Source organism: Sorex araneus, chromosome 6 (genome assembly GCF_027595985.1).
Source record: "Sorex araneus isolate mSorAra2 chromosome 6, mSorAra2.pri, whole genome shotgun sequence".
Taxonomy (NCBI): Eukaryota; Metazoa; Chordata; class Mammalia; order Eulipotyphla; family Soricidae; genus Sorex; species Sorex araneus.
Genome location: NC_073307.1, coordinates 53,171,693 through 53,293,588, shown reverse-complemented (window position 1 = coordinate 53,293,588; position 121,896 = coordinate 53,171,693). Strand labels below are relative to the sequence as shown.

The window sequence follows — 121,896 nt, the reverse complement described above, 5'->3', positions numbered from 1 at the left end:
CAGCCAATCAGGAGGGCGGAGGCGGGGCGGGGGGCGGCGGGGAGCCAATGGTCGGCCGCCCTCCGGGAAGGGCGGGGCCCGGGCCGCTCCAGGTTGGGTTTGTCCGCAGCGCTAATTGCTTTTCCGAAGCCCCGCGAGCCGCACTCGGGCTGGCGCCGCCGCCTCGCGCGCTCCTGCTCCCCGCGGCGGCCGGCCGGGCTGCCCTGCGCGGGACCATGCGCGGCGGCGCCCTGCTGCTGCTGCTGCTGGCCTGGGGCCCCGCGCCGGGCCCCGCGCCGGCCCCTCGCGCCCGCTCCCCCGCCGCCTCGCGCGACGCGGCGGCCGACGTGGAGGTGGTGCTGCCGCGGAGGCTGCGCGCCCGGCGCCCCCGCGCGCCCCCGGCCGGCCCCCGCGTGCGCCCCGGCGAGCGCGCGCTGCTCCTGCACCTGCCGGCCTTCGGGCGCGACCTGTACCTGCAGCTGCGCCGCGACCTGCGCTTCCTGTCCCGCGGCTTCCAGGTGGAGGAGGCGGGCGCGGGGGGCCGCCGCGGGCGCCCGACCGCGCTGTGCTTCTACTCGGGCCGCGTGCTCGGCCACCCCGGCTCGCTGGTCTCGCTCAGCGCCTGCGGCGCCGCCGGCGGCCTGGTACTTGCCCCGGGCCGGGGGTTAGGGGGGGGAAGGGAGTGCGGGGAAGGGAGGGTGTGGGGGCTCCAGTCCCACCTCCCCGGAGGGCCGGCCCGCGGGGGGGGGTGGCGCGCATCGCGAGCCGCGCCGCCCGCGTGCAGTCAGAGTGGGCGCCCGGCCGGTGCTGGTTGGACCTGAAGGTGCTGGTCAGAGCCGCTTGGAGCGGCCGTGCAGGTGCCCCAGGGCCGGGGGACTTGCTGTTAGTCTCCTGGTCTTTGCTCAGGTTCTAGGGCTCAGCTTTGCAGATGTCCTTTCCAGCTGGTGCGTGCTGCCGCCCAGGGGCACCCCCGACCGCCTGATGAGCTGTGTCCAGCCCCCATCCCCATCCCCCGCCCGTGGCTGGACCCTGGCCCCTCTGAGCATGAGAGCCAGTAGTTTCTCTGCTTTGTCTTGCCCGGCCTCAGCCGATACTGTGTCTGTGTCTGTCCATGTCAGACTGGAGAAACTGCCCCCCATCCCCACCCTGGTTCTGCCTTCTAGAATCCTCTCGCCCTCAGCCTGTCGCCTGTCACCCGGAGATCCAGAGGGGCTGGGAGTGCAGAGACCAAGTGTTCTCAGTCCCCCCCCACCCGCCAGGGGCCGTTTCTTAGGCCGGGCCCCACCTGTCTGCCTTCCTTCCTGCGCTGTTTCTATATGCAATGAAGGAATGTCCTGGCCCAGCCAGGAGATTGGCTTGGGGTGGGGGCTGCAGGGAACGAGCCCACCCCCGGGCCTCGGGAGCCGCCTGAGCAGCTCAGACAGATCCCAGGTCCTGGGGACCTGGAAGACACTCATCATTCTTCCTGTTTTGCCAAAGTGTCTAACGCCCAGGTCACATCACTGCACTGTATGGGAACATCTGACTCCCATTTGCTGTGGTTTTGTGAGTTTGGGGGGAGGTCAGAGTTTATACTTGTTGGTGTCGAGTTTCCAGAGAGGTGCTGTCTGCTGGAGACTGTCTGGGCCCTCGGAGCACTGACAGCTGTGACCCTGGGTCTGTCCCGCCTGGTACCATGTGAGGGCGCTGTGCTTTAGATAAAGGAGCCCGGCCAAGAGCGCGGGTGTCAGCTAGTGCCAGCGCGGTGGCCCACCAAGCCACCACATGTGGGGCTCCTGCCTGAGCTGACACTCCTGTTGTTTCGTCCGGTTCGTCCCGCTCATGGGAGCTGGGCCCTGGACACTTCCCGCAGCCTGGACGCTCGAAGAGCAGCACAGCCGCGTGGGCCCCGAGTGGACTCTGGGCGCCCAGGGGGGCAAGGACAGCACCAAGGGAGGGGAGTGGGGCTCTCTGTGTGTGCTCAGCAGTGCCTGGTATGGACGGGGCACTCGGGTTCACCTAGACTGCAGAAAGAAGGAGCATGCAGGGGTGTGTGCAGGCCCAGTGACGTGTGTATATGTGTGTGTGTGTGTGTGCAGGCCCAGTGACACGTGTGTGTGTTTGTGTGTATGTGTGTGTGTGTGTGTGTGCAGGCCCAGTTGACACGTGTGTGTGCAGGCTCTCAGGTGGTATGTGTGCATGCCCAGAGAGCGGTGGGGTTTGGGATCAGGCACATCCCACCCTCCTGTGCCCTCCTCAGTTTACTGTAGAGAAGCGAGGCCTTCTCTGTGTGGAGGGCCTGAGAGTGACTGCTCGGGTGACACCAGGGCAGGGATGGGGTGTGAGGGGCCAGCTGCTCTCGTAGGGCCTGTGCAGCATCTGCGGCATCTGTGGCCCCAAAGAGGCTCTCTCCTGCTTGGTGGGGCCGGGCACCGTCTGTCTGTCTGTCTGTGGGTGCTCGGTGCTTAGGGAGCTGTGTGAGGGAGCGGGCTCAGGGCTGGAGGCCCCGCCCCCCCACAGAGTTCCTGACCTCCCTCAGCATGGCTTTGGGGATGGCTCCCGCAGTTCATCCTCTGTAGTTTGTGGGTTCCCAGGTCCCATTTCATGGCCTTTCCTTACCAGGGACCCTACAGAGACCACCGGGAACTAATCCTTTAACGATTAACCCGGGATTAATCTTTTCACCAGTCTGACAGTGTAACTGCAGACAGTTACTTTGTCTGCAACTCTGCTGACACATGTAGGCCTGGGAGAGCGGTCAGTGTTCCCCAGCCGGGCCGGGCCGGGAGCATCATTGCTCCCAGCAGTGAGTGCACTGGGGGCTCAGGCCTGGGAGCCCAGGGCTGCCCCTGGGGACACAAGGTGCAGAACTGGCACCGCAGAGCTGGCACCGGTGGGCAGAGAGAGCCAGGGTGCCTGCAGGGAAGGAAGGAAGGAGGGGCTGTCTCCACACAGAGGGGGCAGAGGGCTTCTGTGCGGCGACCGGGGAGGACCAAGCCCTGGGTGGTGGGGTGCAGCTGTGCTGGGTGCAGCTGTGCCGGAGTCCCCGAGGGACAGTGTGTAGGCCAGGGGACCCCAGGGGTCTCCTGGGACCTGTACTGGGTTGTTGGTTGGGCCCAGGGCCTCCCAGCCCTTCACCTCATGGGGAGAGATGGACTGAGGGGCCTGAGCATGACCAGGGCTAGGGTGGGCTGGGGGGAATCTGTCCTGGGTGCGGGGGTTGGGGGCTGGGTGGGGGAGTCTGTTCCCAGAACCCCCCCGAGTATCCCTTGATCATTTTCCACACGACGCTGAGATATGCCAAGATTCCCCCCTCCCCCCACCCCCGCGTCTCCTGCATGGACCTTCCCCATGGCTGGGAGAGTGAGTCCCGGTTGGGGGTGCAGGGTCAGCAGAACCAGAACCCCTCAAAGTAGGTTCCGGCTGAGGCAAGTTCCGGTGTCTGTGGCAGAGCCCGCTCTGTGGTGTGTCTCTGCCTCCTCTCAGGCCAGGTGCTTGGGAAGACACCCCCTCCGTGTGCTGGAGGCCTGCTTCTCCCCGAGCTCCCTCCAGTGCTCCCTAGTGCTCCCCCGTGCCTCCCGGGGAGGCCTCAGAGGGGCCCTTCTGGGGGAGGTTGACCATCACTGACCAGGAGGTACACTCAAGTCCAGGGCCAGGCCCAGCGCTGATGGGCTTCATGAGGCCTCATCTGCCCCTCGCCAGGGGCCAGTGCAGTGCCCCTGCCCCCTTCTGGCCGGAGGAAGGCCGAGGGCCCGGTCATTAGAGCGGGATGGCCGGTGTCTCTGGCACCCACTAGACAGGAGGGACAGCGGTTTGCAGCCCTGGTGTACATCGAAATATCCCGGGGAACTTTCTAGAACATCACCAGTGGCTCAGTTCCCTGCGTGAGATTGTGACCTGATGGGACGTGGGTGTCAGACTCAAGAGGTCTCTAAGGGGTAGCCTGGGACATGCACCGCAGAGAGCAGGGGGGCGCCAGGGAGTCCGCTCTAGTCCCACCTAGAACGTTCTGCTTTGTTCCAGTTCATACCAGTCCTTGCCCCTCGGTTCTAGTTCAGTCCAGTTTGTTCCAGTCAATCCCGGTCCAGTTTGGGTTTTTCTCGTCAATCCCAGTTTATTTCAGTTGCTTCCAGATCATTCCTGGACCAGCCTGTTCTAATCCAGTCTGGTCTGGTTTTTCCTGAGTTATTAGGGGACACCCAGACAGCGTGAAGAGGGGAATTCTGATGCTGCCCCAAGAACGACCAGTTCCCAGGGGGTCATGTGCGGCCACAGGGAGCAGGGACAGGCCTGGGAGGGAGGGCGGGGACTGCGGGGCCTGTGGATGAGTGTACGGGGCTGAGGTGGGGGGTGGGGTGCGGGGCTCACCCACGGGCGCTTGGGAACAGATTTGATTACCCCCTTGGCCTGTCCAGTGAGGGTCATTACAGACACTTCGGCTGCGGGACAGATAGCCTGGGGGGCCAGGAGACCTTTCTTCATGGGTGCCCCATGGCTTGTCTGGCCGCGGGCCACTGAGAATTTGTGTTTTGCTTCTGCAAAAGAAGAGAGTGAAGATGGGGCTAGCCCTGACTGCTCCCGGCCGTGTCTGGGGGTGCCGTGGGCCCTGCGGGACCCCGCGCTCTCGCCATCCCCCGGGAAGGTGGAAGCGGGTGAGAACAGGCACCTCGGGGTGTGTTTCTTTGCCCTGCCCGAGGGATGCTCTGACCGGCCCCAGGGTCGGCCACGGCTCCCCGCCCAGGAAGCTGTGGGGGACGCGGGTGTTTCAGAGGAACCCCACCAGGGAGGAGGGCTGTGTCTCCTGCCCAGTCGTGAGGAAGAGGCCTCAGTGCCGGGACCTCCCTCAGCCGGAGCCTGGCGGGGCCACGGCCGGCTCTGCCCTGCCCTGCTCTGCTCTGCTCCTGCCCAGGGTCTTGTCTCGCGGGCCCCGGGCCCCAGCACGAAGGTACCCCTGCAACCTGCTTCCCTCTGCCATGAGGTCACTCCGCTCCCACTGAGGACGGGGGATGTGGCCGGGCTTCCCCACGGGCTGCCAGGCTCAGACGGTTTTATCGGGGCAGCAGTTTCCACGTGGCCCTGCTCCGTGCTGGAAAAGGATCCCGGCCCGCAGTGGGGGCACGCCAGGTCCTGGCGAGGGGTCTTATTCCTTGATCCATCCTGTCTCTGAGTCTTCTAGTCACTGCTGCATCCTAGAGAGCAGGGGCGGGGCTGACTTCTCGGGGGCGCCCCGGCACCTTGGGAGGAGGGATCCCAAGTCCAGATGCCGCAGGTGGCCACGGGCACAGCTGGACGGTGTTCCTGCCCCGGTCTCCATGGCTTGGCCTCCCCCGCCGCTCCTCGGGCAAGGGTTTTCCTCCCATTCATGGCTCATCTCAAAGGACATTGGCTCTTGGCCCGGGGTGTGGGATCCACATACAAGAGGCTGTCGGGCTACGAGATGTTGGCTTTAGAACTGTGGCAGGCAGCCGAGCCCTCAGGTGGAGACCCTGATCCCTGTCCCCCGCACCCCTAGAACGAACATTTAATTTCATTTTCAAGTTGTGGTTGTCCCAAGTACTAGAATGGTTTTTATCCAGAACACGAGTGCATCAGTCATTGAATGAAGGGCTTTCAAATCCCATGGAACTCGAGTTCTCTTCCTTTAAGCTCTGAAAAATACATCGTGCAAGTTCTCTTGCACAAGGCTATGAACACAGAGCTGCGAGCACCCGCACTCTTCTCTCTGTCTCGACTCAGTCGCCCAGGATGAAACGCCTTTGCCCTCCGCTCCTGTTTGCTCCCGACACACCGGGGCTTCCTCCGCAGGTGGAGTTGGGGGGGGTGTTAAAAATCATTCTAGGTGTTTTGTTTGGGGGCCACAACTGGTGGTGCTTAGAGGTCACTTCTCAAGATCATGGGGGTGGGGTGGGGGGCACGCTAAGGAATCATACGGTGGATGGAGCACTTACCCTGCCGATGGCCAACCTGGTTCAATCCCAGGCATCCTATATGACCCCCCAGCCCTGGCACCATCCCCAAGTGCAGAGGCAGGAGTCAGCCCTGGGCACTGCCAGGTGTGGCCCAAAGACAAAAACAAAAAATGACCATTTCTAGTATTGGACCAAGGGGGTGCCCCATGTTGGAGCATATGTGGGGCCCAGGGTTTGATCCCCTGCAAAATAGACAAATACCCTCCCCCCTTTTCTTTTTGGCTTTTCCTGATGCCAGGACTAACCCCAGGACTCCTGTATGCAGAGCAGGCAGTCGGTGGCTGGGGGCCTCCAGGTCTTTGCTTTACTAATGATAAAGGAATCCGTCTTTTGTCGGGGGATGTTGGGCCATGCCTAGCGGTGCTCAGGGCTGCTCCTGACTCTGTAGTCAGCAGTGACCCTCTGTGGTGCCCTGGATCCAGCCTGGGTCAGCTGCGTGCAAGGCAAGTGCCTGCCAGAAGTCCCCGCTCTCAGCCCTCGAGTAACACACTGTTGCAAGTGAACTAGAAAGCAGGGCTGTGTGCTGGAGCCATAGGCCACGGGACAGCCGGAAGACGGCTTTCCTTGCACGTGGCCCACCCAGATTCGATCCCTGGCATCCCATATGATCCCGAGCACTGTGGGGCGTGATCCCTGAGTGCAGAGCCTGGAGTAAGCAGTGAGCACTGCCAGGTGTGGCCTAGAACAGACCAACAGGACGGGAAGAAAGGGTCCCCGCTATACTCATCCCACTCCCCAACCCTGCTTTCAGGGGTGCTCCAGGCCGCCCCCACTCTCCTTCTGGGCGGGGCTCAGACTGGGACACGGCCCGGCCCGCGGCCTCGCTGCCTGGGCACGGGACTGCTGGTGTGCGCCTGACCGGTTCCCGTTCCCTCGTCCGGCAGGTGGGCCTCATCCAGCTGGGGCAGGAGCAGGTGCTCATCCAGCCCCTCAACGGCTCCCGGGGCTCCCCCCACAGCGGCGAGCATCTGATCCGACGCCGATGGTCCTGGCTGTCCAGCCCGTCCGCCGAGGCCGGGGCATCCGGGCGGCTCTGCCAGGTGCTCACAGGTGAGCCCCCGACCCCTGCGACCCCCCCCCCCATGCCTGACGTCCTGGAAGCTCATTCCGCATCTTGAAAGTCGCTCTGCTTTTCATGTCTCTTCGGGCCACTTCCTCTTCCTTCTGCTGTCCAGGGATTCCTCGTCTGTGGCCGTGGGTTCTTGGGAGCTGGTCTCTCAGCAGCTGTTCCCCAAAGTGGGCGCCCCTGCAAACACACTCATGCGTGCATACACGCACATATGCACATACACACGTGTACATGTGCACACACATGCATGCACACACGCACACATGTGTATACACACATGCATGCACACACACTCGAACACACAGGCTGGGCGGAGGCCAGCAGCAGCCTCAGGTGCAGTTGGGCGGTGCTCTCTGTCTGCCCAGAGATGGAAGAGTTTGGAGGAGGCGCTGAGTGATTCTTTTCTCTGGAAAGAGGGTGGGAGGGCGGGAGGCCAAACAAGTTTGGGCCTCTCTGGTTTAAGCCTAACGTTGGGGTGCCGGGGTCCCAGGGGCCTGGGGCAAGTCCTGGGACGGTGATGTCTTCTTTGCCATCAGTTGTGGGATTGGGTTTCTCCCCGCCAGCGTGACCCCGGGTGACCCAGGGTGCAGGTCTGTGTCTGCACCCCGTGGGTGCAGGTGGATGCTGCTGGGAGGGGCCAAAGCGCATGCGTGTGGGGCGGCCCTTGTGTGGGCAGGAGGAGGCTTGTGGGGGAGCAGCCCCCAGTAGGGGAGAGGGATCAGGATGGGAGTCCCGGGCCCTGCGGGAGGTGGTCCCGTCTGATCCACCTCCCATCCCGGCTGCTGGTCAGGGCAGCCCACCCCACCGCCAGCCTCTGCCCCACGCCCGCCGGTCACACGAGAACGGGGAACGCTGGCTGATTTCCTCTTTGCCAATGCGGGGGACGGAACCTGGGGCCCCACCCGCAGGGCGACTGCCCCCGGGCCCTTGGAAAGCTACTGAGCATCACAGCCCCCGGCACTGACCTGAGGGGCAGCCCGAGTGCTGGCGGCTTTGAGGCTAATCCTGGGAAGGGGCTCAAGGCGGGACACTTGGACCCCTGGACACCTGATCAGCTCAGGGTCCCCTAGGGCCTTGCGTGGCCTTCCGGCTGGCCGGCGCTGCCCCTCTGTGGGGACACGCCCCTGCCCCAGCTGCCCTCTGGCTTTTGCGGTAGACAGCCATGTCCTGGGCGAGCACCTGGACAGGAGCGGTCCTGCGCCTCTCCTCCGGCAGCCCCGCGTGCTGGCCCCGAGGGAGAGAGGACGCCCCGAGCCCCCGTCAGGGTCCGGCCCAATTCCCCTGGGGACCTCAGCACCAGGCAGGGGCCTGAGCCGGCACTGTGGCGTCCTGCTTCGGGGTCTCGTGCCACTCTCCCTGCTCACCCCTGTGGCCTCGCTCCTCCCTACCCTGTAAGAGAGAGAACGCCATGTTGGCTGCCCGGCATGCCCTCTCCCCACAGGGCTGCCCACTGCTCGGCCATCCCCCAGGGCCCCGTTTCTTGCTCTGGCGGTCAGCCGAGGGGCACGTGGCTGGCCACAGGCCTTCACGCACGGAGACGCGGACACGGGAGCCCCGAGAGCTCAGTCACTGCCACGCGGGATGTGGCGGGTCTGTCTCGAACTCGCGTCAGGTCAAAGGGGAGGGCCCGTGCGCCCCGGCAGTGCCAGCCCGTGGCACCGGCCCAGGAGCAGACGCCCGCTCACTCAGAGACACGCTCGGCTCTGCGTGTTTTCTCGGAGATGAGAACCCCGGCGCACGGGGTGGGGGGTGATCTCATGGAATGTCTGTCTAATTATCAGCCGCGCTGGGCTGGCAGTGATGGATGGCAGCTCAGGATTGCGTCTCTGTCCCCAGGCGGGTTGGAGGGTCCCCAGGACGCCGGGCCAGGTGGGGAGCGGGTGACGGGGCTCGGTGGAGCACGCGCAGAGGCGGCTGTGCCTGCGTGTCTGGGACACTCCCCGCTTCCTGTCCCCCCATCTCTCATCACTGCTGTGGAGGAACCGCGGGCGTGTGGAAGGTGGTGCCAGTGGGGTCCCGTCTCTGACCTCTGGGGCAACACTCGGCTCTGCTGCTGGGGCAGGAAGACGATGGCGCCCTCAGGGGCCCGGCCCTGAGCGGGGGTCAGCGGCAGACACTGGAACTGGGAGCAGCATTCACTGGGCGGCCACAGAGCCCCCCGGGAAAGGGACCAGCCCCATGCGGGGCTCCCTGGGGACACGCCCTAGGTGCCACCTGTGCCCCCCGTGTCCCTCCTGCCCTGGACAGAGGCGGGGCCTGCTGGTCCCGCAGCCACACAAGAGCCCCGCCTCGTTTCCTTGCTCCGCCCTGGTCTCTGCTCCCGTCTGCCAGGGCTGGGGCCCGGTGCGGACCCACCCGGGGTCGAGTGGATGGTCCCTGCTCCTCTTGGGGTGCTCAGGACTTCCCCAGGCTACTCGGCCTGCTCGGCTTCCTCTCACACCCTGCAGCTTTAGGGCCTTATAAACAGATTCATAAAATGTCACTCTAGGTTGGAACTTGGCATGAAAATATAGAGGCCAGAAACTCTTTCCCTCCCTCTCCCTCTCTCTCTCCCTCTCTCTCTCCCTCTCTCTCTCTCCCCCCTCCCTCTGTCTCTCTCTCCCTCTCTCCCTCCCTCCCTCTCCCTCTCCCTCTCTCTCTCCTCTCTCTCTCCCTCTCTCTCCTCTCTCTCCCTCCCTCTCTCCCTCTCTCTCTACCCCCTCTCCCCCTCCCTCTCTCTTCCTACCTCTCTCTCCCTCTCTCTCTCCCTCTCTCCCTCTCTCTCCCCCATCTCTCCCCCTCTCTCCCCCCTCTCTCCCCCCTCTCTCCCCCTCTCTCTCTCCCTCTCTCTTTCCCTCTCTCTCCCTCTCTCCCTCGCTCTCTGTCTCTCTCATTTTTTAAAGATTAACCACTAACATGGTACTTAGAATAGGGCTGGAGTGATAGTGCAGCCAGGAGGGCGTTTGCCTTACACGTGGCTGACCTGGGTTTGACCCTGGGCATCCCATAGGGTCTGCTAAGCCCTGCCAGGAGTGACCCGTGAGTGCAGAGCCAGGAGTAAGCCCTGAGCATCGCCAGGTATGACCCACAATGAAACAAAAAAAGTATTTGGAGTTGTTTCTTGATTGGGGGGGCGCGGTGGTGGGGGTGCTGGAACTGCATCTGGTTGTGTTTGGGGGATACTCCTGGCTCTGTGCTCCAGGTTCATTCCTGGCTGTGCTCGGGGGACTGTCTGGGGTGGAGATTGAACTGGGGTGTTGACCTCATACAAAGCAAGCGCCTTAACCCCTTAGTTATCTCTCTCATCCCCGTTTTTCATTTAGATTTTAGTTTTTGAGCCACACCCGGCGATACTCAGGGCTGACTCCTGGCTCCGCACTCAGGAATCACCCCTGGCGGTGCGCAGGGGACCCTGTGGGATGCCGGGGACCGAATGCAGCTTTGGCCTTGTTCAGGGCGGGAGCCCTCCCTGCCGGTCTCTCTCCAGCTCCTGTTTCTCGGTTTTTAAGTGCTTAATTGACTTCAGAACTTTTTGTCTTCTCTGCTTATTTTACTTTCTCCGCTGAGCTTCCTTTTAGAATTTCCCCACTACTGTCTCCCTGGTGTGTGAAGTAGCTGGAATCTCTCGGTTCCCCCCCGGCTCCCAAGGATACCTGTGGGGGTGGGGGCTAGAGCCATAAAGCTGGTCGGCCAGGGGGCACGGCCAGGTGTCACGGCAGACAGGGGCGTGCCGCAGAGCTGGGCCAGCTCCCGTGCCGACACTTTGTGACGGCAGAGACGTCCTAGGCAGCTGCCCGTGTGGGTCCGAGGTGGGACGCGGGAGCGGAGTATGGGCGCCACCCCGGCACCTGGCCCCAGTGAGCAGGAGCGGCTCCACAGGGCCGCTCTCCAGCCCAGCCAGGACTCAGGCGGAATTTGCTGCGATTAGCATTCGTCTGGTCGGAGATCCAAGTGACCTGAGCCCTGAGCGTCCTGGTGGGCTCGTGGGGTCTCGGGACCCTCTGTCCTCTCAGGGGGCTGCTCAGCAGTGGCCGCCAACTCCAGCGACTCGGGCGCAGTCCTGGTCGGCTGGAGGCAAACTGATTCCTGATTGCCACCAGTCTCCCGAGTCTCAGGCCTCACCGCGGTCCTTTCCGTCACCACCGGTGGGGTGGGGTCGGCTGAAGTCACTTTCACACCTGTGGCCGGGGCCATCATTCTGATCTGAGTCTGCCGGTCCTGTCTCGTCCCTGACGGCCTCGGGCCCGGGCACTGCGAGAGCCCCCAGGTCAGCGGGACCCTGCAGTGGAAGGCGAGCCATCTGGGGCCTCCTGCATTTGTTCCTGTAGCTCGGCCCCTTGTCTCGCCCCCACTGTCCCCCACTGTCCCCCACTGTCCCCATCTCCCGGTTGGCCCTGTAATAGCCTTCTCTCCCTGGCCTATGCCCCCCCATGCCCTGTGCCCGGGCCCCTGCCCCCACCCCCCCCCACCTTGGAAAATCATGTTCTGGGGCCCGTGTGTGGGCCCTGGCGTGGATTGCAGTTCCCAGGCTGACGGGGACAGCCGGAAGCTCACATCAGAAGTGCCTGGCATCCCTCATCATCCATCTGTCTGTCTCTCAGCACTCTCTGCTTTCTGTCCGCTGGGCAGGCTGAGCACACTTTTCTGTCTGTCTGTCTGAGCACACTTTGTTGTTGTTGTTTTCTTTTTTTGGTCACACCCAGCAATGCACGGGGGTTGCTCCTGGCTCTGCACTGAGGAATTACTCTTGGCGGTGCTCGGGGGACCATGTGGGATGCTGGGAATCGAACCCAGGGTGTGCAAGGCAAATGCCCTACCCGCTGTGCTATCCCTGCAGCCCCCTGAGCACACTGTGTCCATCTGTCTGAGTGCACTTTTCTGTCTGTCTGAGCACACTGTGTCCATCTGTCTGAGCGCACTTTTTTGTGTGTCCATCTGAGCACTTTTCTGTCTGTCCAGTTATCTGAGGGCATTTTCTGTCTTTTTCACCTGGACACTTTTCTGTCTGTTTATCAGTCCGAGTGCATTTTCTGTCTGTCTGCGTACTGTGCCCCCAGCGGGCGGGGCAGGGGGAGAAGCCGGCTGCTCCTTGTTCCCACAGCCCAGCCCTCTAGTATGTGGGAGCCCAGAGGCCTTCCAGGAAAGCAGGGGGGGGGGGGCTGTGCCCGGAGCACAAAGGGTCAGGAATGCAGAGTTCATTCTTCAGTCTGGTGGCTCCTGAAGCGCTGGCAGGGAGGGTGACTCCCAAATGTGTGCTCCAGGGGGCTGCTTCAGGGGCTGCTGTGTGAGTGCCAGGAAGTGGGGGGAGGGTCCCAGGGGTGGGCTTGGTGTTGGGGGGAGGCAGTGGGGGTGGTGCGTGCCCCCCGCCCGGGGCCTGTGGAAGGGTCTGATTTTCGAATCAGTTTGAGAGAGGGAGAACGCAGGGGTGCAGGGGGCGGGCAGCCGGGGCAGTAAGCTCGTGACGGGCTGGCTCTGCCCTGGGTTCGAGCCGGGACCAAGCACAGCCCCCCACCCCCCCGAGTGCACGGCCTTTCCCACCGGCCCGTCCTTCTGGCTCGGAAAAGGCTTCGTGGTCGCCTGCCCGCCCTCCCGCTGCAGAAACGTCCAGCCTTCGCAGGCCGGTCACTTCTCATGGAAAAGCCCAGTGAAAACAAACAAACAGAAAGACTCGACTCGGACTCGCCCAGCCCGCGCCCGTCTCCGAGGACATCTGTGTCTGCCGCCTTCTCACTGGGCTCCCAGGGAGCGCCCCGGCCCACCGCTGGCCCCCTGGCACCGAGCCCCTGGGGTGGCGGGAGCTTGCCCCTTCCTCCAGCCAGCAGCAGGCCTGGGGTCTGGAGGCTGCTGCCCACCCCGGCCTGTTCCTTGGAGGGGAGCAGGCCCGGAGGCCCCGGGGCCGCTCAGCTGGCCTTGCACGCCAGGGACCCCCGCTCTTCCCAGCAACACGGAAAGTAGCACAGCCCTCCTTCCTCCACCAGGACCCCCTACCACCCTCTCCTGCCGTTGCCCTTTGGCTCCATGGCTGGTTCCCTTCACGGGCTAAAGGTTTTTCCTTCCCTCACCCCACTTCTCGCAGCCATCTCTCGGTGCTTGGGAAAGCTTGACCACCAGGCATGACCGGCTTTTCTGTCCCGTGTTTCACAGTAGGGGTCTTCAAGCCTTGACTCTGGACGAACTCGTGTTTGGAGTGGTGTCGGTGGCGGAGTTTTGTGACTTCCGGCTCGCAGTTCCCCATTGTCCTTGGACTCTCCCGGCCCCTTGTCATTTACTCGTTGGTTTCCTTGCGGCTCTCATGCTCGGCTGTGTCCTTTCAGTGCAACGCTGCTGATCTGGTGCCACAGACTTAGAGTCAGTTTGGGGCACCTGGTATTCTGTTCTCTACTTTCCCTCTCACTGTTAGTTTTGCTGGGTGGTGTGTGCACTCTTGGTGTGTGCACCCTTGGTGTGTGTACTCTTGGTGGTGTGTGCAGCCTTGGTGTGTGTACTCTTGGTGTGTGCACCCTTGGTGTGTGTACTCTTGGTGGTGTGTGCACCCTTGGTGTGTGTACTCTTGGTGGTGTGTGCACCCTTGGTGGTGTGTGCACTCTTGGTGTGTGCAGCCTTGGTGGTGTGTGCACTCTTGGTGTGTGCATCCTTGGTGGTGTGTGCAGCCTTGGTGTGTGCAGCCTTGGTGGTGTGTGCAGCCTTGGTGGTGTGTGCACCCTTGGTGGTGTGTGCACTCTTGGTGTGTGCAGCCTTGGTGGTGTGTGCACTCTTGGTGTGTGCATCCTTGGTGGTGTGTGCAGCCTTGGTGTGTGCAGCCTTGGTGGTGTGTGCAGCCTTGGTGGTGTGTGCACCCTTGGTGGTGTGTGCACTCTTGGTGTGTGCATCCTTAGTGGTGTGTGCACTCTTGGTGGTGTGTGCAGCCTTGGTGGTGTGTGCATCCTTGGTGGTGTGTGCACTCTTGGTGTGTGCAGCCTTGGTGGTGTGTGCACCCTTGGTGTGTGCACCCTAGGTGGTGCTGTGTGCACATTGGCAAACACTGTGCTGTTGTTGGTGCTCACCAGGAGTCACACACCTTTTTTCTTAGTCTTGGCATTTGCACAATCTGGTTGTGGTGGCCAGAGAGACACACTCCTGTTGTGGTGTGTGTGATGGGGAGCTCTCTTTGGACATCAGGGAGTCCCAAGACAGCAGGAGTGGGTCCTGGACATTGGGGGAGTGGGGGGACCGGGAGGGTGTCCAGGACAGCATGCGGCAGGGGGGCTTCCCGGACAGCAGGAGGGTTGTGATGGGGGAGTCCCCAGAGTGAAGGAGGGGTCTGGAGAGGGGGTGGCGGTGGGGTCCCAAACATCAGTACCACTCAGCAGCAGGCCAGCTTCGGGGAGCAAGCCCTGGTCCTCGCAGTTACAAAGGCCCCTTTCCTGGCGGGGTGTCCAGATAGAGTAAGTCCCTGCGCTCCTGGTCCCCTAAGGCGCTTCTTGTCCTCCAGGATTCAGGTCCTTCCCTTCCTCAACGGTGAAAGGCCTCTCGCCCGAGGGACAGTGCCTGGGCCTCGTATCAGAGGGACAGTACCCTGCCCTAGTATCAGAATAGTACTGGAGCCTAGTATCGGAGCAGCGTCCCTGGAGTATCAGAGGAACAATACCCTGGTGGGGCGGGCGGCCCTGGGGAATTCCAGGTGCAGAAGACAAGCCGTTCTTTTCAGGCTTTTGTGAGTCTTGTCTCGCTCTGTTGAAACATGAACCCCGTAATTAATTTCTGCCCCCCAGCTGTGTGTTTGGAGAATGTTCTTTTCCCCTCAGCCATCAGTTTAGCAGATAAAATTGTCAGGCTCCCCCGGCCAGAGTAATCCTTGCTCCGGAGACAAAGCCCCCGGTGATTCCAGGCTTCTGCCTTTGTTTTCTCCTATTTGCCAAATATGTCTGTCTCCGGGCGCCTCCTAGATCAGTGGGGGGAGGGGGTGGCACACCCCTGCCGGCCAGGCAGGGAAGACCCAGCCAGCTGCCGTGTGCTGAGTTTGTGCCCCCCAACCCGCTGCCCAGGCCCTCCGAGTGCGGCGACGCCTGCACGTTCCCTGGTCATGAGGGAGCAGTGAGGGCGTGAAGGGGGGCCCTCAAGCCCAGCACCAAGGCCTGATCCCTCCCCAGGGCTGACTGCCCCTTCACAAATGAAGACGTTAGGGTGGGCTGGGGTGGGGGCCCAGGGTGGGTTTTTCACCCACGAGGCTGTCCACTTGGGCCCCACCTGGCGGTGCTCAGGGCTGACTCTGGCTCCGTGTTCGGTCACTCCGCACAGGGCTGGGTCTGGAGCCTGGCTCAGGCCCGTGCTGGGCTCCCCTGCATCCTTCCACCCCGTCCAATACTGTCACCTCAGTGCCGGCCCCTGTCTCCGATGGGGGCCGCTCACTCGACGCCTGCCCCCGTCCCCCGTCTCCAGTTTCCTGTGGTCTGAGCACGTTGGTCCTCCTCAGCCACTGTGACCTGCTGGGATCTGCCCCCCCCCCACACACACACCCCCTGCTGTTTCCCAAGGCGCCTTTCTGTAAGAGTGACTGGGCTGTGGCAGTTATTTGAGACATTCAGCCTTGGAAACTGACCCTCCCATCCTTTCTTGGATTTTGCTTTTGTCTGGGGGCCACACCTGGTGATGCTCAGCGTTGATTCCTGGCACTGTGCTCAGGGATCACTCCTGGCAGGGCTCAGGGGACCTCATGGGATGCCCAGGATCAAACCGAGTTCGCCTGGGGCTGGAGCCATAGCACAGCGGGTAGGGTGTTTGCCTTGCATGCAGCCGACCCGGGTTCGATTCCCAGCATCCCATATGGTCCCCTGAGCACCGCTAGGAGTAATTCCTGAGTGCATGAGCCAGGAGTAACCCCTGGGCATCACCAGGTGTGACCCAAAAAGAAAAAAAAAGACCAACGCCCTTTTCCCTTTTTGCCATGAACAAATGCTGTCGGGAGAAGAAGCTCTTGCCATCGCCCCCGGAGTTGGCTTGTGTGAGGTCGAGACCCTCAGGGCCACCTGCCCGTCAGCAGCCGGGAGCCATTTTTCCAGCGGAAGAAGCGGGTTTCCGTGGGCAAACCTGCAGTGTTGGTGGCTGTATTTTCACTATAATGTCCACAGGTTTTCAGTGTGGACTTCCCAGGTCTTGTGCTGGTGGTTTTCCTGGAAAAGTCAGACACAACCATCATGCCGGGCCTTCGGGGAGGATGCAGGTCAGGGGGCCGCTCTCGTGAGTCCTGGTGAGGGAGAAAGTGGGCTGAGAATCGTTCCTGGGGAACCCAGCAGCTTCCCTTTTGCTCTTTTCTAGTTTTGTTTTGGTTTTTTTTTGACACTTAGTGGAAATACAGTTAGTAGTTTCGGGCTCAGGCGCCGTGCCAGCCCCACGCCCTGCCGGCGTCAGCGTCCCTCCGCTCATGCCCCCTGCTCTCCGCCCACCCGTCCACCCGTCCTGCCCCGTCGGCTGACTACAGGCAGCACTCGGGTCTCCTGCTGCCGGCCTTTGCTACCCCCTCACTGTGTGTCTTTGTGGCGCACGTGACAGGCCCTCAGACTGACTTCACTCAGACCGTCCCTCTGGTTCCCGCCGAGGGCCCGCGAGTTGCAGGTTCCTTTCTTGCCTGAGCGCCGAGCGCTGCTAGTGCTGTTCCAGCGCGTGGACCGACAGTTTCTTTCCGGGGTTGTCTGCTGCTGGGCACGAGGGTTCGCTCGCTTGCACATCTTGGATTCGTGCATCCACCCATCTGCACGTGCACTCGGCACTTAACCCACACGTGCACACGTCATCACACATCACACCCATGCACACATGCGTGCCTCCACTCACCGTGTGTGCATGTAGCGGGTCCCTCACCCGTGCGCACACATTCGCTCAGCTGTGCACACCCGTTTCTGCTCCCACACACAGTGTGTGACGCTCACCCAGTGTGTCAGTTCACTCACCTGTGTGGGCACAGACACATCCATTCACTTGTGCACACATGCATTCATTCACGCAGCATGCACCCACACACCCTCACCCCTCCCCACACACACATGCATCTGTTCCGTCAGCATGCATGCACATGCCCTCACCCTACACACACACACACACACACACACACACACACACATCTGTTCCCTCACCAGGCATGCACACACTCCCTCACCCAACACACACACACACATTCATTCCCTCTCCCCCTGTGCATGCACATGTCACACGTTCAGTCACCTGTGTCCCTGTTAGTCCCCTGCACCCCAGGCCCGAGGAGCCCCGTCCCCTCATGCTCGCATCGGGCAGCAGGCCTTGTGACGAGTCCCTTCAGGAGCGTCCTCTGGGCCCCCCAGCCCCATTAGGGATTAACCCCGGCCCCGCCCCGGTAAATGTACTCCCTACACCTGCTTCTCTGCGTCCATCGGCCAGCGCTGTGGGGCTGGGAATGTGAACAATTACTACGGATGGGTGAGAGATCGATTTATGAGGCAGTTTTGGGCGGCCTACAGTGCCCGCTTACGGGCAGCGTTGCATCGCACACAGCTGCCCACTGATGTCCCCGTCCCCTCAGTAAGCCTGCTGACCACGGCCCCAGGCACCGTCTTGCTGAAGGCACTTGGGCGTCTGGATCCCGCCCACTTGCTCCCTTTGTAGCTGGCGCACACCCCGTCTCCGCTGTTTCACGGGGAACGCCTGGGCTCGGGAGTGAAGGGGTCACTCTGTGCCCTTGGGGTTTGCCCAGGTGAGTGCTGGGTTTACTCCTGAGGCCCCCATGGGGGCCGGTGCTGAGGGCAGGGCGCAGGGTAGTTCCAGAAGGGCCTTTTTTCCCTTGTCTGTACCCTGAAAGCTCAGGCTGCCAGCCAGCGCCCAGGGCTGGGCCCGAGGGTCCCTGGCCTGCCCCGTGGAGGGGACCCCCATCTCTCACTGGCTCTGTGGCTCTGAGAGTCTCGTCTGGCAGTGCCTGTTTGTTCTGGTTTGAACTGAGGCTCTTGGCCCACCCATGCACAGTCTCAGGGTGTGGCCTCTAGGGGACACTCCTGGCCACCCAAGCCCACCCCAGGCCCTGGGTCCCTGGGGCCAGGTGTCAAGTAGCCAGTGTTGGTGAGGGACCCACGACCCATCTTGTCTGAACTTGAGGCTCTTCCTAAGTCCTGCCACCTGGCCTTGGCTTCCTCCTGTGTTGCCACCCCCGCACCCCACTTTCCATTCTGCTCCTGTGTCTTCCCCACGCCCTTCCCCGCCCCTTCCGTGGCTGTGCTGGGGGCAGGTGCCTCCTGAGCAGTACTACAAGGGGACCGCGGGATGCGCTGGCTGGGACCAAACTCAGGTCCTCCAACCCCACACCCCACGGCGGGGACGGCAGGCATGGCGGGGCTGGTGGGCATGGCAGGGCTGGTGGGGATGGCAGGGATATGGGCATGCTGGGGACAGTGGGCATGGTGGGGATGGCGGGAAGGCGGGCATGGCAGGCATTGTGGGGACGGCAGGCATGGCGGGGCTTGTGGGCATGGTGGGGACGGTGGGCATGGCGGGGCTGGTGGGGATGGCAGGGATATGGGCATGGTGGGGACGGTGGGCATGGTGGGCATGGTGGGGACGGTGGGCATGGCGGGGCTGGTGGGCATGGTGGGGACGGTGGGCATGGCAGGCGGGGCTCCTTCCCGAGCCCCAGGGACCCCACTCCGGATGGCACAGCTCAGGCCTGAGGCCCAGGAGTGCCCGAGCTGCCCCCTGTCTTCTAGAGGAGCCGGGCCGGGCCGGGCCCCCGCAGGACGGGCGGGAGCGCAGGAACGCCATCCGACTGCCCAGCGAGCGCGCCGTGGAGACGCTGGTGGTGGCCGACGCCGACATGGTGCGCTACCACGGCGCCGAGGCCGCCCAGCGCTTCCTGCTCACCGTCATGAACATGGTGAGTGCGCCCCTGCCAGGTCATGCTGGGAGGACACTCGAGGGCCCGGGGCAGTGCGGGGACCCAGGAGCGGGCGTTCAGGTGTGGCCTGTGTGGATCACGCTTGCGGGATGGGGACGCAGGAGGCCGGAATATTCATCCAGTGCTTCAGTCTGATTTTGTTTTGTTTATATTTTGTTTCATTGTCTTTTATTGGGGGGGACTCCCAAGCAGTGCTCAGAGGGTTGTGGGGGCCAGCTCAGTGATTCTTGGCCAATCAGGCTGGCAGTGTGATGCGAGGGCCCTGGGATGCTGTGCTGCTTGGGGCCCTCTAGGGCTGCACCCCACAACGCCAGGGGACTGCATGGTGCTGAGCAGTGACCTTAGTCAGCAGCATGCCAGGCCTGCGCCCTAACCACTGCACTCTCTTTCTGGCCCTTGCACTGTCTAGACATTCTCTCTTGTATGAGTGATCCCCGACTCGGCTAAGAAGCAGTATTCAGTGTCCCTCCGACTGTCTCCGTGTGCCCAAAGTTTGGCTCCCTGTCCACTTTTGTGGTGCCATTGCTTGATTTCCCGGCTTGGCTTGTCAGGGATTTTTTTTCCCCAGTTTGCGCTCTCGGCCCCTGGCCGGCTGGAGGGCGTCTGTGCTGCTGGATGCCTGAGCTGGTGGAACCCTGGTGTTGCTCTGCTCTGCTCTGTGTTTTGCTTTGGGGGCCCACTCAGCCCGGGAGAACCCCGCCTCCACCCCACTCGCATGTCCCGGTCTCCCGCCCGCCCGCCCGGCCCCTGGTCTGCTGGGGAATTCCGTCTCACTGTGATTTTAATTGCCCGGGAAGTAAACAGTCATTACAGCCTGGAAGGTAGCAATCAGGCCTGCAGTGTTTGGTACCTTTGGGCTTTCACAGTGTGGGGGGCAGGGGGGCGGAGTGGGGGGCAGCACCGGCTCCCCCACCCCCCTTGGCTGAGCCACCGTCTGAGAAGCGGCTCCTGAAGGTCCCGGATCTTCCCGCCTGCAGCGCGGGGGTCTCTACTGCTTAGTCGCGCCCTGTGGGGGCTGGGCGGGAGCCCTGTCATTACCCGCCCTGGACGTGCCGACAGCCTCTGGCAGGGCCCCGTCTGTGGGCGGGAGCACCCGCAGGTGTTGGGGTGGTGTCTCCAGGCCCACCCACACGGGCCCCTGGTCACCCCCTCTCACGCACAGCTGCGGGGGGCCCTGGAGAGGCTCGGCGTGGCGTGGCCCTGCCCGCCCAGGCTGGGGGAGTGTAGGGCTCACTTCTGCCTTTGTTCTTGGGTTTGGGGGGTCACACTCAGCATGGCTGGTCAGTGCTTGGGGGTCCACGGGTGGCTCCCACATGCGAGTCCTGCATCTGCACCTCCTGTCCCTGCCCCCTCGCCCCCCCACCTCCCGCAGGTCTTCCTCACAGCTGCCCGTGTCTGGGAGGTGCGTGAGGGACGGCCTCGCGGGCCTGCTGGCTGGGCTGCAAGGGAAGGAGGGCCCAGCGCCGCTGCCCACAGGGCTGCTGGCCAGCCCAAAGCGGGTGGACGGCCCGGTGCCTGTCCAGTGCCATTGCCCACAGGGCCGGCTGGCGGTTCGGGGTCGAGGGACAGCGCTGCCGTCGTGCTGTCACCCCTGCAGTGTGCCCAGCTGCCCGTTCTACGGGGACATGGGACTTGGCCTCTGCACGCTGGGTGACAGGGTCGCCCGTGTCGTTGGGGCAGGGGCAGGCCTGTATAGAACCCAGTGCCTCTCCCGGACCCTCCAGAGCTGCTTCTGGGGGAGGAGGGGCTGGGGGACTGGGGGGCGGCCAGCTGCTGGGAGGGGCTGCTGTCTGGCTCTGCTGTCCACTCTCAACCCGGAGTTTTTTGGGTTTTTTTTTTTCTTTTGGTTTTTGGCTCACACCTGGCCATGTTCAGGGCTTACTCTTGGCTCTGCACTCAGGAATCACTCCTGGCAGTGCTCGGGGGACTCTATGGGATGCCGGGGATCGAACCCGGGTTGACCGTGTGCAAGGCAGATGCGCTCCCCGTTGTGCTATCATTCCAGCCCTGAGTTCTTGGGGGTCCCCTCTGTATCCTGGAGGCCACCAGGGCTCCAGGGCCCCTCTCAGCCTCCCGTGGGCGCGTTCAGAGTCTCCCTGCTCCCTTGGGTGCGCCCCACCGTCTGCAGGGTGACGGGCTTGGGGCTGGGCCTGCAGAGCCGAGGTGCTCACCTCCGGGGGCGGGACCCACCTGGGCAGGACCCCACTGCAGGCTAAACAGAATTGTGGGTGCGCTGGGCCATATTTCAAAGATGGGGGCCCTGCCCCAGGCACTGTCCCCCCCGAAGCTGCTCACCTGTGAGCTTGGGGTGTGTGGGGGAGGGAGGGGGACTCCAGCTTTCTGGGGGCTGCAGAGAGGCCAGACACAGCCTGTGTCCACCTTCCAGGTGAGCCTGCCTTCTTCTCCCTGCCCTGAGGGGGAGTTAGGGGGACGAGTCGAGGGGGAAGGGCAGGAATCCCTGCAAGGACCAATCGCAGCCTGGAACGGGAGGTGCTGACCCCAGAACCCTGGGTCTGGGCCCCTGGGCTGGAAAACGACCCGTCCACCGACCTCAGGGTTTTCCCCTTTGTGGACAGCCCTGTGGAGCCAGGAGAAGGGGGGCTGTGGGCCGGGGGGCTGACCTCAGTGTCCCTTAGTCCCCGTGTGAAACAGAGCGCAGGGCTGTCCTAGAAGGGCCTGAGCCCCCGGCTCTCGGCCCGGCCCTTGCCCGGGTCGTGCAGTGGGTGGGGTGCTGGGAGGCTCCCCCGTGTTCATTCCTAGCAGATTGCCCCGATGACGCTGGAACTTGTCCCTGAAGGCTGGGCCTCGGGCTCTGAGAGCAAGTGCTCCGGCAGGGGGGGTCCGTGGCACCGGGGGTGGACGGCTCGGACGTGTGACCACCCCCCTGGGCATTGCCGTCAGCCCCGCCCTCCCCTGTGCCCCATTCCCCAGCTCCTCCCGGGCCGAGGAGCCCCGAGAGCAGCCCCTGCCCCCACCCTCGGCCCCGGGCTGCCAAAGAAATGGGACGGACGGCCAGGCCTGAGCGCCGGCCAGGGTGCAGCCGGGGCTGGACGCCGAGACAGAGTTTCCAGACGCTTGGCCGCCCCGCTCCCGGCCCAGCCAGGTGTCCCCCAGACGCAGCCGCTGCCTCGGACCTCCTGAGCTGCGGTTTCCATGGGGACCATCAGAGCCCACAGCCACTCTGGCGACCCCCCTCACGGGCGCGTGGCACCAAGTGGCCCCGTCGCTGCTGTCCCAGCCATGGCGGGGAAGAGCCTTCCCGCATGTGTGCAGGGAGCACGTGTGGCTCCCAGGAAGACACAGGTGGCCCGTGACCCCCCACCCCCACCCTAGAGTCACCACCCGGGCCCCGTCAGATGTGCCCAGGGCGCCTGCAGCTCCTGATTGGCCTTCTCACTTCCCTCAGCGTGTTGGGGTCCGTCTCGCCAGCCCGAGACCCTCAGGCCTGGGAACACGCCCTGCGCCCGCACCGTCTCCAGGACAGGCGACTCGGGGTGCGGGCAGGGGCGTCTGGGGGGCACGGAGGTGCCCCGAGAAGACAGGGAGCTAGCCCGGGTTCCCGCCTGGCGCTCGTCGGTGGGTGGGGCGAGAATCGAGTCCCTCCGCCTCCGTGGACACGGCTGCGCGTGCCGGGCTGGCACCGGGCTGCCCGCAGGGTCAGGCCCCGAGCACCCGCTGCGGTTTCCTCTCCCCTCTCTTGCTTCTCTCTCCCCGGTTCTCATGTTTGGAACGGAGGGTTTTTCCAGTCTGGGCCCAATCCTGAGGCCGGATGTATTTCGGGAAAAATCTGAATCCCGGCCACTCGGGTGGGGCTGCGAAGAGCCAAAACAGGGCCGAGCTTCTGTGCCTTCCCCCTGGTCACCGGGGTCTCGGGCAGGACGTGACCGTGGGACTGGCCCCGGAGGCCCTCGCGTCTGAGGAGGAGGGGGAGAGGAGAGAGGCTTCCGCTCTGTTCTCACGGAGAGGCGACTTTGCAGGGGGAGAGGGAAAAAACACCAAAAGATGAGAACAGAACTGAAGGGATTTTCTGTCGTGGGCAAGAATCTGAAATGCGTCCAAAGACGCGGCTATTCTGAGCACGGCCGTGACCGGTACCCCTGGGCTACAGATGTCCAGGACACCAGGCCCATGGGTGCTCGGTGCTCATGCCTTTGCACAAGTCTCCCAGTGCCCCGGATGGTTCTACCCGTCGGGGGTCAGGTGGAGACTGAAACCTGACGCAGTGCATGAGAGGAAAGGCAGACGCGCATGAGGCCCTTGCGGAGAGCCCGGCCCTCGAGCTCCAGGACAGATGCCGTTGTCAGAGGTGGTGGCTGCGGTGGGGGACCGGGGGATTGGGGGGTCTAAAGACCGAGTCCCAAGAGCAGCGCTGAGAGACCGGTCGTAAAAGTGCTCATTGTGGGGTCAGAGAGAACAGCAGGTCAGCGCTGGTGTGGCACATGGCCGACCCCAGTCTGATATCTGGCACCCATAGGGCCCCCTGGGCCCCGCCAGGATGACCCATGAGCACAGAGCCAGGAGTGGCCCCTGAGCACCACCAGTGTGGCCCCGAAACTCTCCAATCCCCAGATTTTTTCTCCCCCTAAGAGCACTGAGGCCCTCACTGCCCAGGTGACTCTGTCGCCTGCTGTGGTGATCCCTGGCACCCCCAGCGGTTTCTGGGCAAGGGAAGGGGTGCGGCCCCGGGCACAAGTGTCACCCTCACCCCAACCCTGTGTGTCCCCCAGGGTAAGCGGCACAGGGCGAGCTGCACGGGCCCCGTCAGCAGCAGGGCAGGGGGCGGGCAGGGAACAGGGAAAGGCGAGGAGAGAAACCTCAAGCAGTGTCAGGTGCTGGAGGCTGGTGGGACGCACCGCCATGGTTTCTGTTCCTGGGTGTGGCTCGGGGTCACGCCCGCTGGTGCTCAGGGGCTGTTCCAGCTCTGCCCTCAGGGATCGCCCTGGCCTGCTCTGACGGCCGGTCACCCCGTGCGTGCCCAAGGGACTCAGCCCGAGCGAGGCGGGGACAGCGAGTCAGGGACAGCGGGAACGAGCTCAGAGTCCTGAGCCCTCCGTCCGCGCTGCCCCTCCCCTGAGGCCCCCGGCCCTCCCAGGGCCTTGCTCGCTGCCCGGCACCTCCGCGTGGCTGTGGTTCGAGGGGTTCTGGGCTTGACCTCGGGCCTGCACTTCACGCCCAGCAGCGGCCCGGCCGCGCTCAGCGCCTCCCGCTCTCGCCTGCTCAGGTTTACAACATGTTCCAGCACCAGAGCCTCGGGGTCAGGGTCAGCATCCGTGTCACCAAGCTTGTCCTGCTGCAGGAGCGCCCCGTGAGTACCTGAGCCCTCAGTACCCTCGAGTACCCGAGCCCTCAGTACCCCTGAGTATCCGAGCCCACGGTACCCACAAGTACCCGAGCCCTCAGTACCCCTGAGTATCCGAGCCCTCGGTACCTGCAAGTACCCGAGCCCTCAGTACCCCTGAGTACCCTAGCCCTCAGTACCCCTGAGTATCCACACCCTCAATACCTGTGTGTACCTACCCCGAGCCCTCAGTACCCGTGAGTACCCGAGCCCTCAGTACCCCGAGTATCCACACCCTCAGTACCTGTGAGTACCCACCCCGAGCCCTCAGTACCCATGAGTACCCGAGCCCTCAGTACCCATGAGTACCCGAGCCCTCAGTACCTGTGAGTGCCCATGAATACCCATCCTGAACCCTCAGTACCCATGAGTACCTGAGCCCTCAATACCCGTGAGTGCCCATGAATACCCATCCTGAACCCTCAGTACCCATGAGTACCTGAGCCCTCAATACCCATGAGTACCTACACCCTCAGTACCAGTGAGTACCCAAACCCTCAGTACCTGTGAGTACCTGAACCCTCAGTACCTGTGAGTACCCAAGTCCTCAATACCCATGAGTACCCACCCCAAACCCTCAGTACCCCATAAGTACCCACCCAGAACCCCCTCAGTACCCTGTGAGTATCCACCCCAAACCCTCAGTACCAGTGAGCACCCCCCCAGAACCCCCTCAGTACTCCATGAGTACCCCACTCTGTATTCCCTCAGTACCCCACAAGTACCCTCCCTGAACCCCCGTAGTGCCCTGTGAGAAACCACCCTGTATCCCCTCAGTACCCCATGAGTACCCAGCCTGAGCCCTGCAGTGCCCCATGAGTACCCACCCTATATCCCCTCAGTGCCCCGTGAGTGCCCAGCCTGAAACCCTCAGTGCCCCGTGAGTACCCACCCGGCCCCTCAGTGCCCCGTGAGTACCCACCCTATATCCCCTCAGTGCCCCGTGAGTACCCACCCGGCCCCTCAGTGCCCCTCAGTGCCCACAGTACCGCCCTCAGTGGCACTGATTAGTGGTGGTTGAGCCGTGGACTCGGGGCCCTGCTGAGTGGGACCCCAGCTGGCTGGTTGGTCTCCACGGGTTGTGCCCACTCGACAGTGACGTGAGGACAGGGCCCAGGTCAGGGCACCTGCTCTGTGCACCAGGACCTCTGGGGACAGCCTGAGACCCCGAGCATGGCCAGGGCAGGTCTAGCGGCCCCTGACGCAGCCAGCATCCCTGCTGTGACCCGGTGGCCCCAGCTCTGAAGGTCCAAGCAGCACTGTATCGTCAGACCCTCCCATTGAGGTCGGCTGAGAACTGCCAGAGGGGTCCCTGGATCCCCTGAGCACTGCTTTGGGAGTCTCCCCTTGAAATAAGCGACTCTGAGCCCATCAGTGAGTGGGAGAACGAGGCATCTGTCCTGGGCTGTGGGTGAGCCCCGTACCCACAGGACACTTGCTCCTTTGGGAGCGCGGCTGGATTGGAAGGCAGCCATGGGCCTGCACCACCTACGGCAGGAGACGACGGGGGGGGGGGTGTCCCTGAGGGTGGTGCCCCCGAGGGAGCCTCTGTGGCCGGCGTGCCTGGGTCTCTGCGCCCCTCACTGGTCCCCGCTTCCTTCCAGGCCAGGCTGTCCATCGGGCACCACGGGGAGCGGTCGCTGGACAGCTTCTGCCAGTGGCAGAACGAGGAGTACGGGCGCGCCCGCTACCTGGGCACCAACCAGGTTCCCGGGGGCAGGGACGACGCGCCCCCCGTGGACTCGGCCGTGTTCGTGACCAGGTAAGGTGGCCGGAGGGTTTCGCAAGCCTGAAGCTGTGTGCTGCGTCCCTGGGGGCGGCCCCGTCCGCTGCCTGGGACCCGGGTGTGTGCGCCCACACGGGCGGGAACCTGGGACGTGCCGGGATTCAGGCCCGAGAGGCCGTGGGGGGCGAGGGGGCCTTCATCTCAGGATGGGGGAGCCTTGGGGGGCCGAGGCCCTCACGGCACAAGAGGCCTTGGTGCCACGTGCGGGCGCCGGGCCAGGTGTGGGTGCTCAGGTGGCCCCGAGTGGCCCCTGAGAGGAGCCCCGCGCCCGCCTCATCAGCTCCCACCGTGCCAGGGCCCCGCCGTGTCCCCAGGAGCCGTCCCGGGGACACCCAGCTGCCCCGGCCAGGGGCCTCTGGCCTGACATAGTTGGGCTGCGGGACAGCCCTGCCCCTTGAGGCTCCTGATGACGCGTGTCTGGTTGGGGTCAGGCCTGGCCCCCGTGTCCGCCCCAGAGCCCTGTGTGGGGCCGGGGCCAGCGTCGGCGAGAGGGGCTTGGAGGGCTCCTCTGGGCGCCACAGGCCGTGGCCTTCCCCTTTCTGTGCTCAGTATAGCCTGCGCCCTGGCCGAGGTGCTCACGGGGTTGTGGAGGGCGAGGGTGCCCACATCACAGTGCTCCCTCACGCCTGGCTGTGGCAGGAAAGAGTTTGTGCTGTGCCCAGGTCCGTGCTCACACCAACCATGGCTCGGGGAACTGACCCTGGCCTCGTGCAGGGGGGCCGGGGGTGGGGCGGGGTGTCCAGGGCGGCGTCTCCTGCCTGGGGTCCCGCCAGCGCTGACCTGGCCGTTTCTTGCTGCTTTTTTCAGGACTGATTTCTGCGTCCACAAGGACGAGCCCTGTGACACCGTGGGTGAGTCTGAGGGCTGGGCCCCTGGAGGGCTGGCCAGGGACGAGGGTGGGAGAGTCCAGCAGGAGCGGCCGGGGCTGTGCTGTGTCCGGAGCAGCCCCTGACCCTTGCTCTCTGCCCCCCGCCCAGGCCACAGTCCTACCCAGTGACTCCCTTCTCCCCTCCTCCCCCCTCCTCCTCCCTCTCTTTCCTTCTTTCCCTCCTCCCTCCCTTCTTCCCCTCCTCCCTCCCTTCTTCCTCTCCTTCCTCCCTCCCTCCTCTCCCTCCCCCCTCTTATCTCCCCTCCTCCATCCTCCCCACTGTCCTCCCATCCCCAACTCCTCCCTTCCTTTCTTCCTCCCCTCCTCTCCCCTCTCCCCACCCTCTCCCCTCTCTTCCTCTCTCCCACCCACCCCTCCTCCCTCCCTGCCTTCCTCCCTCCTCTTCCTCCTCCCTCCCCTCCTTCCCGTCCTCCCCACGGGGTGCTGTGTCTCGAGCTCTTGGGCTCCCGAGAGGCCCCGCCCCTGCTTCACTGTCTCCCTGCTGGCACCTGGGACGGGGTCAGGGGGCGCTGGGGGACGCACTCCTGCCGAGAGGGGGCACGGCTGAGGGGAGAGGGCGAGGGCACCCGTCTCTGCTCACGTAAACCGTTTGGGTTTTCTTCCTCGGATGTTCGTAGAGGAGAGGCTGGGGGCCAGTGGGCTGGACGCTGCGATGCAGGGGTGAACCCGGGACCTGTGCCATGCCCTCGTCCCTAATGCCTGAGCATTAGGGGACCCCCACCCCGGAGCTTTAGGGAATAAGTGCCGTGGAGGCCCACGGTTCCACAGAGCTGCCAGCGGCGTCTCCTCTTGGGCCACTTCCACGGAGGCCACGGGACACGCTGTCCCTGTTCCCAGGTGCTGGGGGCCCCGGGGCCGCCTTCCGCCGTGCCAGCAAGGCCTTGGGGCGCCAGCTCACGACCTCGCACCCGAGCCAAGGTAGAGGCTCAGTGTGGAAGTTGGTGTCTCGTGGTGGGCGGCCCCTCGGGTGAGGGGCGCCGGGAGCAAGCCCGCTGCTGCAGCGTCTCTGATCACTGTGCCACCGCGGCGTGGCCCATGGGAGCTCTCACTTCCTGCCTCGCACCCAGAGCCATTCCTGTGGCGTCCTGTGCTGAGAAGTGTCTGACTCCAGCCCAGGCGCCCGCCGGGCCTTGCACGTGGCCCACCCCACTCTGCAGGTCCCCGGCGCTGACCCGACACCCCCGAGGGGGGCTTCCGTCCTCCATCCCGTCCCTCCCTGGGCCTGACCCCTGCCCTGCCCGGGACCGTGACGGTGGAGGGGTCCTCACGCCTGGGGGGCCCCCGGAGACGGCAGAAGCGTCCCTCCTCATTCTCCGCTCTCTGCGGCTGCCGTGGTCACTGCGCCAAGCAGGATCGAGGTGCTGGGGGGGTGGGAGGGGCCCAGCCGTCTCCGCCTTGGCTGCGCTGCCTGTCAGAGGGCGGCTCGGCGCCCCTGAGTGGGTGCAGCTGGCCTGTGCCATGGAGGCTCAGCCGCCACGGCAAACACATGCTGAAGTCAAGTAGGTGCTCCCGGGGCTGCAGCTCGGCCAAGGAGCCTCTCGAGCCCCTGTGTCACTCGCTCGTCCTCTTGGGACCCGTGTGTGCGTGGGGCAGGGCAGCCGTGTCACTCGCTCGTCCTCAGCCCAGTGTGCGCGGGGCGGGGGCAGCTCACCAGCTCCGAGCCCACACCCCGACCCCAGTGGTGGGGGCGTCCCGTGGAACCTGCCTGCTGGCAGGGGTGTGGGGGGGAGGGGGCGATTTGTCCCAAAGTCCCCTGCCCTCCGCCTCCCGCCTTGCTTCCTCGCATCCTCCCATCCTCCGTTCTGGCCTGCCGGGCACTGTCCATCCGCCTCTCCTCCCACCCCGGCCCGCTGCATCCACCGCGGCCTGCCTGGTCCAAAGCTCCTGGTCAGGTGTGCGGGACAGACTCCCCGGCCCCCACGCCAGGCGGCCCCTGGAGGGTCTGCAGAGAAGAGCAGGCCTGGGGCCGGGAGAGGGTCCAGAGGCCAGTGTGTGCCCGAGGCCTGGGTCCATCCCAGGCTCCTCGGGGTCTCCTGAATGGGAGTTGGGGGAGCCCAGAGTGCAACCAGGGGTGGCCCCCAAACAACAGAAACACCCGGAAGAGGCATGGGAGTCGCACCTAGGCACCCCAGAGCCCCTGGGGGCGCCAAGGCCTTGCAGGGAGGTGGGGGCCGGAGCCGGGCGCCCGAGCCTTCCCGCCCACAGAGCTCCGTGAACACCCGGCCCGGCATCCCCGGCCCGGCCTGGCTCTCTCCTCGACTCCTTCCGGGCCCCGTTTCGTCGTCGTCCCACGGAGGGGAGGTGGGGCTTGGCTCCCAGGGTGCTGCAGCCTCTCCCGGCTTTAATCTCGGGACCCCGCAAGGCACCCAAGGGAGAACCGGGCAGAGGCCTGATGTGGGCAAGTGCCCGGCGGGCCCCCGCCCCTCTGCTCCGTGATGTAGAACAGCCCAGGTGGCTCGGCAGCCGGACAGCAGGCCCCGGGGACGCAGCAGAGGCTGGGTTTTAGGACAAGCCCGGCCCTGACCAGCTGCAAGGTTCCCAGCACCTTCTGCCCTCCTGAGAAAGCCCAGGGCAGGCCGGGAAGTGGCTCCGGGTGTGAGGTCAGCGCTGGACAAAGCCTGTCGGGGATTCCCGGCTGCCAAGGCGCTTTCCAGAGCTCAGCTTTGGCAGCTCGGTCTGGGGCGGGGGAGGGAGAGGGCCGGGGTCCCTGGGAGAGGGGTCCTTCCGGCCCGGCTGCCACAGACACGGCTCAGGGCAGGGTAGGGCTGCCGGCTTTGTTTGCGGGAGACGGGGGCCAGGTCCCCTCCCGCACCGCCCCTGCCCCACCAGAAGAGAATCTGGAGCCCTGAGCACCAAACCCGCATCCAGAACAGGACAAAGGGAAGAGGGTGGCGGAGAGCTGTGGTTCCGGAAGTCAGGGCCGTGGGCTCGCAGGCCGGTGTCGGGGAGATGCCAGCTCAGCCTGGCGTGGCTGCAGAGCACTGAGGAAGAAGCAGGGCGCGGCAGGCACGGGAAGGGCCCCCGGGGTGCTGCTGTCTCTGGGGACGCCCCTGCAGAAACCCTAAAGTCTCATCGGCTGTGAGACGAACACGGCAGGCCGGGGTTCCCAGCACGCCACCCCCCATCCCAAGCCCCTAAAGCGTGCCGTGAGAGGCTTTATGGGAAAAACTGTTCAGGAGGGTTTGCTCCCCGGAGCCCGGGCCATTCGGGGCAAGAGCTTCTGCCTGGAAATGATCTGTTAAAAGTGTGACACCGGCCACTGAGCCTACCGGAAGTGTGGACCCAGAGCGGGCAGTGGAGACTCCGCTGCCTGTCATTGTTCTGCCCACCTCGGTCTGTCCAGGTCAGACTGACCTATCCCTGTACCCCCTCTGTTTCTCCAAACCCACCCCTGCTGACCACCACCACCACGTCTTGCCCTGGTAGGCAAAGGGGGCGGGGTGGGCGTCTCTCACGGCAGAGTGTGCCCGCCCCGTCTCCCGGCGTGGATTCCGTGGCGTCCAGTGCTTTCTGCCGTGGTTCTGGCTCTGTTGGGCCCTGGCTGTGCTGCTGTGGTGCGGGGGAGCGGGCAGGAGAGGACGTTTCTCCCTGGCCCCCTGGGATCCCAGACCATGGACTAGTCCAGCGAGCCCAAGACTGCAGGCCAGAGGGCAGAGGGCAACAGCATGTGTGTGCAGCGCCCAAGTGGTGGGCCACAAGGGGGGCTTGAGCCTGGGCTGGAGGGGAGGGAGCAGCTCTGCGGCCCCTCAGATCGACCTGTCCAGAGTAAAGGTCATGGTTGGGAGCTCGTGCGGGATCAGCGCCCAGTTCTCACGTGTCTGGGCACTTCCGGGAGCAATGACACCATCAGCACGTCTGCACTGGCCACCTCAGGCCTCCATGTCCTCTGCCCCCGAGCCTGGGCGTGGGTTTGTCTCTGACCCCCTGCTGGGGCACAGCCGGGTCGGGCCCTGCTCCCACTGCCCCTCCCGGAGCCGGAAGCAGCGTGGGGGTGAGACTGGTTCTGACGAGGTCGCCCGGGACCCCAGAGTTGTGGGGACCCAGCGGGACTGTGGTGGGTACGTGTGGGGCGTTTCTTGAAGTTGCCTGATGCCACTTCTCCCACCCCCACCCCGGGGAGGACAGTGGTGGATAGAGCAGAATCGTGGGGGCTGGGGGCACCCTGGGGTCTTCCCCTGGAATGCGGGTGCCCCAGGCGGGCAGCACGGGACAAAGCGCTTTCTGTGTCCATGCCGGAGGGGCCTCAGGAACACGATGCCCTTTCCCGGCCTTCGCATTCAGGCTGCAGAGCTGGACCTGGTACGAGGGAGGGATTTTGGGTTCCATATTTTTTGTTTTTTTTCTTTTTCCTCTTCACAATGGTCAGCATTTTCTCAAATCCCTTTGAGTCCTCACCACCACCCCCGTGGAATGTGTGACGGTTGGAGTAACTCATGAGAAGGGGCCTCTGCTCAAACACATGTTTAATTGGTTTTGCAGTGCTGGGGGTCAAACCTGGGGCCTTAGGTTGTGAATTCTGTGCAGTGTCCCGGGACCATCCCAGTCCCTGCAGCGGCTCTTTGGTCCTCAGTAACCCACGATGCAGAAGTCAGGGAAGACAGAGCAGCACCCAAGACCACACTCACACACATTCACACACTCACAGCCCCACACACACGAACAAACTCTCAGACATAATCACACTCTCACGCACACACCCAGACACACTCATACTCACGCACCCTAAACACACACTCAGATACACAAAAACACACACAAACACATGCTGAGATACATAAACTCTCACACATAAACTCTCAGACACACATTCACACAGACACTCTCACACCCCCCCAAACACACACACTCAGATACACAAACTCACACACTTAGATACAGAAACTCCCTCTCACACAAACACACTCTCAGGCACACATTCACACACTCACACATACCCCCCACACTCGTGATCAGGTTGCACTTCATGGGGTCCCAGCACTCCCAAGTGGGTGTTGGTGTCCTGGCTGAGAAGGCCCCGGGGCAGGCTGGGCTGGCGGTCAGGGTGCTTCTCCTACTTTCCAGTACTAAAAAAGGAAGAATAAACAGAGCGTGTCCCTCCCTTCCTGGCCTCTCTGGGTAGAGCTGGCTGCTCCGGCTCTCGCTGTCCCCGTCCAGGGAGCGTGGAGCGCCCTGGCCCCCTGTTGGCCGCTGTCCCCGCCGTGCCCTCTCGCCGCCCCTCTCTGTTGCAGAGTGCGGGTATGGTCACCCACACGTCCACGCTGTGGCTCTGTGTGGGGTAACTCAGGAGGAAGTAGAAACACCCCCTTATACTGTTGTTGTTGTTGTTGTTGTTGTTGTCCAAAAGGGTCAGAAGGTGGGTGTTTGTTTTTTGGCGGTCAGGGCCCACCAGGACAGAGGGAAGGGGACACGCGCTGTTGTCAGCTCCCTGGGCTGTGCGGGTCTCAGGCCGGTGGTCCCGTGGCCCACAAGGGTAATAAGAAAGTCTTCACAGTGGTGGGCCCTGTCAGTGACTTCATTCCCGAGGTGTGGGTGGACAGTGACCGCTGATTACCGCGGGGGCGGGGGAACTGCATGCCGTTGCCACCACTGCCAGAGGGATGTGTCCTGAGACACACACGTGTGCAGGAGACAGTGTGCGCACCTGTCCACTGATATCACACCACAGATGCCACGCACACAACACATGCTTACATGTATGATACACTTTTCACTCACACACGGATATTCCACATACATGTGCACATATAGGTTGCCCATGCTCACGTGTGTGTGCAGGAGAAAATGCACATATGACACATACCACTCACTTGGATACACACATGCAACACACCACACATGCTTATACATATGACTTTCTATTGGCTCACTTTGACACTCACATGCATGCATACATACAGGCCACATATCCTCCCACACGTGTGTGCAGGAGAGAATGTGGACACGCATATACATGCATATGACACCACTCACACCTGGATACCACACACAGCACACATGCTCACGCGTGCATGTGACTCCCAGGCTTCGGGCAGCCCTGGGTCTCTGGGCCACAGAGAAACCCTCCTGAGGGCCAGAGCCCGAATGCTCTGGAGGCTTCCGGGCGCTGGCCCCAGACAGTCAGGCCTCGCCACGTGCACGTCTGGCCTGTGAGCTCTGCAGACTGTCCCGTGCTCCCAGAGCCGTGCAGAGGGGTGGCCGTCCCGCAGCCGTCACTGGCCATCTGACCCGTGGCCCCTCTCACGACGCCGTCGTTCCCAGGTGACATCTGACTTGTCTCGGGAGAGGCCTGTGACACGGCAGAGGTGGAGTCATCCAAGGGGTCCAGAAGCGCCTGAGGTCTCTGGCCCTCCCGAGGGGTCCCGTCTCGCCCCTGCTCTCAGGAGCCAGTTTTGGGGGTTTCTCGCCAAGTCTGTGGGAGACACAGAGATGGGGGTGGGGAGGAGGCAGCGGTGGGCTGTGGGCGGGGGGCCAGCACCATGACACTGGGAGAAGGCGCCAGTCTTCCGAGTGACGGGCCCTTGGTCGCTCACTGTGTCCTGTGGGGCAGACAAGCCCGCTTCTTCCTCTTCTGATTGGGTCACCGTGAGATACAGTTGCAAAGCTGCTCTGCTCGGGGTTCAGCATGCAGTCAGCAGCCGCCCTCCACCACGCACAGTTCCCACCACCCGTGTCCCCAGATCCCCTCCCGCCAGCACCCCCGCCCCGCCTGCCTCTGTGACAGGCACTTTCCTCTCCCCGCCCTCTCTCTCCTCTCCCCCCACCCCCCGCCCTGTATTGGGAATTATGAACAGACCCACTCCTGCAGGCTTCCTCCTGTGCGCGTCTTTTTGGAGCAGATTGTGGCGGGTGTGGCGTGTGGGGGCTGTGTGTGCCGCAGGTGGACCCAGAACTCCAGCTCTGGGAGCCGTGCCCGGCCCTCTTGCTTGGTTTTGTTCCCGGTACTGCGGTTTCTCCTCTTCCTCCTTCCCGTGTGAGGGCGATGGAGAACTTGGTGTCTGTGCTCAGATGTCCCACTCCCTCACCGGCGTGTGTCTGGGTTTTTGGGGTGTCACTCAGGGATCACTCCTGGTAGTGCTCAGGGGACCCTACAGGGTGCCGGGGATCGAACCCAGTCGACCGTGTGCGAGGCAAACGCCCTCCCCGCTGAACTGTCGCTGTGGCCCTCGCGCCTTATTTTTAAATCACTGAGGTAATGTTGCGTCTTAGCGTTACAAAGATCTCAGGCGTGAGCCCCTGGAAGCCAGCTACAGTGCGTCACCCCTGAGAGTGCGCGGCCGCCCCCAGCAGCCGCTGCACCCCCTGGCCCCCTCTACCCTCACCCCTCCCCTGCTGGTGACCACCAGCTGGGTCTCGAGTCTCGGGGCTGTTTCCGTCTTGCCGGGCTCCCGGGTTCGCCCGTGTCTCTCTGACGCCCGGCTATGCTCAGCGCGAGTTCCCTCGGGGCCATCCTGGGGCTGCCCGGCTCTGCACTCAGGGTCGCCCTGCTGGGGTCTCATGCATGGTTGGCTCACAGGGTGGCCCTCTGGCCCCCGGCCAACCTCGCCGGTGAGTGTCCCGGACCCTCCCGAGGGCCTGAGCCTGGAGCAGAGGGGACCCGCGGGGGCAGGGCCCGGTCTTCTCCCTAAAAGCCCCCCACTCCAGGAACTCGGGGCTCGGGTATGAGTGGGTGGGAGGGAGAGCGAGGCCCCCTCAGGCGGGGTCGGCAGGAGGCGGGTGGGCTGCATTCCCCCTCCTCCGTGTCCCCTCCCCGAGCCCCAAGCGGGATTGAAGGGCAGTGGTTCTGCAGAGCCCAGGGTTCCCCCTGGCACCCCCCCACCGGCCCACAGCCGCCCCGCCCCCACCCCCCGGCCTCCGCTGCTCGCTGCTGTTTGCCTTGGGAGCCTGCCCTGGCATCCCGCCCTCGCGACAGGCCGGCCGGAAACGCTCCACGAGCTTGTTGTCGAGTGAGAAATGCTCACGGATCTCCGACCTCCCGCCCCCGTGTCCTCGGGTGAACCGGCTGGACAGACACCCGCAGGGTGTGGGCCGGGGGGCTGCCAGGGAGCGGCCCCTCGCCACTCGGGGGGAGACCTCAGGGTCTGGTCCCTTCCCACTGGGAGGAGTCTTGGTGTATGCACTGGCCCCTGGGCCGGGCCCTCTGGCTCCTGCACTGGCCCTTGGGCCCGGCCTGTTGTGTCGCATCAGCTGCTCTCTCCCCCCCTCTTCCCTGGCCTCCCTAACCGGCTTTGGTTGCCAAGTGCCAGGGGCTGCCCGTGCCACTGGCCTGGTGTGCCTGCCTGTCCCGGAGGCTGTGGGTCCTGCCAGAACCACAGCGGGAAAAGAGTGATGGGGCCTTGCCCCTGGGCCCAGTATCATCAGCCTGGTGGGCGCCGTGGCCGAGAGCACGAGCACCTGGCCTGATGGGTGACCCCCCCAACACACGTGCCCCCTCTAAGCAGCGCGAGGCCCGTCTGTCCTCAGGAGAGCAGTGACAGGAAATGTGGGAAGGGGCGGGTGCACAGTGAACCCTTTAAGGAGCTGAGAGGCAGTGCGGCCAGGAGGGAGGCGCTGGCCTGGCTCGCGGCTGACCCGGGTTTGATCCCCGACACTACATAGGGTGCCCCGCAGCCCCACCGGGAGTGATTCCTGAGCCCAGAGCCAGAAGAAAGAAGGTGGGGGGGGGTTGTTCAGCCGTCCTGTGCCCTTGTGGCAGGGGGTCTTCCTTCCTCCCCACTGCCCCCATGCCCCCCAAGCACGGGGCACCTTCCTTGGGAGTGAGTGACCACTCACTCTGGACTCCGGCATCTGGACTCCGGCATCTGGACTCCGGCTCGGCCCAGGCTGGGCTGTCTCCATCCCTCGCCCCGTTCTGTCTGCCCTCCCCTGCCCAGAGCCAGCTGCCTCCGCGTGTTCTTCCATTCCAGGATCCTTCCTAAATTGGCGCCACGCTTGGGGGTGGGGGGGGCATCCCGTGGCTGCAGCGGTGCTGCTGGGAACAGGGACCCCTGGCCCTCCTACTGGGGGAGAGTGCTGGGGTCGCACCCAGTGTTGCTGGGGTCCAGCCTTGTGTTTCTATGGGTGCCGGACACAGTGAAATAGCCCCTAACCCTCAGCCACAGCCCGAGGAGAGGCCCCCCGAGCTCCCTCGGCCTTTGTCTCTCAAGGACGAATTAGACGCTGGAAGTGTTCCTGGCTGTGATAGCACAGTGTGTAGGGCGTCTGTCTTGCACGCGGCCGACCCGGGTTTAATTCCTGTGTTCCTCTCGGAGAGCCCGGCAAGCTACTGAGAGTATCCCGCCTGCACTGCAGAGCCTTGCAAGCTACCCGTGGCATATTCGATATGCCAAAAACAGCAACAAGTCTCACAATGGAGACGTTAGTGGTGCCCGCTTGAGCAAATCGATGAACAGTGGGATGACAGTGCTACAGTGCAATGCAAGTGTTCCTGGCTGCCAACCACAAGCCCCTTGCACATCCTCCCGTGGCTGGATTATGCTTTGTTATTGGTTCCTGGGTGGCTGTAGAGAGTCTCCGGGCCCCAGTTCCCTCAGTGGCAGTGTTTCCACAGCCTTCACTGTCCCTTTTGGGAAACAAGGGCCCCAGCGGGACGGTCGAGTCTGCTGCTGGTCAGTGACCGTGGCCAGGCTCCGTCCCTCTCTCCCGGAGCCTCACAGACCGCAGGGTTGGCGCAAGGGTGAGGGCGCTGAGCTCCGGTCTCGCGCTGACCTTGCGGGGCCCCAGCAGGTCTCGGCCAGCACCCACCCCATGGACCGGAGCTCCCACTCCGTCGGGTGATGGGGCGTCCCAGCTGGGACAGCAGGCTCTCCCTCAGTTTCCTGACAAAGTGGGGGCCTGGGAGCCTGGCAGCAGCTCGGGGGGCAGAGTGCACCCCCAGGCACCGCCACGTGTGGCCAGGACGAAGCAGCGAGCACGGAGGGAGGGGTGAGGGTTCCTTTGCAGCAGGGGTGGGGGGGCTCTGCGTGGTTCCCCGTGGGCTCCCACGGAGTCACCCGCCCTTCCCCGCACGCCCGTAGTCTCCGTGCCTTCTTAGCGTCTCCCGGCCTCCCAGGGCCCCCCACGAGGCGCTCTCTGGCCGGGGAGGGGCCTGCAGCCGCCTTCTTGTCCACAGTTGGGCTGCTGGTCGGTGATCTGACACCTCCCAGTTCAAATAAATCCTTAGAAGCTCTTGACCTCAGTCCACCTGGGTGAGAACATTTCATGTCAATAAACCCAGCCTTTGTTTTCTGGTAAGAAAGGGGGGGGCGGGCGGGCAGGGGGAGGGTGTGCGGATCCACTGCAGTGGGGGCAGGCCCGCCTTGGCCGTTCCCCTGGAGTCCCGGCCCCCTGATTAGAGGGTGGCTGAGGCCAGGGGAGTGTTTGTGTGGCATTTCAGGACTGCTGGGTCAGCACGCCCATGCTCGGCACAGCTGGCCTCAGATGTCGGCCTCGCCGCTGGCCGGGCGCCTACCCGCGCGGGCGCACACGGAGAAGGCTGCCAGTTGATTCCTTGACCGGGAGGCTGTGGTGTGGGATGGGAAGGTGCGCGCGCGTGTGTGTGTGTGTGTGTGTGTGTGTGTGGTGGGGGGTTCTGAGAGGGTGTGTGGGGCCTGTGCATGTGTGCATCTGGGAGAGTGTGTGTGTGTCCGGGAGGGTGTGTGTGTGGGTGGGAAGGTGTATGTGCATGTCTGGGAGGATGTGAGTGCGTGTCTGGGGTATGTGTATGTGTGGAGGGGAAGTGTTTGTGTGTCTGGGGAGGGTGTGTATGCCTGGGAGGGGGTATGTGTGCATGTCTGGGAGGGGATCTGTATGTGTGTGTTTCTGGGAGGGGGTGTGTATGTGCCTGGGAAATTGGGCATGTGGGGGGGAAGAGGAGGGGGTGTGTGTGTCTGGGAGAGTGTGTGTGTTTGTGTGTGTGTGTTAGAGCATGTGTGTGTGCGTATCTGGGAGAGTGTATGTGTGTGGGAGCATGTGTGCGTGAGCGTGACTGGGAGGGTGTGTGTGTGTCTGGGAGGGTGTGTGTGTCTGTATCTGGGAGTGTGAGTGTGTGTGTGCCTGGGAGTGTGTATGTGTGTGTCTGGGAGTGTGTGTGTCTGGGAGTGTGTATGTGTGTGTCTGGGAGGGGGTGTGTGTCTGGGAGGGGGCATGTGTGTGTGTCTGGGAGAGTGTGTCTGGGAGGGTGTGTGTGTGTCTGGGAGTGTGTGTGTGTGTCTGGGAGGGTGTGTGTGTGTCTGGGAGGGTGTGTGTGTCTGGGAGTGTGTGTGTGTCTGGGAGGGTGTGTGTGTGTCTGGGAGGGTGTGTGTGTGTCTGGGAGGGTGTGTGTGTCTGGGAGTGTGTGTGTGTCTGGGAGGGTGTGTGTGTGTCTGGGAGGGTGTGTGTGTGTCTGGGAGGGTGTGTGTGTGTCTGGGAGGGTGTATGTGTGTCTGGGAGTGTGTGTGTGTCTGGGAGTGTGTGTGTGTCTGGGAGAGTGGGTGTGTGTGTGTCTGGGAGGGGGTGTGTGCCTGTGGCGCTCCACACGCACATACCATCAGCCCCATGTAGACGCATTCCAAGTCCTCGGGCTGGATTCAGGGCAGCGGCCCACAAAGCATTCTTTAAACGGAGCCCGGACAGTGACCTTGAAGGCACCCAGACGCCGATTGCGTCCCCTTGCTGCCGTCTGCGTGGGCCGGACCATGTCCTTGTGCCAGAAAATTACAAACAAGCAAACGTGTGCCTTAAGGCCACAGTGCTCTCCTTGCTCTCTCTGCCTCTCTGTGTCTGTCTGTCTGTTTCTGTCTCTGTCTCTGTCTCTCTCCATCTCTCTCTCTCTCTCTCTCTCTCTCTCTCTCTCTCTCTCTCTCCCATTCTCTCTTTCTCTCTCCCTCTCCCTTCTTTCTTATTTTTTCTTTTCATGGCCACACCCAGTGATGCTCCAGGCTTACTCTTGGCTCTGCACCCAGGAATCACTCCTGGTGGGTCTCAGGGCCCCCGTGGGATACCAGGGCTGGAGCCCGGGTCGGCTGTGTGCAAGGCAGCCGCCTTCCCCGCTGTCCTGCTCTGTCCCCCTCCCCTTCTCGAAAGGAGTTTCTCCCCTGGGCCAGGACGTTCTGTGTTAGTAAGTCAGAGTGGACACGTGTGGTGCCGGCTGGGGAACGCACGTGTCACTGCAGACCTGGGGGCCGGGGGGAGCAGGCCGGCAGCGGGGTGTGGCAGAGTCCGCGGGAGGCAGGACCATGCTCCTTGTCCTTGTCCTTCAGCCCTGGACCTTCTGTCCTGGGCACCGAGGAGCCATGGGGGACTGATGGCTTCCATTGAGGGGGACCAGCTCTGGCAGGCGGTCGGGCTGGGAGCACCTTGTGGTACCCCCCAGCACATGCCTCTGGGTGTCTTCTGAGCTGCCCCCATCTCGCCTCCCGGGGAGCCCTGGGCCTCTGGGGGCTTCTGCCCGCCCCCCACCCCAGCTCATTCTGCCTCCGGGCACACCCAGGACTGGAACCCTGGCAGTGGGGTGTTACGTGGTTCTCAGCCCATTTCCGCTCTCCGTCTAGGGGCATGGGTGCGGGAGGGCGGGGGCGCTGCTGGGGTGACCCGTGGAGGCTCTTGGTCTAGACCCACGCGTCTAGGCTAGTCCGGGCTGTGCGGAGCTGCTGGCCTCCATCCTGGGGGTCTCCCTTGCCACCCCACCCCGGCTCCTCCTGGACTGCTGTTCTCCCCTGCGACCCCCCACTGCTACTGGGTACCCCCAGCATCCCTCAGTGTCCACATTGCTCTGGGATCAGGCCGGCTCCAGGGGTCCCGCTGCCCCCTTTCTGCCCGAACCTCGTCCCCGGCCCTCCCCGCCATGGGCCGTGCCCTTGATTCCAGCCAGCCCAGGGACTCTCAGTCCACGTGACGAGAAACCATCTGGCAGGAACTGTGTCCCCCCCCCCCCCGCCCCGCCTGGCTGAAGCTCAGCAGTGCTGTCCTTTTGTCCCCAGGGTCCAGCCTGACCCCTTGTCCTGTGCCCCCAGGCGTTTGCCCATCGGGACCTTCCCTAGGGCCTTGGGCCTGTGGGGCCCGGGCAGGGCAGGGCCTTCCTCCCTCCGGGGTGCCCGGTGTTCCTCTCCCGAACCCCAGTGCCTGGCGCTGCCGCGTCCTGGGCACGAGCTATGAGCCGAAGCCCAGCTGGGGCCAGACTGCTGCCGTGTGAGTGGCCTGGCCCTGCTGAGGCCACTCGGGTCCCAGCCTGTGCCGAGCTCCTCTGTGTCCGCAGGCATCGCCTACCTGGGAGGGGCGTGCAGCGCCAAGCGGAAGTGTGTGCTGGCCGAGGACAACGGGCTCAACCTGGCCTTCACCATCGCCCACGAGCTGGGACACAAGTAAGCAGCCAGCACGGCCCCCTCCGTGTCCCTGTGTCCACCCCACAGCCCCCGTGTCCCTCTGTCCATCCCGCAGTCCCCCATGTCCCTGTGTCCACCGTGCAATCCCCCGTGTCCCACTGTCCATCCCACAGTCCCCCATGTCCCTGTGTCCACCCCACAGTTCCCTGTGTCCCACTGTCCATCCCGCAGTCCCCCATGTCCCTGTGTCCACCGTGCAATCCCCCGTGTCCCACTGTCCATCCCACAGTCCCCCATGTCCCTGTGTCCACCCCACAGTTCCCTGTGTCCCACTGTCCATCCCGCAGTCCCCCATGTCCCTGTGTCCACCCCACAATTCCCTGTGTCCCACTGTCCATCCCACAGTCCCCCATGTCCCTGTGTCCACTGTGCAATCCCCTGTGTCCCTCTGTCCATCCTGCAGTCCCCCATGTCCCTGTGTCCACCCCACAGCTCCCCGTGTCCCACTGTCCATCCCACAGTCCCCCATGTCCCTGTGTCCACCGTGCAATCCCCCGTGTCCCTCTGTCCATCCCACAGCCTCCCGTGTCCCTGTGTCCACTCCACAGTCCCCTGTGTCTCTGTGTCCACCCCGAAGTCCCCCATGTCCCTCTGTCCATCCCGCAGTCCCCCATGTCCCTCTGTCCATCCCACAATCCCCCATGTCCCTCTGTCCATCCCGCAGTCCCCCATGTCCCTCTGTCCACTCCGCAATCTCCATGTCCGTGTCCACTCCGCAGTCCCCCGTGCCCCCATGTCTACTCCACAGTCCTCCATGCCCCTGTGTTCACCCCACAGTCTCCCGTTTCCCTCTGTCCACTCCACAGTCCCCCAGTGTCCCTGTGTCCACCCTGCGGTCTCCCCTCCTTGTCCCTATGTCCACCCCGCAGTCCCCCCATATCCCTGTGTTCACCCCAAGGTCCCTCCTTGTCTCTGTTTCCACCCCACTGTCCCCCCTCCTCGTCCCTGTGTCCACCTCGAGGTCCTTCCTTGTCCCTGTGTCCACCCCACAGTCCCCCTCCTTGTCCTGTGAACACCCTGCCCCGGCGCCGCCCTCGGCCTCAGCTCTCTGCCCCTCCCGGGAGGCTCCATCCGTCTGTCTGTCCGTCTCCTTCCTCTCCATTGTCCCGACTTCCCTTCCTGCGCCGCCTGCACTCACTCTCCGTCAGTCAGCAGCCTTGGCTTCACAGCTGACTTTTTGTTTGCTGAATTTGTTTTTTTTAAATTTCCCCACCGGCTGCCAGGCCTGGCTTTGTCCAGTGTCCACTGTCCATGCACAGTTGTCTGCACGCGGGGATTCTTGCCCCTTGGGAGGAAACGCCCGCGATCTCAGCCTGCCTGGCGTGGCGCGGGACCTGAGGCCGTCTCCTGGTTTCCAGAGGAGGAAACAGAAGGCTAGAGGGTCCCCTGCCCCCGCCTGGTGGCCGCCAACCTGGAGCCCACAGTGGGGGCAGGCGGCTCTCCTCGGCCTGCCCTCTGTCTGGCCCGGAGGGGGATGCCCGCGGCCTGCTGGCGAGGTTTCCAGGGTGAAGTCAGGTGGAGGGAGCCAAGGCTCGCACACAGTAGGGATGTCACTGGCCGTGGATCAAAGAGGATGTGGCGGGGGAGGGAGGCTGGGGCTGGCTGGCAGGGCGGTCCCCCACACGCGGAGGCCCCTGACACCGGCCAGACGTGCCCTCCTCTGCCCGGCTGGCCGGCATGTGCTCTGGCCTCTGGCCTGGTCTTTCGTCCAGCTCCACCTGTCCCCTTTGTCTTCGTTTCTTTCTGCTGGGGGGCCACACCTGCTGGTGCTCGGGCTGACTCCTGGCTCCGAGCTCAGGAATCGCTCCTGGCGTTCAGGGCATCCTGTGGGGGGGGGCTGCCAGGATGAACCCCCGGCTGCCTCGTGCAGGGCAGGCGCCTCCACACCGTCCGCTCCCATTCTGGTTTCCACTGCTGCCACGCACAGGGTTGGCGGTGGCCTGGCTGTCCACACCTGGTGGCTGTTATGGGACGTGCACAGAGGATGGCAACAGCTGTGTGTGTGTGCGTGCTTGTGCGTGTGTATGTGTCTGTACATGTGTGTGCATGTGTGTGCGTGTGTATGTGTCTGTGCATGTGTGTGCGTGTGTATGTGTCTGTACATGTGTGTGCATGTGTGTGCGTGTGTATGTGTCTGTGCATGTGTGTGCGTGTGTGTGCATGTGTGTGTGCGTGTGTATGTGTCTGTGCATGTGTGTGCATGTGTATGTGTGTGTGTCTGTGTGTCTGTGCACACGCTTCTGTTCCAGATGTCTCCATTCCAGCCTCACTGCTTTGGCCCCTGAGTGCGCCCCCTGTGTGCCCGAGTGGGTCTGAGTCGGTGACACCCTGAGCTGGTGGCCTTTCTGACGTGGCCGGTGTCTGAGCTGCCTTTCCGCTGCACTCTGCTTCCTTCTTCCGTGTCCATCATTCAGTGAGGGTGACTTTGTCATCACCGTGATTGGGGGCCACACCAGGGTCAAACCAAGTCCCTCCGCCCCCTGCATTTGTCTCTTCAGAGGTTGTTTCCAGGCACTGCTGGGGGGCCCGGGGCCACCCCTGGTGATCCTGACCCCCTGTGCCAGGCCCTGCCCCCTCTGTCTCTCTCTTGGTGGTGCTGGCTGGTGGTGCTGGCTGAAGCCCGATGTGGTGCCCGCTCTGGGGTCAGGCTGCTGCCCGGCCTGTGTCCAAGACGTTCCTCATGTGTGGTCGTGAGAGTGCGGGCAGCCGTTTGTGTGTCTGCACTCAGCCTCAAGGCCCTTGCAGTGATGGGGGTACGCTCTCTCCCACTGCGCCACTGCTGGGATTCCAGAAGGTTCTTCTGCAGTGACGTGGGGTGGGAAGTCTGGGGTTGTCTGTCCTTTGGCCGAAGGCACGGGGGTCTGACGGGGTAGGACCCGGCTAGGGGATGGGGGACGGCCGAGAGCTTCTGCAAACACAGAACTCAGGCTTGGCTGGATGTTCTGGGCCCCACACAGCCCAGGGTCAAGGGAGGGGAGTCAGGTCAGCACGGTACTGGACACGGCAGGTGGCACACACCCGAGTCAGGAGCCCAAAGACCAGAACTAGGGGAGGGCTGATTCCAGACCAGTTTCTGAGGAGCGTGCACCCCACGGCCGGGCTGATGTGCGGGCAGCTCCGAGTACCTCACACGTGCCTGCAGGGCCCCTCCTGCGTGCACCGTGAGCGTGCGGGGCGGTGGACAGCGGTTTTGACGGACATGATCCCCACCTCCCGTGTTACCGGTGCTGTTTCTCAGCCACACACAAGGAGCTGCAGCATCCCCAGGGCCAAACCCCCGTGTGGACAGCAGGAGCACGGCTGGGGGTGGGGGTGCTCCTGGCCACACGAGGTCCACCAGGCGCTGCCTTCCCCCTGCGGGCCCCGAGATCCTTGCTCCCTCGAGGCTGGTGCTCCCCTGCTGGGCCGTGCGGCTCCGTCTCCTCCCTGGCAGACAGGCACTGGCCATTCCCGGGGGTGCAGGTGGACCCAGGATCATGTGGCCTCGGGGCCTGGTGCATGCTGGGCTGGCGTGCAGCTCAGACATTCCCCAAGATGCGCTGTCGCCAGGCGGCAGGGGGACGCATCTGGGGAAGGGCAGCAGGGATGCTCTCTGGAGAAGAATGGAAAGCCGCTCCCCAGGTGTGTGGGTGGGCGGGGCTCTGGCCCGGGTCCTCGGGGAGTGAGCCCGTGCTGCTGGCCCCGGGGCTGCTCCTCATGCCGGGGCATCCTGGGTTGGCACAGGGGGGCTTGTTCTCCAGCCCCCTGCTCTGGCCTCAATCCCCTGCCCACCACACACACAGCCACAATGCACACACGTATATACGCTCTCACAGGTGCACATACATGTATACGCACAGTGCACAATGCATACATGAGCACACGTGTGTACACTCACGCACACATATACACATGCACACATACACACTCAAACGTGCACATGTACACACTCGCATGTGCACACTCACATGCACATACATGTATATACCTAGTGCACAATGTACATGTGTGCACACGTGCACACATATGAATGCACAACACTCACATGCACACACTTTCACATGAGCACATGTATGTGTACACACGTGCACACACTAACATGCACACAGATACACAAATGTGGACACACTCGTGCACACACCAGGTCCCCCCCAGGGCTTCCTGGAGTCAGCGCCTTTTCCTCGCCATCCAAGTCGGGCTGGGAGCCACCCGGGCGTGACCACCATCTTCTCTCACATCCCAGACTGTGCCTGACCCTGTCCCCTCCCCCTTCCCTCCTCAGGAGACAGACATGCCGCCCTATCTTGGCCTGGGTCACTGCAGGCCACGTGTCTCGTCCATCCCCAGCAGGGCCCAGAGCTGCCCCCTCCCTGCCCTGCCCTTGACTGTCTCTCCTCCACCCTCCCATCCCTGTGGAGGCAGAAGTCTCGGCCGGCCCGGAGACTGTCGGGTTGCCTGTTTGTATGAAGGCTGCACCTGGCCGTGCTCAGGGATGTTGCTTGCAGAGCCCGCGGGATTGTGCTGGGGCCAGGGGCCTGCGTGCAGAGCCTGCACCCCAGCCCCGAGGGGGCCTTTGGGTGGTGTGTCCCGCAAGAAGCCTCGCTCCGGGCCTGCGAGCTGTGGGGTCCCAGGCCGGGCGCTGGGCCCGGGGCGGCAGCGTTACAGGCGAGCAGAGCACTTCTTCCCACTGCCGGGGGAGCCCCGAGCCCCCGAGCTTAGGGGCGCCTGGGCCACAGCCTTCCCCGGGCCCGTGTGGGGCCGGGGGCTCCAGCGGGGCAGAGGGAACTCTGGAGGTGCTTCAGCGAGCAGGGGTGCCCGTGGCACCTGTGAAGCCAGCCCCCCGCAGGGCAGTGGGGCCACACCGCACAGGGCCTCCGCTCCCCCCGGGTCCCTGTGTTCACTGTGGGGGGAAGGGTCCGGCCGGGCTGAGATGGGGCCGGGGTCAGCCTTGAGCCTGGCTTAGACCTGAATTCTGGCCCCGCCCCCACCCTCTGGAACTGCCCCCCTGGCAGAGCTTCTGGAAGCATCTCCCAAGCGGCCTTTCCCATGGTCCTCAGAGCTGGAAGTTCCGCGCGCTCTTGGCTTCCCACGGCCCCAGGCAGGGAGACTCGCCGGTCCCTTGGCACGAGGGCGGGAGTGAAGGCGAGGTGGGGGCAGCTCTCGGGGCCAGTCTGGTGGGGGGTGAGTAAGGTGCGTGCCCCGGGCACAGCCAGCCCCGCCAGGAGCGAGCCCTGAGCACCACCAGGATAACTCCCCCCTCCCCAAGACTAAGACGGAATGAAAATCAATAGTGAGGGAGCTAGAGCGATCGCACAGCGGGGAGGGCGTCTGCCTTGCATGCCGCTGACCCCGGCATCCCCGAGGCCCCCACCAGGCACTGCCAGGACTGATTCCTGAGTGCAGAGCCAGCCTGAGCACTGCCGGTGTGAACCCCGCAACAAATATTAACAGTGAGGTATGGGTGGAGGGGGGCCGTGGTCCCGCCCCTGCACAGTCAGACACTTGCATGTATGTAGGCCCAGGCCAGCCCCTGACAGCCTGCTGCGCCCCCACGCTTGGCCACAGCCTAGACCGTCCGGGACACTGCCCGGGGTAGACGCTCTTCAGCCCTGCCAACCGGAACGGCCTGTCGCCACCTGCAGGCGGGGTGCTGCTCTGCAGCCATCGCTGGGCGGGGTGCGGCTCGGGTGGGGGGGGGGCGCGGCGCTGGGGCTCACAGACTTCGGAGGAGAATCACCGGCGGAGTGGCCCCAGGCTGCGGAGGGCCAGTGCCTGGGCCACCCACCCCCAGTTGGATGCTGAGACCGAACCCCGAGCTGGCCCCTGGGAGGGCTTGGGGGCCCTTCTCCCACGCGGGGGCAGGCGGTCGTTCGGCAAGCAGGTGGCATCCTGCACCCCAGGAATGGACCCACCCTAGAAGCTCACCACTCCGAGTCCCGACCCACTTGGCCTTGGGCCTCCGGGCCCGTGAGAAGGAGATTGCGGGGCTGGTAGGGGCCGCCCCGGCACCTGTGCTGGCCGAGAGGCGTCCAGGTCCTTCCTGACGTTTGGTTTCATGCTGAAAAGCCCTTGTTCATCTGCTGCCCAGGGCTGACGGAAAATTCCAGACAAGACCTGGACCCTCACCCGGCCCGGCCCGAGACCCTGGGAACTTCACCCCCTGCCTGCATGGGCACTCAGGGAGGTCCCCTCCTCTCACCTGTGCACCCCAGAGGGCACATTCTCACCTCCGGGAAGCCTGCAGGGGCCTGGGGGGGGCTGGGAGGCCAGCTGGGGGCCCCTGGAATTGCACCCTGGAGTGCAGAGGTCAGTGCGGGGCCAGTGTGCTGGGCTTGCTGGCTGAGGCCTTTCTCCTTTGGACATGTCCTTCTGCACCGTGCGTGCCAGGACTGGGGAGAGCACTGGTGAGACGGGCCTGGGGGTGCCCCGGCACTCGCGAGAGAGACAGTCCCTGGGCCAGGAGCACTGTCCAACGCAGAGCTGCAGGGGCTGCAAGGGGGCTGCCTTCGGGCAGAGACAGGTCGGGATCTCCACGGGAGGGCTCAGCGTTCCCCGGGCCCCTCTGCTGGGACGCCTCAGACACCGGGGGCACGATGGGCTTTCAGCACGCAGGGGCCCGGTTCTGCCCGGCCGCAAGCACTGCTGGTGTTGCCCCCAAACCAATGGACGAATCACCCCCGCCCCCAGGGCCCAGGGGAGTTCCAGAAGCAGCCGCGGTCCTGGCCCGGGACACCGCCATGCCGGCAGGCTCTCTGGGAGCCGGGACGCACCCGTGGCTGGTGTCCCCTGGGCCTTCTAGAACCTGCCAGCGTCCCACAGCGGGAAGGGGCCGGCCCGGCGCGGCCCTTGCTGCTGCTGACGGGCTGAAAGGAAGTGGTTTCAGGTTTGTTCCTGACTCAGCTTGTCCCAGAGACACACTCTCCTGCCCTCGCAGAAAAGACCCCTGGGGTCCTTTCTCGCACCCAGCGTTTAGCTACCACCTGCTCGGTGCCAGCAGGGCCCGGAGGGGTGAGGGGGGTGAGGGGCTTTGCTTCCACCGGCCCCAGATCGGTGGGGGTGGGGGAGAGCAGCTTCTCCGCCTGCATGGCGGGGACGGCACCCCCACCCTGTCATGCCCGTTGAAGACAGGCCTGCTGGGGAGGAGAGCAGATCCCCCCGTCCCCATCTGCTGGGGCCTGGTCCAGGGGAATAGGCACCAGAGAGGGGCCAGAGGGATGGGGCAGCAGGGGGACACTGGCCTTGCAAGTGGCCAGCCCGGGTTTAATTCCCCGGCACCCCATAGGGTCCCCGAGAGTCAGCCTGAGCACACCCGGATATGGCCCGAAAGCCAAGCAAACAAAAACAGACACCGAAGCATGGCCGAGGGACCTGGCTTTGGTCTCAGCACTTAATCTGGTGTGTGCCAAGGTCTGGCGACAAGATGCCGAGCCCTGGAGCATGTGGGGACACCTGCGCCCCCAGACCCAGTCCTCCGTGGGGTGGGTGGGGTGGGGTGGGGACCCTCTCCAGGACGGCTGGGCATGGCAGAGCCCAGACTGAGGTCCCGCTGTGCCGAGTTGGCCTTCGGGGCTGGCCTCAGGGTAGGAGCCCTCAGGGTTGTCCATCTGGGCTCCTGCACGCTGCCCAGAAGGTCTGGGGGCCCCCCTGGCTCCTCGCTTATGTGGGGCCACAGGAAGGTGATATTCGGGCCCCAGGGGGCTGGGGGCTTGGGGAGGGACACCGGGATGCTGGGGCTGCCTCTGTGGCTGCATCCAGGGACGCCGTGGGGGGTCCCCCCACCCCGAGCTGTCCCGGCCCCAACCTCTGTCTGGTCTCCTGCCCTTCTCCATTCCTAGGGTACTGGCTGGGGGCTCGCAGCTCAGTGTGGGGCTCTCCCAGGGGTCGCCTCTGTTGGCCGGGGCAGTCTCTGTGCTCACCGGGTTTGACCGTGTTGGGGTCTGTCTGTCTGTCCGTCCTGCTTCCTGGTTGCCAGGCGGGACAGCCTTCTCCGCTCTGTACCAAAGTGAAATCTCACCTCACTCACAGCTATCACTATCCTAAGGCGTTGGTGGTGAACTAAGCCTGCGGCTTGCAGGGGTGGGGAGGGGCGTGCCTTGTTGGTGTTGCAGGTGTGAGAGGAAAGGGCCTCCTCCTGGAACCCTGCTGCAGTGACCGCAGTGACCAAGGGCCTGCAGCCCTTCCCACACTGAGGGACAGAGTGCGACTCCTTTTCCCCTGAGCATTCTTTGGGAGCCCGGGGCATGGGCGGGTCACCGGTGGGCTTTGTGAGGCTCATCCCTCCCTGGGGGGAGAGTTGGGGAGCCTGGGGGCATGGTGAGGAGGGGGCATCTCTGGCAGCCTGGCACCGAGACACAGGTGGAAAGTTAGGTGGGCCTGGAGGCCGCAGTCCGCGCTGTGCCGAGGCCTGGCCCCCTTTCCGGCTCCCCTCACTCCCAGGGGTCTCGAGTCGCTGGCCACCTTGCCCGGGCCGGGGGCTTTCTCTGACCTGCTGCTCTCCTGGGCCTGGGGCCGCGGCACCCGCTGGCCAGCCTTGCCCAGCCCTGGGGGCCGCTCGTGTCCCTTGTCCCTTCTGCAGGTGGGGCCTGGCTGTGCAGGCCAGCTGCATCCTCCTCCGCTTCCGCTGGCTCGGCTCAGCCTGTCACCTGGACCCGCAGGGCCGGCTGCAGGCGTCTCCTTTGTGAGGACACTGCCATGTTTAGGGCCTGAAGAAGTGAGCTTTGTCTTTGTCAGCCAAGTGCCAGTCACGCAGTAGGGATCACTGCAAGAGGCTCTGAGGTGGAGAATCTTTCTTCTGAGCTAACAAGTATGAGAGAGAGAGAGAGAGGGAGGAAGGGAGAGGGGGGAGGAGGAGAGAGAGTGCGTGCACATATGGGTGAAGACGTTTGTCTTGCACACGTCCCCCCCTGGGTTTGATCACCATCACCCCAGAGGGCCTCCCAAGCACCTCCAGGAGTGATCCCTGAGCACCACCAGATACAGCTCCCAAACCCAAAAGAAAAAATTTTTTTTAAATAAAGGTAAAATGAAATAGTGACAAAGTCCCCAAAATTCTCATTGCGTGGAGGCTCCAGGCCCCTTGGTGTTTATGGGGTGAGGCGTTGCCCGGGCATGGAGACAGGCACAGAGCCCGGTGGTCCCAGCACCGCTCCCCCTGAAAGTGCAGGAAGTCAGTTCCTTTGGCTCCTTTGGAGAAGACCCCACACACCACGGTGCTGTGGGGGCGTTTCCTTTCAGACAGCTTCTCAGAGATGGGCCTCGTGAGCGCAGACGGTGGCTCCGGGGAGCCCAGCTCTCCCTGAAGGCCAGAGGACATGCCTGCGGGGCCCGCAAGGCCACCAAGAGGTGACCAGAGGCCAGCCCTGGCACTGTGGCCCTGGGTTGTCACTTTTCTTCCTGTCCAGTGGGGCCGCCAAACCCCTTGTGGCTTCATCCTGAGCCCAGACCTGGGGCTCCGCTCAGAGTGGGGGTCAGGCCCTGGGTGCTCCCGCCTGTGTGTGCCTCGTGCTCCAGAGAGAAGGAAACCCCCACACCTCCCCGGTCCCGCCGTGTGTGGGACCCTCAGGCGTCTCGGGAAGGGGCAGTCCCACTCGGCACAGACATATTTGAAAGATGGGGACCACATGCGAACCCCTGACAGCTCAGGGTTCCCAAGTGTCCCCGTGGCTGGCGCTCCGCCGCCTTGGCCCCCGTTCTCCCGCAGCGTCCTCTGACTCCCTGCGGTAACCCCTGGGTGGACGCCCATCCTGCACCCCTGAGCTCCAGGTCCCGACCTTGGTTCTTTGGTTTATTTTGGCTTTTGGGGTCACACTCAGTGATGCTTTGGGGTTACTCCTGGCTCTGTGGTCAGGAATCACTCCTGGTGGTGCTTGGGGGACCCTATGGGATGTTGGGGATTGAACCCAGGTCGGCCGTGTGCAAGCAAGGCAAGCGCCCTCCCTGCTGCCCTGTCACTCAGCCCCACCCTGTCCTTGGTTCTCCCAGTGTCCCTGTCCGGGCTGGACCCAGTGTGGAGGCTCTGGGGTGGGGGACAGCGGCCTGAGCTCGGGGATGGAGCTGGGACCGCGTGTCCATTCTCCGGCTCGCTGGCCCAGGGCAACATCTTCATCTTTCTTTGCCTCAGTTTCCCCATCTGTAAAGCGAGGTTAAGGAGAGACCCTGTGAAATGTGCTGAGCCTGGCACTGGGAGAACTCCGGTTTCTTTCTAAGCCCCCCAAAGTGTGGCGCTTCCTCTCCCAAAGGCCGCCCCCACTCTCACCCCATTCCACATCGTGTGGAAGGGCGGACCCCTGGGGTGCCTTCAGTGGGGTGTGCAGTCGGTGTTGGGGTGGACAGGAGGCCAACTAGAGGGCTGAGGGGGTCTCCCCAAGCCCCAGCCCCAGGGAACCGTCCCCAGACTCAAGTATAAGAACCCCCCCTCGACTGGGGGGCTTGGTCCCGGCATCACCTCCCCCCCACCTCTGCCAAGACACCCAGCCTGCTGCCAGGGGGCCCCAAGGCACCGTGTTGGGGGACGAGGGGACGTGTTTGGGGATCGGGCGTGTTGTGGGAGAGCCTGGCCAGGGGCAGCCGGGCTTGCACAGGACGTGTTTCTGACCACGTGGTCCTTGGGCAGCAGAGCTGGGGCCAGGGGGACGCCATTGGCTGGTAATGGGGGACTCCCACTTGGGCCACCCTCCGCCTTGCGGCTTCTCCAGACACTGGAGAGGAGATGCCCCCAGGGACCGGGACAGAGGGGCAGCGGGTTCTCTGGCCTGAGTCGGGGCTGCCCGCAGGAGGCAGGAGCCCACCAGGCCCCAGGGATGCAGGGCGGCTTCTCTGTCGGGTGCCTGGGTGTCCCCTCCTGTCTCGTCCCTTACTGCCCTGTTCTCACGGTCACGTGTCCGTGTGCCTGGCCCAAAGCTCACCGGATGCTGCACTCCAGCAGGCCCCCCTGGTCTGCTGGACTCCGCAGGGCGCTGACCCCGCCACCACCAGGGCCCGCACTCGGGGGGGGGGGGGTGGGGGGGTCACAGGCCCTCTGCTCGCCGGGCAAAAACAGGTGCGGTCAGAGATGCGGGCAGGTGCTCGTCTGCCTGGGCCTGAGCCGGCTCCCCGCACGCCGGTCACCCTCCTGACCGTCCCCGAGCTCAGGCCGCTGTCCCCCACCCCAGAGCAGCCCAGCAAGACCCCAGGGCTGGGGGTGGGCTCCTGTGGTATAAATGCCCGTCTTGCCCCGCCCCTCCTCATCCCTCCCCCTCGCCCCGCCCCCTCTCCCTCATCCCCCCCACCTCTTCTCTCCCCTCTGACAGCCTGGGCATGAATCACGATGATGACCACGCATCCTGCGCCGGCCGGTCCCACATCATGTCGGGAGAGTGGGTGAAAGGGCGGAGCCCCAGCGACCTGTCCTGGTCGCCCTGCAGCCGAGAGGACCTCGAGAACTTCCTCAAGTAGGTCTGGGCGGCACCCCACGGGGGGCACTGGACCCCAGCCCCTGGGCGGCACCCCACGGGGGGCACTGAACCCCACACTGCAGGGTGACAGGTGCCCCTGCCCGATGCAGTTGGAAATCCACGTCCAACTGTTGTCTCTGCGAAGCTGAGTGAGTGTTCGCTGGAGCCCACGGGGATGGGTCTCTGCACCCCCCTAATAGCAAAGGTTGGTCCATTGTGTGGCCGGGAGGAGAGAGCTCGGCACTGTGCTGATTTGGTGGCAAGTGTGAGGCTGGTCCCGATCCCAGGCCCTGCAGAAGCGGCCGGCCTGAGGGTGCCACGTCCCTCATGGCCTCTGTCCACAGGCCCCACACCTGTGGGTGCATCAGGCTGGCATTCGGGTGCAATGGGAGCGGGGTTGGTGGTGTTACAGGGACCCGCCCCCAGGAGTGGACACGCCGTGTAGACCTGGGATCTCGGGGCTGCTGCTCTGCTGTCCACACACACAGCCCTGGGCCCTCGGCCTCGGTCACGCAGACACACGCAGACACACGGCCCGGGGCTGGGGGCTGGGGGCCTTGTTTGCCACGCAGGCTCTGGGACGTGGCCGGGGCACCCGGTTGGACGGGGGTGCCGGGGTTCTGGGTGCAGTGAGCCGCCTCCCTCTCCCTCTCGGGCGTGAAGGTGACAGGCCTTCAACTCGCCCTTCTCTGGGGCCGTCACTGCGTCCCCGGGCCCAGGGCCCCACCTGAGGTGTTCTCTGCATCCCCTTCCCCTCAGCGGTCCCATGGTGAAATGCTGGAGCCAGGCAGTGGGTGCGGGCAGGGCATAGCCTGACCAGGTAGCCCGTCCACTGCCACCCTGGACAGCACCCCCACCCCAAAGGATCTGCAGAGTTAGGAGCATCGGGAAGAAGGAAGGAAGGAAGGGAGGGAGGGAGGGAGGGAAGGAAGGAAGGAAGGAAGGAAGGAAGGAAGGAAGGAAGGAAGGAAGGAAGGAAGGAAGGAAGGAAGGAAGGAAGGAAGGAAGGAAGGGAAATAGAAAAGAAAGAGAAAAAAGGAAGGGAGAGAAAGAAAAGAAAGAAAAGAAAGAAAGAAAGAAAGAAAGAAAGAAAGAAAGAAAGAAAGAAAGAAAGAAAGAAAGAAAGAAAGAAAGAAAGAAATCCTGATTTTTTTTTCTCCATACCTTTAGCTCTTTTTTTTCTTCTGCTTTTTGGGTCACACCCGGCGATGCTCAGGGGTTACTCCTGGCTCTGCTCAGGGGACCATGTGTGATGCCGGAGATTGAACACGGGTTGGCCGCACACAAGGCAATCGCCCTCCCTGCTGTACTGTCACCCGGCCCCTGTAGATTTCGCGTAAAGCGAAAGAAAGTGTGGCCACAGGCTGCCGCGAAAGCACCGGTCTCCCCCCAGCCAGCTCTCGTGCCCCCAGACAGGTGTGCCCATTGGGGGGCTCCTCTCCAGCCCCCTCAGAGGGCCCCGCCCAGCCGCACGCCCTGCTCACCTGAGGTGACCCACACAGTCTGTCCCACCGTGCACCCCTCTGCTGTTGCAGGTCGAAAACCAGCACCTGCCTGCTGGTGACGGACCCCAGGAGCCAGCACGCGCTGCACCTGCCCTCCAAGCTCCCGGGCATGCACTACAGTGCCAACGAGCAGTGCCAGATCCTGTTTGGCACCAACGCCACCTTCTGCAAGAACATGGAGGTATGCAGCCCCCCCGGGGGCACCGCGCAACACACACGTGACACGTATGTGCACACAGCCCCTGTGCCCGGGCACGCGCGGACACAGCAGTGTCCACGCGGCGGGGTTGAGCCCTCACATGGCTCCCGGCCAGAGAGCTGGGCAGACGTGGGCATTGCCCGCCACAGCCGTTCCGGGGAAGCCGCAGCTCAGACAAGAAGGTCTGTGGGAGGGGCGAGCGGGCAGTGCCGGGGTGCGGGGGCGTTGGTGGTCGGGGGGCTGCCCCTCCTGGCTCTGCCTGGGCAGGTGCAGTGCCCAGGCAGGTTCCCCGGGGAAGGTGCAGTGCCCCCTCATGGAGGGTCGTGTGAGCGGCGCTTGTGGGTGGCTCCGGGCCCCACTAACCCTCCTGCCATCCTCACCCTCACCTTATTCCAGGTCCCTGTGGGCAGAAGGGCTTGTACCAAGGTCCTTACGGACATCATCTGGCACCAGGATTCCCCTTTGCCCAGGGTTCTCCGGGGGCTTCTCTGAGTGGGGCGGGGAGATGTGCGGGAGTACATGCTTGCCTTGGCCACGGCCCGCCAGGCTCGGTGCCCGGCACCTGTTTGGTTTCCTGAGCCCTCAAGGAGTGATGCCTCAACACGGCTGGATGTGGACTGAGAAGAAAAAGGCTTCTGTTGTTTTCAGTTCTTCCTTCACCTGCTCGGTAAAATTGGGGGCTCGCTCTGGGTCTGCCACAAAGTGTCCCCTCCGCCCCAGAGCTGTTCCGCCTACCCTCTGGGCACCAAATGTGCTGTCCCACCCGCCAAGCTCCGGGGGCCACATTTCCCTCATGTCCAGCTCTGGGCCCGGCCAGCCCAGACCTGGCCTTTCCAGGCAGCCGCACACCCCAGAGCCATCAGAGACATCTCCTACCCCCTCACCCCACAGGGCTGTTGAGTGTCCATTTTACGGTCACCTAAAGGCCATCCTGGCTCTGCCTTCAGCCAAGGAGGGGTCAGCAGAGACGGGACATCCCCTCCCACCAGACACGGGATGAAACGCACGGACCCTTCATGCCCAGGACTGGACAGGGTCCTCGGGAGACGGGGCTGACAGGAGTCTCTCGTCTGGCCCCCTGGTCACCTGCCCGGACGCCTGGGGCCGAGGCAGAGGGAGGAAGCGCAGCTGGGAAGCAGAGGGTTTGGGGCCAGGGTCAGGGGCTGCAGTGCGGGCACTGCGGAGGGAGCCGCGGCGCCGTGGGCGGGCACCCTTGGCAGCACCCGGCCTCCACACCGCATCCTGGTTTTGTTATCCCCAGGAACTCCTTGCCTGTTTCACGCTTGGATTTGGAGTCTGTCTGTTTCCTTGGCAACCATACATACTTCAGAGATGATGAGAAATACTGAGCCTTGGTGCCAAAGGGTCCAGCAGCACCCCCCCCACGGGTGCCGGGGAGTGGCGGTGACCCAGCCTCCTTCCCAGGGTGGCACCTTGCCCTGGAGATTTCCAAATACGGGACCCCCTTGGCCACCGTCGGCCCCATCCCCAAATTAAAAGCCCTGCCCTCCTCGTTCCAAGGTGCTGGGCAAATGGCCTTGGGGAGATGTGGCTGTGAGGACATACTGTCCCTGTGCCATGGTGACCAGGTTCCTGCTGCGTGGACATCGCTCGCCAGTGAGCCGAGAGCAGTAGAAGCCGGCACATGTGTTTTTCCACATGTGTTTCCGTGTTCGCGCCCGCTGAGCTGCCAGCACTCTCCACGCGGCTTGTCATGTCACATCGTGTCTCTCTGCCGACTGGGGGGGGTGGGGGCGGGGGAGTGCCCGGTTCCAGCCCATCTATGGAAAGAAGAGCTCAAAACCAAAACAAAAGCAAAAAAAAAAAAAAAGCTTGGCCTCCATCGCTGGCGTTCACAGCTGCAGTTACTGGCTCACGCAGCCGTCTCCGCGTTTAGCCAGTGATGTTTTGAATTCGATAAAGCCGTTCGAGAGAGCCCAAACATCAAAGCCATGAACCAGGGGCGATAAATATTTATCAGCAAGGGCAAATAAATTTCATGCAATTAGCCCGATCTGTCTATTTTATGATGATGAGTCCCTGCTGTTTCCGTCGGCTGCCATGGAGTGCGTGGGGGAGCCGGGATCCGCTCCCAGGAGGACAGGCAGACGGCGGGGGGCCGGGGGCTCGAGACGGCGGCCCTCGCTAGCAGGGCTCACAGACGCCCCACGTGTGCCCCTGGAGCTGCTGAGGGCAGTGACCAGGGGCCGCGCCCCTGTGGAACAGGATTCGGAGATTTCCTCCAGCCCTTCGGAAACGCTCCCAACACTCAGCCCGGCAGCTCGAGGAGAACAGAGCAGGCAGCGCCGACGGGGAAGATCTCTCCCCACCCGCTGTCCCCGGCATTCACAGAGCCGGAACGCGGGTCGCGTGCCCAGTACAGATGCAGAACACAGCGAGACAGATGGAGTCACCCCTTCCCGGGCTGGCCGCGTGGATGGCACAGGAGGGTCCGTGTTCAGCAGAAATCAGAAGAAGAAAGACAAGTGCCGGGAGAGATCCCACGGCAGGTGGCCTCCAGAGAAGCAGGCGGGGGAGCGGACGCGGGCCACGGGAACACACCGCCGGGGCCTGGCCAGAGAAGCGGGGAGCCCGAGGGGCAAGAGCGCTGACGGGACCCAGAGGACTCTGCTGGAAGGACATCGTGGTGGACGGCCGGCTCGGGCATTGCTGTGCCACACAGCACGGAACTGTTGGCACTCTCGTGAAACAATCTTAACTGCAAGATAGAGGTGTCTGCAGATGGGGCCTTCACGGGCGCCTCCGTACGGCCGGTGAGGCCACGGACGGAGGAAGCAAGAACTGAGCGTGGCCCGTTCCACCCCGTGGCTGGCGTAGGGGCCCTGGGCACGCGGCAGAAACGCCGCTTCTCCTGGTGTTGAGCTGCCTAAGGCTTCTGCGCGGCACCTCACTAGGTCTGGAGGGAGAAGCGCCCTGGGAAGCCCCACTGGGCTCTGGGCCATGGTCGGCCCGGCCCTCGCTGTGTCTGTTCTGTTCTCTCTTGCTGGGTCCTTGTCATTGATGTCAGGGCCCTCCTCCCCGCCACACGCGCTGCCGTGCCCAGCTCTAGCCCACTGGCTGCAATAATTCGCATATCCCTCTCAAAGTCATTTCCGTTCTAGGTTTGTTTGTTTGATTTTTATTTCAGGGACACACCCAGCAGTGCTCGGGGCTCTCTCCTGGCTCTGTGCTCAGGGCTCACTCCTAGCTCTGTGCTCGGGGCTCACTCCTGGCTCTGTGCTCAGGGCTCACTCCTGGCTCTGTGCTCAGGGCTGGCTCCTGGTTCTATGCTTGGGGCTTACTCCTAGCTCTGTGCTCGGGGATGACTCCTGGTTCTGTGCTCAGGGCTCACTCCTAGCTCTGTGCTCGGGGCTCACTCCTGGCTTTGTGCTCGGGCTCACTCCTGGCTCTGTGCTCAGGGCTCTCTCCTGGCTCTGTGCTCGAGGCTGACTCCTAGCTCTGTGCTCAGGGCTCACTCCTGGCTCTGTGCTCGGGGCTCACTCCTGGGTCTGCGCAGGCTCACTCCTGTGCTGAGGGGACCCTATGAGGTGCTGGGGGTCAAACCCAAGTCAGCCACTTGCAAAGCCAGCGCCCTCCACAGTTACCCCTCGGGGTCTGCCGCCTGTTCCTTCTGGCGTCCCCTGGGGCCTGCTGTAAGTGGCCGGGGCAGTCCTCCAGCACCTGTAGCAGGACTGGTTGATTCTGTGGCTCCCGGCCCGCTGGGTCTTTGCCTGACTCACTGTAGGCATTATTTCTAGTTTGTTTTGTTTTCTTTTGTCTGGTTTGTTTTGAGGCCGCACCCGGCTGTGCTCAGGGCTCCCCCCTGGTGGTGCTCAGGGGACCCTGTGGGATATCAGGGATCGAACCTGGGTCAACCATATGCAAGGCAAGTGCCCTCCTCCCCGATGTACTCTCTCTCGGCCCCTATTTCGGGGGCTTATGAGTATCCACCCTGGCTGGGAACCCTGGGTGGGAGACGCGCGTCACAGTGACAGATCGGGTGCACGCAGCGTCCCTCATGGCCTGGCTGAGCAGCACGCCTTTCCCGTCATACCGCCCCCTTCAGGAGCTTTGCCCTCCCTGAGCACTGCAGCGGGGAGGGCGTTGCCCTTGTCTGTTGCCGACTCAGCTTCGATCCCCAACATCCAGGTGGTCCCCAAGCTCTGCCAGGAGCGATCCCTGAGCACAGAGCGAAGAGTCCGCCCTGAGCACTACCCGGTGTGGCCCCAATACCAGAACTGAAGAACAAAGCTCGCCCACCGCCCATCTACGCCGTGTCTGGGACTCAGAGGAGCTGCGGCCGCACTTCAGGCCCAGCTGCTCCCGAGGGTCCCCAACCACAGGCTGCAGCCATATCCCCCGGCCCCCCGCAGGCCTCTCACGGGGGGTGGGCTGGGAAAGCACTGCCTGTTTCAAAGAGCCCTTCGTGCATCTGGTCCGTTTGCAGCCCACGAGGGAGCGGATTCACGGTGGGAAGCGCAGGGAGGAGGCAGGAGGCTCTGGGTGGGGGAGGGCCCTTCCCCGCAGTCAGGGCTCTGAGCCTGCACCCCACGTCCAGCACCCTTTCTTTTACCCCGCCCCCCCCCGTAGCTCGTGCTGACACCAACTCTGGGGGCGACAGGTGCAGGAGCGTGGAATTTTGTTGAGTAGAATGAGCCCAGGTGCAGCGATGCTCCTGTGGCCGTATTTCACTGAAGAGTCTCCACCACCACCTCACGAATGTAGTTATTTGGAGGTGCCGGGGAGTGTGTTTCTGCTTGCAGGTCACACCCCATGGTGCTCTCGCTCAGGGCTCTCTCTGGAGGGGCTCGGGGAGACAGATGGGATGCCGGGGTCCTGTTGCTCTGGCCCCGAGATTTTCCAGATGTGCCATTGGTATATCTGTGGGGTGTGTGTGTGTGTGTGTGTGTGTGTGTGTGTGTGTGTGTGTGTGTGTGTGTGTGTGTGTGTGTGTGTGTAGGTCTCAGAGCCAGCAGCACTGAGAATGAGAGGCCCAAACTATAACAACCACACTTTAAATGTGCCGGTTAAGGAGGCAGGCTGGGGGCGGGAGGGAGGCGGGGACACTGGTGAGGGACTGCAGCATTGTCCGTCTGAAACACAACTTTAAATGATTTTGTCAGTAACAGTGCCATGATAAAAACTTAAGTTTGAAAATCTTCCCAATGGTCATACCTTATGATGCCATAAAATCTGCAATGGTTATGCCAGGAAATGTGGTGTTTGCTATTCTTTGACTTCCAGATTCCTAAGCTGCCTCTTTCCCTCCTTCCTGCCCTCCTTCCCTCCCTCCCTCCCTTCCTTCCTTCCCTCTTCCCTCCCTCCTTCCTTCCTCCTTCCTTCCTCCTTTCTCCCTCCCTCCCTTCCTTCCTTCCTTCCTTCCTTCCTTCCTTCCTTCCTTCCTTCCTTCCTTCCTTCCTTCCTTCCTTCCTTCCTTCTTTCCTTCCTTCCTTCTTCCTTTCCTTTCTTCCTATCCTCTTTCTCTGCCTTCCTCCTGCTTCCAACCCCAAATCCACATGCACTGTGCCCCCCCCATGACCCCACTGACCTCTGTGTCCCCATCAGCTGTCCTTTTCTTCCTTGTCAGCAGCATTTGATGTGTGCGGGGCTGTGGTGTCTGGTGGAAGGGGACACCTCCTGCAAGACCAAGCTGGACCCTCCGCTGGACGGCACAGAGTGTGGGGCAGACAAGGTAACCCCGCAACCCACCCTCATCCCGGGGACCCTCAGCACCTTAGCGGCAGAAGCCCCTAGAGGGCCCCCCAGGCTCCCCAGAGGGGCCGACAGGGCCCACTGCGGGTACCACCGAGCCAGAAGCACAACTGACTCCGCAGTCTCAGGTGTGCTCTGACTGAAGTGGGACAGCTTGACCACAGCAGGAAAGAGAGGGAAAGAAATCCTGTCCTCCCTGCCATCAGCGGGGGACACGGGACCAGACACGGAACCTCACAGGGACACGGGACCCAGACACGGAACCTCACCTGCCTTCGGTTGAGGGTGGGGGTGGGGACGTGAATTGACTCAGCAGAGCTTTGGGAGCCCCGAGAGAGGTCACATGTTGGGGGGGGGGTCCCTGTTAGCAGGAGGGGTGGCCAGAGCTTCAGAGGAGGGGGTGAAGGCCGGCCCCAGCCTGAGAACTGTGACAGGGGGGTGTGTCCTGCCACCTCGGGGAAGCGGGGGGTAGGGGGATGGTTCTGCTCTGGGCTTTTGCTCCCTAACGAGAGACTCGAGCAAAGGGAGCCCAGCCCAGGCTCCTTGTCCTCTTTGAGCCCCGGATTCGTTCTCCTGGGCGACCAGAGACCCCCACCCCCCAGTACACTCCACCCAGACGTCCGGGGCGAAACTCCACCCCACCCCCACCCCAGGCAGCATAGAGGGGTGAGGCTGAGGGAGTGCAGGAGAGCCCCCCCAGACAGCCCCGCACCCCCAGAACCAGCTGCTGACCCAGGTGGCGGAGGTGCTGCCCCTTGAGGCTCAGGCGGCCGGAAGGGAAGTTAGATGGGGCGCGGGGAGGGCTCTAGCCTTGCACGCGGCTGACCCAGGTTCCTGGTCCCGAGAGCACAGAGCCAGGAAAGCCCCCACACCCCCAAAACAACCCCAGGCAAGCTGGTGGCATTCTGTTGGGTGGGGAAAGGGGCATCTCCCAGGGGCTGCCCTGCACAGCTCAGCCAGCTGGGGCAGGATGGCCCTATGGTCAGACCTGCTGATATGACACTCTCTGCCACCTGCAGACTTGGGGCCTGTGCCGGCTGGCAAGACTCTCTGACCCCAGCTACCATCTGGCCCTGCAGGGGTGCGGGTGCCCTGCAGGGGTGCGGGGTGCCCTGCAGAGGGTGGGGGTGACCCTGCAGGGGGTGGGGTGGCCCTGCAGGGGTGCGGGTGCCCTGCAGGGGCTGGGGGTGGCTCTGCAGGGGTGCGGGGTGCCCTGCAGGGGTGCGGGGTGCCCTGCAGGGGGTGGGGGTGCAGTGGCGTGGCTCTCTTGCAGTGGTGCCGCGCAGGCGCGTGTGTGAGCAAGGCGCCCATCCCCGACCACGTGGACGGAGACTGGAGCCCGTGGGGTGCCTGGAGCATGTGCAGCCGCACGTGTGGCACGGGCGCACGCTTCCGGCAGAGGAAATGCGACAACCCCCCGTAAGTGCCCGGTCCCCGGTGGGCGCAGACGCCACCGTCTGGGGACACTTGGGAATCCCAGGGCTTCCCCTGCCGCGGTGCCGGCACCCAGCACCTCCCGTGGCCCCAGGCCCCTGGCTGGCTCCTTCTCCCCGAGACGCTGGACGTCCCCGGCCTGCCCCACTGGCCGGCTTAGTCCGAGACCATCTGTGCTCAGCCGGCCACCAAGACCTCGATCCCTGGGGGACGTTTTTCCTTTCGTGCTTCCCTCGATGACCCCACGCCCCCGCCTGCCTCTTCCTTCTTCGCTCCCGGAGCCCAGGGCTCCTTTTGCAGTTCATCACCCCTGGTCTTCCTCCTCCTCTCCCCAACTCCCACTGCCTCACCCCCCTCACATGTCCACTGTAAGCGCTCCGTGGTCTGTCCAGCCCTCGGCCGTGTCCCCCCGCCTGAGGCCCAGCAAGATGGGCCCCGGGCGCCCTCGGGGTGGGCCTCGCATCGGTGCTGCACTGTGTCGCCGGCCGAGGCGGAGAAGCTGAGCCGATGGCAACGGCGAACCAACCCCACAGCGGGCAGGGCACTGGGCCTGTACACAGCCAGCCCAGGCTCAATCCACAGCATCCCAGGGTCCCCCGAGCCCTGCCAGGAGAGACCTGTGGGTGCAGAGCCAGGAGTAGTCTCTGAGCATCTCGGGCTGTGGCCCCCCAACAAACAGAAGTCAAGTCAGCATCAGGCAGACGGAGAGATGTTACGCTCGTAGCTCATGATTGGATACGGCAAACAACAGCTACAGACCAAACCAGGGCGGCTCCCCAGGGTGCTCAGGGCCTGCGTGTCCCCATGGGAGAGGGGGTCCTGTGGCTCAGCACTCAGCTCACGTGATTGTAGAGGCCGGGAAGGGACACTCAGGGGCACGCCACGGGGTGGCCCCAACGGCCACCACTCTGAGGCCACCGGGAGACGACCCTACTCAGACTGGGGGTCCCTGAGGCAGCTGGGTCCTCCCACCCCCTCCGTCAGACCCCGGGGCGGGGGGTCCCGTCTCCCAAGGGTGTCTGGCACACCGGTGCTCATTGTGGGGCATGGGGACGCTTGCTTTCCCTGCGGCCGGTTAATGCCAGCCCTTCCCTTCCTGCCAGCCCGGGGCCCCGAGGCCTGCCCTGCCGGGGCGCCAGCGTGCAGCACGGGGTCTGCGAGCGCCCACCCTGCCCGCCCGGCCTGCCCAGCTTCCGGGACCAGCAGTGCCAGACGCAGGACCGGCTGAGCGGCAGCACCGAGAGCCTGCTGACCGCTGTGGTGGTGGACGGTGAGTGGGGCCCCTCTTCCCTGCCCTGCAGACCCCCGAGGTGGCCCCTGCCTGCCCCACCCTGAGCGTGGGGAGCGGGCAGAGGCCTCCTGCACCCTGTTCTCGTCCCCAGCGCGAGTGCTGGTCACCCAGCCCCTCCCCCACCTTTGCAGCCTTGCCCTGAGGGCGGGGGTCTCAGGGTCGGTCCCAGGGGAGCCAGGAGCCTGCAGAGCCCACAGCCCCGGAGCCCTGCTGGAGCTCTGCCCCCCGCCCCCCACCAAAGAAACATTTTCAGAAAAAGGGGGCGGAAGAGATGACACGAGCTTCGGGCACTTGCCTTGCACACAGCCTCCCCCCCCAGATACCCTGCGGCCCCCTGAATACTGCCACGAGGGCAGCCCGCACACAGCAGCCCCACACCCTCCCCGTCGGGGCAGAGAGCCCCTGCCCGTCCCCCAGCACCCGCCTGTGTGGCCGTGTGAGCGCGGGGGCAGAAACCCCATGGAAAAGTCTGGTCTGGTTGGTTTGTTTTTTTTTCCACCGATGTCTCCGAGTCCACATGAAACGTGTTATTTGCGTCCTGACCCACTTGCGGCAGTGGGGTCTGAGGTTCCCTTATCATCCCGGCAGCGGCGGTGGAGGTGGGCCCGGCCCCGTGCTGCTCTCTGCCAGCTGCACCACGCTCCTTCTACCCGAGTTGTGTGTCACTGCCCCCGTGGCAAAGTGCCACCACCCGACAGGGCAGGCCGGGCCCCCGGTGACCGGCCTTGGAATGAAAGGCCCCCCGGCCTTTGCCCTGCCAGGCAGCCCTGCCCTGACGTCACGGACCCGGGTCCCCCTGCTCCTCAGAGTGTGAGGGAGGGGACAGAGCCCCCCCCCCCCCACCGGCGCCCTGAGGCAGAGTCTGAGCTCGGCCGTTCCTGTGGTCGCCCTGGGCTGCCCTGTCTGCCGCTCGGCTGTCGCCAAGGAGCACCTCTGCATTCCTGACCAGGAGCGCTAGAGGCTTTTGCCTCCTCCGGTATCTTTTTTTTTCCTTTGCAAAAAAGAGAAAGAGGAAAGAACGAAGCAGGGATTCTTGCCAAGGTAGACTTTCCTATCGTGGCCTCTGGGACCAAAGCCACGCCGCCCTCCACGGCACGTGCAAGGCAAGACCCGGGTCAGGCTCGCCCCTGGCCCCGCGGCCCCCCAGGGGTCAGTGTCACAGCAGAGGTCATGTGTGGACGTGGTGGGACCTTTTAGCACCTTCCCAGCCAGGCAGAACCTCCCTCTGCTCTGAACCACCGGCACCCCGCACGTCTGCTCCCCCAGAGGAACAGGAGTCTGACTCTGACAAAACACAGGCGAGGTTGACGGGGGAGAATGGCAGCGCTAAGTGAACACAGGAGAGAAGGAAGGGGGAGTGTCCGTGACCGTGAGCAGGAAGCTCAGCGTCAGCATGTGAGAACCCCACAGTCCCACCTAACCTGGGTCAGCACCAGCTCAACAGTGAGGGAGGCCACATGCCTGCTCACGGGGGGAAGGACAAGGAGACAAATGAACAGTTTGTATCGGGGTGTCCTTGGGGGGCCGCAGCTGGACCTGGCCAGGGGCCGGGCGCTAAGCTGTCCCTCATTAGAGGGGCTCATTTCCACACTCAGGGACCCACTCACATCCCCCTCACATCACACTCACAGCCCCACAGAATCCCCACCCACATCCCCCTTCTCAGTCCCACCCACATCCCCCCTCACGGCCCACTCACATCCCCCCTCACATCCCACTCACATCCCTCTCACATCCCCACTCACATCCCCCCTCATATCCCCCTCACATCCCCCTCTCATCCCCCTCACATCCCCCTCACATCCCCTTCACATCCCCCCTCACATCCTCCCTCACATCCCACTCACATCCCCCCTCACATCCTCCTCACATCCCCCTCACATCCTCCTCACATCCCCCCTCACTTCCCCCCTCACATCCCCCTCACATCCTCCTCACATCCCCCCTCACATCCCACTCACATCCTCCTCACATCCCCCTCACATCCCCCCTCACATCCCCCTCACATCCCCCCTCACATCCCCCTCACATCCCCCCTCACATCCCCCCTCATATCCCCCTCATATCCCCCTCACATCCCCCCTCACATCCTCCTCACATCCTCCTCACATCCCCCTCACATCCTCCTCACATCCCCTCACATCCCCCTCACATCCCCCTCATATCCCCCTTACATCCCCCATCACATCCCCACTCACATCCCTCCCTCACATCCCCACTCATGACCCCACAGGCCCAGTGCCCTGAGACCCCCACGCCTCCCTTCCCTGATGTCTTTGCTCAGCCGTGTCCCTCCCCCCCCCCCCCCCCCAGAGAAGCCCTGCGCACTCTACTGCTCTCCGCTGGGCAAGGAGGCGCCTGTGCTGATGGCCGAGCGCGTCCTGGACGGGACACCGTGCGGCCCCTACGAGACCGACCTCTGCGTGCACGGCCGCTGCCAGGTGCTGGTCCCCTGGGTTCCGGGCTGCGAGGGGGCGGCCTCAGGGGCTGGGGATCGAGTTTCTTCCAGAAAGCAGGGCTGGTGCCTCTGCTGTCTGGCGCCCTGTAGCCCCTTGCTGGCTGGCCCGAGAGGTGCCGGCCAGGATAGGCCCGAGGCAGACAGATGTGGCATTTGCCATCCTGACTGGGTGAGCCAGTGGCAGGGAAGGGTGACGCCACCACCCATGGCCGGGGAGGGAGGACCAGCACTGCTTTACGGCCCCGCCGTGTGTGACGCTGGGGATTGGGTGACAGGTGCCTCCCCACCGGTCTCCAAGCCCCTCTGGAGGCTGGATGTGTGTCACTCCCCAGCAGCCCTCAGAATGTCATTTAAGATGCCCCAGGAGGGTGGGAACATAGACGAGAGATGAGGCGCTTCCCCTACACCGTGGCTCCCGGGCCCTCCTCCTCCCTCACATACCGCCGTGCCCTGTCAGGCGTCTCCCTGTGCCCACTCCAGCCACTCGACAGCCTCTTCTGCCAGGTGCGCGCCCCGTGCCGAAGGCTCAGCCGAGAACCCACCATGCTTGGCACAGGGCACGTGCCCAAGAGGACTCAGCTTGGGGACTGTGTCCACAGACCCCTCTTCGACCTGGCCAGAAGCCCGCAGGATGGCCGCGACTCCCCTCCGCCCTGCCCTGTGCAGCCGAAGAGACTGACCTGGGACCCCTGCCTCCCTGGGCCAGATGCCTTCCTCCATCTCAGCTGTCACCATCACTGGCCTCCATGGCCGGCGCTCAGCATGTGCAGCCCTGCAGACAGGGACACTGGAAGCGAGTGGCGGACAGTGTCCTCTTGGGTGATGCTTATGAGCCTCACCCTGCAGCGGTGCTGCACGAACGCACCTCAGAGGCCTGCTTCTTCCAGGCAGTCCACCTGGCCTGGCAGCAGGACACCCCAACCTAGCCAGTTGAGATAGCACCTCCTGAGCGTCGGTCTCTGAGAACACACCCCGCTTGCCAGAGGGGGTTACAGCGGCGCCAGCCGTTTCCCCCGTGACCAGCTGCTTCAGAGGGAAGTGACGTAGGCAAGCCTCAGCCCTCTCTGCTAGTCCTTAAACCCTTCCAAGCTGTGAAGCCTCGGCTGGGAGAAGCCGAGAGAACTTCACGGAGGGCTGAAGACACGAAGGGTCGGTCCCGTGTGTGAGAACTAGTCACTGCTGCAGTAGAACGTTCCTGACTCCCTGCAGTACTTGTGCATGTAGAGGGCAAAGAAAAAGCAGGAGCAGTGGGTGACCACAGGGCAGGGGGCCGTGGGAGCCATCGCAGAAAGCTGGCTCGGGTTTCCAAGTACCTGCCCACGGGGAGGGATGGTGCGGAGAGACAGAGACAGAGACAGAGAGAGATGTGCTGGTGAGGGCAGATGAGGCCGGTCTCCCCCACTTGCCTCCTAGCCAGGCCCCCTGTTGCCCTCAGTTTCACCGTTTGCCTCTGGGGTGGCCGTGTTCTGGGGAGCACAGAAACGAGCTGGTAGGGGGGTCAGCGCGGCTCCCACGGGCCCCCACGGCCTTGTGAGTTGGTCAGAGACTTGGTGTTGTGGGGTCCCGAAGAGCAGGCCGCCTCAGGCCGCCTCAGGCCACCTTGCAGATGTGGAGACCCTATTGCAGGGTGGGAGCAGTGGGATGGGGGGGGGGCGTGGCACAGACGCTGGTCATCTTCCTGGCCAGTCCTGACCAACCAGGGGCCCTCTCGCGGGCACTTCTCCCGCTGGGGTCCAGAAGCAAGGAAGCCGCGTCCCGGGGCCTCTCCCTGGGCGATGGAGCCCTGGGCCCGACACCAGCATGCCAAGAGTGACCACACGCCCCCCCACCCCCCAGCCTTGACCTGGGCTCCAGTCACCTCAGCCGTGCCTGACTCTGCTCCCTCCCCCAGAGACAGCACAGCAGGGATGCGCTTGCCTCACCCCACCTCACCCCACCCCTCGAGCTCAGCCCCACCAGGAGGGATCCCTGAGTGCAGAGCCCCAGGAGCCCCGAGCTCGGGCAGGCAGGCGAGGCCCCCCCTCCCCCTGCAGCATGACCGAGGGCTGTCCTGGGCCCCTCCCCATCCTTCCCTCCCACTGACCTGCCCTCTGCTCACCTAGAAAATCGGCTGTGACGGCATCATCGGGTCTGCGGCCAAGGAGGACCGGTGTGGGGTGTGTGACGGGGACGGCGGGCTCTGCCGCGTGGTCAAGGGCCATTTTCGACACCCTCGGGGCACAGGTGAGTGCCAGGTGCTCCCCCACCCCTGGCAGCCGGGGGCCTCCTCAGGCCTCTGTCCTTAGGCCCGAGAAGGGCGGTCAGGGGCTGGGTGGCACAGCTGAGCTCCCAGAGTCCTTCCTGTGCTGTTCCCACTGCTCATTCCTGATTAATTCAGATCCCCCCCGCCAAGGAAGGGGGGAGGCTGAGCGATAGTCCAGGGGAACGGGCTTTTGCCTTGCACACAGTCAACCTGAGTTCAATCCCCGGCATCCCATAGGGTCCCCCGAGCACTGCCAGGAGTGATTCCTAAGTGCAGAGCCAGGCAATCCCTGAGCATCTCTGGGTGTGACCCAAAAAGCAAAAGCACTCGGTGGAAGCGCAAAACTCTGCTAGTCCTTCTTCAAAGGATCTGGGCTATCCCTGGCATGAAGCGGCTCGGAGGGGCTTGGGGTGAGCTCAGAGAGCTGGAGAAGGAGCACTGCTCGTAGGAGCCCCAGGTTTCATCCCCGGCACCACTTCACCTCCTGGATACCACTGGGAGTGGCTCTGTGTGGCAGAAAAGCAAAAGGACGAAGGGTCACAAAAAGAAACAGCCCAAATCCCCAAATGCTCAAAACGAAAAACTGACTTTCAAATTAAAACCACGTTACCCTAAAAAAAGAACCAGCAAGTAACTAAAAAAAAAAGAAGAAGAAAGGAGAAGAAAGAAAAGAAAAAAGTTAGCGTCAAGTCCAGTAAGAGTCTGAGCTGTAGTAAGTAGATATTAACAGATGTTAAAGTATCTGCAGAATCCCTGCGTCTCGATTACGTGACAATGAAAGTCGGGGTGGGGGCGATTCTTGTAAAGGGGACAGTCAGAGCGTCCAGCACGTGTCGGGTACTAGGTGCTGAGAGACAAGTCGTCAGTAATAAGGGTGTTAGGAGCAGTGCTGTGGGGTGGATCTTATACTGAGGCTTCGGGGGGAGCCTTGGGCCATGTCTGGCCGTGCTCAGGGGACCCTGTGGTGTCAGCTGCATGCGAGGCGAGTGTGCTGACTCTGCACTATTGCTCCAGCCCCAGGCACGTCTTTGAGGATGGGCACACACTCTGCTGTATCACTTCAGAACTTTCCGGTTCTGTACCTCGGGCACACAGTGCCAGGCCTGACAACTGTGAGTCGTCCCTGGCATTCCAAGAGCATGGGCATGGGGCCGGAGCGATAGCACAACGGGCAGGGCGTTTGCCTTGCATGCGGCCGACCCGGGTTCGATTCCCGGCATCCCATATGGTCCCCCAAGCACCGCCAGGAGTAATTCCTGAGTGCAAAGCCAGGAGTAACCCCTGAGTATCGCTGGGTGTGACCCCCCCCAAAAAAAAGCAAGAGTGTGGGCATGGCCTTATTCACATGAACAGGGATGTATGTGTGTGTGTGCGCACGTGCCTGTGTGTGCACGTGCGTGTGTGTGTGTGTGTGTGTGTGTGTACGTGCGTGCTAAGAGATGCCGAGATGACAGGCATCAGAATCTACTTTCCGTAGGATCTGTGCCTTCAAGTAGAAGGACATTCATTGATTCTCTCCCATGTTTTTTTAATTATTCTGGACTACTTTTATAATAAAATAAAACCTTTTTTTTTACTGTGAGAAAACAAGAGCTAAGTCTCCCAAAATAAATCTTTCCCAAAAGTTGCACCATAGTTGGGCCCAAAATCTCGAAGTTTGTTCCAGCTCCCTGCTGATTCTAATGATTATATTTGGGAGCCCCTGGGGCACGACGCCTCTTAAAATTTGAGAAGGTCGTCTCCGTGGCCAAGGCCCACTCAGATGACTCAGATGACTTCTCACCCACCTGAGAACAAATCGGAACGAAACCACTGCCAGCCTGCTTCTTGGAGCCTCGCTGGAGGGTGGCTCCTGTGTGACTCGGGTGCTGAGACATCACTCGGGCCAGCCGGTCCCAGCAGCAGCTATTCTGGTGCAGAGAAAGGGCTCTGGCAGAGGCAAGGACAGGACCAGAGAGTAGGCAGACTGCCTTCAGCACGGCAGCGGGTTGGGGCCATGGGAGTGGCTTAGCATCTGCCATCATCCAGGGATAATGCCCCAGCACAGTGCCTCGAGAGCGCCCCCACGAGGCAGATGTGCGCCCGAGCCCCAGTTTCTGGAGGTGTGTGTCTCGCTGGGCTGGGGGGTGCTGTCACCGCGTTCTGGTGTCCAGGCGGAGCTTGGGCCCTTCCCAAGGCCCCAGAGGGCTTTGCCACGGGGGCTTGGTGGCTTTCTCCTGTGGCCCCGTGTCTGCGTCATCTCCAGCTCTGGGTCTGGTTTCCTGGGTTTCACCAAGTGCTGTGTACCTCGGTTTCTCGATACCCGGGACCCCGCCCTCCTCCACAGCACCCGGGTCTGAGCTAGCGGCGTCCATCTGCAGGGGGCGGATTCCAGGATCCGGGGACGAGGACTCTGATGACGGGAGGTGGCGGGGGTCTCAGCACAGGCCTCCAGCCGGTTCTCTCCCGCCTCTTGGTCCCAGGGTGGAGGGAGGTGGGCTGCATCCGTGGGCGGGAGGAGACTGGGCACTCGATCCCAGGCACCCCAGATGGGCCCACCTCCGTGTCATCCCACTTCTCCAGGTTACATCGAGGCCGCCGTCATCCCTGCAGGCGCCCGGAGAATCCGCGTGGTGGAGGACAAGCCCGCCCACAGCTTTCTGGGTAAGCCCCCACGCGACCAGCCTCACCCGCTTATGTTCCAGGAAGGGGGTGGGGCCGTGGGTTTGGCGCTCAGCTCAGCGCCCCCTTCCTGGGCACTCAGATTCTGGGTGATTCTGGGGGACCCAGCAAGCAGTGCTGCTGGACCAGGCCATGGGGCCTTGTTCCAAGGTGCCAAGCCTTCAGGTGTGGACGGCAGGATGAGGAAGAGGGAGGAGGAGGACCCCCACTGACCCAGGGAGCCCCAGGAAAGCTCCGCCCCTCTCCCCCAGCTCCCGGGTGCATTGTCTGCAGGGAATTCCTTAGCAGGAGGAAAGAAACTGACCGGGACCCGAGCAACAGCACAGCGGGGAAGGCGTTTGCCTTGCACACAGCCAACCTTTGTTCGATCCCTGGCATCCCATAAGGCTCCCCGAGTACTGCCAGCAGTGATCCCTGAGTGAAGAGTGTAGAGCCAGGAGTAATACCCTGAGCATTGCCGGGTGTGGCCCCAAAACAACAAAAAACAAAGAAAAGAGAAACTAATGGAAACCCCAAAGGTTTCCCGTGTTCCCCAAATGCAGTACCCGACTCCCTGAGGCCCATTCGCATAAACGTCCCCAGCCTTGCAGAGAAGGCCCCGCTCCTGCCTGGTTCCCCGTGATCACTGTGCTCGTCTCGGCAGAGAAGACGCCCTCGACCCTCTCCCGACGCACCCCAGCCTCCCCATTGGTGCCTGCAGTGCCTGGGGGCCTGCGGGTGGGGGCGGCATCTCCGTGCTCTTTGTCGGGGCCAGCTCTGCGCTCTGCCCTCTGGGACAGACACGCACCACCAGCTCCTTCCCGCAGGCCTGCTCCGGGGACCTGTCCCGGGGGGGATTTCAAACTCCCCAAGTGTTTGGGGGTGACTCTTGACAGTCCTGCCCCGCCCCCACTCCCCGTGACTTCCCGGGTCTCGTATGGGGGCCTGGGCTGTGGGGAGTCTGTCAGGCACCGAGAGCTCCGCCAGGCCTCCAGGCTGCGGGCCACATCGCTCTGGCAGAAGCACCCCCAGGTCATCACCCACAACTGCTTTCATCTCAGCATTGATCCCCGATTCGTAAAGTACTCTGTTATCCTTGGCCACGTTCGTGCCTTCGTAGGTGTCACAAACATATCAAAGTCTTGGAACCGGAGCAATGGGACAGCGGGGAGGGCACTTGCCGGGCACACGGCTGACCTGAGTTCCATCCCTGGCATCCCAAAGGGTCCCCTGAGCACTCAAGAGGGAGCCCTGAGCACTGCTGGGAATGACCCAAACCCTCCCCCATTCAAAGAAAAAAGAAAAGAATCTATATGTATGTGTAAGTTCCGGAGTGGAGGAACGCCAACGGAGGGCGTGCTTTGCTGGCGGGAACAGCGGGTCCCACCACGTGCTTCCTGTTTGCCAAGGACAGAGGCTGGGGGCGGGTTCAGTGGCTGGGGTCCACTTCCGGCCTGCAGCTCGTGGCCTCTTCAGAGTCTCTCTGGCATGGCCAGGGCTGGTCAGCAGGGCTCCGGAGAGCAGAGCTGCGTGCCCCGCCCTGGTCTGCACCGGCTCCTGTGTCCTGCAGACAGGCCGGACGCACATCTGCGCAGCCGCGTCCCGCTCCCGGGCCTGACGGCCAGGGGCTCCCCGGCGGACGGGGCCGTCTCCCTCTGCCCGCCTGTGGCTGCTCTCCGCCTGGCTTCCTTTGTTTCGGGGGTCACTCCTGGCAGCGTGGGCCAGAGCCCTCACGGGACCAGCCGCGGGAAGCGTCTCCCCCAGCGACCAGGCGCCATAGCTCATGGGATGCTGCCCCTCGCTGCTGGGGCCGGCATCCTTCCGCTGCTTCCTTCTGACCAGCCTTGTGGGCCCCGAGCCCGCCCGTCTGCTGGGGGCGGTTCCTGAAGAATCCCCCCCACCTGCCTTCAGCCCACTCGGCCTGGCTCTCTGCTCCAGTGCCCGGGGCACAGGGGCTGCCTCTGCCGTCATCAGCCCGGGCCGAGGAGGGGCTGGCAGGGCCCCCGTAGAGAGAAGGTGCCAGCTCTGTGCCAGGAGTCGGTTCCCTGTGGGCCGAGTCCCTACAGCGGAGCCGAGACTGAGAAACCTGAATCTGCTGGGTCCACTGGACTGGGCCGTGCCACCCACCCGCCCCGCAGCTTCGGCCGGGAGCCAGGCCCCGCCCGCAGGAACCCCTGTCCTCGGGTTATGGGTGTGCACCCACCTTCTCCCCGGCACCTGCATGTTCAAGAGTCGGGGGGGGGGGGTCTCGGCCAGACAAACAAGGAGAGAGAAGCGCTGGGAATGGAAGTGGACATCGCTCCGTGACCTCAGCCCCAGAAAACTCGCCCCGAGTGCTCACGAGGCTTCTAATGGGGCCAGAGCGATAGGGCAGCAGGGAGGGCGTTTGCCTTGCACACAGCTCGGCCGGGTTCAATCCCCGGTATCCCATAGCATCCCTCGAGCCCCTGGAGGAGCGATCCTTGGCACGGAGGCAGGAGTCAGCCCTGAGCACCGCCGCTGGGTGTGGCCCAGAAACAAACCAAAAGAGGCTCCCAAAGCCTCCAGCAAAATTCTCAAAAGGAAACTTGGATTTCAGAGTCTGGTGTGAATCTCTGGGCTTTGAGCCAGGCAGAGGCAACCAAGGTAGGAAAGACCTGAGCCGGTAGGGTCAGACTGTGCACCTCTGCTCTTGACTCTTTATTCACCTGTCACCTCAGAGCAGGCACCACCATCTGATTGGCTCCTGCTACAGCGGCGGGGGGGGGGGGGGTGTGGGGGGTGTGGGGGGAGGGGTGTTTGCCTTGCATCGAGTGACCTGGGTTCAATCCCCAGCACCCCATAGGGTCCCCCGAGCACCACCAGGAGTGATTCCTGAGTGCAAAGCCAGCAGTAAATCCTGAGCATTGCCGGGTGTGACCCAAAAAACACCACCTCCTACCCAGATTCTAGTTTCAAATGAATCTCAAAATGCTTATAGTCAGAGAGCCTGCGTGCTCCTGTGCATGGGGCCTGCGATGGTACCGTACGTACTCCGTGAGTTGGGAAGGAATAACTGATCCTAGCTCCCTGTAGAGTCTGGGGACCTCTGCATGGTCCCAACATCCCTGCCCACCTTTTGACGTCCCCCGGTGGACCTGCCACGGCTGGCACTTGGTCAGAAGTCTGACCAGTAACACGAGCTCTCTGTAAGCATGCGTACTGCATGTGGTGTGTATGGAGCGTGTGTGTTGAATGCACACCGTTCTTATAAGACAGCCAGCTGGGGGGTAGGAGAAAGTGGTGAGGAGACGGCCAGCCCGGCACGGGTCTCGTCTGACTGCTGTGAGCATCCATCCGGGCGAGGGAAACGATGAAGAGAGGAGAACTCACGGCAGGGCCGCGCCGGATCCACCCCTACTCTCGAGAAATCGCTGCGGATGTGGATTCGGGGGGTCCAGACAGGTGGTTTGGGGGCAGCTGTTCAGTGTTCTGAGCAGGGCCGTGGGAAGTTCTCGTGCACGGGAGGTGCCCAGGGCTCTGCCCTGTGGTGCTCACTCCCCTGCTCTCTGAGTGCTCCCACCCGGACGGCCGTGCTGGGGCCTCCCTCTGCCTTCCCAGTGCTCCCCGGGCCCTGGCCCGTTTTCTCATTGTGCACCGCACTGACCGTCCTGGTCTTGGCTGCCGAGTTGCTGGATGTCCCCGCAGACGCCAGAGCCACAGGCTCTTGGAATCAGGGGTGCCGGGCCCTACACTTCAGGTTCCCCAGGAACTGCCAATTTCTCAGCACGGAGCACAGTGACCGGCACACTGGGACCCTCGTGGACAAGGTTACCTGCAAATGTGAGGAGGTTTGAAGTGGGTTCCACATCATCATCATCATCATCATCGTCTTGGCTTGGGGACCACAGCCAGTGGTGCTTGGGGGAGCATTCTGTGCTGGGAGCGAAAGCCTGTGCTCCAGCCCTTTGAAGCTCTGTCTCCAGCCCCCTGCTTCATAATTAAAAAGAAAAAGAAGAAAACAGCCACTGGCAGGCGCATGTAAAAACCACACCCATTTCTCAGTGGCTGGGTGTGAGCTGCAGGCATGGCTGGATCCAGGAGCTGGATCCATGTCCCTCCAGAAGCAAGGGGTGCCCCAGCTCCACTTGAAGATAGTAGAAAGCTGTTGTCCCCATGCTGAGAAAGACTTGTTCCTGGAGCTTTGAAGCCATTTGTCACCTATGGGCCAAGCCGGGTTTACATTAGATATCCAGGCCACAGGGAAGAGGGCGACTCTTTATCCTAGGGTGCCCGAAAGGCCTCTCACAGGCCAGGGGTGATTGCTGGGCCTGGGCCTAGACCTGGAACGTGCGGTCAGCCCTAGAACCCTCCCAGAGGCCCGTGCTGGGTGGTGCTGTTTGGATCAGATGCTCAGTCACTGAACAGAAGGAATGACACCTTTTTTTTTGGGGGGGGGGGTGCTATCGCCCACATGGGCGATGCTTCAGTCTTACTCCTGGCTCTGCTCAGGAATCCCACCTGACAGTGCTCAGGGGACCCTGTGGGATGTTGGCGCTTGAACTCTGGTCAGCTGTGTGCAACTGCAGACGTGCTATGCCATGGCTCCGCCCCAAGGGGCTCTGACTCCCCACCTGGGAGTCTCCCAAATAGTGCTCAGGAGGCTTTGAGGGCCTCTCCAGGCAGTGTCTGAGGCTGCTCTGGGACTTGGATCCTTTTGCATCCCAGGCAGATGCCGCTGAGCCCTGAGCCAGCTCCCGGCCCCGCTGGTTTTCTTTCCTCAAGAACACGCTGAAATGGACAACACGGAATCTCGCTCGTGAGAGCACCGCAGGGCCTGAGCTGACACGAATTGTGGGTGGTGGGAAAAACAAAAGTTGTTTGGTGGCCAGTGAGCCGGGGCTGACCCCCGGTCTCACCCCGTCTGCCGGGTGCAGAGTGGCGGGCCGAGTGTCCAGGGCGGGGATGCTGGCCTCCAGTCAGCACACTGGAGTCACCCGCGTCCAAGCCACGTCCGTGCGTGACGCAGACCCCAGTGTGTCGGAGAGCCCGTCGTGTTGCTAGGATAAACATCCCGTTTCTCAGCCCTTCGCCTCTTAGATCCTTAAGAGATGCTGTGGTCAGCCCCCTCCCCCGTGGAACGCAGCCCAGCGGGCAGCAGGCCAGGCCGCCTGAGCGCAGCAGGGAAGTGTGGGACTGTGAGGGCGCTGCTGCCTGAGCTCCTGGCAAGCCAGATTCCCCTTGCCGCCCGGTGCGGGTGGTCCGCCCGCCCGCCCGCCCGCCCCGCGGGGTCTCTCCTGCCAGGCTCAGCCGCCGCGTGTCTCCCCAGCTCTCAGGGACTCCAGTAAGAGATCCATCAACAGCGACTGGAAGATCGCGCTGCCCGGCGAGTTCCAGATCGCGGGCACCACCGTCCGCTACGTCAGGAGGGGCCTGTGGGAGAAGATCTCTGCCAAGGGGCCCACCGAGACGCCGCTGCACTTGATGGTGAGGCGCCGATCCCAGGGCTGCAGCTCCGGGGCTCCTTCCCGGGGCCCTGTGGGGGGTGGGGGGCGTGTGCTGGTTCCTGGGGGCCTAGGGATGGGGGGGGTGTGCCTGAGGGATCTGAGGAGGGGGATGCACCTAGTGTCTGGAGACCCCCAAGGAGGGGCTTCCTTGCTTCCTAGTGCATCCCCTTCACACAGCTAAAAGTGAGAGCAAAAGTCAACCTCAGAACCGCTCCAGCGAGGATCTGGGATGTGCCTCAGTGCTAAAGCACGCATCTCACATGTGTGAGGCCCTGGGTTTAATTCTAACATGTGTATACACACACACACACACACACACACACACCACACCTAGCAACAAATCTGTTGACATGTACATTTGCTTTCTCCACAAGCACTCAGATTAGCCACGTCCTGCCTTTCCCTGGTGCTCACCGCAGCCCCTTGAAGCAGATATGCTGCCGAGTTTCACTCCGGCCGCACCAGACAGGCAGCAGCACCCCTGCCCCTCCCCAGCCCCCCACCCCCAGTACGCCAGTACACTCCGTCACATTCCTCTCAGACGTGTCCCTCCAGAAGCAGGGGGTGCCCCGGCTCCACTCGAAGGCAGTCGAAAGCTGTTGTCCCCAAACTGTGTCCCTGTGGCTCACGAGGTGAGGAGAACCCGAGCCGCAGAGACCTGCCCTGGGAGCTAATCACACCCGGCACTCGCAGAGTGTACGTGCCTGCGAAACGGCATGAAATTGATTTCATATGGGCCCTCGGTCCCCAGCCTCATTCCCATGCTGAGATAATAAAGATCTCATTTAAGGGGCTGAAAAACAAAGCACCCCCCACCACTCCCCTCAAGAAAACAAAAAAACCGTAGTCGGTTTTCCAGATGCTTCTTTCTTGGAGAAGTGGATGCTTCTAGTACCACCCACGGGAGATGCTGGGCCAGGATGCGCTGGCCTCTGGCACCCTGACTGGCCTTCCCCAGGTTGAGGTGGGTTCCAGGCTGGGCTTGGGGCCGCCGACACCCCCAATCAGGCCTTGTGGCTTCTACTAGGGAGCTGGTTTTGCAAATGGCCGGTAGCAAAGCAAAGCAAAATGGGCGGGACTCTGAGGCCTGCAACTCATCTTGACCTAAGGCCTTGTCCTGGGTGTCACTGAGTGAAGCACAGGCCACAGCCCTCCAACTCTCCAGAGCTTCCAACCCCAGGTCCCCAGCTGCAGGATGGCCCCACCCCACACTCAGGGTCTGCGGGGGGTGGGGGGCCCTCCTCAGACCTCCACCACCAACATCAGCCTCTGTGGGGGCAGGCAGCCTCCCAGGAGGTGTCCCCCAGGCTGCCCTCAAGAGGGCATCGTGTGTCCTCAACCCTGCCACCCCCCTCCCCCTGGGCGCTGATGGGCAAGGGCAATGCCGGCTGCTTTTCCGGGCACGCCCTTGAGGTAGGAAGCTATTGGTACAAAGATCGCCAAAGGCAGGTGCTTCCTCTGATCCAAGGGGCCACTACCCCCACAATGCACAAACCTGTTCACCCCCTGAATCCTGCCCCTTCTATCCACGTGGGGATGACCTCTGTGCTTCTCCACCAAGCAGAGCCTCTGAGGGTCCCAAGGGGAGATAAAGGTGTGTCCCTAGGTACGACCCGTTTGGACCCCAGAAAAGAGCCAGTCGCCCCAAAGAGAAGATGGGAGGGGGAAGGAGGGGCTGTCACATTCAGCCCCGCCCACCCCTGTTGGGTCCAGCCCCGCCCCTATCACGTCCAGCCCCACGCCCATCACGTTCAGCCCCACCCCCGTCACAGTCAGCCCCGCCTCCATGTTCAGCCCCACCCCCGTCACCTTCAGCCCCGCCCCTGTCAGTCAGCCCTGCCCTCATCACATTCAGCTCCACCCCCGTCACCTTCAGCCCCGCTCCTGTCACATCCAGCTCTGATCATCACTCCAGCCCCGCCCCCGTCGGGCCCAGCCCCGCCCCTGACATAGTCAGCTCCGCCCCTGTCGTGGTCAGCCCCGCCCCTGACACAGTCAGCTCCGCCCCTGTCATGGTCAGCGCCACCCCCGTCGGGCCCAGCCCCGCCCCATCACGGTCAGCCCCGCCCCCGTGCCTTCCCCACCTCAGAGGAGACTTTGACTGGGTTTGTGGGTCCAGGTGCTGTTGTTCCACGATCAGAATTACGGGATCCACTACGAATACACCATCCCAGTCAACTCCACGGCTGACCACCCTCAGGGCGGGCCCGAGAAGCCCCCGGACTCCTTGTTCCTCTGGACGCACAGCGGCTGGGGAGGCTGCAGCGTGCAGTGCGGCGGGGGTGAGCCCGGGTGCGGGCCGCGCGGGGCGGGGGCCACTCGCGTCGGGCACCACTGCCGGTCTCTGCCAGGCTGCAGGTGCCGAGAGACCTCGCACCTGCGGGCAGGACGGCGCCAGAGATGGGTCTGCACCCCAACACCTCTTCCTCCCGGCCAGGGTCGTGCCACGGGTCGGAGAGAGGGAAGCAGCCCTCGGGGGCGGGGGCCGTGAGAACTGGCTGCACGCTAGCCACAGTACCCTCCCGGAGCCTGTACACCATCTGCCGAGGGCCCAGCACAGGGCGGGGGTGGCCTGCGTGCCCATTTGTCCCCCGCACGGGGTCCCCAGCACCCCCCGGAGCGGTCCCTGAGCACAGAGCCAGGAACCAGCCCTGAGCACCGCCTGCGCTGGCCACACTGCCCGCTCAGGCCCTGCACACACGTCTCCCTCACGGCAGGGGCGTCCCTCCGGCCCTCGCCGCTCACTCCCGCACTTTGGTTTCCAGGGGAGCGCAGAACCATCGTGTCCTGCATGCGCGTGGTGAACAAGACCACGACGCCCGCCAATGACAGCGACTGTCCCCAGGCAACCCGGCCCGAGCCCCAGGTCCGGAGGTGCAATGCTCACCCTTGCCAGTCCCGGTAAGGACCCTCCATCCCAGGCCTGAGACTCCGGGGTGGGGGCCACCAGGGCGGGTGGGAAGTAGGGGACAGACGGGCGGGGCGGTGAGACGCCCCTGAGGCCGTCGCCCTCCATGGGGGAGAGTGATTTCTGCTGGCTGGAAGCAGTGCGTGACCCTCCCCTCCCCGCCTCGCTGGACAGTGTCCGCCAGGGGACTGTCAAGCCACCGCGTCTCAGAACAGAGCAGCGTCCACGTCCGTGTGTGGGTTCCTGTGGTGCGTGGGGCTGGGCTGACCGCTGGGCCCCGTGTGCTGCTTCTGAGCATGGCCGGGTGTGGCCCAAAACACAAAAAAAGCAAAAACACAAACAAACAAACAAAAAAGACCCTGGAAAAGCGTGTGGGACAGAATGCTCTTGGAAGGGCATTTAGGGAACTGTCTACAGTTCTAGGCCAAGAAGCTCGTTCCTTCAGAAATGGCCTTTTTTGGTATTTTTTGTTTGTTTGTTTGTTTTGTTTTGGGGCTACGCCAGCGATGCTTGGGGGTTACTCCGAGCTCGGCGCTCAGGGGACCCCATGCCAGGATCTCAGAAGCAAGCGGGAGAGCATGTCCCCTCTGGTGAAAAACGCCAGCAACCAAACAACCTCTCGGAGCTCTTCCGGGAGCACCTGGGCAGGGGGTTCCCGCCGCCGCTCGCTGGGGATTGTTGGGAGGCTGTCACTGGGAGCGGGATTCATTGGACGCCGGGCCTGGCGCCTGCGTCTGTCTCCGGCAGGGCCGAGCAGCTGGGTGCCTAGGGCCCAGCTGAGTGGGCACTTAACTGACTCTAGTCCTGAAGCACATCTGGCCGGCATCTGCCTTCAGTCCGGTGGGGGGGAGAGGCTGGACCTCCCCTGGAGAGCAGCGCTGGGCGGGCCTATGGGATGGCGGCCTCCCTGCACGGTGCCCTTTTACGGGAAACTGCTGGTGGGTTTATTAGCCAGCGGTGCTGAGAGGAGGCCGATGTGTCAGGGCTGAGATGGAGGGTGTTCTGGGGACCCCGTGCCGGCGAGTGGTCCAGCCCGGCAGAAGGCGGACTGGTGGGTGGTCTGCCATCAGTGCAGCGGTGTGGGGGCGCGTCTAGATTGTTCTCTGACGGATCAGCTTAAAGCCACAGCAGTGATGCTCGGCGGGGGGCCAGGGGTGGGGCTCAGGGTGCAGCCTGGGGGCGCGTCTCTGCCAGAAAGCCAGTGTTCCGTGCTCAGGTCTAAATGCACGTCGCTTGGGCCCTGTGGGGACCACCAGGGCTGCCTCAGTGTGCTGCGGGGTAAGCTGGGGTCCCCCACGCGCCTTGCATGCACCGTGGCCGTGCACAATCGCTCTGAGCACACATGGTGATTTTTTTTTTTTTTTTTTGCTTTTTTTGGGTCACACCCGGCCATGCACAGGGGTTATCTTGGCTCTGCACTCAGGAATCACTCCTGGTGGTGCTCAGGGGACCATATGGGATGCGGGGAATCGAACGTGGGTCGGCTTCGTGCAAAACAAACACCCTACCCGCTGTGCTATCACTCCAGCCCCACTTGGTGACTTTTTTTTAAATTTTTTTTTTTTTTTTTTGGTTTTTGGGTCACACCTGGCGATGCACAGGGGTTACTCCTGGCTCTGCACTCAGGAATTACTCCTGGCGGTGCTCAGGGGACCATATGGGATGCTGGGATTTGAACCCAGGTCGGCCGCGTGCAAGGCAAACGCCCTACCCGCTGTGCTATCACTCCAGCCCCAGTGATTTTTATTTTTTTAACAATGCGTGCTTTGGGACCGGAGCAATAGTAAGTACAGTGGGTAGGGCGTTTGCCCTGCGTGCTGGGTTCAATTCCGGGCATCCCATATGGTCCACCTGAGCACCGCCAAGAGTAATTCCTGAGTGCAGAGCCAGGAGGAACCCCTGAGCATCGCTGGGTGTGACCCAAAAAGCAACAAAACGAAACAAAACAAACTAACAATGCATGCTTTGCTAAGCAGTTCCTCTTAGTTCCACACAAGAGGTTCCTTGTCCTTGGAGGGGAAACAGTTTTGCTCCCTGATGTGGCGTGCACGCGGGAGCTTCGGGGCCCGCCAACCCCTGCGCGGGCAGCATTGGCCGTGAGGGGGAGCGGGGACGCTTGCCCAGGCCCGGCCACCGAGCCCTCGGCTCTGCTCCAGCCTCTGCTGAGCTCCGCCGGGAGCGCCTGGGAAGCCTCTCGCAGCTGCGCCCTGTCCCCCCACAGGTGGGCAGCAGGCCCGTGGAGCCCCTGCTCACCGCCCTGTGAGAAGGGCACCCAGCACCGCCAGGTGACCTGCGTGTACCAGCTACAGAATGGGACCCACGTTCCCACCCGGCCACTCTACTGCCAGGGCCCCCGGCCGGCCGCCGTGCAGAGCTGCGAGGGCCAGGACTGCCTGTCCGTCTGGGAGGCCTCGGAGTGGTCGCAGGTGGGTGTCTGGGTGCCGGCACGGTTCGTTACTCCCCGTTCCGCTGTTCTCCAGGGGACCGGCTTCCCGCCCGCCTGGGCCCCCGAGTCCAGCAGCCGACCCAGCCCGGGGCCCCGGGCACTGCCAGGAGGACCCTCAGCGCAGAGCTGAGAGCCCCGAGCGAGTCTGAGTTCCACCCAAGATGGGTCTCGGAGGTCGTGGGTTGGGCTTAGGGGGAGCCAGACCTCAGGTGCCCCAGTGAGGAGAGAAGGCCCTGCGGGGAGGGTGGGGTGTTGGCGTGAGGGCCCGCAAGAGCCCGCCCGCACCTCTGGCTTTTCTCTTTGGGAGTTTGCTGTTTTATCTTGTTTGTGGGGGACACACACCCGGCCCCCAGGGTCTCTCCGCGAGATACTCAGGGAATGGTGCAGGGCTGGGGATCAAACCCGGGTCCCCTCGAACCCTCTCCTTGGTCTGACCCTGATCCCAAAGCAGCCTCCACCCAGCTCAGTCTCCTTCAGATCAGCCCAGGGAGCAGCGCAAAACCTTCCTCCCTCCCTCCCGCGGCTCCTTTCTTTTTATGTTTGTTTTGTTTTTTTTTTGTTTTGCTTTTTGGGTCACACCCAGTGATGCTCAGGGGTTACTCCTGGCTCTGCATTCAGGAATTACTCCTGGCAGTGCTCGGGGGACCCTATGGGATGCCGGGGATCGAACCTGGGTTGGCCCCATGCCAGACAAACTCCCTACCCACTGTGCTATTGCTCCAGCCCCTTTCCTTTCTTTTTAAAAACACTATTTTATTGGAGTTTGGGGGTCAAACCTGGCAGTGATCAGTCCTGACTCCTGGCTCTGTGCTCAGGAATGACTCCTGGTGGCGCTTGGGGGACTCTCTGGGGTGTGGGGCTCGAACTCGGGTCAGCCACTTGCCAGCTCCCGCCCACTGGCCTGTGTCTCTGGCCCTGCAAAGTGCTTCTTTCTTGGAATCAAACCTGCCCCCCACCACGACCCCCAGGAAACGCCATAAACTGGCCTTTCTGCCACTTAGCTCGGCCGCAGCCTGGCTCCCCTTCTCTTCTTCCAAAACCCCCTGGCGGGCAACGGGCGTGGCCAGTGGCCCTAGTGGCTTCCATGCCCGCTAGACGCCACTGCCCCTGTCCTCTCCGGGCCCTGCGCCCCCCTGGTCATGGCCCAGCTGGCACTCCAGCAGGCACCAGGACACAGTGGACAGGGCGTGTCCGGAACTGAGCAGGCGCTGCGGCGGGAGACTCAACACGGGGACTCGGCACCTGCCGCCCTGGGGGTGCCTGTGGGGGGCCTCAGGGGTCGGGGGGCACAGGGTGCAGGAAATGGGGGCAGAAGCTCCCAGAGGAGCAGGGGCCCAGCCTGCGCCTCTCCATGTCCAGCCCTTTCACTTTTTATAGGAACTCTGGGGCCTGCAGGACAGCTGAGGGGTCCGACTCGGGCCCTCGCGGCCGGGCGAGCTGCACCCTGAGCCCTCCACAGCCTCTGAGGGGTCCGACTCGGGCCCTCGCGGCCGGGCGAGCTGCACCCCGAGCCCTCTGCAGCCTCTGAGGGGTCCGACTCGGGGCGTCACAGCCGGGCGAGCTGCACCCCGAGCGCCCTGCAGCCCTTTGCAGGCCCTCTTTGCCCTTGACTTTTGCGGTGCCCAGAGTTGAGCCCGGGGCCTCACACTCGCAGGCCGGGCGCTGTGCCACGTGCTGGGCCGCGACCCTCGCCCTCTCTGGCTGAGGCCAAAACCCCGTGCTGAGCACAGCTCCCCCGTGAAAGCTCCCGTCTCGACGAAGCTCCACCACGACAGGAGTTCCCTGGGGGAAGAGCGGCCCCCCGAGGGCGGGGGTCGCATGTGCTGCACATGGCCGACAGACGTGGGGAGAGGGAGGGCGGGCCCAGCCACGCACCCTGGGGCCCCTCCTAGCGCCAGCTGTGGCCCCAAACCAGACCCAAACTCCGCTGATGCTGCCTCCTGGGCAGACACAGAGACAGATGTCGCCGCTGTTGTGGCTCCGGTGTGGGGTTTGGAAGACGCGTCCCCGGGAACCTGCGGGCGTCTCCTGGGTGGTGGGGCCTGGCCTCCAGCCCCCTGCCCCCCCCCCGGGCGTCTCCCGCCACCTCTTCAGCGCCACCCTGAGCTGCTTCTCGCCCACAGTGTTCCAGCCGCTGCGGCACGGGCACCCAGAGGCGGACGGTGACCTGCGCCAACTCACAGGGCAGGTGTGACCCTGCCGCGCGGCCGCAGGCCGAGGAGGCATGCGAGGACCACTCCGGCTGCTACGAGTGGAAAACTGGGGACTGGGCCAGGGTGAGTGAGTGCCCCCTGCCCCTGGGCCGTGGACGCCCACGTCTCTCCCCAGTACTTGCACTGGGGCCACACCGGCAGGCCTCCAGGGGGCGCTCCTGGCAGGGTGGGGGGACCGTGGGCCTCCCGCGTGCCGAGTCTGTGCTCAGCCCCAGACGCCCTCTCTGTGGTCTCCCCATTGTGAGGGAACGGAGCGGGCGCCCCGGAAACCAGTGGTGCCTGGTGCCGCCCTCGCGTCCTGCCCCGCTGAGGCTGCCGTGTCCCCGCAGTGCTCGTCCAGCTGCGGGAAGGGGCTGCAGTCCCGCGTGGTCCAGTGCATGCACCGGGTCACCGGCCGCCACGGCAGCGAGTGCCCTGCGCTGTCCAAGCCCGTGGCCTACCGGCAGTGCCAGCAGGACGCCTGCCCGCACAAGGCCAGCGGCAACACCATCACCTCCCCGCGCTTGGGTGAGTGCGGCCCCGGAGGGTCCCCACAGCCCAGGCCTCACGGCGCGGGGAGAGCGGTGTGGGGGTCGCGCGTGCATGGTTGGGGGGCTGTGCCCGTGGCCATTCCTCTCTCTTCTGTGCTGCTGGGAGGGTCCGTGGGCAGGGCCAGTGGAGCTCCCCACCTTTCACCCCCTCCCCTCCCAGCCCTGCGGAGCACTGGCTGGGGCCCTTGGGGGACAGGGCTTGGTGCAGGCCCAGAAAGAACATTGACCCCGTCCCAATGGACATTCTGGGAGGCGTCCCTAGTCCGGCAGACCCTCTCCCCCCGTCACACACACACACTGAAGGTTTCAAAGCGGCGTTATTGGGGTCTTTAGAGTTTGGGGATCTCGGGCCCCTGCACTGTGCCCTGGACCGGCCCGAGAGAGGGAGGAGGTACTGCTGCGTAGAGCGCGGGTCTGGGGGGCACTGCCAGCCCACGCCCAGAGAGCCCCCACGGGACCAAACAGCCTCTCTCCTAACGCGTTCCCTGGGCGAGGGCGGCCAGCAGCCCCCCTGCCCTCCGTGACCCCGCCCGCTCTCCGCCCGCCCCTCAGCCGCCCTGACCTACAAGTGTGCCCGAGACCAGTGGACGGTTTACTGCCGGGTCATCCGCGAGAAGGGGCTGTGCCAGGACATGCGGTGGTACCAGCGCTGCTGCCAGACCTGCCGGGACTTCTACGCCACCCAGCTGCCCCCGCCCCGCGCCTGACCCCGCCCTGCGCCCGGGACCCGCACCACCCGCCTCCCTGAGCACACGGCCCCCCGCCCCCACCAGCCTTCCCCCATCACCTAGAAGGGGATGTGGCTTCCAGCCTGAAGCCAAGCGAGGGCCGCAGACCCTGGCCACCGCCCCGAGTCCATCCGTGACCTTCCGTGGGTGGCCAGGAGCGGGGGACACCGGTGCAGGGCTCCGTGGGGACCCTCGGATTCTGGTGCTGTGTGTCCCGTGGCGGGAATTGGGCCCCCCACCAAGGAGACGCGAGCGTTCGAGAAGGGTTTGTTCTGAGAGCCGGGACGGCCTCTGCCCCCTCTCTGACAGCTGGCATCCATGGCCACGTGGGGAGAATGTTCCAGAAGGGCTGGGGCCGGCCGCCTCTGCCGCCCTCCCCTCAGGAGCCGAATGGGAGGGTTCTGGTGCTCTGTGCCCCGGTGCTAGACCCGGTGTCGGCTGACCCCCGGCCAGAGGGTGCTGAGGGGCCTGTGTCCGGTGCGGGCAGGTCCCCCCACCTCCAGAGCTCTCGGCCAACCGGACTCAAGAAGCTGTCCGCGCTGGGAGCTGGGCGGTTCTTAGGGCTCAGCGTGCGGGGGGCAGCCCGGGGCCCCCACTGCCCGGGCTCACGGCCAGTCACTGTCCACCTCCTCATGGAGGGACTCAGAACCCTACTTCAGGGAGGGCCTCTGCGTGGCCGGAGGGCCCCTGTGGAGGGGCTGGGGTGGGGGTCGATGGTGCTAGGTCGACTGTGAGAAGGCCCCCACCCCACCCCCCACGGTCCTGGTGCTAATAGTGTGTGTGTGTGTGTGTGTGTGTGTGTGCGCTTGTGTATGCGCGCGCATGTGTGTGCGCGTGCTGGGGGGCGGCAGGAAAGGGGGCAGGGGCCACGTTCCACCTCCTCGGTGCTGAGTCCATCTCCTGGGCAGCTTCCGCTTTGACAGGCCTGCGGGCAGAGTGAAGAAGCCACATGCCCACCTCCCCCAAACCTTTCGGTGCTTCGAGGCTAGGACAGGGCCCCCCTCCTGGCCAGGCCACCTGCACCTCCCCCCAGCATGGCAGAAGGCGCGCGGGGGCCGGGCAGCCGCATGTCCTGGTGCCCCCAACGTCCCCACCCAGCTGTGCCACAAGACACCCCGAGCCTGGTGGGGGGGGGCGGGCGGGAGGTGCTCCACCTCCCTTTGGTGCTCTCTCTGCTGCCTGACTCACCAGCCCATCCCCCGAGCAGGTCAGGTCGGACTTGGTGGCCCCGATGCCCACGCTGGCCTCGTGGCAAATACTGACCCTCTGGGTTGGCCCAGAAGCTCCACCCCCACCCCACCCCCACCCCCCACCCCATCAGCTCCAGCCCTGTCCCCTTGGGGATGCGTCCCTGAGCCGGACGCTCTCATGGTGCTATTTCATTGGTGCGACTCTGGGGAGAGACGGCAAAGGCCCCCGACCCCTCCGGCGCTGCTGTTGGCCCTTGGAGCACTGTACTCACCCCCCACCCGTTAGCTCGCCTCGCCCACTGTTCCACGGTGTTTCCCAATCTGCTTTAGTCGGTGACGGTTTGGGAAGACAAGGGAAAGACAGGACAGCCCCCAGCCCTTGCTGGGCACCCCCTCTGGAGACGGGAACCGCCTGATTCCGTTGGAAGCGCGTTTGAAGTGTTGAATAAAGTGGCCGCTGACTCTTCCATCTCTGCACAGCTCTCTGGAGGGTCTGACCAGCCCTTGGCACGGCCAGCGGTGGTCGGTGGGGGTGGGTGGTGCCAGGGGACCCCCAACCCTCGTAGTGCTGGCGAGGTCTCGGCCTCCTCCCTACACAGTTCGGCCGGGCGAAGAGTCCATGTGTCCGTGTGTGTCCCCTGCTGTGTGGGGGTGCAGGGACCCCCGGGCTGCTCTCACTGACCTTTCCACCCTTCCACCCGCTCCTGGCCCGGATGGGGGTATGCTGAGGGCCCCGTGGACAAGGCTGCCGAGGGGAAAGGGTGCCCCCTCCTGAGAGCTCGTGCTTCCCCTTTCCCGTAGGGGAGCCCCAGAGAGACCACTAAGTGTCCCCAGCCCGGCACCTTCTGGGGTGCCAGGAAACGCCCCCTGGATCGAGCCCTGGAGAACAGTGGCTTCCTGCCCTGCCCACAGTTCTGACCCCAGGACCCCGGTGCTTGGAGAAGCTATGGGGTGCAGCTGGGCCTGAGGACCCCTTGGGGTCCAGATCTGCCAAGTCTGGCTGGAGCGATAGGACAGCAGGGAGGGCGTTGGCCTTGCACGCGGCCGACCCGAGTTCTATTCCCAGCATCCCATAGGGTCCCCCGAGCACGGCCTGGAGTGACCCCCGAGTGCAGAGCCAGGAGGAACGCCTGAGCATCACTGGGTATGACCCCAAAAGCCATAAAAAACCCTGCTGAGTCGAGTCCACACTGCCTCCCGCACCCAGTCCTCCACCCCCCTCTCTCTTCCCTCCCTCTCCTCCCTCTCTCCCTTTCCCTGTGGCTCTGCCTGACTGTAGAACGTGCAGGGATTTGTAGAGCTCCTCAGAGCTGCCTCTGCCTGCTGAGAACCCAGGACCCTCCCAGATACACCCTCATGCCCCCAGCTGCACTGGGCACGTGGAGATGGCAGGACGGACCTCCTGGCCCTGGGTGGTCGCACCTGCAAATTGGCTTCTGCCCCCCACATTCCTTTGTGTCTAAGGGTCTGGAGACCCTTAGCACCCTGGAGGCCTGGGAGCGTGCAGAGAGGGGCTTGGGAAGAAAGCAAGCCAGCGGGATGGTCAGGGGAAGGCAGGGCTGGCCGCGTCTACAGCTGCCTGGCTTGTTGTGGCTTCCCCGCAGATGGGGCCATGACTGGCGGAGCTCAGGGCTGACTCCTGGCTCTGTGCTCAGGGCTACTCCTGGCTCTGTACTCAGGGCTGACTCCTGGCTCTGTGCTCAGGGCTGACTCCTGGCTCTGTGCTCAGGGCTGACTCCTGGCTCTGTGCTCAGGAATCACTCCTGGCTCCGTGCTCAGGAGACACTCTTGGTTCTATGCTTGGGGATCACTCCTGATGGTGCTCGGGGACCGTACGGGATGCCGGGGATCAGATCTGGGTTGGGCACGTGTAGATAAGAGCCCTCCCCATTGTGCCTGCTCAGCCCCCAGATGGAATTTTATGGAAGGGTTTGCTGCATCCGCCCGGCAGCAGCTGTGTCCCTTCCTCCTGTGACTTAGTGGACAGGTCAACCTAAGGGGGCCAGGACAGCCGTGGGCCGTGGTCCAGGAGAGCCTGGGACCATCTTCAGGGTCGCCAGAGCAGTTTCCGCCTCCTCCCCACGTCCTTCATCCTCCTTGACCCTCGCACTAGAGCCGACGGTGCCCTGGGCCCATCCTGACACAGGCCTGGATCTATGATGCACTCAAGGTCAAGGCTCACGGTAAATGGCCTTTCATGGCCGTACGGGCCCCGTCCACGCGTCCTGGCCCCACTCTTGGCAGATGGGCAGCTCCAGCTCGCTCAACAGGCTGGACATCCCAGAACATGGCCCACAGTGCCCACGGGCACACGTCGACGGGCCCCTCAGTCATACCCTCTGGGGTCCTCCAGAACTTTGACACTGAGGAGACCCCGGGGTGTCTGGGCACTCAGGGAGGGTTACTTGTCAAACCACCTCAGAACCAATGGGGCTTTGGGTGACTGGGGAAGGGAGGGAGACAAGGTGCTGTGGGACCCGTTTTCTCACGGGATGAGAACATTTGCCTGGGGGCCCACGAACTCCCCCTAGAGAGGGTCCTTGGAGGAGAAATCAGGATCCGGCAGGGCAGAAAGCAGAAGGCAAGGGAACGGGAACGGAAGGTTCTAGAAGGTGTGTTTTCCAGGCCCGCACCCCGCCCCAGGCCTGTGAGGATGTCCCCCTGGAGGTCAGAGTCTGGGTCGCATGACAGGGCCCTGCCGCATCTCACCCTCTGTCTGGACCAGGCCTTGGGGGCGGGCAGACAGGGACCCCCACGCGCACTCCCTTACCAGTGGGGCCAGGGCTGGTTCGGGGTGCAGCTGAGACACAGAATGGGGCCCCCCACTGGAGAGCCTCATTCTTCACTGCGTCTGCAGTGTCCGAGGCGCCGGGCCTGCTTGCAGGGCGGGAAGGGTTCCTTGTCCCGCTCACACAGCCTGTCGGGGCCGGGGGGCAGGCAGCATCGGAGACGCTCAATCCCTGTCTTAGCTGATGCCCCTCGGGTTTGGCCCCACAATGCCAGGCGCCTCCTCTGGCCAGGGGGCCTTGGCCCATGCCCCAGATCGCAGCCTTTCCTGGGGGAAAGAGATGGCGCAGGCCAGGAAGAGCTTTGGAGCCCGGTGTGGCCCCAGTGTGGCTCTGGAATCAGTGCTTTGTGTGTTTGTGAGGCCCTACGTTGCCTCCCTGTGGGGCGAGGAAATGCCTGATCAGCGTCACCCCACAAAGGCTGGCAAGAGCGGGGATGTGTTTGGGACCAGGCAGTGGCCAGCTCACCCCGGTGGCCTGACTTCCCAGCTCCATGCCATTCCTCCTGTCCCTCCATCAGCTTCAAGCACTGTTTGTCAGATTTGGGGCCACCCCCAGTGGCCCCCTGCACCTCCCCCCAGCATGGCAGAAGGGTGACTCCTGGCTCTGCACTCAGGGATCACTCCACGCAGGGCTTGGGGGACCCTGTGGGATTCTGAGTGGTGAACCTGGGCTGGCTGCATGCAAAGCAAGTGCCCTGCTCACTGTACTGTCTCTCCAGTCCCCGAGCACTTTTAGTTGAGCTTTTGTATGGACCAGCCACAGCCATAGAGCATGAGCTTTGTGTCTGGGGCATTAAGATTCCAGGGGTGGGTTTCAATGGGCTGGTCCCACTCGCATGGACAGTCAAAGCCCTTTCCCTCCCAGAGGGTCCGGGCAGCCATTCAGACCCCTGAATTCTGGGTGGGCTCAGAGCCCTGACCTGCTACAGAGTCAATGGCATTAAAATGGGAAAAAGAAAAAGGGCCAGAGAGAAAAGTGGGGAAAGTACTTCCGGGCGCATGGCCTATTTTTCTTTCCCCCAGGTTTTTGGGACATACCCAGTGGTGCTCAGGATTTACAACTGGGTCTGCACTCAGGAATCACTCCTAACGGTGCTGGGGGACCCTATGGGATGCTGGGAATTGGACCCAGGTCAGCTGCGTGCAAGGCAACCGCCCTGCCCGCTGGACTATTGCTCAGGCCCACTGTCACTTGGGCTGTCCCATTTCAACCCCCAAATAGGGCCCCTGAGCTCCACCGGGAGTGACCCCTGAGCACCGTCGGGTTTGTCCCAACCTTCTCCCCAACTCCCCCCCAAAAAAAATCTAAAATGGGAAAAATAAGCACCACATGTGGCTGATGATGGTCCTGGGGTGTCAGCCCTTGGGACTTTCTCCCGGCCCTGCTCCCTCTCTCAAGGTCCTCACAGCCTGTGGATCAAAAAGCATCGGTCGTTGGGGCTGGAGCAATAGCACAGCGGGTAGGGCGTTTGCCTTGCACGCGGCCGACCCGGGTTCGATTCCCAGCATCCCATATGGTCCCCTGAGCACCGCCAGGAGTGATTCCTGAGTGCAGAGCCAGGAGTAACCCCTGTGCACCGCTGGGCGTGACCCAAAAAGAAAAAAAAAAGCATCAGTGGTGACAGGTGTCCAGGGAGAATGGCCGGGCATAGGCCTGTGTCCGCCTTGGTTTCTGCCTGAGGCCCCCGTCTGGGTCAGCTGAGCTGCTACTGAAGCGGCTCCAGCCCCAAACATTTCTCCCCCTCCTGGTGGCAGGAGGGGCCCCAGGGTGCACCGAGGGGCACCCCCGAACAGTCAGTGGAAAGTGCTGTTGCGAGACTCAACCCCAAGGCCCCCAAAGCTGCCCCAGTGTCTCTACCCGCTGGGACCCTCCTGCACGCCTCCCACCCCCAACCGGTGTCCCCTGCATGTAAAAGGCCAAAGAAACATCCACGGTCCCCTTTCCCCAAGAAGGTCCCAGCCAGGGTGTGCAGAGCCAGGGCTGGATTTTCTCGGAGCTTGGATGCGTACGTGGAACATGATCTTTTTACGACTGGAGCGAGACCATTTTGCAACTTCCACCGACGTGAGAAAGTGACGTGAGATGTGTTTTATGACTTCAGACAGGCCAGGAAACTCGCCAACCAAAGTTTTCCCTTCAGAGCCCGGCAGGGAATTTTCCCTGAACCTCTCCCCCCCACACACAGCCGGTTTGGGTGGGTTCTGGGGCCCACACACCTGTGGGGTAAGTGGTCCTTTTCAGCTTCCGAGGAGCCTGCCTAGAGGTCGGCTATAGGTTAAGCTCGACAGAGCACCTAGTGCAGAGCCTGGAGGCCCAAGAGACGCAGGGTCCCATGTAACTAATGCTAGCAGGGCCGGCTGCATGCAGAAGCTGGTCTTTGGCTTCTCGAGTCGGCTTTCGTGTCCCTGTGAGCGTCCAGAAAGTCCCTCAAGGCAGGGGAATCTCACGCACCAGCCGAGCAGAACTCGTGAACTCCTCGGAACTCCCCCTGAAGCCCCTCTCTCCGTTGGGAGCACTGGAAAACGCAGGAGGTGCCATCTGGGGCTTCCTCCCTGACTCGGGCCAGTGCCGATCACCGTTTTTCCAGAGCTCAGCTCGCTGGCCCCTGGGATCCCCTATGCAGTTGGACCCCAGCCAAGGATCGGTTACTGCAGGACGTCATCCCCTCATGGATGCCATTACTCTGCTCTGTCTCCCGAAACCCGAGAACTTCCCCTTGGAGCCAGAGCCCGGCTTCCTCGGCTAGACCCACCCAAAGGCGGTTTCTGGTGACAGAGAAGTTCTGTGGGGCTCAGATGGGGCTTCAGCCTGGGTTTGCCCTGGATCGGTGACCCCAGGTGTGAGTGGTGTGAATGGCCAGCCCTGGGGGTCTGCCCTGGCCCGGGGGAGGGGAAGACAGTTCCAGAGTCTGCCCTCTGCAGGGGCTGCTCTGCTCAAACCAAACGGTGAATGATTAAGATGCCGTGGCAATGCCCAGGGGCACCACCAAGAAAATAAGCCCAAAGTAGAGAACATTAGGGAGAAGCACAAGAATGAAAAAGATTGGCTTGAGGGGCCAGAGCCATAGGACAGCAGGGAGGGCGCTTGCCTTGCATGTGGTCGACCTGGGTTCGATCCCCGGCATCCCATAGGGTCCCCCAAGCACCCCCAGGAGTGATCCCCGAGTGCAAAGTCAGGAGTGATTCCTGAGCCTCTCCAGTGTGGCCTAAAAAGCAAAGTAAAACAAAAAAACACTTGAAATACATTTTAAACACAAAAAGTTAAGGAATAAAGGCATAAAAGCCATAAGATGGGGGACAGAGATAGTATGGCCAGAAATAATACAGGAATGAAGGTACTTCCCTGATCCCTGTCACCACACAGGGGCCCTGAGCACTGTTGGGCACGGCCCAAGTCTCCCCACCATGACCTCCCAGATTTTGGGGGGCTGGAGAGACAGTACAGCAGGGAAGGTACTTGCCTTATATGTGGTCTATCTGAGTCCAATCCTCAGCATCCCATATGGCCCCCTTGAGCACTGCTGGGAGTGATCCCTGAGCACAGAAGTAGGAGTATGCAATGCACCCTGAACGTTGGTGGGTATGGCACAGAAACAAAACAGACCAAAAAGAAAATAATGATAATAACAAGGGAGTATATGGTCTGCTCAGAGCCAGGAATGGCGCCAGAGCACCAGTGACTGTGGCCCCAAGCCAGAAAAAATTTGAAGGGAATATCTGATCAGTTCCATCCTGGTCAAAGACTGTAAATCAGACAAGACAAGGAAGTTCACTCCAACTGGCCACTCTGACCCTCTATCTTCTATCTTCGTTCTTTGTCCCACACCACTGCACCCCCACTTGATATTTTGGGAGCCCCCCAGCCTGAAGGCAGGGGCCATTGGATGAGTCTCAAGAGAAGCCTGCCAGCCTCCTCCCCCCACGGCCCCCCATTTTCCCTGGGGCGCTCCACAGGTGAGGAAGGAGCATTGCAGAGAAAGGAGGGATCGCGTGCAGGGATGTGGCAGCGAGGGCGGGAGGGGGTCAGCCAGCCCTGCATGTGCAAACAGCAGGGGCTGGCCACAGGCGCTGCGGGGCGCAGGTCTGGGGGAGCCCCCGCAGAGCTCATGATCCCCCCCAACGCTGCCGCCCCTGGCAGAGTCCCCGTAAAAGGTAATCTCAGCAGGCCCCTCCGCAGCTGGCTGGGGACCAGGCGGTGCCGGGGGCTGAACTCGAGGCTCTTGCGTGCAGAGCCCGCGCTGGGGCCCCGTGGTCCAGCTCCCAGACGTCTATCTGGGGGTGCCCCTAGGACGAGTCGGGCGGGGCCGGCTACACCCCCATCCGCGGCATCTCCACTGAGCGACAAGCTCAGCGCTTACAGAGGCAGCGGGAACCGTGCCCCTGGGTGTTAGAGGGACGAGAGGTGGCTTCCAGCTTCTGCCCCTTGGCCCACTGTCCACTGCTGTGATGCAGACGGCCGCCTGCGCGCCGGGCCAGGCAGGGCCCACGGTGATGCCACAGCACCCTCTGGCGGCCGCGCGCGCGCCCTGCACGCACCTCGGGGCAACCCGGGGCAGCCCTGGATTCCATGGGGTCCCTTCTCCAGCCCTCCGGGGAAGGGAGGACCCTGGCGGGAAGGCAGAGACCCCATTGCCGGCAGGGCAGTCTGGTGAATTAGGCGGTTGCAGGAGGGAGGGAACATTGCCTTGTTTGGTGTGTGGCCGCCAAACCAAAAAAGGCAATGCTCGGCGCTTACTCCTAGCAGTGCTGGGGGTCCCTGGGGCTTGGGGATCGAACCGTGACTGACCTACTGTAAGGCCAGCACCTCCACTGACTGTCTGTATTCTCGCCCTCCCCTCCAAGCCCCTTTTCCTGGTCGACCCTGCAGAGCACTGTGGCCTGGAGCCTTCTGGGACGGCAGGGCTGGTCTGTGCCGATAAGTGGCCAAGCCCTTCTGATGACAGTGTCCTGATGTCTGGGGGAAAGGGGGCCTGGCTGCCCTGCCCCCCCCCGCCCCCCGCGCAGTCAGTCCTTGGGCTGAGGGCAGCCAGACACCCAGAGCCCTTCCTGCCTTTTCCGGAAGTGCAACTGGGAGAAGCTCTTTCCCCCTGGTTCGGGTGAGACCGTCCGGATGCCCAAGGACAGAGCTCAGGGCCCTGGCCATGGGGGGTGGCCGGGGCTGTCAGCTGTGTTACCTGTGCCAGGATCTGCAGCTGAGCTCCCCCAGGCTGCCCCTCCTGGAGGCTTAAGGATCACCAGCAGCCGGGTGTGCCCAGGCCAGGTGTCAGGAATCACACCCAGGTCAGAGGCGAGGTGACAGGCGGCGGCAGGTCTAGCGGAGAAGGTGCCCGAGAAGTGGGGCTGTGAGGGTCAGGGAGCCTTGTGGGGTCCCTGGTGTCCTAGGAACCACGGTCCGGAGTGTGGCTATGACCACTATGACCTTGGCTTCCCTTGGCCGGAGGGACTGGTGGGAAGGGGCTGGTGTCCCCCAAACTGTTCTAACGGGTCTCTCCTCAACAAGAGGCTCTCCCCCCAAACTGTGGCAGCTCCGTATTCTGGAAACTCGAGTCCCCCCACTCCATGTCCAGCAAAGGTTAAGAGAGCACTGCTGTGTGAGAACCAGAGCAAAGTCAGCAGGCATTCCAGCTGCTTCCAAGGTATGAGGGCATCGAGACCAGCTTACAGCCATTGTTTTTGATTTTGAGGTCACACCCCTCTCGGGGATTACTCCTGGCACTGAGCTCAGGAATTATTCCTGGTGTTGCTCAGGGGACCCAATGGGATGCCTGGGATAACGTGCAAGGCAAACGCCCTCCATACTGTGTGAAAGGTTTCCCGGGGCGGGGGGAAGAAGGGGGCTGGAGCGACAGTAGGGCGGGGAGGGCACTTGCGTTGCACGCAGGTTACCTGGGTTTGATTCCTGGCACCCCATAGGGCTCCCCCTGAGCCCCGCCACAAGTGATCCCTGAGCATCTGGGGGTGTGACCCACAGGCCATATAAGGTGGGGGGGATGAGCATCTTGCCTCGATACACATCACTGACTCACGAGGCGCGGTCCGAGGCTTCTTGCCCAGGTGATCAAGGTGGGGCTGAGCCTAGGCACGGGGAGCTCGGGGAGGGGCGGAGCCGTCCGGGGACCTGATCTGCCGAAACTGCATCCGGCGGAACGAGGAGCGGGTCCACGGGCTGGGGCAGGCCCCGCCTAGGCCCCGCCCCGCGCCCGGGCCCCGCCCCGCCTCGGGCCCGCCAGACCACGCCCCTCCCAGAATGGCCGCGCCCGCAACCCTGGCCCCGCCTCCAGCCCCGGCCTCGTTCTCCACTCACCTCTGCTAGATCCCGTCCAGGCCCGCCCACTACCGCTCCCATTGGCCGTCCTGCCGCCCGCCCTCCGGCCAGCTGATACCCACAGCCAATCAGCTGATAGTCGCAGCCAGAGGGCTGGCGCGTCGGCGCTGTGGCCGGAGCCTGGGCGCGGAGGTAACCTGGGCTGTTCTGGGGGTCCCCGAGGTTCGCGGTGGGGGGCTTCGCGCCGGGCTTCGGGGCGCCGCGCGTGGCCGTGCTGTCGGGTTACTTTCCTGTGCTTTAGGGGACTTTCCTGCTGCTGTCACGGGCGAGCCGAGGTCGGAGGTCGGAGGTCGTGCCCGGTGGACTGTTGGAGCGCCGCCGGCCTGAGCTCGGGGTCGGCACCTCCGACCTTTTTGGTGCTGGACAGCGCTTGTTTCTTGTTTCTTGTATTGTGAGATGACCTCAGCCTCGCAAAGGCCCCGAGGGAAACCGAGGCCGGCGCTCCCGGGGAAACTGAGGCTGGGGCTCCCGTGCAGGGGTGGGGACCGGGCCCGACCTGTCGCCCCGCGCCCCGGGCAGCCCCTTCTGGCACTTTCCTCCAGCTGTGCGGAACCCGCTGCATAATCGGGGGCTCGGGGCATGACTCCGAAACCTGAACCTCCCCGCGGGGGCTGTGACCCCGGGCGGCCCGACCTTGGCCGTGACCTTCGTCCTCACACGCCGCATCCCGGAGCCCTTGGCGTCCTTCCTGCCAAACGCAGGGTTGGGGGTTTGTCTCTGCCCGTCGCTCCCGCGCACACCCGTGAGCCCCACTCCTGTCTGCTCTGCATTTCCCTGGACGGGGGACCTACACTGTCTGGGTTCGGGGCGCCCACACTTGTCTGGGTGCAGGCGGCCAGGACGGGGAGGCGCACACTTGCCTGGGTGCAGGAGGAGATCCGTGTCAAGCCTCTGGCATTAACCCTGGGGTTTGGTTTTCAGTCCGGAGAATGAGGCAGAAGGAGGGGCCAAGCACGACCTTCCAGGGCCCAGCTGCTGTGTGTCGGACTCGGACCAGCCATGTGTACGTGTTTGAGGGTGGAGGTGCAGGCTCGGAGGGCTCCTCGGAGGAAGAAGAGCCGGTGGCGGCCACCGGCGGTCAGGCCCTGCGCCCCCGGGGCAAGGAGCACCGGAAGAAGGCTGCCCCCTCCGTGGGGCAGGCAGGCGCGGGGGACATGGTGCTGATGCAGCGGCCAGTGGCACAGGAGGACAGCCTCTACAAGCTCGCCCTCCAGTATGGATGCCAAGTAAGACCCTGGGAGCGCAGACGCAGGCGGCTGGGGCCTGAGCCCCGGGAGCAGAGGACGCGGGGAGCGTGCTGACCCAGGGTCAGCTCCCGGAGCACCGCCGTGTGGCTCAAACTCGAGAGATGGAGGAGTGGGTGCCGGCGCTGTCTGAGGGCTCGAACCCAGGGTGTGGGTGCGGGGTGGGGGGCATTGCACGGACCTCCTCTCTCCTCCCCCCTCTAAACTGTGTTTCTGCAACGCTGCGCATGTGTGGCCACAGGCACGTAGCTCCGGTAGCTCCGTGGGGAGCACCTTCTCCTTGCATGCGGAGACCAGGGTTCTGTCCCCAGAACGGCAGCACCAGAGAACCAAGGGCCAGGGAGGCTGTAGGCCAAAGGGCCGGGTGCACGCGAGGGCCGGGTGCATGCTGGCAGAGACCCCCTGCACTGCGTGGATACCTGAGAACTCCCTCCATGCCTCCCCCTGCAGTAAACTGTAAAAAGATCAATATTAAAACTAGAAAAGAGCATGTTTGATGTAAGATTCAAAGGACCCGGAGGGAGGGAGGCAGGCGGGTTCTCTGAGTGGTTCCTGGCTGTGCGTTGGCGGGGGGGGGGGGGGTGTGGCGCTCCCTTTTCTGAGTGCTGCTGGCCGGGCTCACGTGCATGGGGCTGAGGTCTGCATGGCGCAGCTTCCTGGCCCTGGCCCTGTGTAACACCTTCTCTCTGGTTGTGTTTCTAGCCTGCAGAGTGGTTAACCGAGCAAAGTAAGTCAGGAAGTGTTTCTGGAATGCTGCCTGTATTAGGAGTCTGCCCACACCCTCACACTGTCCTACCCTTTCTGTGACCTCCTATGATCTCTACCCATCACGGGGAGGGTACCTGCCTCGTATGCGGCCAATCCGAGTTCAATCCCCAACACCCCTTAGGGCCCCCAGAGTGCACCCACCAGGAGTGATCCCTGAGCACAGAGCCAGGAGTCAGCCCTGAGCATCACCAGGTGTGACGACCTCCCCCCCGCCCCCCAAAGAAAAAGTTCTTGAACGGTCTCTTAGCCCAGAGATCCAAGGTTGGTCCCATGGGGTGCTGAGGTGCCTCCCTGGGAAACGGGCGCCCAGAGCAGCTCCCCATCACCCTGCTCCTTGCAGGGTGGCCCAGCAGGGGACTGAGGCATGTCCGGGCTCTCTCACCTGGACACCCGTGGCCCCTGTGGGCTTGCTGGAGTCACTGTGTGCCTGTCAGGTGACTGTCTCGACTTCGGTTTTGGGGTGTAGATTTTAACCCCCCATCAAAACAACTGCCAGTACCCCGGAGCTTGGAGCTCTGAACCTCTGCTAGTTCAGTTTTGCTGGGGGGCCACACCCAGTGACACTCAGGGATCACCCTACTGGGGCCCGGGGCCATATGGGGTGCCGAGGAGCGACCCTGGGTTGGCCACAGGTGCGGCAGACGCCCTCCCGCTGTCTCGGGCCCCTTCTGTGCGTTTCTGAGTGAGACGGGGAGAGGTGGCCGTGTGCCACGGTGCTTGACTCATGGCCCCCTTTCAGTGCACTCTTATTATGGGGGAGGGCTGTCCCTGGGGGTGCCGGGCAGACTGGGGTCTTGCGCTGCCCTAGCATGGAAGCACCCTAACACCCCCCACCCCCGTTTCCCCGGCCCCTCCCCTTTTTAAAGCGGCAGGTTTGATCCCCATAGAACAATCGGATTAAACTTGCCTGTGTCCCTTTCTTCCCCCCACCCCACCGTCCTGAGACTCTCCCAGTCGGGGGGAGGGGGTTGGAGACGACCCTCGTTCAGGGGCGAGTCTCCAGCCCGACTCCTTTCCTTACGGCCCTTCTCCTGAAGGAGCCTTGGTGGCTTTTATTTCAAAGCCAAGTGTGTGGGGCCAGAGTGAAGGCACAGCATGGAGGGCATTTGTTCTGCAGGGGGCCGACCTGGGTTTGACCCCTGGCACCCAACATGGTCCCCCACGCCCAGCCAGGGGTAGACCCTGAGGACCCCTGGCAGTGGCCCCCTCCAATAAATAAATGAATAACAAAGTGAAAAAGGGCCGTGCGACCTGAAGACCACGGGCGCTTGGTGGCGCTCGAAACCAGGTGCTGGACCTGGATTTGGCCGGTGTGTGGGGGAAGACGGCGCGGCTGCAGCCGTGTGGGCTCCCCCGCAGCCGGCAGGGAGCTTGGGTGGGCTCCCGGCGCCCCTTGTCCGCGTGCGCGCTCACCCTCTCGTGGCTTCCCCAGGTGGCCGACCTTAAGAAGGTCAACAGTCTGGTGCGGGAGCAGGACCTGCACGGCCTGCGGTGCGTCAGGATCCCCGTGCACAGCCACGGCGTCCTCACCGAGGCCTGCCACGGGCTCAGCCCCATCCCCAGCCCGGCCTCGGAGACCAGAGTGACCTTCGAGGACGCCCCCGAGCCGGCGGCGGGGGTGCCCGGGGCCCCCAGCCCCCTGACGCGCTTCTTCAGGGACATCGACCAGAGCATCGAGCGCGCGGCACAGGCCGAGATGGTCCTGGACCCCACCGGCTGCCCGCTGCTGCCCGCTCCCGCCCGGGGGCCCACGCCCAGCGCCCACGGGGGCATCCGCTGGTGGAAGGCGGTCCTGCTGCTGCTCCTCGTCGGTGTCGTCCTGCCCCTGTTTTATTTGGTGTATTTTAAAATCCAGGCGGCCGGCGAGGCCCCCGGGAGCTGGAACGGCACGTCGGCGGCCCACACGGGCTCCGGGGCACGGACTGCGGGGCCCGGCCCGACCCCTTGGCCAGAGAAGTAGCAGTGGCTGGAGGGCAGCCGGCTGGCCCCTCCTCGGGCTGCTGCGTCTCCTCCTCCCCCTGTCTGAGGATTGCGTGTCCCGGAGCAGCTGCGTCTCGTGCCAGTACAGAGCCCTGGACCCCAGATGCGTGTCTCGGGGCCTGGACAGCAAGTTGGCTGTGAGGGCCTTGAGTGGGCTGTGGTGGGGAGCCCCCAGGACGGAGGGCCCCAGGCTGGCGTGGACCCTGGTCCTGCCGTGGGGTTGACTGACCCTCATGTGGCGTGGCCCGTGACGGAAGCTGTCGGGTGACCGGGTCTGGCCCGTCTGCGGGAGGCAGTGGGGGTGGAGGAGCCCCTGCTTTCCCCGGCCAGAGGTGGCTGAGGTTTGGGGGTGCAGGTGGTGGTCCCCCAGAGCCCATGGGGAAGCTTCACTGCCTGCATGTCCTGTGCGTTCTGGAGGCCGCTGTGGCCCTGGGTCCCAGGGTGGGGTCCCTTTGTTGTTCCCTGTATGAATAAAGTTTTTTCTATGAAGGACGCCCGCGTCTTCCCTTCTGCTCGGAGAGTTCAGGCTGACAGGCACCGGGCAGGGGGGTGCGGCCTGCTCGGTGCCTGGACTCAGTGGGGAGCCCCTCTTTGTGCTCATGGTGGCCTGACTGGGGAGATGCAGCGACGCCGGGTGCCCCTGCATAGGGGACAGCAGGCTGGGGGCGGGAGGGCGGGCAGGGGTCTCAGGGTCACTCGGCAGGCCCCACCCAGCCCCTCGTGAGCTGTGAGCTGTGAACACCCCCTCTCCGCCTGGGCCGGGGCCTTCAGCTGCCGGGAGACGGGCCCCCATTGGTTGGCTTTGCTCTTGGTCGGCTGGCCTGTAGCACAGCGTGTGGCACCACTGCCTGCTCTCACTCGGCTCACCCTGGGGCCAGCTCCCCGCAGGGCAGTGCTCACTCTGTGCTTCCTGAGTCCACATGAAAGAACCCCGTGTTTGCAGGTGTTCGCGGGGTTGGCCCTGCCTGCTCCAGAACGTCCTCAGCCACGTGCTTCTGTCCTGAATGACTCATTGGGTGTCTGCGGTGTATCCAGCAGGGATGTGGACACCCCACTCCACGCATGATCCTTTAAAGTTGCGGGGTGGTTTTCTAGGGTTCCCCCTGGTGCCAGGGGCCACCTGTGGTGTTGGGGACCAGACCAGGGTCAGCCTCCTCCCCTGCAGCCCCTTGAACTCTGTGCCGTCGGGCCTGGCTCTATTACCTGGTTTTGAGGCCAGACTCCTGGCTGGACCCTGCGGCCCTGTGGGGTGCCCGGGACGGAGCCCGGCCAGCGCCCGCCCTGCTCTGTCCTGCTCCTGCTGCCCAGCGCTGGTGACCTTCTCACCGTTGCTGGGGTCCGCTGGCCAGTGCCCTGCTCGGCGTTTCCGATGGTCTTGTCAGGAGACTCGCCTCCCGCTGTAGCTTGGCTGCAGGCGTCTGGGGGCAGCCAAGGGGGACTGTCCTGTCTGCTTTCCAGGCTGGAGCTAGGACACTGGCGGGCGCTGCCCTTGCACACGGCCCACCTGGTCCCCGGCACCCTAAAGGATCCCCCAAGCCCCGCCAGGAGCAAACCCGGAGCACTGCTGGGGTGGCCCCAAAAGAGCAACAATTTAATGTTGCATAAAATTGACTAATGGAGCCGCCCCTCCTCAGCGTCTCTCCTCTGACAGATCTCCGGGGACCGAGTCCGGGGACCGAGTCCGTCCCCTTGCTGGTGACTGGTTTACTCACGTACTGTCGGTGTGTGTCCGGCTGCTGGGTTTCTGGGATTCGCCCCTTCGCTTCCCTTGGGTCATTCCCCGCAGGGTTCTCAACTCTGCAAGGGATCTGTGAAGGTCCAGGACTCGACAGTAGGCATCGCATCTGCTGAGCCAGAAGCTTGGGACAGTGTCATCACCCCCTTGACGCAGAGAAATCGAAAACTTAAAGACGAAGTACATCTCCTAGCTGGAGTTCCATGCCCCATCGCGCCTCAGTTTATCATGGAAATTTGTGCCTTGTGGTCTCTCCCTAGGGTGCTGTTCCCTGTCCTTTGCTTCTGGTAGTCAAGAACCAATGGTGTGTGTGTGTAAACATGTATTACCTACACGTGCATGTGAGGTTCTACATATGTCAGGATCTATACATCTGAGAATCTACATGTGAGAATCTACACGTGTGTATGTACCTACACATGCATGCTTGTGAGGATCTACATACTTGTGGATCTATACATTTGTGGATCTACACATGTGGGGATCTATACATTGTGAATATCTAAATGTGAGAATCTACACATGTGTGAGGACCTATATGTGTGAGGACGTGTGTATATTTACCTACATGTGCCATGTGCATGTATATGAGGATCTACATGTGTGTGGGGTTCTACCTGTGTGTACCTACATGTGAATGTGAGGGTCTACATATTTGTGAGGATCTACACATGTATATATCTACACGTGTGTGAGAATCTGCATGCATGTGTGAGGTACTACAAATGTGAGGATCTACATGTGTGTGAGGATCTACACATTTGTGGAACTACATGTGTGGGTATCTACATGTGTGTGAATATCTACGTGTGTGAATATACACATGTGAAATCTACACGTGTGAGGATCTACACATGTGAGGATCTATATGTGAGGACCTCACACACATAGATACACAGATTTATATATCCTGACACGCGTGTAGAACCTCACATGCACATGTAGGTAATACACTTGTGGTGGGATTGTAATGCATAGGGCGTTTGCCTTTGGGTTTTTACGGGGGCGCAGACAAGCCAGGTCCGGTGTTAGGTGAGGGGAGAGATGCGCGCCCTGGCCGACTGTCTGTGCTGCGTCTACAGACAGCTCAGCTGTGTGAGCCGGGCCCGTCTGCCAGCCTGGCGGGCATTTACTCTGGAGTGATGTGGAATCTGAGCGCACTCTTCTGCCCCCTTGGGATGGGAGCCTCTGAATCCTAGACAGGCGTGGGGGTGCGGGGTTTGGGCCTGGCGTGCCGGGAGGGGCCGGGTGGGTGTCTGTGTCCTGTGTGGGCCCCTTCTGCTTACCTCCCCCCATCTTCCCACCGTCTCAATGCTGCTTTCTCTTAATACTGTTTCTGGCTTTTGGGTCACACCCGGTGATGCTCAGGGCTGACTCCTGGCTCTGCACTTCAGGAATCACTCCCGATGGTGCTCAGGGACCCCATGGAGTGCCGGGGATTGAACCCAGGTTGGCCATGTGAAAGGCAGATACCCTCCCTGCTGTCCTGTCCCTCCGGCCCCCAAAGCTACTTCGGGTACTGGCTGTAGATGAGGTGTAGGTGAGGTGTAGGCTGTAGGTGAGGCCCGCACTCACAGGGTCTGACTGGAATCTCCTTGGCCCTTTCCTTCAGTCTCTGCTAGGCACCGCCCCACCGGCCCTTGTGGAGAGACTTCTCTCCAGATCTCCTCCCTAATTCATTCTGTTTTTTTTTTAATTTTCTAAGTTTTAAAATTTTTTTTATTGAATCACCATGTGAAAAGTTACAAAGCTTTCAGGCATAAGTCCTAGTCATAATATGATCAAATACCCATCCCTTCACCACTGCACATGTTCCACCACTAAGAACCCCAGTATACCTCTCCCCCGCCCGCCCCCTCCCCCGCTGCTTGTGTGGCTGATTATTTTCACTTTACTTTCTCTTTACTTTGATTACATTCAATATTTAAACAGAAAACTCACTATTATTATTTGGAATTTCCCCCCAACAATCATACCTGCTGAAAAGGCATCATTTAATAATTAGTTTTCCATTGCTGAGAATGAAGAGCATATGAGGTCATGCGGCCACAACAGCGGCCACGCAGTTTGGCATTTCTGGTATTTTAGAATTAAGTCCAGAGAAATTTCTGCCAGAAGTTGCATCATTGCAAGCTCGTACCTCTGTTTAGTTGGCCTGATAAGATGGTGGTTGCCACGGCGCCGGGGAAAGGAAAGGCCGAGAGAGAAAAACCTTTCCCCTCCCGGGGCAGCATGGGGCTATAGCTTAGTTCACAGTCTAGAGGCATTTCTGCAAGAAGCCACTGGGTGCCGAAAGTAGTTAGTGGGCCTCCGGGATCACGGGCGTTCAGGAACCGAGGAGCCTCATTCTGGTTTTATTTTATTTTAGGCACCGTGATTTACAATGACAGGGTTTCATGCAGTCAATGTTCCGGGCTCACTCCTGGCAGGGCTCGGGCACCCTATGGGATGCAGGGATCAGCCCTGAGCCAGCTGCGTGCAAGGCAAGTGCCCTCTCCCTGAACTATTGCCCTGACCCTCCTCCCCTTTATTTTTACCTTTTTAGTGAAGCAAGATCATTTTTCTTGAACAAAACTCCTTCAGAAAGATGTGAGGGGAGAGAGAGGGGACATGTATGTTTGAGACATTCCCTGCTGGGCTCCTCCAGGCAGAAAGAAGCAGAGCATCACGGAGCCTAGCCAGCCGTGCTCGGTGGCGTGATTCTGGCGCCTCAGCCCCTCACCCCTTAGTGGGGGGCTCCGCGCAGCCTCTCCCCACAGCAGCCCTCTCCTTTCCACACACCCTTTGTCATACAGAAACACCAGCTTTCTGCGCCTGTTGCCTTTGGCCGGGAGCACCCAGTGGGGGCTGAGCGGCTCTGGCCAGCTCTGATGTCTCCTGTCTCGTTTCAGTCCCTTCTGAAATGAGCCCCTGCCTGAGAGAAGGGGCATCTCCACGAGGTGCCGAGGTGGGGGTGGTGGTGTGGGGCGTTACCTGGTGATGCTGAGGACCAGGGGAGCAGGGCTGGGGGTCCCCGTCCCCGCCCGCCTTGCTCCTCCTCTCTCCTCTTTCTCTCCTTCCCTCCTCTGCTCTGTCTCCCTCTTTCTATCTCTGTCTCTCACTCCCTCTGTTCTCTCTGGCTCTCTGTGTCTGTGTCTCTCTGTCTCTGCTGTGCTGAGGCTCGAGCCCAGATCTCATTCTTGTATACAAAGCTCGTGCTTCACTGAACCCTGGTTCTCTGTGCACTGGCCTCCCCCCGTCAGCTGACCCTGTCCTCCGGGCCGTCCGGCCCACCTCCCTGAGACACTGCTTGTCCCTGGGCACAGAGGCCACACCCCACTGGGGCTCAGAGACCCTGTGTGATGCCAGGGCCCACACCAGGCTTGCGGGCACGGGCAGAAGAATGCAGCCTCTGCTCCACTCTTCGTTTCTCCAGACACTGGTCTTCCTTGCAAGGCCAGTCTGGTGCCTTGGGGAGCTGCTGCCTCGTCCCGCCGCTCCCAGCGAGGATGGATCCCGCGGGGTGGGGCAGTCTCCGTGTGACGATCACGATCCTTTCCCTTCAGAACTCTGGGTCTCTCCGGCCAGCACATTTCTTTCCAACTGACGTGGCTGCAGGGGATCTGCCTATCTAACCTAGCGGGGGTCCCTTAGATCCATTACGCATTCTCTCCAAGAGGCTTGTGGTCCTCTGTTCTGATCCCCGGGAGTTTATTATTTAGTTTTTGTTTTTATGTCACACGCAGTGGCGCTCAGGGCTTACTCCTGGCTTTGTGCTCAGGGATCACTTCTGGCAGTGCTTAGGGGACCCTGTGGGATGCCAGGGATTGAAGTCAGGTTGGCTGCGTGCAAGGCAAACACCTTCCCTGCGGTGCTATTGCTCTGACCCCAGGTTTTTAAATTTTTTTTTTGAAAATACTCCGTCGGGGGGCTGGAGCGATAGCACAGCGGTAGGATGTTCGCCTTTCACTCAGCCAACCCATTTTCGATTCCTCCGTCCCTCTCGGAGAGCCCGGCAAGCTACCGAGAGTATCACGCCCGCATGGCAGAGCCTGGCAAGCTACCCGTGGCCTATTGGATACGCCAAACAGTAACAATAAGTCTCACAATGAGAGGCGTTACTGGTGCCCACTCGAACAAATCGATAAGCAACGGGATGACAGTGACAGTGACCCTGTCTGGAGCGGGTCTGCTGTATTTTGTTCTTAGTTCATGTCTGTCTGGCCATTTCCCCTTGCTTCTGGTGGTCAGTGCTCACTCTGGCTCTGCTCAGGGATCATTCGTGGAGGAGTTTGGGGGATCATCTGTGGTGCTGGGGATTGGACTGGTGTCGGCCACATGCTCGGTGGGTGTCTTACCCCCTTTCCTGTCACTCTTGCCCCCAAAGAAAATGAAATGCCCCCGGGGCAGGGAAAGTGAGTGGGGGAAATTTTGTTAGAAATAAAGGAAATGGTTTGACAAAAACCAACCCCTCCAAAAGAGTGGGAGGGACTTTCCCAATGAAGCTGGGGGGCCTGGGGGGCCATTCCTGCAGGGGCTCCTGGACGAACAGAGTGATGAGGGCCCTTAGCTACAGCCCTTGAGATGTCTGTCATGCAGAATTAGCGACTGAGAAGTGATTCCCTTCTTGGGAGTAAAAGTCCAATGACGAGGGGGCCTGGAGAGACAGGACAGCAGGGAGGGGCACTGGCCTTCACGCATCTGATGCAGGTTCGATCCCCAGCACCCCCTAAAGCCATATGGTCCCCTAAACCCGCCAGGAGTGATCCTGGAGTGCAGAGCCAGGACTAAGCCCTGAGCACTACTGCCAGGTGTAACCCCCAAAAATGTTAAGAAAAAAAAAAAAGGTGCAGGCAGGTGGAAATGTTTCCCAGCTTCTTGTGCCAAATGCAAACCCCCTCCACTCGTGGGAAGCAGCAGGACCACCAGAACCCGGGGGGAGGGGCCCGGGCTGGCTCCTGGCTCAGTCACGTGCAAACCCACCTACCAGTGGTGGTGCTGAGGGAAGCAGCGGCAGGTATATGGTTAGCAGAGGGGTTCGTGCGCTCATGCTGCTAGAGTTTTGGGAGACGTGCATGGGACTAGTGTGTGGGGTGGTCATGGGGGTCACCCCGAGACCAGAGCACTCACACGTCCCTCCCACGGCCTCCCTCGGCCCTTTTAGTGTGATGGGGAGCTGGGTAGAGACTTTGCCCTTTTCCTTTCCGTCTCCACAGCTGCACTGGACAGGCCAACTAGGAAAGCAGCGTAGACCCGAGTGCCGTGGGGTGGGGTGGGGGGGAGGCATTGCCTCTGGCTGACCCGGACTCAGGTTCCACCCCAGCACTGCACAGAACCCCTGGATGTGGCCCGAAGACTAGAAACTCGGGGCTGGAGTGCAGGCCTGCAGAGCACCGCCCCAGCCCCCATTTCAAGCCTTGGGCCATCCAGCCCCTGGATCTCCTGAGCACTACTTGTGAGCAGCCCCCGGAGAGCTTGGAGAACTCGGGTGTCAAGGGACAGCACGTGTCGGCTGGGAAATCAGGCGCGTGGATTCTAACAGCCACAGCTGTGAAGACGGTCCTAGCACCGCGCGCTTCCAGTGACCTGCACGGAAGCACACAGGCGTCTCCCTCTCGGGTGAAGCAGGAGTCGAGCAGCTGGGAGCAGGCCCAGGAGCTGCTCTGCTCTGCCCCAGTGGCAGGTCTGCAGACAGAACCCCTCCAGGGGGTCTCTCGCCTCTTCTCTGTGCCCTCAGAGTTCAAATGCCCACTGAACCGCATTTTGGGGTCACACCTAGTGGTGCTTAGGGGATTATGTGAAGCCTGGTAACTGCATGCAGAGCCAGTGCCTTCCCGTCTTTAAAAGAGGGACAGAGCCAAGGCCCGGAAGTTAACCCTTGGGTGCTGTGTGCAATCGAGTGAGAAGTTATTCTGGACTGAAGAGCTTGAATCCATCCTTCCACACCACTGCCCACACCGCTGCCCACACCACCCAGCTGCTGCCCACGGCGCCCCACTGCTGGCTCAAGGGCCCAGGCCCCGGGTGCAAAGATGACAGAGTCCGAGTGCACAGGAAAAGCCAGTCCGCCTTTACTGTAGTGAGTGCAGGTACAAAGAGTTCACAACGACCTCTAGCAGTTTTCTTAACCATTGGATAAAAAGTTCACTATAATATTTATTGTATAATGAAGAAAAACAACACATTCAGGGAAAATTTGAGATCACTTTTTCTTAAAAGCTTCATCTCAAGGATGGCAACAAAGTCCAGCTTGTGCCGCCAAACGGTTTCACATGATCCGACTGCATACAGCGTCTCCTGTGAACTGCTGACTACAAACATTCACCAAATACATAAATCTCTGTTAAAAAAGCCATTTTCAATAGAGCAAAGGAGTGCGCCTTCTTGCACAGCCACATGAAGAAAAGTTTCTACAGAGAAATAAAAGCTTTACATTTGTCAAAATCTTTTTCACATTCTAATCATCTAGCTTCTTACGACCCAACGCCAGGAGTTTCTGGTTCCTTATTTACTATGTATTTCTTGTGCGCGTGATGGTTAATACAGAAAAGGTTCATGCTCTTTTTTTCTTTTTTAAATCTGTCCTTACAGTTAAAGGAAATGGTGAAACAGATATTGTTCGTCTAGAACAAACCCCTGATTTCGTTTTGGACACAATGGATGTTGTTAGGGCTCAGAAAGATGGAGTTTGGGTGGGAGAGACAGTGACTGGCTGGCAGTAGGCGCCGGCGGCCTGAGCTGGGGCCGGCGCCACGCGAAGCTCTTAGTGATGAAATACCTGTCTGAGCAGATGCACGGTGCTGTGATGGTACAAACACGGCGGTGAGGGGGGGTGCGAGGGGGCTGCCCTCCGGGGGCGCGCGCACACGTGTTCTGGGCCTGTGGGAGGGCTAACAGTCTGTTCCAGAAAGCGGAACACGTGGGTGCTTGGTCAGTCATTGAGATACAAACTCCGAGCCTCGTGTAGGATTAGTTTAGAAAACAGTAGTGCTGATTATAAACCTGCATAGAAAGAAGACTATTGAGATACAGTCAGAAAGCCATCTCGTAAGGCACACAAGAAAATAGACAGTAAATGTGAATGTGGCAACTCCTCTCCCCGGTGTGCAGAAGCTCGGGAGCATGCAGAGGGATGAAAGAATCACTCAACACTTTCAACGCGAGGAACGGTTTACAAAGTGGTAAGGATCAGCTCGGGAACCCGGGCGGGGCCGGGCCTGGAAGTCCTAGGAAAGTGAGGCCGGTCTGAGGACCCTTCCCACCAAAGCGCCGGACGGCCTGGCCCCAACGCGCCGACGCCGACCGGGGCTGGAGCTGCCAGGAGCGCCGCGGGGGCGGCCGGGAGGTGGCGGCGCCTGCGCATTCCCGGGAGGGGGCGAAAAGCAGCAGCAGGGGCCCAGCCCTCCCGGGCACGGATCCGGCTCATGGCACAGCCCGGGAAAGGGGTGTTCTGGCTCTGCCCACGTGGCGGGGCCGGTGTGTGCGGGCAGGGGCGGGAGCCGCCTCTCTGCCCCTCAGCAAACCTTGTCTGGCCTCGCACAGGGCAGGACTTCAGTAATGCCTGAATAAAACCCATGATGACAGGCCCTGTACTTGTGCAGGACGAACCGGACACCAGTCTCTGCCACCTTGCCGCGTATGTACACGTATAAAACCTTCAGCACTGCCGCCAGCACCGAGACTCGGGTGCCAGGGAGAGCCCCCGGCCACAGCCTCTGCGGAAACCCGCCCAGGATCCCAATCCAAGGATAGCATAGTAACAAAATAGCAAATATCAAACAGTGACAACTGACTCTTAAGGACATAGTCCCTCCCCGCAGCTGGCGGCAATCCACAAAAATAGACTTTTTAATCTGGTGACCATACAATACATAGGTACTGACATCAAAGGTGAGAATATATTTAAGATGCTATATACACAGAGTTTGGCTCCACTTTTAATTTACATATAGAGTGTTCATGGCTTTTTTTTTCCAAAGTTCTGCTTGCAAGATATTTTTTTCCCCCTCTTAAAATAAAACTAAAAAGTTAAAACAAGATAAAGCTATTCTCTAAAAAAAAGTTACAGCTTTGGCTTATATAAATAATTCAGAGCAGACTGTGTTCAAAAGTAGTGAATATAATTTTATATAGTCATCAATTCATAAGGGTGTTTCTTTCATAGAAAATATATGAGCTAAAGTCATACCCCCTTGGAGGACAAAAAAGTAAAAAGGAACTTCTGCCATATTCCAATTATAACTTAATATATTAATTTATCTGTTAATGCTCTATATTTCTAGGCTAGTATTTCAGAATATCTCATGCGTGTTTCCTATTCTTTTATTAGCTAAAGATCACTTCTTGACCCAATACATTTTTTGCACGTGCAAAACAGTTATGTGGGGAAGGTTTGTAATTTTTTTCTTGTTTTTAATATCAACAGCCCTTTCCCATGCACCCCATTGCAATAGAGACCCAGGCCAGGTCGGGCACTAATAGAAATGACGTTTTATGTACAGTATTGCTTTCTTGGGTCCTGCTTTTCTACTGCTCTGTTCTACAAAGCGTTTTTCTCAAGTCACTAGTCACCACGTTATAGCTGAGAAGAGCAGGGGCCTGGGGCTGCCGTGGGCCAGTGTGGGCGTCGCACAGGGCAGCCCGGCAGCCGCCACACTGGACTCGGGTGGCCAGGAGGAACTCGCAGGTAAGTGCGTGACCCTGCGTATGCACCCTCCCCTCACACACACACACACGCACACCTACATACATACATACGTGAAGGGCCATATATGTATGTACATATAAATAGTCCACTTGCGTCCTGCGTGGCCGGTTAGATAGGTAGGACTGTCCAGCGGGGCCAGGCGGCCGCTTAGGTCACCCACGCGTCCATCCGCATGCGCTTCACTGATGGGCTCTCCCTGCCCTCAGCGTTCGGGGGTCTGCCCAGTGCAATGGGCGAGTGGAAGTCGCCCCGTGGGTCCTCCCGGTCACTGCCATCGTAGGAGCTGCTGGAGCTGCTGAGACTGTCCACAGGGGAGCGGCCCATCTCCTGCCGTGGCGGCGGCTGCGGCTGGAAGCCCGACGGCGTCATGCGGTCCCGCGGCGGGGAGATGGGCTCCGACTTGATGCTGATGTTGGGGTTGGTGTTGATGGACAGACTCGAGCCCTGAGGGACCTGGCTGCCGGCGCTGCGGGCAGGGAAGGGAGAAGGTGGGGAGAGTGGCCTGCCCGGCACTGCCCCCCTCACACCCTTTCCCATGCCAGTTTACGAGGTGACCGGTAACGGTGCACAGGAGGACCAGGGCTTGGCGAGGGGACTTCTGAGAGAAGCACTGGGGACACTGGCTCAGGGGTCCCCGAGCCTGGGGAGGAAGAGGTAAGGGGTCAAGTAGGGGGAGGGTCTGTTCTGGGTCTTCCTTACCGTGGGCTGACCCAGCAGGCACTAAGGCACATGGAGGCCAGGGCTGGGGTCCCCCACCGTGGCCGTCCTGTCTGGAGAGCAGGGGCTGATGTGGAGGGTCTCAGAGGCTCTGGCTAGGGTGGGGGGTGGGGCACTGCCTCTAGCCTCAGGGCTCCTCTATCCTGTGGGCTCCGGCCCACCCGCAGACACTCACCAGCCCTGCAGCCCTCCCCCCCTCTGCCCCACCCTGTGTCTGGGACCGTGAGGCGGCCTCAGTGACCCAGAGGCAGCTTTCCCTGCCAGGCCATCCCCAGAGAGCAGCCCTGCTCCTCGAATCCCTTCTAGGAAGGCACGCTGGCGCTGCCGGCTGAACCGGGCACAGCACCTGTAGGATATCATTGGTTTGTCCTTTCTCCCTGCCACAAAGAGTTTAGGTTTATCTGGTAATAATTTCTAAACACTGTAAGACAACACAGGTATGTCCTGTTTCCCTTGCCACAGGAAGCTTAGGTTTATCACAGTGCTCCTGAGGCACTTCCATTCCACTGCGTTTATCTGTAGGCTCCTCTCCATGCTCTCTTCCCCAACCGGTCTGTCACCTTTTCCCCCTAATCAGACTCTGTTAACTTGTAAGGTCAGATTCCTCAGAAATCTATGATTTTATATGTATGAGTGAAATATTGCCTTTCTCCTCTGTCTTTTGAATAGTTACTTTAAAGCAATGTCCTTTCTGTATGGACAAAGGAAGACAGTTAATATTATGCTTTATAACTTGGGATTTAATTGGCTTTGAATATTATTCATTCGCGGGCATTCTTGACTTAAGCCTCAGCTGCCCTTAGTTCCTAGCACCCCAAAAGCAGGGTCCCAGGGCAAGCTGTGAGCTACCCTGGCATCGATATGGGCCAGGCCAAAGTGCCACGATTCTTAACTATAAGTTAAGAGCTTGATCATGGACAAATGCTGTTGTGATCCAAAGACAATGACAAGACTAGGACCCTGCTAGGGATAGGAAAGACTAATCTGGCCTGAGCACTGTAGTCTGAGATCAAGATGGCCCCAGGAGAGCAATTCTATAAGGCTTAATGTATCTCTTACTAAGTCCATACAAAATGATTAATATTATGAATGCTTATATGTTAGTTTGGACAAGGAGAGGAGAAACACACCCATGGAATTTTGCCCTTAGGCGGATCATCTTGCTGTATGAGAATCTGTCCTAGAAGCAGCATCCCCTGAGGGAAAGAATTGTGACCACACCTATGTATAAGCCCCAACCCTTCATGCTGGGGGATTTAACTAGGCTGTAAGAGTGGGCTGGGGGTCCAGAGCCAGATCTGGAGAAGCTGGATCGAGATCCAGATCCAGAGGAGGAGAATGAAGGAGAATGGGGGAGGAAGAAGCAGGAGAATCAGAGGAGAATGGAGATGGGAATGGAATCAATTGCAACAAAGACCAACCACCCTGGCTCCTGTTCCTTCCTTTGCCTCCTCGTCGCCATCGTCCTGCCTGGGGTGGGGGAAGCGGCTCGAGACTACCGAATGCAGGCGGTGGGAGAGAGAGCGAGCGCCCATGCCCTGTGCCCCCTTTTTTGGTTTACACAGCACCCTCCCAAGGAGCAGAGGCAGGTGAGCACGCGGGTACTCACACGAGCGAGCTGAGGGCCGCCTGCCCGAGGTGGTGCCCCTGCCAGGCGGAGACCTGCCCCAGAGACAGTGGGCCCGTGGGGCTGAAGCCCTGCAGGGCGGAGAGCTCAGCACTGGACAGCGAGTAGTCTGCAAGGCAAGGACGCGACTCAGAAGTGTCTCCGTGGAGAAGCCACGTGCTTCCCTCAAGGCTGGTTTCCGGGACGGGGCTGCATCACCCTTCATCCCAGACAGGGTGGCTTTCTAGACTTCGAACAGAACTAACAGGACTTCACGGGAGGGTCCCTCTGCGGACAGCCCGTCCCAGGCCCCTTCCCGGCAGGCGAGAGTGTCTCGGCCCTGGTCAGCACGAGCGCTGTTCACACGTGGGGTCGCGCCAGCCGGGCCAGAGGTGGCAGACTCCTAACCTGCCTCTTTCTTGGGCGCCAAGAGCGGTCTGCGTGTGTCTGTCTCTCTGGGGAACCAACACTGTCTGGGCCATACCCCATGGTGCCTGGGGCCCCTATGGGGCATGGGGGATGGCACCTGGAGGCCTGTGCAAGGCCCGGGCTCCACCAGGTGCCCAGGACGCCCTGCAGGCGACTGCATGCGGGCTCACATACACTAGGGGCTTATTTGTGTTTTTGGGGAGCTACACCCACAATGCTCAGGGGTCACTCCTGGCTCTGCACTCAGGAATCACTCATGGTGGGGCTCAGGGCACTCCATGGGTGCTGGAGATGGAACCTGGGTTGGCCTCATGCCATGGCTCTGGCCCCCCCGCCTGCCATCATGGTCCTCAGCCTGGGCCGTTCAGCGGAGACTCACCCGGGTTGTAGGCCGTGGGCATGGCGGAGTAGACGACGCCCTGCGGGGGCAGGCTGGGGGTGGTCACCGACACCACGGGGGTAGCGAGCGGCTGGGCGGCTTGCGAGCTGCTTATCCTTTGGGTATTCTGTGACAGAAGACAGAAGTGTGACTCGGTAGGTATTTAGGATCAGACTATTTTAAAAAGAACATGCAATTAAAAAGTGACATTCTTCACAGTTTTACGATGAAGCAGTGTTAATGTGAAAAAGCCTTTCCAATACTAACGGGACTAAGGATTTAATTTCCAGGGACGAAGTTCATTGGTGTGAGACAGAAACTCTTGTGAGGTCTCCTTCGTGTCTTGCTGGCGAGCCCTAAAGGAAGATGTGCAAGGACAGTGGACGGAATCTCAAATGGTCCTTAAGTCCAAGGATGTGGATTTCCTTCATGTGGCCTAAAGTCACGGCTGACTGAAGTGTCCTGTAAATGCCTCAGGCCCCAAGGAAACGGGGCTGGGGCTGTGGGACGCAGCCCTCCCTATGCCCCGACCCAGCGGGTTTCCTGTCGCCCAGTTCCCCAGCTGAGGAGAGCTGACTGGAGCAACGAAACAACCCGCCTCCAACGCCAGTGACTTAAAAAGAAACCAAGCCGGCTGCGGGGCAGTCAGCTCAACAGTGTGCCCCACACCTGCCCCGCCAGCAGCCACGGGGACACCACCAGGCCAAAACTACATTCTAGGGGGACTTTCCTAGGCGGACGGCTGAAGCCTGAGAACTGCCGTGTGGGGCTGAGCAAGACGAGCAGAAGCGTAACAGGCGCCCTGGAGGACAGCGTCAGGTTTCTCTGGAATCACTGTCAGACGGTGCCAGCGGGAAGGATGCGGGCCACACCCAGCCATGCTGAGACCACCCACAGCGGCTGCTGACCCCTGAATTAGCTGATGCCAACAGAATCAAAGACTAGAAATAACCGTTTAGTTCTATACTGGTTTATAAAGCGACAATTTCTAGATGTTCTACTCCTCAAACATTTAGAAATACATCTTCAAGACCTGGCTGAGGGGGCACTGTGAGGAGCAGGAAAGGCATTTCTGTCCATGCATCAGATTAATCTTTACCTGTTTTGAGGCCCAGGGCTTACTCCTGGCTCTGTGCTCAGGTGGGCTCAGGGGTGCTGGGACTGAACCCATGTAAGTCGCCTGCAAGGCCTTGCTCGCTTTAATACTGCTCCTACCCCCAAGTTCATGAATTTTGGACTTGATTTAGATTTAGTCTGAGAGCCGCGGCTGGGTGGGAGGATGGGGGCTCTGGGAGATTTAAGCACTCCTGACCTCGTGCCACTGTGCTCTATGAAAGCATTTTCAGAAGCAGCAGAGGGCGACCTACTACTGCAAAATTCACACAAAGCATTTTACAACTTGCAAAAAGGTCTATTTCAGATGAGCTGTTTTATTTTGAATTATGAACTTCTGCTTAATAATCATTAAACTATCCTCCAAAGAGAATTCAAATTTGCAAAAATATACATCATACTTGGAGTTTTGTATTAGTAAACGAAAATATACATCTAAAACTGTGAGAACAATCACAAAGGCAGACATAATCACCTCTTATTCTGAGATGAGGCAACCTTCTTTGAAAACGCTGCAAAACACGCCAGCATGCATTCATATTTTAAACTAAAAGCGCGTCTGCCCCATGCTTTCATGCAGTATGAACCCCTGTCCTGGCCAAAAACAAAACACTTTCCAGTCTTTATTCCTAACCACTGACACTGAGTCAATATATCACACCTCTGAGATGTGGGTTTTAGTTCCCAAAGAAGATATGGATCAACTCAAAGCTAGTTTGGGTCAAATTACTTCCTAGCGGGAAAGCTGGGGGTGAGGGAGAGAAAGGCGCTCCGAGGCAGCGTCGTGACAGGCCCTGGCACTGCTCCTCTCAGAAACCAGGAACCCTCTTGTGGCCTTGCTGCGCGCGTGCAGGATGGACTGGCGCCAGCTGGGAAAAGGTGACCTCACCGAAAATGATGTCATCGTTTTGAAAGAAAGAGAAATAACACAAGACCATGTGTTACAATCTGAGGAACTCTGAGGGTGAAGTCATTTTCTAAAAATATGTTAATTTGGGGAGCTATATAAGGTATTTCATATCTTTTCTTAAAAAAAAAAAAACTATCTGTGTCCGGTGATCAAGGGCAGCTATTGTTTTTAAAGACTGTCCCAATGTTCCCTCCAACAAACAAAATGAGTCAAGATAAACAAGCATAAACAAAATAACAGGACTACCAGGAAATCATTGAATCATTCCAAGTGTTTGGTCAGCTGAACAACAAGGCAAACACACACAAACAGGGAAGGCTGGTGGCCAGGCAGGGTGCGAGCGTCAGCCTGCGCGCTGCTCGCCACCCCTCCCGGCAGAAGCCCACACTCACCAGCTCCGACTCCTCTTCCTCCGACTGCCAGCACATGAGAGGGACAGAGAGTCACGGTTGGTGCTCGGGTATCAAAGATGCTCCAAGGAAACCTGCTGCCCGGGCACTAGCAAGGGCCTGGGGCACCACCTCTGCCGAGGAGCCCCTCCAGTCCCAAGGCCCGGCCCCTGCAGCAGCCCTGACTTGCCCTGCCCTGGGACCCCGTCTGGAAGGGGCGCCGGGCTGCTGCCTGGCTCTACACTCACACCAGTCCTGATCTCTGCTCCCTAGCAAGCAGGGACATTTATGTTCTCTTCTTTTCCTCAGTACTAGTACTGAGTATGAAACAGTAAGCAAACATGTTAAGAATAGTTGTTAAGTAGCGGGACTTACACAGAGTTAACATGTGCAAATTTAGGTTTTTTCTCTCCTTTTGTTTTTTGGACCACACTCAGATGCTCACCCTGAAGAGTGTCGGGGATCAAACTCAGGTCATGTGTAAGCCAGTCACCCTGCCTGCTGTACTATTTCCCCAGTCCCACAGATTTAATTTTCATGTTAATAACCTCAATGGAAAAACTACATATATAAAGATCTGGAGATGAAGGCAAATTGATACACTCACTGCATAGAAATCTCAATTCTTTCTTAATTTACTTAAATCAAGGTACACCTTTATAAACATCACTGATAGGTGAAGCAGGATCCAAATGCAAATTTACCCACAAATAAATGGTGCAAAATAGGAGGGAAGCTGGTTTTTAAATGCTGAAAACAATCACTTGCCTTCCACTTGTTTTTTTTTTTCCAACTGTCTCACAAATTATCATCATCCCCAGCAGTAATTTACACACCAACATACTGGATCATTCAAGTGTGTGACTAGCTTAAAGAACACACTGGTATATGACAGAGATGCATCCAGAATTCCTAAAACAATCAAATGCCGGGGCTGGCGCAATAGCACAGCGGGTAGGGCGTTTGCCTTGCATGCGGCCGACCCGGGTTCGATTCCCAGCATCCCATATGGTCCCCTGAGCACCACCAGGAGTAATTTCTGAGTGCAGAGCCAGGTGTGCCCCCCCCCAAAAAAAAAAAAAAACCAAATGCCAAAGTATAATCTGCCCTTAATCTTTGAAATTCACAAATAACTCTTGCAATATGAATGATTTTTAACAATTTCTAGGGTTTTCTTGGTTTGGGGGCCATACCTGGTAGGGCTCAGGTACCCCTTATGGGGCCCGGGGACTGTATGTGCACCAGGGATCAAGGCAAGCACCCTGCCCGCTGTCTTAGCACTCTGGTCCCAAGTTTTCTCGAGCTTTATTTGAGAAAGAGAGGAGTAGGCTTTTCTACGTCTAGTTTCTAAGTGGTGGTTCTAATAATTTCCCCATTTCCCCCCAGCTGCCATTTCCCCAGCACTTTCTGGGGGTCTGTTATATATGTTTTAAAATAACTGCATTCTCCAATAAAGTTGTATCATTGACAGCTCTTCTGAGTTCAAGTAGAGTTTTTGCCTATGTTTCCTCAATGCATTTTATAGAAATAGTATCATATCCAGGTCTTTAATCCATTTTGAATTAACCCTTGTGAATGATGTGAGGTAGGGTTCTAATATAATTTTCTTTCTGCATGGGCTATCAAGTCTTCTCAGCACCATATATTGAAGAAGCTCTTCTTGTTATACTTCATGCTTCTTGTCCCTTTATTATAAATTAACTTTCCCCGTATCTGAGAATTTATCTCTGGAATCTCAAATTTGTTATAGTGATCTGAAAGTCTTTGTCCCTGTAGCATAAAGTTTTAATTACTCTACCGTAGTAAACATTAAGATTTGGGAATGTTAATTCCTCCAATTTTCTTTTTTTCTAGGTGTTACTTGGTTATTATGGATATTTTTGATTCCACACAAAATTTAAAGAAATTTCTTTTATGTCCTTAAAAATGCCCTGGTGTTGGGGCACTGTATGCATGAAACCCTATCATTAACATTATTTGCAATGGTATCTAAAATTTTTTAAAAATTAAAGAACCCCTTAAAAACAAGAACCGCATTCTCAAATACCTCTAGATGGCCACTGCGAAGTGGGCCGGCCTCACAGCACAGACCCTGCCCCTGGGAAAATGCGGTGCAGCCACCACTAGGATGACTGTTTCTTTAGTCTCTGGGCTGTGCATTAATTCCTCAGGGGATTGGACACCCCCTGGCTTTGGGGTCCTTCCTGGAGGGGCTCGGGTTGGGTTCAGCCACGCGGTGTGCAGGCACCCGAGTGCCTCGCCTCGTGCTCGATGGAGCCGGCCCCTCTGAGCGCCTCCATCTCGGGAGCACCACGGAGCTGAGGATCCTCCAGGGGCCCTGTCCCTGGCTAGCCCTGACGTTCTGTCTTGCGGACTGTCCCCCTCTCAGATCACCGTTTCTCATCAGAAATGACTTGGGGGTTCAAGTCATCCGAGTGTGCTGTTTCCCGGCCCAGGCCTGCGACACGCGGCTGTGCTCTAATGGTGCGTCGCAGCTCCTCCTCCTCCATCGGAGAATCCTTCAGCAGTCCCTCCTGCTTCCTCTCTGGTTTCTTCCGGGCAGAGAACACCAGGGAGCAGCTTGGCCCGAGGCTCCTTTGAAGGTCCCCAGGATGGGTTGGCATGGCTTTCCCAGGGGACCTGGAACCTGCCAGTTATTCTCCCCGCGCACCCTTGGGCCCTCTCTGGGACACCCTTGGGAGTGAGACCCAAACATGGTGCCACTGGAACGTGATGAGCACTGACTCCTACACGAGCTCCACTTACAGATGTCTGTGAGCGTCGAAGGTGTACTCAACCCCCAAGCCCTCCCACTCTGCTTATCTGTGACCCCCAGCACGGCTCTGAGGACCACAAGGGGCGCTGGGGATTGACCCCAAGTCAACCACCTGAAAGGCAAACAAACACTGTACCTGCTCTGCTACCTCCTAAGCCCCAAAGTTTTCTTTTGTAACATACAGAAACTAGAAGGGATTTGTTTCCTCTGATTTTGCATTAGGGTTTACTGCTGGTCTACTTAAAATGTATTAGAGGTGGTCCCGTCATGTCTATTTTATGAAAAAAATCATGGTGTCATTTCTTTCCTTAATTATTTGACTGTGAAACCATCTGGTCCTGGAGTGTTTTTTGGGAAGATTTTCAAACTTCAATGTCTTTAATAGATATTTACACTCGGGTGAACTATTTCTCTTTCACCGAGTGGGGGTAATTCTTCAGTAGTCTGTTCCCACGTAATGCGCCTGCCCATGGATCTAAGCTGAACAGATGTGTGTCTAGTAATCTTTGTTATGTTTAATGTCTTCTGGGCTTTATGACTCGCCTCTTTTATTCTTTTTTTTCTTTTTCCTTTTGGGTCACACCTGGCGATGCACAGGGGTTACTCTTGGCTCTGCACTCAGGAATTACCCCTGGGACCATATGGGATGCTGGGATTCGAACCTGGGTTGGCCGCATGCAAGGCAAACGCCCTACCCGCTGTGCAGTGCCTCTTTTATTCTTGACAATGATAACCTGGATCTTCTTTCCTCTGGACTTTAAATTTATTAATTTGAGTGACCTTATTTAAAGAGCTAGCTTTGAATTGATTCCTTTGACTGTTGAAGTTTCATGAATTTCTACTTTTTCTTTCCTCTTGTTCACGTCCACAGCTCTAGGATTTCAGTTCCTTGAAGTCTGTTTTCTGGCACAAAATAAGCTCTATCTTGGTGACTGTCCTGAGAGGTCTTGAGAAAACGGAGCTTTTTGGTATTTAAGTCACAGATTGGCTTTAGCTGATGATCATGACCCCGTCTGTGATTATCTGTATTGGTTAGAGCAGATCCACCTTGCTGCCATTTGAAAGCACCATTCCTTCTGCTGGCCTACTGTCCTCTTCTGCTTCCATTTCTTGAGCTATGACACGGTTTTTTCCAGTTCTGTCTCCTCTAATGACCTATAAATCCCTCTTTTTCCCTATTGTACTAGTGTACAATAAACATTTCCGAGTCGTTACTAGGGTTACAATAGCCACAACAAAGAAACCTGTTCCAGGAGTGAAAGCTCCGACTGGCCACTTCCATTTGAGGCCCCGAAGCCTCAGACATGGGAGGGGATATTGCAGGGCACTCTCGCAGTACCACGTCACATGGTGAGAACAGCTGGCAGGAGAGACTGGAAACAATGTGCTGGGGAGGACGTGGACAACGCTCGGTGGGAGTGTAGATGAGTGCAGTCCCCGGGAATGGCACAGAGATGCCACCCAACAGCGACACGGAAATCGCACACGATCCAGATCATCTCAGGCTTTTATTTATCCCAGATTCTGCATCCGTATGTTCAGAGCAGTATTACTTACAGCAGTCAAAACAGCCGCTGCATTTTACTGTATAACTGCTGGACCTCTTTCCTCCTAGTAATGCCACATCCTGGGGTGGGGGAATCCAGCCCAGCTGGGTGGCGCTCAGGGCTTACCCCTGGCGCTATGCTCTGCTTGTGGGCAGATGCACCGAAGGCCCTGGGCTAGCTCTCGCCTGCTAGCACGTTTTTGAGATCACATTCTGGGGAGCCAGTGGACAGAAGGCCCTGAGGGTCCAGCGGACAGTATGGCCATTAGTGTCTTATTTCCCAGCAGTGCCGAGTGCAGCCCTGGAGGTCGCCAGGGACCCAAGCACTGAGGGCCTGATTCCTTTGGGACTCTGCACTCAACCACCAGCCTGGTGCACAGGTGCCAGCCTCACCACCATGAGGGAGACCCAAAACAAAGTAAAAATAGCAGTCACAATCCACTTTTTTGGTAAAAAGATTTGGCATCAAATCTGCGGTGACTGTGTAGTGAACTATGGTACGTGACGTGCTGGGTGCAAGAGCTGCGATCTACGGTCAGTGGATTTTCACTGCTGGGCTATGAAATGAGCCCCTGACAATTATTCAAAAGTTTCACTTGTGAGGGGCTAGAGTGATAGCACAGCGGGTAGGGCATTTGCCCTGCATACGGCCAACCCAGGTTCAATTCCCAGCATCCCTTATGGTCCCCTGAGCACCACCAGGACTAATTCCTGAGTGCGAGCCAGGAGTGACCCAAAAAGTAAAAAAAAGTTTCACTTGTGGAATATGAATTGGAAAAAGAAAAACAGGCCAGAAGCAGAACAACTGGACACAGCAGAAATGGTGGCACCTTGTGGAAGGGTTGGACAGTGGGAGGATGGGCACAGGGGCCTGGGTCCCGGGTGGGCACATACTGCGTCGCTCTTTGCCTGCCAAAGTTTGGTCCTGGCTCTTCTGTGGGTTAGTACCGATTTCTCCCTCACTGTCCTCAGCACTGCCTAGCCAGGACCCAGCCTGATAATCCAAGGGAACAATGCTCATAAAGAGATCTCAGACCCTACGAAGCATGAGACAAATGCAGATTATCTAAAGCCGGAAGCATCATTTCATTTATCCTCCATGCCAGTGAAATAAGCAGCTGCACAGTAAAAAACACCTGTCACATCAATGAACATATTAGCAGTCAAACAAGCTGCTAAACAGGATGGTTTTAAGACTTGCCAGAGCAGTAGTACTACAGGTAGGTGTCTGCCCTGGATGAGGCCGACCCGGGTTCAATCCCTGGTACCCTGGGTGCAGAGCCAGAAGTAAGTCCTGAGCATCACCTGGTATGACACAAAAACAAAAACACTTGTGTATACCAATTTTTCCCCAACAAGGTAAGGGGAATAGAAAAAATCCAGCACAGTGGGCAGGGCGTTTGCCTTGCACGCGGCCGACCTGGGTTCGATTCCCAGCATCCCATAGGGTCCCCTGAGCACTGCTAGGAGTTAATTCCTGAGTGCATGAGCCAGGAGTAACCCCTGTGCATCGTCAAGTGTGACCAAAAAAGCCAAACAAACAAACAAAAAAACCAACAACAAAAAAAAACCCACATACAAAGATTCCAAAGCAAACAAGGCTGAAATCACACAGAGTCACTAGGAAGGACCCGGAAGAGCCACTGGAGGAGGAAGGACAAAGAGAATCACTCTGAACTCAGTCACACTTGATACATTCTTCCCTACCCTACGATCACTCTCCAGTTAGACAGGCGTTTCTAACAAATAATTTGGTATTTTTCATGGAAAAGCACGTGTAAGTAGGCAGATCAAAGTAGGTAAGTAAGTAGATCCAAGTAGGCAAAGTAAAGAACAAAAAATTAAGTTAGAATTAATCAGTTTGGAGAGAGATTGTTAAGCGAGGGTTTCAGGTTTCAGTCTGGTAAAGTTAAGGATAGTGACTTCTCCCTATTCCACTTTAATTTTAAATTAAGCAAGTGTTTCTTTCCTATTGTTCCCAAATCTAACTTTGTAATGTTTAAAATAGATTTCTCTGAAATAAATGATGCTTTTATGGGCGGGTGTAGGGGGAGTAAATCCTCTGCCTTGTAAACGTGACTCGTACTCATCTTCCTGGCCTCAGGTACTAATATTTACATGGGGGACTACTCCCATCTTGGTGCTTGGAACCAAAGTCAAGCTTCCAGCATGCCGAGCATGTGAACAGGCCCTTCTGAATGACCCCCAGCCTTCAAGTGCATATTTAAGAGAAATAATAACCAGGGAAAGGTAGAGAAACTTACCAAGGAACAGACTATGTAGAAAATGGTTCTGACTTGGCTGTGCTCAGAGACCACTGCTGGCGGTAGGGTCAGGGGGCCACATGGGATGCCAGGGATTGAACCCAGGCCTCCCCCGCAGTGCTATCTCCTCAGGAAACCCTTGATTTAAAGAGAAAGGACGTACCAGGGGGGGCATCACGCCCTTGCTGGAAGAAGGGATGACGACGCGGAGGTCCGGCTTCCGGCTGTTCATTCCGAGGGGGCCGCCGCCTGGGGGAGGGGGAGACTTGGTGGGCATGACTTTGCCTAAGCTGTTCGCACCTGTGGTTCCAATCAAACTAGGAGACGCTCTTGAATTCACAAATCCATTCCCTAGGGGGAAAGAAACGGCACTCCTTAGCGTGAGGAGAGCCACCTCACTCCTCTGGCATGCACGCGAAGCACGTGTCCCTCAGGCCCCGCCGCCTGTGACACCTACAGATGGCAGGGAGCTGCAGCTCCAGCACGGTTAAACGTACGAAACCCAGCCAAGGCTGAAACGCACAGGACACTGACGACTGCTCTCCCTTCCCACGCGTGGATCTGCCGAGGGCACGTGAAGGGAGAGCCTTGTTTCTTACAGGGCTGCCACTGGGGAAGAAGACACCGGAAACAGCTGAAGGACAGGCCCATGGCCAGGCTGGCGGCCACCTGGACAGCAGCAACCTCCTGCCAGGCTCCGGGGAAGCAGCCCTGACGTCTTCTACCAAGCCCGTCCCGTGCCCTCCCTCCAGCTGCCTCTGAGGTTGTTGGATCCTCGTGCTTCGCGTCCGTGCAGTGTTTATTCTGGCCTCCCAGAGCCCCCGTGGCTACTCCCCTGCTGCTCTGCTTCCTTCCCATCCTGGTGGGTCACCTTCAGGCCCGCTGCTTTCCCGTGTCTGAGTCTGGCCTGTGGTGTGCCCTGGCCTGTGCTACTCTGTTGGTGAGTGCTTCTGGGACTAGCACCACCAACAAAAAGAACCCCCTTAGTTCTAACTGTTGGTTCCTGAGCAGAGCTCAGCGGGCAAGGGGCCCCTCCTGGCAGTCCTTAGCCAAGCAGATGCCACAATTCGGTGCAAGCATTGAGAGGGCTCTGGGGCTTCATCAGGGAGACTGGGAGGCATCACAGGAAGTGAGAGAAGAGGCGAGTAGTAAAGGCAGGCAGGTGAGTGTGGATGGTCCGTGGCCGCCATCAGATGGGAAGGTCAGTTATATCTGTTTCATCCCTTTCCTTCCAGCGTGAGAGGAAAAGACAATTCCAGAACCCACCAGAACTGGGCACTATATAAACACACTCATTATTAACATTCACACAGGGACTGACCAAAACAGAAGGTTTGTTCTGCGCTTGGCCCCAATTCTGAGAAGGGAAAACCATTCCCCCTGAAGAACTGCAATGAGTTAACGGCACCACAAGTGCATACCTGCAGACTTTAAACGTATCAGTATTTGGGGCTGGAGTGACAGCACAGTGGGTAGGCCGTTTGCCTTGCACGTGGCTGACCCGAGTTAATTCCCAGCATCCCATATGGTTCCCTAAGCACCACCAGGGGTAATTCCTGAGTGCAGAGCCAGGAGTAACCCCTGGGCATCAGCAGGTGTGACCCAAAAAGAAAAAAAAAAAAAGCATCCGTATTGGGTTTTAGATTATTTTTAT

At 61.3% G+C, this 121,896-nt stretch overlaps 3 protein-coding genes across 14 annotated transcripts in view; 2 read left to right on the top strand and 1 right to left on the bottom strand.

Moving 5' to 3' along the window:
* Positions 1-215: 215 nt before the first annotated feature.
* On the top strand, positions 216-85,032 carry ADAMTS17 (ADAM metallopeptidase with thrombospondin type 1 motif 17). The gene is made up of 23 exons (XM_055143540.1): positions 216-248; positions 333-623; positions 6,812-6,977; positions 18,678-18,844; positions 24,087-24,170; positions 25,808-25,965; positions 26,797-26,840; positions 40,089-40,194; positions 51,483-51,623; positions 53,162-53,312; positions 58,918-59,022; positions 60,316-60,461; positions 61,580-61,746; positions 64,081-64,208; positions 66,328-66,448; positions 69,030-69,110; positions 74,395-74,552; positions 76,692-76,854; positions 77,338-77,473; positions 79,702-79,906; positions 82,050-82,202; positions 82,469-82,646; positions 83,222-85,032. The coding sequence occupies exons 1-23, from the start codon at positions 216-218 to the stop codon at positions 83,374-83,376; spliced, it is 3,237 nt and encodes a 1,078-aa protein (XP_054999515.1). The 3' UTR covers positions 83,377-85,032.
* Positions 85,033-93,779: 8,747 nt separating this feature from the next.
* On the top strand, positions 93,780-98,181 carry LYSMD4 (LysM domain containing 4). 3 transcript variants are annotated; one of them, XM_004617768.2, is made up of 3 exons: positions 93,780-93,832; positions 94,622-94,926; positions 97,145-98,181. In XM_004617768.2, the coding sequence occupies exons 2-3, from the start codon at positions 94,630-94,632 to the stop codon at positions 97,670-97,672; spliced, it is 825 nt and encodes a 274-aa protein (XP_004617825.2). In that variant the 5' UTR covers positions 93,780-93,832; positions 94,622-94,629; the 3' UTR covers positions 97,673-98,181. The 3 variants fall into 3 exon arrangements, with proteins under 3 accessions (XP_004617825.2, XP_054998012.1, XP_054998011.1); XM_055142037.1 differs by lacking the exon at positions 93,780-93,832 and adding an exon at positions 93,846-93,862; XM_055142036.1 differs by lacking the exon at positions 93,780-93,832 and adding an exon at positions 93,869-94,056.
* Positions 98,182-105,453: 7,272 nt separating this feature from the next.
* The window catches only part of MEF2A (myocyte enhancer factor 2A), a 95,413-nt gene continuing 78,970 nt past the window's right edge, over positions 105,454-121,896 (bottom strand). For 8 of the 10 annotated variants that reach the window (XM_055141219.1, XM_055141218.1, XM_055141223.1 and 5 more), the window contains 5 exons: positions 120,406-120,593; positions 113,660-113,683; positions 111,245-111,371; positions 110,440-110,566; positions 105,454-108,579 (listed from right to left, as the gene is read on the bottom strand). In XM_055141219.1, coding sequence (XP_054997194.1) covers positions 108,261-108,579; positions 110,440-110,566; positions 111,245-111,371; positions 113,660-113,683; positions 120,406-120,593 — 785 coding nt within the window. In that variant the 3' untranslated portion in view covers positions 105,454-108,260. The remainder of the gene's footprint in view (positions 108,580-110,439; positions 110,567-111,244; positions 111,372-113,659; positions 113,684-120,405; positions 120,594-121,896) is intronic. The other 2 variants (XM_055141221.1, XM_055141220.1) reach the window with 1 other exon arrangement.

What these genes read in the sequence shown, in the direction of transcription:
- ADAMTS17 (XM_055143540.1), top strand. Translation starts at nt 216, where the DNA reads ATGCGCGGCGGCGCCCTGCTGCTGCTGCTGCTG. An exon ending in CCTTCTGCAAGAACATGGAG is followed by an intron (nt 53,313 to 58,917) that starts GTATGCAGCCCC and finishes CTTCCTTGTCAG; the next exon opens with CAGCATTTGATGTGTGCGGG. An exon ending in AGGCCTCGGAGTGGTCGCAG is followed by an intron (nt 79,907 to 82,049) that starts GTGGGTGTCTGG and finishes TCTCGCCCACAG; the next exon opens with TGTTCCAGCCGCTGCGGCAC.
- LYSMD4 (XM_004617768.2), top strand. Translation starts at nt 94,630, where the DNA reads ATGAGGCAGAAGGAGGGGCCAAGCACGACCTTCCAGGGCCCAGCTGCT. An exon ending in CCCTCCAGTATGGATGCCAA is followed by an intron (nt 94,927 to 97,144) that starts GTAAGACCCTGG and finishes TGGCTTCCCCAG; the next exon opens with GTGGCCGACCTTAAGAAGGT.